The sequence below is a fragment of the Mobula hypostoma genome, chromosome 22, assembly GCF_963921235.1.
Source record: "Mobula hypostoma chromosome 22, sMobHyp1.1, whole genome shotgun sequence".
Taxonomy (NCBI): domain Eukaryota; kingdom Metazoa; phylum Chordata; class Chondrichthyes; order Myliobatiformes; family Myliobatidae; genus Mobula; species Mobula hypostoma.
In genome coordinates, this window is record NC_086118.1 from 52,184,620 (window position 1) to 52,306,515 (window position 121,896).

The 121,896-nt window shown below is 47.0% G+C and overlaps 3 protein-coding genes across 3 annotated transcripts; all 3 read right to left on the bottom strand.

Moving 5' to 3' along the window:
* Nucleotides 1-4,156: 4,156 nt before the first annotated feature.
* mcrip1 (MAPK regulated corepressor interacting protein 1) lies at nt 4,157-38,317 on the bottom strand. Its single transcript, XM_063030589.1, has 4 exons — nt 38,213-38,317; nt 22,562-22,686; nt 14,083-14,181; nt 4,157-7,845 (listed from the first exon to the last, which is right to left on the bottom strand). The coding sequence occupies exons 1-4, from the start codon at nt 38,218-38,220 to the stop codon at nt 7,781-7,783; spliced, it is 297 nt and encodes a 98-aa protein (XP_062886659.1). The 5' UTR covers nt 38,221-38,317; the 3' UTR covers nt 4,157-7,780.
* A 26,149-nt stretch (nt 38,318-64,466) lies between these two features.
* Nucleotides 64,467-69,419, bottom strand: ppp1r27a (protein phosphatase 1, regulatory subunit 27a). The gene is made up of 3 exons (XM_063030821.1): nt 69,144-69,419; nt 66,921-67,071; nt 64,467-65,663 (listed from the first exon to the last, which is right to left on the bottom strand). The coding sequence occupies exons 1-3, from the start codon at nt 69,322-69,324 to the stop codon at nt 65,540-65,542; spliced, it is 456 nt and encodes a 151-aa protein (XP_062886891.1). The 5' UTR covers nt 69,325-69,419; the 3' UTR covers nt 64,467-65,539.
* A 15,328-nt stretch (nt 69,420-84,747) lies between these two features.
* p4hb (prolyl 4-hydroxylase, beta polypeptide) lies at nt 84,748-121,157 on the bottom strand. Its single transcript, XM_063030591.1, has 11 exons — nt 120,884-121,157; nt 109,376-109,582; nt 105,609-105,742; nt 102,290-102,427; nt 96,198-96,302; nt 94,674-94,799; nt 93,539-93,739; nt 90,591-90,711; nt 90,076-90,257; nt 87,324-87,410; nt 84,748-85,472 (listed from the first exon to the last, which is right to left on the bottom strand). Exons 1-11 carry the CDS (start codon nt 121,140-121,142, stop codon nt 85,377-85,379), a joined length of 1,656 nt encoding a protein of 551 aa, XP_062886661.1. The 5' UTR covers nt 121,143-121,157; the 3' UTR covers nt 84,748-85,376.
* Between the last annotated feature and the right edge of the window lie 739 nt (nt 121,158-121,896).

Below are 121,896 nucleotides of genomic sequence, written 5' to 3' on the forward strand. Positions count from 1 at the left end.
TCCCCCAGCAATGAGGGCTGTTTGGTACTGAAGGCACTTGAACACACGACCCCGGATGGTGAGGATCCTTATTGATGGATGCTGCCTTTTGAAGATTTCCTCAATGGTCATGAGGCTAGTGGCCATGATGGAGCTGCATTGTCCTGTTAGGCCTAATCACAGTTTGATTTCAGTTTTCTGCAATAGAAACTCCTGTAAACAAATGGGAAACAGACAGCATCCACAAACATAGTAAGTGAATTATCAGTTCAGATCGGTGACCAGAAATTGAAGCTGAAACGAGCAGAGACAAGAAGTGGCAGGTGGAATACATTGTAGGGAAGTGTATGGTCACACACTTTGGTAGAAGGAATAAAAGTGCAGACGTTCTCTAAACGGGGAGCAAATTCAGACATCAGAGCTTGCAAAAGGACTTGGGAATGCTCGTATTGGATTCCCTAAAGGTTAACTTGCAGTTTCAGTTGGTGGTAAAGAAGGCTAATGCCATGTTAGCATTCATTTCAAGAGGACTAGAATATAAAAGCAAGGATGTAATGCTGAGGCTTTATAAAGCATTTGTCAGAACGCACTTAGAAAAGGCAAGCAGTTTTGGGGCTCTTATCTAAGAAAGGATGTGCTGGCTTTGAGAGAGGGTGCAGGGAAGGTTTTTAATTTTGTTTTTTTTTAATTTAATTTAGATACAGCCCAGTAACAGGCCTTTCCAGCTCAACAAGCCACACCGCCCAGTTACACCCATGTGACCGATCAACTTACCAACCCGAACGTCTTTGGGGTGAGGAAGGAAAACAAAGCCCCCAGAGGAGTCTTTGATTGATTCTGTTATGGATTTACTGAGTATGCCCGCAGGGTTGTATATGATGCAAAAAATGTACGTTGATAATTAATTTACTTTGAACGGTCACAGGGAGAACTCCTTACAGCCAGCGATGGGAAAGAAAGCCCGGTCACTGGCGCTGTAAAGCCATTCCAAATGTTCACATGAATGATGCTAGGAATGAAGGGGTTAATGTACGAGAAGCGTTTGATGACTCTGGGCCTGTGCCCACTGGGGTTTAGGAGAATGAGGAGGGATGTCATTGAAACCTATCGAATTGTTCAGGTTCAATTATCATTCAATCATACATGAATATAGCCAAATAAAGCAGCTTTCGTCTGGGCCAAGGTGCAAATCACAGTACCAACAATACACAGCACACTGCACATAGCACAAATGTCTTATGGAAACTAACAAAAGCAATGGGGTGTGTCAAGGAAGGAAGGCAGATGATGTTAGATGAGAATAGGTGAGAGAGGAGCACAGTGCAATGTGAAAGAGCGTTGTAACAGGACAAGAAACAAAAGATAGGTGTGGCACAACTGCTGTCTGGAAGAACGAAAGATTGATGCAACACAACAAATTTCATGACGTACGTTTGTGATATTAAACCTGATTCTTGAAGTTCCTTCAGACGAGATCGCCAGCGGTATTTTCTCAGTCGCCACTAGGTGGCTCTGCAGTCACTCGGTAGTACGGAGTGGAGAGGCTGCCCGGACCAGTCCGCCAGTCGGTTCGCTCCTCAGCCTGTCCGAAGCTGGCCATGCACGGGTCCAGGCGGCGGGCAATCGAGGGCTCTTCCCCTGCCAACTGCCTGCCCCTCTTTCAGGGTTACATCTGTACCCATGTTCTTGGTGAAGGGGCACGCAGTACTTACGGGCACAATGGAGTCCCCCGAACGACTCGAGTTGTTGCAGATAGAGATAATATTTTAATTTTAAACTGTTTATGAAGCACTGATTATTGTACACTGTTTTGCTGGTTTAATAAACTTTTGTAAAAAAAATAAACTCCCATCCACTTCTGGCCTGTCCCTCTAGCAGAGGGCTCGTAACCATCGATAAAGCAAAACTACAAAACCTACCGATGCCGTCGTATTTGCTTTTGATGGCAATGCAGCCCGGAACTCCTGAAGACGACGTGGCTGGTTAAACCTGTTTTGTGAATGAGTTCATTACCGAGAGCTCACCGCCCCGGCCATTCCCCACTCCACACAGCGGCCGGTGCTGCGCAGAGGCTGGAGTTCAAAATGCCCCGGGTGCCTTCCCCACGCAGCAATGCAGGCAACCGGCACCGTCACAAGGGATTCTGCAATGCAGGTGCAGGAAACCTTGAACAACACACACACCCACAAGACAGAGGAGCAGAATTAGGCCATTTTGCCCATCGAGTCTGTCTCACCATTTCATCATGGCTGATCCATTTTCTCTCTCAGCCTGCCTTCTCCCCGTATCCCTTCATGCCCTGACTAAACAAGAAACTCTCAACCTCTGCCTTAAGTATACTCAATGACTTGGCCTCCACAACCACCTGTGGAAACAAATTCCACAGATTCACCACTCCCTGTGGCTAAAGGAACTGCTCATCAGCTTCATTCTAAAAGGATGCCCCTCTACCCTGAGACTGTGTCCTCTGGTCGTGGACTCCTCCATCCATAGGAATCTTTTCCACATCCACTCTATCGAGGCCTTTCAACATTCAACAGAGGTCACTGAGGCCACTCACTCTTCTGAATTCCAGTGAGTAGAGGCCCAGAACCATCAAACACTCCTCATATGACAAGCCTTTCAATTCTGGAATCACTTTCATGAACCTCCTTTGAACCCTCTCCAACGTCAGTACATCCTTTCTTGGATAAGGGGCCCAGAACTACTCACAATACTCCAAATGAGTCCTCACCAGTGCCTTATAAAGCCTCAACGTTACATCTTTGCTGTTATATTCTTGTCGCATTTGCCTTTCTCACCATTGACTCAATGTGCAAATTAACCTTTAGGGAATCTTGCACAAGGTCTCACAAGTCCCACTGCACCTCAGACTTTGTAATTTTCTCTCCATTTTGAAAATAGCATACTTCTTTTTCTTCTACCAAAATGCATGACTGTGCACTTCCCAACATTGTATTCCATCCGCCACTTCTTTACCCATTCTCCTAATCTGTCTAAGTCCTTCTGCAGCCCCTCTACTTCCTCAAAACTACCTCTCTCTCCACCTACCTTTGTATCACCTGCAAACTTCATCACAAAGCCATCAATTTTGTCATCCAAATCACTGACATAAAACGTAAAAAGGATCAGTCCCAACACAGACCCCTGTGGAACACCACTAGTCACCAGCAGCCAACCAGAAAAGGCTCCCTTTATTCCCACTCTTGTGTTTTCACCAACCAGTCACTGCTTTATCCGTGCTAGTATCTTTCCTGTAATACCATGGGGACAAAACTAGTTAAGAAGCCTCATATGTGGCACATTGTCAAAGGCCTTCTGAAAATCCAAGTACACAACATCCACCAATTCTCCTTTCTCTATCCTGCTTATTTATTTTTCTTCAAAGAATTCCAACAGATTTGTCAGGCAAGATTTTTCCCTAAGGAAACCATGCTGACTACGGCCTGTTTTATCAAGTGCCTCTATGTCCACACTATGCCGGATAATTTTGAAAACAAAGCTTTTTCTCTTCGTTTTAACCCTCCATCCACACTGAACCAGCGTTTTTATCCCTCGAAAACGGAGATTTTCAGAAACGGTCTCCAGAGTGAATAAATCTGAAAACGCCTAATATCCGTTGCAGTGTACGGGGTAACCGGAGCTTTTTAAAACCGCTGTCATGACGTGCCGGAACAGATGGCGACAGCCCGGCCTTTCATTGTTTTCTTATTCTTATTTTTATCCTTATTATTATTACTATTTTATTGTTTAGAGCGTACAATCATCGCAGCGATATTTGATTCTGCGTTTCACAGAATCTAACAATTTCAGAACAGACGGCAATGAGACTGAAGCCAGGAGAGTTAGAAATGTATTCACCAAATACTTTGACTCATAGCTTACTGAATAAATAAGTACACTCACTTTGCCCTGTTTTCTGTCCTTGCTTGTATGAAGGTAAGGACAGAAAACACCCTCTGCCACCTCGAGTTTAAATTTCATGCGGAATATTTTGGAGGATCAAAAACCAAAAACCAAGAAGCCAGAACCAAGGTGGTTTGCCTATTTATGCAAGTACTTCTCTGACAATAGATGTGTAACAACCTAATGTAACATTGTATGGAAATACAAGATAACACTGATGCAGTCAGTTTTATACACTTAACAAGATGCTTTATTAATGCAACAGAGTTAGTCAGTTTTTCAATGTTCGTCATCAGCCGGGTCATACTGTTCGTGAACTCCCTGTTAGTTGCCTCCATACGCCCCAGTATTTGATTTTTTTAGTTTTAAGTCCTCCTGCGCGAGAGCCAAGAGCAACTCCTTTTAAGTTTCTCCACTCTGTAACTGGACAAACGCGCACCAGGTATACCGTTTCCTCTTCGCTTGTTTTCTGTGTGTCCTGCGCATGCCCAGTAGGAGGAGATTCGCCCAAATATCCGTCTAATGTGGACGAAGATATTTTGAAAAATGCTTAGTGTGGACGCCTGTCGTTTTTACTTGAAACCGGCGTTTTCAAAATTATCCGGCGTACTGTGGACGTAGCCTAAGTACCCCAAAACCACATCCTTAACAATTAACTCCAACCTCTTCCCAATACATACTTTGAACACAACAAGTGCTGACCCCCTATTAAGTTGGGCCAGTCTGCTCTCCTGTCTACATAAAAACTTCAATGGTATAAGACTGAAGAACGAGAAAATGGGAATATTCCTTCTTAATCAGGACGAATGAAATCAATGAAATCTTGCTTCAAAAATGAATCCAGTCATCGTAACCTTGCTCTCTGGTTGCTCCCTGTTCAACAAGCTAAATGCTGCAAGAGTCAGTCCATTTCACACTAGGATTTAAGTTGTAGAATGAATTGAAATTAAGCAGAAAATATTGGGAACAATCAGTGGGTCGGGCAGCACTGTGGAAAAAGCAGCAGTTAACACTCCATGTCTCCAGAAGTGATGATTAAGAATCTGTGAAACACCCTTCTTTCACTGTGAAATGGATTTTAAAAAATGTATTGAGGTACTGCACTAAGTCCTCCAGCCCTTCGAGTCGCGCCACCCAGCAACCCGATTTAATCCTAGCCTAATCACGGGACCATTAACAATGACCGATTAACCTCCTAACTAATGGGAGGAAACCCATGCGGTCACAGGGAGAAGGTACAAACTCCTTAGAGACAGCAGTGGAAATTAAACACTGGTACTGTAAAGTGTTGTGCTAAAGGAATGGAAGGGAACCAGAAGGATGTGAGAAGGGATGAAACAGTAAACTGCTCAGCTAAATTTCTTCTGTAGAAGCCACTTTCATATTGTCCTAAGCGCAAGAGATTCTTTAGATGCAGAAAATCTTGTGCAACACGCACAAAATGTTGGAGGAACTCAATCAGGCAGGGAAATAAACAGCCAACATTTTGGGCCGAGACCCTTCATCAGGACTGGAAAGAAGCCAGAGTAAAAAAGTGTGGGGGGAGGGGAAGGAGTACAAAATAGCAGGTGACAGGTGAAACCAAGTGAGGGGGAATGAAGTGAGAAGCTGGGAGGTGACAGGTAGAAACGGTAAAGGACTGAAGAAGGAATCTAATAGGAGAGGATTGTGGACCATGGGAGAAAGGGAAGGAGGGGAATCAGGAGGATGTGAGAAGGGATGAGATGGTAACCTGAATGGAAGAGAGAAGTGGGGTGGTGGAGTAATTACCCACTTTCCTTCTCACCTATCATGGGCCAGCTGGTAGTCCTCCCTCTCCACCCACCTTGTTCTGGCTTCTCTCCTCTCTTCTCTCCATTGTCATCAGAGGGTGAGTGAGCAGGAAAGCACCTTGCGTTTGTGGAACAGCTTCTGTTGGGGGGGGTGGGGAAGGAACTTCTAAGCTGTGCTCGAGCACTCAGATCCCTGATAGGTCCTTCTCCCCACCCGCAGATGCTGCTCAACCACTGATCACCTTCACCAGGCTTATCTGATCCTTCATACCAATGACAACTTTAACATGTACACAGCCCCTCTGAGCACAGTTACAGGAAGTCTGCCACAAGTCAGGGTCACGTGAAGCCATGGGAGCAGGTGGTGGATGGTCGTACGAGCAGCTGGTGCACATCGAGTCCTGGTTAAGCGACCACTGACACCAGGCAGACAACCTCTGGAGTATTGATAATGGCTGGGGTCACCCATCTTGTAAAGACACTGCCCAGAAGGCAATGGTAAGCCACTTCTGTAGAAAAAATTGCCAAGATCAATCATGATTATGAGACCATGATCGCCCATGTCATCCAACACGGCACAATGCACATGGGGTGTCAGTCGTTGTATGTAGTTTTTCAATGATCCTATTGTATTTCTTTGTTCTACTGAATGTCCTCAAGAAAATGAATCTCAGGGTTGCATATACTTTGATAATCAATTTACTTTGAACAGACGGTCTCATAAATGAAGTGACGTTTTATTTACAATACCCCCTCACTTATACATCAGGAAGATTGCTAAATTATACAGTTCTTCTAACAAACACCATTCTTTCAGTTTGAAAAGGATGTGTCCGTATTAGAGTGGAGTACAGATTAGCTTTTCAACATGTTACTCTTCACTTAGACAAGGTTGCCAACGTTAAAAACAATTAACAGCACACACCTTTTTAGTGTCCGGGGTGCAGCTGAAGGGGTTAAAAAATTTACTTTGGAAGCTTCTGATAAAAAAAGTTGCACTGAAGGAAAGTGAGCCATAAACTGCTTAGAAACTAGAGGACACCTAAGAGTTGCCCACATTTCCGGGCAGTTAAGTACCCACTTTCCATCGGAATATCTATGATAGAGGGCATTCAAACCCACCTGTAGGAGTCAGTGGAAGCCCTGCTGTGTAATCGGTGATACCTGGATTACGCACAATGGCAGACCAGAGGAAGGGATGATATCAGGTATCAAGCATGGTGAGCCATCACTGACACGTCTACGTTTCCACACGGCCACCCTGACAATGTTGGTCATGTGTTGAGGAGTGTAGAAATACAAAAGTTTACAAAAAAAACACACACAAGGTTATCCTCCCCACGGCTGTACTCAAGCCCCTCTTCCTCTCCCTCACCACCCCCCCCACACCAAACTCCACTATGATTTCTTTTTAAATTAAGACTAATCTGAAAGTAATCGCTGGAATACAAAGATGGCTCGAACTTGTGGCCTGTACGACAAAAGCAGGTTACAATCCCATCTTTCAGCTCATTGCTCTCAGTCATGTCAGTTAAGTCAGGCTTTTATTTCCCCCACATTAGTTCCGGTTCTGTGCATATCAGACAGTATGTTTTACCAGCTGCCAAGTCCGATGCCAACTTTGAACTGTGCAGATGGGAACTTTTTTTAAATAAACCAATCTTAGTCATTAAGGTTTCTAGACTGACTCTTCCAACCTCCGACCCCACCACCTCTAAACAGGACAGTTCAGGAGAGCCAGCTTGGCAGCTGGGGATACCAGACACCCTGATTCCAGTGTGCACGGTTTTAGGCGTACCTCCCAGGGACATTATGCTCCTCTTAAACACAGGAGTGAGTCGTGACCTTAATTTATCAAATGGAGCATAGTTCTTGACAGCAGTGGTGGAGAGAGAGATGGGCAAAAATCAGTCAAAATTAGCACCGTTGACGAACTTGTGTTGACATGCTGAACGCATGCATCCTCGCGTTGGTTGGACGGAACTGACAGGCGGTCCGTTCTTCTGGAAGAGAGTGGGCAGTTCCGGATTCCTCTCCAAATCAAAGATGAAAGAAAACGTACTTCAAAACGGAAGCTCCAGTGGTATGTCGAAGGAAAGATCAAACACAGCCAACAATATCCCTTAAGATTTCTTAGCATCTGACAAGCTCCTTTTCCGCAGGTCACTCAGATCGACAGGTGTGAAATCTGAAAACCAAATAAGGCCATGACACATAGGAATAGAATTAGGCCATTCAGCCCATCGAGTCTCCCCCACCATTCAATCAAGGCTGATTTATTGTCCTTCTCAGCCCCATTCTCTTGCCTTCTCCCTGTAAGCTTTGTTGTCATACATATCTCAATGTCCCTTTTAAATATACTCAATAACTTGGCCTTCACATGCAATGAATTCCACAGTTTCACCAGAATAAAGAAATTCTTCATCTCTGTTCTAAACTATAAAGTAAAGTAAAAGGGCATCCCTTTATTCTGAGGCTGTGTCCTCTGGTCCTGAACTCACCCACTATCAAAGCATCCTCTTTACTCTATCCAGCCCTTCCAATATTCAGTAGATTTCAATGAGATTCCCCTCATCCTTCTAAACTCCAGTGAGTACAAGATGAGACATCAAATGATCCACAAGTCTTAACCCTTTCATTCCCAGATCATTCACAAATACCTCCTTTGGACTCCCTCAAACAGCACTACATCCTTCCTTAGATAAGAGGCCCAAAACTGATCACAATACTCCAAATATGGTCTGACCAATGCCTTACAATGCCTCAGCATTATATTCTTGCTTTTTTTTAAATTCCTCTTGAAAAGAATGCTAACATTACACTTGCCTTCCTCACCACTGACTCAACCTGCAAGTTAACTTCTAGGGAATCCTGCACGAGGACTCCCAAGTCCCTTTACACCTTGGATTTCTGACTTCTCTCCCCATTTAAAAAATAAAGGCACACACTATCAAGAAAATAGTTCAGGCCTTTATTCCTTCTACCAAAGTGCACGGTCATACACTACCTACACCATATTCCATCTGCCACTTCTTTGCCCGTTCTCCCAATCTGTCCAAGTCCTTCTGCAAAATCCCTGGGTTCCTCAACACCAGTAACAACAATACACTTATTTTGTGTCTAACCAATCTTAGAGTTTTTTGAGGAAGTTACCAGGAAAGTTGATGAAGGCAAGGCAGTGGATATTGTCTACATGGATTCTAGCAGAGCATTTGACAAAGTCCTGCATGGGAGATTGGTCAAGAAGGTTCAGCGGCTTGGCATTCAGGATGAGGTAGTAAACTAGGTTAACATTTGTGGGAGAAGATGGTTGCCTATCTGACTGGAGGTTTGTGACTAGCGGAGTGCTGTAGGGATCGGTGTTGTGTGTCATCTATATCAACGATCTAGTTGATAATGTGGTTAACTGGATCAGATCACACCAAGATTGGGGGCGCAGTAAGGTTCGTCCATCGTCATCGATGAAGACCTCGACACCATTAGTACTTTTTACGAGGTCACGTTGCTAGCTCGACACTCAACCCAGCACGGATGGAAAGCGTGCAAGGGAGCCAGCCAGATTCGAACTCAGGACCTCTTGCCCCAAAGTCCAGCGCTGATGCCACTACGCCACCAGTCGGCTTATGATGGTGTCGAGACTAGCACTATATTTGGATTTAAGTGAGGGAGAGTCACGCAGCGTCAGCCTCACTCTCTCTTCCCAATTCCCATCTGGATCCAGTGGCAAGACAAGAGTTGAGACGGCTGGAGATGAGACTATGTGTAGTGGATGACCAGGACGTCTTCTGCGTCTTGTCGTGCTATCACAGAAAGCAGAGGGATCCGGATCAGCTGGAATAATGGCTGAAAAATGGCAGATGGAATTTAATGCATACAAGAGGGAAGTGTTGCACTTCGGTAGAACCAACTAAGGGAGCTCTTACACAGTAAGCAGCAGGGCACTAAGGAGTGTGGTAGAACAAAGGGATCTGGGAATACAGGTCCATAATTCGTTGAGAGTGGCAACACAAGTAGATGGGGTCATAAAGAAAGCTTTTGGCACAAAAGCCTTCATAAATTAATGTACTGAATTCAGGAGATGGGATGTTATGTTGAAGTTGTATTGATGGAACCTAATTTGGAGTATTATGCGTAGTTTTGGTCACCTACCTACAGGAAAAATGTAAATAAGGTTGAAAGAATACAGAGAAAATTTACAAGGATGTTGCTGGGTCTGGAGGACCCGAGTTATAAGGAAAAATTGAGTAGATTAGGACTTCATCCCTTAGAATGCAGAAGATAGAGAGGAGACTTGTTAGAGGTATACAAAATTATGATGGGTATAGACAGGATAAATGCAAGCAGGCTTTTTCCACTGAGGGTGGGTGGGACTACAATCAGAGGTCACAGGTTAAGGGTGAAAGATGAAAGGTTTAGGGGGAACATGAGGGGAAACGTCTTCACTGAGGGTCATGAGAATGTGGAATTAGCTGCCAGTGGATGCAGGCTCAATTTCAACATTTAAGAGAAGTTTGGACAGGTACATTGATGGTAGGTTATGGAAGGCTATGGTCCTGGTGCAGGTCAATGGCAGTAGGCAGTTTAATGATTTCAGCATGGCCTAGATGGGCCAAAGGGCCTGTTTACGGGCCCCACTTTTCTATGAATCTCTGTTAGTCCTCGTCTCCTCTGCTGCCACAATGAGGACACTCTCAGGGCGGAGGAGCAACACCTCATATTCAGTCCAACCTGATGGCATGAACATTGATTTCTCTATTTTCCGGCATTTTTTCTCCATCGACCTTCTCCCTTCTTCCATCCCCAATCTGAATTCCCCTCTTACCTCTTCTCTTTATATGGCTATCATTGCGCCCCCACCCCCACCCCGGTGTCCGTCCTCCTTCCCTTTATCCCATGGCCTACCCTCTTCTATCAGTTTCCTCCTTCTCCAGCCCATTACCTTTTCCGCCCATCACCTCCCAGCTGCTTACTTCATCCCTCTCCCCTACCCCACCTGGCTTCACCATGCGTGTACATCTTCCCCTCCTCCCGTCTTCTTCCCCCTTTCTTTCCTGTCCTGATGAAGGGTCTCAGCCCGAAACATCTATTGTTTATTCATTTCCGTAGACGTTCTCTGACCTGCCGAGTTCCTCCAGCGTTTTGTACATGTTACTCTACCAACAAGGATTCTACATTTACTGATCTTATGTCACTTCTTACTAAGAACTTAATTTCATTCTTTACCAAGAACGACCCCTCGTGTCTTTTGGATAGGATGTTTAGCTTCCAGCTGTGATCTTCTTTCAGCCACGGCTCTGATGTCCACATCACACTTGCAAATTTCTAATTGTACAACAGACTCATCTCCCTCGTTTTGTATATGTGTACTCAAATATAACACCTTCAGTCTTGTATTCACCAGCACTATTCTCATATTTGTTTCCACATTACCTGCAGGTAAATTCTTAGCTCTTTCTAACCTGGAGACTTCAGTCACCTCTCCTGCACTCTCCTTCCCTTTTGCATTATCCATACTTTTCCAAGCTGCTGAACCCACCCATGTAGTTTAAAGCCCTATTCACAGCCCTAGTTATGTGATTCACCAGGATCCTGATCCTTGCATGGTTCACATGAACCCGTCCCATCACAACAGCTCTTTCCTTCCCAATGTCTGTTGAATTCAGACTTCTCCCACACCAAACTTGAGTCACGCATTTAGCTCTCTATCTTGTGCCAATTTGCTTGTGGTTCAGGTAACAGTCCTGAGATTATCAGCTTTTTGGTTCTGCATTGTAATTTAGTCTGCAGCTGCCCAAATTCCCTCAGATGAATCTCTTTCCTGTTCTACCTACATCATTAGTACCCACATGGACCACATCAAATGGATCTGCGCGCCACCCCCCCCCCGCCCACTCCAAATTCCTCTGCAGGTCAGATGAGATGTCCCGAACCCAGGCACCAGTCAGACAGCACAACCTCCGGGATTCTCAAGCCAGAGAATTGCGTCTATTCCCCTGACTATACCATCTTCACAGACAACTACATTTCTCTTCTCTCTCACCTCCTGAGTGGCTCCCTGAGCCACAGTGTTTCAGATAGGTTGCTCATCCTTCCAACAGCCCCCACTCCCATTTGCTCAGGGGGCAAAATCTCAAACCTGTTGGGCAAGCTGGAGGACTGAGCCTCCTCCCAAACTACCTCCTGGATTTCCTCTAACACCCACCTGTCCCTGCCCACAGACGGAACACAGAGACTTGGGAAAGCGGCAGCTGTGTGAGCAGGAGAGGGAGTGGTAACAAGTATTCTGAGAGAAGGCAATGACAGACAAATGGATGGTGGAAACAATTGCAAAACCAAGTCTTTCTGTTTCAGATTTACAGCGATTGCTTCTCTTGCTGCTGTTCTGGTTACACAGCTTGCTCTTTAAAGGTCCTATTTGGAAGGCAGCCAATAAGCAAATTTAGATCGACTGATAAGCCCATAATCACAAAAAAGAATCCACCATCTTATAAACACCCATAGCTCCTGGAAGTGCTGCTGAAGGGGCTGGATATTGAATAGTTCAGAAAGCCTGAAGGAAAAGTGTTTTGTGTTTTCACAATGATTTTTTCTTCAAACCATCTCTGTATGACACATGTAAAAAGCATTTGGAAAGCACTGTGCTATATTGTTCAGGCAGTATCTGCAAATATGCAAGACTGGCTGTGATCTTTTGGGCAAGCTAACTACCACAGCTCATGGTTTCTCTTTTCACATATCCCAAAGGGTCTGAATAAATTTCCCACATTGTGCTCCTCAGTTCCAGCTGTCTACAACTGATTAGACCACCTAAGAGCCTCCGGGCCAACTGCTGAGAAACCCACAATTACATACTGCTTGCCAACGTGCATGCTGTTGACTTTGCTCAGCTTCGAAGCACAGTTTATTATCACAAAGAACTAAAGGACTTGCAGCTAGAATTTAAAGATAAAGGATTGATTTTATTTGTCACATCTACGTCAAAACGTACAGTGAAATGGGTTGTTTGCATCTAAGACCAAAACAGTCCAAGATGTGCTGGGGGGCAGTCCACAAATGTCGCCGTGCTTCCAGCACCCACAATTTACTAACCCTGACCCATGTGTCTTTAGGATGTGAGAGGAAACCTGAGCACCAGGCAGAAACCCACGTGGTCACGGGGGGAACGTACAAACTCCTCACAGAAAGCAACAGGAACCTGTAAGTATGCTGGCAAGCTGTGTGCAATTGTGAGTTTTGCAGCCGGTGGTCTGATCAGTTGTCAAACAGATGGAACTGCAGAACGCAAGGTGGGAAATTCATTCAGACCACTCAGGGTCTGTGTGGAGAGAAAAGGCGAGTTGTGGTACAGTTTACTTGCCCAGAAGATCACAGAACTGCAGATACTGCTGAACTATACAGTCTCAGTGTTTAGTGTTCTTCAGAGAACTCGACACATCCGTAGACAAAGAATCCGTGTCCCTGAAGTAGGGATGTGACCCTCAGTGCTATCCACGCACACTCAGCCCTCCTGACAGGGCGGGGATTTTTAAAAGCAAATTTGCCACAAAGCAATGACTGCATTTGAGCTCATCACTGTGCACAGCATCTTGGAACCATCCACCCAAAACACTAGGGCAAATACAATTTAAAATGGCTTTCATCAGTGGCCAGCTGCTCTTTCCATGAAGCCAAACTGGTCCAGATGTATTCATATGAGAACCTAACAGAAGAAACCAGCCCTTTGCTTCGGGAAATTCCTGGTGTTGAGACGTATTCTGAAGCTTGAATAATAATCATTGTTGGACTACAGCTAAAACTTTGAAACTTAGCGACATAAGAGATCGCAGATGCTGGGATGTTGAACAACAATCTGCTGAAGGAACTAAGCAGCATCAGTGGGGAGGGGGAAGCGGAATTTTTATATAAAAAAAACACTAGCTTTATTTGTCACAAGAAAGATCAAAACTGAGTGAAATGCATCGTTTGCTGGGCAGCCCAGAGTGTCGCCACTTGCTCAGCACCATTATAACATGCCCACAACTTGCTGACCCTAACCAGGATTGTGGGAGGAAACTTGAGGGAACCCACGCAGTGTGGGAGAGAACGTACAGACTCCTTACATAAGGACAGCGGCAGGGACTGGACTGCAATCAGTGATCGCTGGCAGCTACTGTAAAGCTCTACGCTACCGTCCCACCTGACGCAGGGTTTCTGCCTGAAAGGCCAACAATTCCACTCTGCCCTCTTCCACCCATCGATGCTGGACAACATGCAACAGCTCCTCCAGCAGCTTGCTTGTTGCTCCTTGCAACTTATCTACCTCAAAAGGGAGAAGAATAACACTTCTAAAAGTAATTGACAATTGAAAAGTGAGAGGCTTATAGGGAAGATTTTGAAGCTGTGCAGGTGGATTCAGCCCCCAGCTTGCCAACCCGGCGTTACTTACTGTTCAAATTTGGATTGGGATTCTTCTCGACGTACTGGACAGGTCCGCGTTCACTCCCTGACATTTGGGTCCTCAGCTCTCGCTCCACACACTGCCAAGCTGCAAACAAGAACCACACGTCAAGCAGTTGGGAAGCCGATGGGACCTGGACAGAGGAGCACTTTTTGTACCAGACTAGGGTCATTCTTACCCTCGGCCATCAGGCTCGATAATGAGTCAACCTAAGCCAGGAAGTGAAGACCCCTCCTGTTAGACTGTTTGAGGCAACTTATTTTTTTTTCTTCTTATTTCTCTTCTAATATTTGTATATCTGTGCACTTGTAATGCTACTGCGACACCGTAATTTCCTTTGTGGTCAATAAAGAGTCAGCGTGGACCAAAGGACCTGCTTCCACTCTGCACTGCTTTCTGACTCTGCAGGTCTCAGGCTCTTCTCTTTTCCTATCAGTGCTCTTGTTTGCTCTTCTCTTATCAGTGTAGATGGATATTTCAAGCTACAACGTCAGCAATACTTTTCTTACAAGTGGTAATCTGGTTAAACTAAAGGTGCAACACACACAAAATGCTGAAGGAGCTCAGCAGGCCAGGCAGCATCTATCGGAAAGAGTAAACAGTCGATGTTTCGGGCTGACCCTTTAGCAGGACTGGAGAAAAAAAAGTGAGTCAAGAGTTAGAGGGTGGAGGGATGGGGAGGAAGAAACACAAGGTGATAGGTGAAACCTGGCGGGGTATTGAAGTAAAGAGCTAGGAAATTGGTGAGAGAAATGCAGAGCTGGAGAAGGAGGTAATCTAATAGGAGAGGACAAAAGGTCATGGAAGAAAAAGGGGGAGGAGCACCAGAGGGAGGTAATGGGCAGCCAAGGAGATAAGGCCAGAGAGGGAAAAGGGGATGGCCAATGGTGAACTGTAGCGGGTCATTACCAGAAGTTTGAGAAATCAATGTTCATGCCATCAGGTTGGAGGCTACCCAGATAGAATACAAGGTGTTGCTCCTCCAACCTCAGTGTGGCCTCATCACGACGGTAGAGGAGCCCATGGACTGACATGTCCTGCTGAAGGGTCTCAGTCCAAATCGTCGACTCTTTTCCACAGATGCTGCCTAGCCTGTTGAGTTCCTCCAGCATTTTCTATGTTGCTTGGATCTCCAGCATCTGCAGATTTTCTCTTGTTTGTGATTAAACTAAAGCTGTGAACCTTTAGTTCTAGTCCACAGAGTAACTTTCACAGTATTTCTATTTACCTTAAATCAACTGAAAATGAATTGAGGCTAATTTCACTCCATGGTTATTAGAAAAATCTGTCATCAAAAGAACCCACTTGGCTTGAGATTTATAGAACATGGAACAGTACAGCACAGTACAGGCCCTTCAGCCCACAATGTTGCGCCGACCCTTAAATCCTGCCTCCCATATAACCCCCCACATTAAATTCCTCCATATACCTGTCTAGTAGTCTGTTAAATTTCACTAGTGTATCTGCCTCCACCACTGACTTGGGCAGTGCATTCCACGCACCAACCACTCTCTGAGTAAAAAACCTTCCTCTAATATCCCCCTTGAACTTCCCACCCCTTACCTTAAAGCCATGTCCACTTGTATTGAGCAGTGGTGCCCTGGGGAAGAGGCGTTGGCTATCCACTCTATCTATTTCTCTTAATATCATGTATACCTCTATCATGTCCCCTCTCATCCTCCTTCTCTCCAGACAGTAAAGCCCTAGCTCCCTTAATCTCTGATCATAATGCATACTCTCTAAACCAGGCAGCATCCTGGTAAATCTCCTCTGTACCCTTTCCAATGATTCCACATCCTTCCTATAGTGAGGCAACTAGAACTGGACACAGTACTCCACGTGTGGCCTAACCAGAGTTTTATAGAGCTGCATCATTACCCCGCAACTCTTAAACTCTATCTCTCGCCTTATGAAAGCTAACACTCCATAAGCTTTCTTAACCACACTATCTACCTGTGAGGCAACTTTCAGGGACCTATGGACATGTACACCCAGATCCCTCTGCTCCTCCACACTACTATGTATCTTGCCATTTACTTTGTACTCTGCCTTGGAGTTCGTCCTTCCAAAGTGTACCACCTCACACTTCTCCGGGTTGAACTCCATCTGCCACTTCTCAGCCCACTTCTGCATCCTATCAATGTCTCTCTGCAATCTTTGACAATCCTCTACACTATCCACAACACCACCAAACTTTTGTGTCATCTGCAAACTTGCCAACCCACCCTTCTACCCCTACATCCAGGTCGTTAATAAAAATCACGAAACGTAAAGGTCTCAGAACTGGTCCTTGTGGGACACCATTAAGTCACAACCCTCCAATCTGAATGTACTCCCTCCACCACCCCGCTGCTTTCTGCCAGGCAAGCCAATTCTGAGTCCACCTGGCCAAACTTCTCTTTATCCCATGCCTTCTGACTTTCTGAATAAGCCTACCATGTGGAACCTTGTCAAATGCCTTACTAAAATCCATGTAGATCGCATCCACTGCACTACCCTCATCTATATGCCTGGTCACCTCCTCAAAGAACTCTATCAGGCTTGTTAGACACGATCTGCCCTTCACAAAGCCATGCTGACTCAGAGGATACAGTTTCCTAGAACAAATCAGTACAGGTCCGTCATGTTTTGCCAGGTTTTTAACCCTCTCCATGATCAATCTAACTCTCCCCACTATGCAGCCCATATCCATGTGCCTAATATATCTACCTCTACCACAATCCCTGGCGGTTCATTCCAGACACCAACCATTCTGCGTTAAAACCTACCTCTGATAGCTCCCCTCAACATTCCTCCAATTAACTTGAACTGATATCCTCGTGTATTAGCCATCTCTGCCCTGGGAAAGGGACTCTGGCTCTAATCATCTTGTACACTCAATCAGGTCACCTCCCATCATCTTTCATTCTAGACAGAAAAGCCCCAGCTCACTTAACCTTTCCAAGGGAACACACCCCAGTCCTTATAGAGGGATCAGAAGTGGAGAGAGTGAGCAATTTTAATTTCCTGGGTGTTACTGTCTCCGAGGTCCCAACATGTCGATGCAGCTATAAAGGAAGCAAGACAGCGGCTATACTTCATCAGGAGATTAAGCAAGTTGGACAAGTCAGCTAAAAAGCTCGAAACTTTCTACAGATGTACCGCGGAGTGCATTCTGTCTGGCTGCAGCACCGTCTTGTATGGCGGGGGTGGGGGCGGGGAGGTAATGCACAAGATTGAAGCAAGCTGCAGAGAGTTGTTAAATTAGTCAGCTCCATCGTGGGTTCTAGCCTCCATAGTATCCAAGACATCATCAAGGAGTGGTGCCTCAAAAAGGTGGCATCCATGAGGACACCCACCACCCAAAGGTGCCTTCTTCTCATTGTTACCATCGGAAAGGAGGTACAGAAGCCTGAAGGCACACACACTCAGTGATTCAGGAACAGCCTCTTCCCCTCTGCCAGCCGATTTCTACATGGTCACTGAACTCATGAACACTACTTTTTATTTCTGTTTTTGCACTACTCATTTTAATTTAACTATTTAGTACATACATACATTTACTGCAATTCACAGCTTTTTCTCTATCATCACGTATCGCATTGTACTGCTGCTGCAAAGTTAACAGATTTCATGACATATGCCGGTGATACTAAAACTGATTCTGAATTCACTGATCAGAGAAAGCTTCAGCAAGTTAAGAGCTTTTCTCAGTGTAACCCTTCTACTTTTCAATAGGAAGTTCTCTCCTTTAGATTAACTTTAGATTTTTTTTTGCTTGACATTTAAACTTTTTTTTTTGAGAAGCCACAACTGCCATCCATCTCACATCAATATTAAACAGCCCCCAGTTGAGCTGGGGGGGGGGAGAGAGACTTCCTCCAGGGCCTCGGATCCATTCTCCAAGGCTATAAATCACTAATTGTTTCTGTGAACAGAAATATATCAGAGGACTGTAATAGCACATTTGTCAACGTGTGTAATAACAGTTCCCGTACGAGACAACACTGCTTTAAGCAGGATGCACCAGAGTTTAACCACAAAATCCTAATGGCCTTAAACAAGCACAGACTGTGTAACCTCACGGAGTTCTCTGCCACAAGACTATAAAGTTATGATGCTGCAGTACAAACATGGAGGTCACTTAAAGACTAAACAGACCTCTTGAGATGCGGTAACTAAAACACAGCACAGGATTATCCAAAAAGACATCAAAGGACGGATAAAAATCCACAAGTGAAACAGCTCTCTGTACTCAATGCACATCCTGCCTATTTTGTGTTTACATATACTTCTGATATGTATCTACGAAGAGAAGCAGGTTAGACTTCGAGCAAAGCAATGACTCAGTGCAGTTGCTTCCGATAAAACCGCAGGTTATCGCTCTGCAGAATCCAAGAGCACAGGAACCTGAGCATTTAGTGCCAAAATTACAATTTTAGATTTTGATCCAATGTCTGTAGTTAATCCAAATTTCTTTACCCGAAATGAAGAACAAAGTCAGCCCTGTACTTTGGGGAATTATCTTAAAACGGGGCTCAAACAAACTGCTCAATTTGATAGCTGGGAACTATTGCAGCTGAGAGACAGCCGAGAATCATTCTCAAATGTTTCAGATAAGAGAAGGCATTTTAACAGAAAGCAATGTCTTTAGTAAACTATTAACTGCACTCGTGTGTGTAGACACAGGAAGGGCAACACTTCCTGATCTGCCCCCCCCTCCTCACTCCCCTTTCTCTTCCACACCACACAATGGGGCACAGTCCTGTGTGTGTCAAGTACCTCATCAGAAACCACTCCCAAACTCGGGTCCAACATATTATTCTCCGTAACTTCTGCCACCTCCAACGGGATCCCACCACTAAGCACATCTTTCCCTCCTCCCCCCCCCCGCATTCCGCAGGGATCGCTCCCTACACAACTCCCTTGTCCATTCGTCCCCCCCATCCGTCCCCACTGATCTCCCTCCTGGCACTTATCCGCGTAAGCGGAACAAGTGCTACACATGCCCTTACACTTCCTCCCTTACCACCATTCAGGGCCCCAAACAGTCCTTCCAGGTGAGGCAACACTTCACCTGTGAGTCGGCTGGGGTGATATACTGCGTCCGGTGCTCCCGATGTGGCCTCTTATATATTGGCGAGACCCGACGCAGACTGGGAGACCGCTTTGCTGAACATCTACGCTCTGTCCGCCAGAGAAAGCAGGATCTCCCAGTAGTCACACATTTTAATTCCACATCCCATTCCCATTCTGACATGTCCATCCACGGCCTCCTCTACTGTAAAGATGAAGCCACACTCAGGTTGGAGGAACAACACCTTATACTCTGTCTGGGTAGCCTCCAACCTGATGGCATGAACATCGACTTCTCTAACTTCCGCTAAGGCCCCACCTCCCCCTCGTACCCCATCTGTTACTCATTTTTATGCACACATTCTTTCTCTCACTCTCCTTTTTCTCCCTCTGTCCCTCTGAATATACCTCGTGCGCATCCTCTGGGTTCCCCCCGCCCCCCGTCTTTCTTCCCGGACCTCCTGTCCCATGATCCTCTCGTATCCCCTTTTGCCTATCACCTGTCCAGCTCTCGGCTCCATCCCTCCCCCTCCTGTCTTCTCCTATCATTTTGCATCTCCCCCTCCCCTCCCACTTTCAAATCCCTTACTCACTCTTCCTTCAGTTAGTCCTGACGAAGGGTCTCGGCCTGAAACGTCGACTGCACCTCTTCCTAGAGATGCTGCCTGGCCTGCTGCGTTCACCAGCAACTTTGATGTGTGTTGCCCAAACTCGGGTGTTCCTTTTGCTCAATAGCCTAACCAAGAATTACCATGGTAAAGTCAAATTCAGCTGTTGTTACTGATGCATTTATAAAGTAAAGAACGCCAGAGAGATTACTGCAGGAACTGAACTAAAGCATCAAAAATTCCCTGCACTGACGTCAGGATGAATCACGGGCAGACCTTTTAAACAGCCTTTTTTTCCTGCAACATCTACAGGTATTGAACAACTCATGCTAACATACAGGCGACCCCGCATTACAGAGGGGCAGTGCGCGGCCACACTGTAATTGAAATGCTCCCGCGCGCACAGCATTTGTTGCCGCGCTGCTGAAATCGCACGCTGCTAGAAAAAGTTTACAAAACATGAAGGAGTTTCTTTGTTGTACTGTACTTCATTATACCCCTCAATTAATAAAATCAAAAGTATGTGATTTTCAATTTTCATTCTAAATATTCACAGTATGCATATTATTAAAAAAAATTTAAAGTGCTACTCAGTTTTCAGGCTGTGTAAAAATTTCCCGCTCAGAGCATGGCTGGTCTGCGCAGCATTAAAAAAGCAATACAGGGAATGTTGCAGAGGGGTTGAGTTTCTTGAAAATTTTCTGTAATTCAAACCCGCTTTTCCCATTGAATCCCATGTGATAAGTGGAGATGCGTTCCTTTGGAATGTATTTCTCTCATTTTAGTATTAGAATCAGGTTTACTATCACTGGCATATGCCGTGAAATACAGTACTGTGTAAAAAATCTTAGGCACACATGTAGCTAGAGTGCCTAAAACATTTGCACAGTACTGTATTTTAAAAAACGCGAACAACAGGAATTCTGCAGATGCTGAAAATTCAAGCAACACACACCAAAGTTGCTGGTGAACGCAGCAGGCCAGGCAGCATCTCTAGGAAGAGGTACAGTCAATGTTTCAGGCCGAGACCCTTCGTCAGGTTCACCAGCAACTTTGATGTGTGTTGCACAGTACTGTAGTAACTTCATGTATTCCTCTGTACTGCTGCTGCAAAAAATAACAAATTTCATAACATGTGAGCGTGATGATAAACCTGATTTTGATATGTACTGTGGACTGAGAGTGGGAAAGGAGCAGGGAGAGAGGAGGGAGCAAAAAGCACCAGAGAGACATTCTGTAATGATCAAGAAACCAATTGTTTGGAATCAAATGACCTTGTCTGGTGTCTTGGGCTGAGTGTATCTGCACCCATGCCACCCCACCACCCTGACACTCCTTCTCTGCCACCTGTCCCACACTCCTCGCCATTCCCAACATCCTCTGCTCCCATCAGATTTACAAACTTGCTCTCCGCTCCACATTGACAAATACAGTGCTGTGCAAGAGCCTAGCTATACATACGTGCCTAAGACTTTTGAACAGTACTGCAAGTTGTTTTGTGGCAGCAGTACATTGCAAGGCAATTTAAAAATTAAAGCGGTGCACAAAGAGAGCAAAGAATATAAAAATACTGAGGTAGTGCACATGGGTTCAATGTTCATTCAGAAATCTGATGGCAGAGGGAAGAAGCTTTTCCTGAAACGTTGAGAGTGTGCTTTCATCCTCATCCCTGATGGCAGCAAAGAGAAGAGGGCATGTCCTGGGTGAAGGTGGTCCTTAAAGACAGATGCCAGCTTTTTGAGCCATCGCCTTTTGAAATAAGTGCCCGCCCCTATTATTTAATAGCTGAGACCAGCATTGGACTTGGGGGATGCACAATGCTCACGTAAAAGAAACAACAGGTTTTGTCAATTTTTAGTTTTGGTCATTCAATAGTGTAGGGAATAAATCTCAACACGGCATCACTGCATAGATTACATTGGTAGTCACAGCCAAGCGCCCTCCTTTGCCGTGCCTTCTGCAGTCCCAGGAGGTCTCAGAGTGCAGTGTTGCCACTCTCTGTCTGCCAGTGTTTCCTCTGACACACAAGGCTCATGGTTTAGGAAGTGGGGAGCAAATTTTATTGGGCATCTCAAATTTTTGGGCACACATAAACACAAGTGATTCTGCAGACGCCGGAAATCTTGAACAACACGCACAAAATGCTGGAGGAACTCAGCAGGTCAGGCAGCATCTGTGGAGGGGAATAAACAATCGTCATTTCAGGCCAAGACTCTTCATCGGGACCGCAAAGGAAGGGGGCAGAAGCCAGACAAAGCTGTCAGCTCAGAGGTGAGACGAGGTAAGAGAGAAGGTATGTGGGTGGGGGAAGGGGGATGAAGTAATGGGCTGGAAGGTGTTAGGTGGAAGAGGTAAAGCGCTGAAGAAGGAACCTAATAGGAGGGGACAGTGGATCATGGAAGAATTCCCTCACCTGTCGCTAGCTTGTACTCTTTCCCCTACATTCTCATCATGGTTTCTGCCCCCTTCCTTTCCAATCCTGATGACGGGTCTCAGCCTGCAATACTGACTGTTTATTCCTCTCCATAGACGCTGCCTGACTGAGATTATGTATTTATTTAGATACGCAGCGTGGGAACAATTCCTCCAACACTTTCTCTGTGTCACTCAAGTTTTTGGGCAGCGCTCTGAGAATTCCATAAGGGTGAAACTTCATACCCCAAACAGCTACAACACCACGAGCACCTGGAGTTTTCTCTTCTGAGTACAGAAGGTAGAATATGAAAAACAAACTTCCATATAAGCTTCCAATAATGATGGTCTTTATTGAAAGTAAGACAGCAGCCACACCAAACTCAACATACCTTCATGTATAAATCTGACATTTTCCTCATGTGCTGGTGTATACATCTCCTGTGGTGCGGTGTTCGTCGGAGACCGGGGTCCGTTGTTTCGTTTGCCATTATAAACAATTCTTGACGCAGGTGAGCTGAGACAGAGATTAGGATCACGTTTAGGCAGTAAATAAAAAAAAAATCATCTGATCTCAAGGACTCTTGATTTAATTATGAAATCATCCAACAATCAATCATCTAAATCATGGCTCAGCTAACTCAAGTTTCTAACACGACAAGTACGCCTGAACAAAGTTGCCATATTCTCTGAGTTGGAAGATTCCTGTGACTATGAATCCGAAAACTGAAATACCGTGACATGTTGCACATGAATAAGACCATTTTTAATACAAAATGGCGAAACAGCATAGCTACCTGCAACAAGAGTATCACTGGTATTGTGCAGGAAATGTCATCTCCCTGTTTTAAATATAACTTTTCTATGCAAATGAGTTGCAGTAGGTAGAAAAGTCTCTCAGACTCTTGACAAAGCAGCTTTAAGCTTGCAATAACTCCACAGCTTTAAACTCAAACCTTTAGGATCAAGATGGCTCATTTACAATTTTAAGCAGCACTTTGGAACAATCCTTACTATTGTTAAGCATTTGGTAATTACAAACAAGCTGGGAGGAGGTACAGTACAGATTTACACTAGTTGTGATTTATTGATTTTAAAATGGTGCAATTTGCCTGATTTTGGATTCGTTAATTTGAAGTTTAGCTTAGAAATAGGCATCAAAACTGATTCCAAAGTGAACTGGCCCTTCTGATGAGGAATTCACATCAGATACATCACTTAAAAGCTTCCAGTATTCATTCTGCAATCACACATTGACACACAGGAGTAACCTGCTCCCCATCACCATAGCAACAGTGCATAAAGCAGCCTTCTGTGGATTGGAATTTATTCACAGACAGCAATATCCAATTACAATTCTCTACATCCACCTATTTACAGAATTTACCCCAAGTCCCTCAAATAATGTAACAGGTGAACAGAGAAATAGTCCATGTACAGCGCTAAGTTCTCAATCAGGTGAAGGTCACATCTGCAGGCCCCCTTCCTTATCTAACGACATCAATCCACATCCGCGTCTGATTAGATTCATAAATCCAAGGTACTGTTAAATAACTATAAACCTCAGCAGGCATCAACTCAAATAAAGGGAAACAAACAGCCCCATCCATTTTAATTGTAAACCAAAACTTTCATTCAGATAATTAAAGATCAAATTTTGAAACACACTTTCAGGGTTACCAATGTGAAGCTTTAACTATTTCTCTCTCCACAGATGCTGCCCGACCTGCGGAGTGTGTATAGTGTGTTCAATTTCTATTTTCTTGTTCTAATTCTTGTCCATTTTGGACAAATGGCGGTGAATTTATTTTTCCCCTCATTTGATTGTCACTAGTCTTTGGAACTCTCTCTTTCAAGATGCAGAGGAAGTAGATACTTATTAAGCGAGGTGGGGTGAAAACTCTCTCTGGGTAGACAGGAAGCCTACCCCTAACCCACAGGCCTGAACACTCAGAGGCCACTTTAGATTAGCTACTTCCTCTACCTAATAAAGTGGCCACTGAGTGTAGGTTCATGGTCTTCTGCTGCTGTAGCCCATCCAATTCAATGTTCGATGTGTCGTGCATTCAGAGATGCTCTTCTGCACACCTGAATCGCTGAGTGTGTGCCTTCAGGCTTCTGTACCTCCTAATGGTAACAGTGAGAAAAGGGCATGCCCTGTGTGCTGGAGGTCCTTAATAATGGACGCTGCCTTTCTGAGACACCGCTCCCTAAAGATGTGCTGGGTACTTTGTAGGCTAGTACCCAAGTTGGAGCTGACTAGATTTACAACCCTCTGCAGCTTCTTTCAACTGCCACTGACTGGATGTTTTCGGTTTTTCCCACCATTCGCTGTAAACTCTTAAGAGACTGTTGTAGTGAAAAATCCCAGATCAGCAGCCTCTGAGAAACTCAAACCACTGTCTGGGACCAACAGTCATATCACGGTCAAAGTCATTAGATCACATTACTTCCCCATTCTGATGTTTGATCTGGACAACAACTGAATCTCTTGACCATGTCTGCGTGATTTTACACAGTGAGTTGCTGCCATGTGATTGGCTGATTAGATATTTGCATTAATGAGGTGCACAGATTGTAGGGATGATCCTAATAAAATGGTCACTGAGTGTATGTTCTTTATACTATCCAAGCTTGCAGCTGAGCAGTGCTAAATTGACCAACCATTAAGGTGTACACTTGTCAACACAGCAAACCACAGGCAACCCTCCACAAAGCACCGTGGTCCTGTGAACAGGCCCAGCACCATCTCCCTGGCCAATCAGGTTGAAGGACCATTAATGTGCAAGCAAAGTGCCAATCTAGCACAATCACTGGCAAGCGGGTACAATGTAAAGAGAAAATATCTTGAGTCAAAAGTATTTCTGAACCCTCCTGTGATATTTAATTAAAAGCAGAAGTAACAAGTATCAACTCTTCAGAAATCAGTTTCCACCTCCGCAGGTTGGGAGATAGATCTGCTAAAATTTATACTGGAGCACATACAAGACACAGCATGCCATACATTTGAAGCTGATGGTTACATGGTATTTCCACACAGGTTTGAGCATCCCAGAGAGCTTCTTCAAGTTTAACCTCACCTTTCAGGCCCTCATAAATTAATGACAGGTTCTGAGCAACACACACAAAATGCTGGAGGAACTCAGCAAGCCAGGCAGCATCTATGGAGGGGAATAAACAGTTGACCTTTTGTGCTGAGACCCTCCAATCCTATTATTCTGGCTGTTGTCCCTTCCTTTCTAGTCCTGGTGAAGGGTCTCGGCCCAAAACGTCAACTGGTTAATTCCCTCCATAGATGCAGCCTGAAAATCCTACAGAAAGTAGTGGATATAGCCAAGTCTATCACAAGTAAAGACCTCTCCATCATTGAACGCATCTACAGAGTGCTGTTGCAAGAAAGCAGTAGCTATCATCAATGACCCCCATCATCTAGGCTGTGCTCTCTTCTCACTGCTGCCATGAAGAAGAAAGCACAGGAGCCTAACGACACATGCTCAATGATTCAGGACAGGCCCTCTTCTCATTGTCACCATCAGGGAGGAGGTACAGGAGCCTGACAACATACACTCAATGATTCAGGAACAGCTTCTTCCCCTCTGTCATCCAATTTCTGAATGGACATTGAACCCATAAACACTACCTCACTGCTTTTCTATTTCCTCTTTCCTCTTTTTGCACTACTTAACTATACACACACACACACACACACACACACACTTACTGCAATTTACAGCTTTTATTATGTATTGCAATGTACTGCTGCAGTATCTTCTTCTTCTGGCTGTTCATCCCATGGGATGATGATGGTTCCTTTCAGTCAGTTATTGGGGTGGTACCCCACTCCTCAGAAAGGAACAGCGTGTGCGTGAGTAGATTTTAGGTGCGTAGGGGGTTGCACAGGTCCAGACCCACCCTCTCGACATCCCCTCCTGGATCCAGTGGCATGGTGGGGTCCAAGACGGCTGGGGCAAGTTCCGCTGCAGTGAATGGCCAGACCAAGCTTCGATGCAAGGGATGCCCTTTCCGCGCTTCACGGCACGTGTTTGCTAGATGGCCGTTGACCCTACGAGAGGGTTCATCCGCCCTTTGACAGGTCTTGTTTTTCGTCCTGCAGGGTGTCTAGCCACCCTCCTCATCAGGCAAGCCTGGTGGGGGAGCCGGTTTAGTCGCGGACCACCCGACCATGCGACAGGTAGTATCGGGTTACATGGTACCAGTAGCACTCAGACCAGTGACCTGTCTAGAACTGCTGCAGCATAACACATTTCACAACATACGCCTGTAAAATTAAACCTGATTCTGATATCATTCACTCCATTATGCAGTGATGTTCAATGAAGCTTCACTGGCCCATTCACTATGATAAATGGACTCGACCTCAAAATCTATCTCGTTATGATCTCGCAGTGTTGTTTACCTGCACTGCACTTTTTCTGTAATTGTTACACTTTATTCTGCATTGTTATTTTTTCTTGTACTACACCACATTTGATTTGATTTCAACGCACAGTATAAACGACAAACATTTCACTTTACCTCAGTACATGTGACAATAATAAACCTATTCCAAATTTACGACTGGTCAAAATACCACAATTTAACAGTTGTCAAAGCAAAAGCTCATTGTTAAATTTGATGGAGTCTAATTTGGAAAAGTCATTGACGGGTCAGCGGTGGAAAAAGTGAGCAGCTTTAAGTTCCCAGGGATCAGTATCTCGAAGGAACTATCCTGGGCCCTACATATCAATGCAATCACAAAGAAGGCACACCAGCAGCTATACTTCATCAGGAGTTTCAAGAGCTTTGATACTTCACCAAAGACTCTTACAAATTTCTACAGATGTACAGCAGAGAGCATTCTGACTGGTTAAATCACAGCGTGCTATGGAACCTCCCATGGATGGAATCAGAAGTGGTTGCAGTAGGTTGTAGATTCAGCCAATTACATCACATTCACAACCCTTCCTGCATCAAGAAGCCAGCATCCATCATTAAAGAGCATCATCCCATCTGAGACACGCTCTCTTTGCACTAACATCAAGCAGAATGTTCAGGAACCCAAAAAACCACTTCTCTTCCTCTGCCATCAGATTTCTAAAGGGTCCGTGAACACCATCTCACATCAGCAATGGATGAAAAGCTTCTAGTTCCTGGGTGTCAGCATCTCTGAGGATCTGTCTTGGTCCCAACATATGAATGCAATTATAAAGAAGGCATCAGGAGTTCGAGGAGATTTGGTAGTATCAGCAAAGGTTCGAGCAAATGTCTACAGACGTACTGTGGAGAGTATTTTGACTTGTTGAATCACTGGTAAGGAGGGTCCAATGCAGAGGATCGAGAAAAAAGGTTGTAGACGCAGCCAGCTCCATCATGGGCTCTAGGAACTTTTTTTTAAAAAGTGTGTTTGGGACAACTCAGTCTATAAATAGAACGTACAATAATATGGAGTGACCAGTGTGTGAGTGGGCCAGTGTAGGAGTGGGTATCTAAGACTTGCGGGTTGCCACTAGCACATCTCAGACCGTGCTGGTTATTGATGGAAACAACACATTTCCATGTTTCGATGTACATGTGACGAATGAAGCTAATCCTTTCTGTGCCCTCTCGTGCTCATTCTGCCTTTTTATACTTCAACCTGACTTGGTCCATCCATCACATACCGGCCCCTGCCTCACCGCCACCCCCCCCCATCTCCACTTCATACGAGTCATCGTCCCGTCACCCTCAGTCCTGACGCAGGGGCCATGCCCAAAATATTGACAATTCCTTTCTCCCCAGAGATGCTGCTCAACCTGATGAGTTCCTCCAGCAGTTCATTTCTCATACCAGTTTCAACCAGTTCCCTGGGTCCACCCATGTGCTTTAATGATTTGCTTAGAACATCATTCTTAGAAAAACACTTTTTTTATTATCATTAAAAGCTCTCTGGCCTCCACGATACAATTCAGCAAGGCACACTGTATTCTAATCACCATGTGCGTAAACACAATTCCTGCAACATTCCCACCTAAATTAAAGACAGATGGAAGAGCTGAGGATCATACGCAGTAGACGGAACAAATCAATAGACAAAGGTGCTTTGGTTTATAAAAAAGTTTGCGCAGAAGAAAAATACTTGGAATATACTGGAACACAAAACTGTACTTCAAAGCTTAAAATCCAAGAAATGAATAGGGTGAATATTGAGGACAAAAGTTCAGGCAACACAGGAGCAGAAGAGGCTGTGAAAGGTCGACATGGAGCATAGTCAACGTGGAGGGCGAGGGTACGAAGGCGGGGGGGGAAGAAAGGGTTGGGGTAAAGGGGAAGGAGGGGCACAGATGAGATGGGGGGAGGGAGGGAAGGGGAGATGGGGGAGGTCAGGAAGAGGGACACAAAGAGGAACGAGTGAGGGAGGGACGGAGGGGGAAAGGCAGAGGAAGAAGACAGGGTGGTGGGGCAGGAGTGAGGGGTGAGATGGGGGGGTGAGGTGAGATGGGGTGGAGGTGGGGGAAGGGGGAAGGGGAAGGAGGGGCGGGTGTGGGGGGAAGGAGGCGTGGGGGTGGGGGAAGGGAGTGAGGGGGAGGAAAGGGGGGAAGGGGAGTGGTGGAAGGGGAGGGAAAAAAGGGGGAGGGAGAAAAGGGGGGAGGAAAGGGGGGAGGAAAGGGGGAGGAAGGAAGGGAGGGATGGGGTGAGGGGGGAGGAAAAGGGGTGAGGGGGAGGAAAGGGGGAAGGGGAGGGAGGAAAGGGGGGAGGAAAGGGGGGAGGAAAGGGGGGAGGAAAGGGGGGAGGAAAGGGGGGAGGAAAGGGGGGAGGAAAGGGGGGAGGAAAGGGGGGAGGAAAGGGGGGAGGAAAGGAGGGAGGAAGGGAGGGAGGAAGGGAGGGAGGGAGAGGGAAGAAGGGAGAGGGAGGAAGGGAGAGGGAGGAAGGGGGAGGGAGGAAGGGGAGGGAGGAAGGGGGAGGGAGGAAGGGGGAGGGAGGAAGGGGGAGGGAGGAAGGGGGAGGGAGGAAGGGGGAGGGAGGAAGGGGGAGGGAGGAAGGGGGAGGGAGGAAGGGGAGGGAGGAAGGGGGAGGGAGGAAGGGGGAGGGAGGAAGGGGGAGGGAGGAAGGGGGAGGGAGGGGGTAAGTGGAAGGGGAGGGAGGAAGGAAAGGGGAAGTGGGAGGGAGGGAGGGAGGAAAGGGGGAAGTGGGAGGGAGGGAGGGAGGAAAGGGGGAAGTGGGAGGGAGGGAGGAAAGGGGGAAGTTGGAGGGAGGGAGGAAAGGGGGAAGTTGGAGGGAGGGAGGAAAGGGGAAGTGGCAGTGAGGGAGGGAGGAAAGGGGAAGTGGCAGTGAGGGAGGGAGGAAAGGGGAAGTGGGAGGGAGGGAGGAAAGGGGAAGTGGGAGGGAGGGAGGAAAGGGGAAGTGGGAGGGAGGGAGGAAAGGGGAAGTGGGAGGGAGGGAGGAAAGGGGAAGTGGGAGGGAGGGAGGGAGGAAAGGGGAAGTGGGAGGGAGGGAGGGAGGAAAGGGGAAGTGGGAGGGGAGGGAGGGAGGAAAGGGGGAAGTGGGAGGAAAGGGGGAGGGAGGAAAGGGGGAAGTGGGAGGGGAGGGAGGGAGGGGGAGGTGGGAGGGGAGGGAGGGGGAAGTGGGAGGGGAGGGGGGAGGGGGAGGGGGGAGGGGGAGGGGGAGGGAGGAGGGGGAGGGGGAGGGAGGAGGGGGAGGGGGAGGGAGAGGGAGAGGGAGAGGGAGAGGGAGAGGGAGGGAGAGGGGATGGGAGGGGGAGGGGGAGACCGGGGGAGGGGAGGGAGGGGGAGGAGGGGGGAGGGAGGGGGAGGAGGAGGGGGAGGGGGAGGGAGGGAGGGAGAGGGGAGAGAGGGAGGTGGAGGGGGAGGGGAGGGGAGGGAGGGAGGAGGAGGGGGAGGGGAGGGAGGAGGGAGGGGAGAGGGGGGAGGGGTGGAAGGGGGAGGGAGGAAGGAGGGAGGAAGGGGAGGGAGAGGGGAGGGAGGAAGGGGGAGAGAGGAAAGGGGGAGAGAGGAAGGGGAAGTGGGAGGGAGGAAAGGGAGGAAGGGGTAAGTGGGAGGAAGGGGGGAGGGAGGAAGGGGGAGGGAGGAAGGGGGAGGGAGGAAGGGGGAGGGAGGAAGGGGGAGGGAGGAAGGGGGGAGAGGAAAGGGGGGAGAGGAAAGGGGAGAGAGGAAAGGGGAGAGAGGAAAGGGGAGAGAGGAAAGGGGAGAGAGGAAAGGGAGGAAGGGGTAAGTGGGAGAGAGGAAAGGGAGGAAGGGGTAAGTGGGAGAGAGGAAAGGGAGGAAGGGGTAAGTGGGAGGAAGGGGGAGGGAGGAAGGGGGGAGGGAGGAAGGGGGGAGGGAGGAAGGGGGGAGGGAGGAAGGGGGGAGGGAGGAAGGGGGGAGGGAGGAAGGGGGGAGGGAGGAAGGGGGGAGGGAGGAAGGGGGGAGGAAGGGGGGAGGAAGGGGGAGGAAGGGGGGAGGAAGGGGGAGGAAGGGGGGAGGAAGGGGGGAGGAAGGGGGGAGGAAGGGGGGAGGGAGGGGGGGAGGGAGGAAGGGGGAGGGAGGAAGGGGGAGGGAGGAAGGGGGAGGGAGGAAGGGGGGAGAGGAAAGGGGGGAGAGGAAAGGGGAGAGAGGAAAGGGGAGAGAGGAAAGGGGAGAGAGGAAAGGGGAGAGAGGAAAGGGAGGAAGGGGTAAGTGGGAGAGAGGAAAGGGAGGAAGGGGTAAGTGGGAGAGAGGAAAGGGAGGAAGGGGTAAGTGGGAGGAAGGGGGAGGGAGGAAGGGGGGAGGGAGGAAGGGGGGAGGGAGGAAGGGGGGAGGGAGGAAGGGGGGAGGGAGGAAGGGGGGAGGGAGGAAGGGGGGAGGGAGGAAGGGGGGAGGGAGGAAGGGGGGAGGGAGGAAGGGGGGAGGGAGGAAGGGGGGAGGGAGGAAGGGGGGAGGGAGGAAGGGGGGAGGAAGGGGGGAGGAAGGGGGGAGGAAGGGGGGAGGAAGGGGGAGGAAGGGGGGAGGAAGGGGGGAGGAAGGGGGAGGAAGGGGGGAGGGGAGGAAGGGGAGGGAGGAAGGGGGGGGGAGGAAGGGGGGAGGGAGGAAGGGGGGAGGGAGGAAGGGGGGAGGGAGGAAGGGGGGAGGGATGAAGGGGGAGGGATGAAGGGGAGGGATGAAGGGGGAGGGATGAAGGGGGTAGGGATGAAGGGGGTAGGGAGGAAGGGGGTAGGGAGGAAGGGGGAGGGAGGAATGGGGGAGGGAGGAAGGGGGGAGGGAGGAAGGGGGAGGGAGGAAGGGGGGAGGGAGGAAGGGGGGAGGGAGGAAGGGGGGAGGGAGGAAGGGGGAGGGAGGAAGGGGGAGGGAGGAAGGGGGGAGGGAGGAAGGGGGAGGGAGGAAAGGGGGAGAGAGGAAAGGGGGAAAGAGGAAAGGGGGAGAGAGGAAAGGGAGGAAGGGGAAGTGGGAGGGAGGAAAGGGAGGAAGGGGGAAGTGGGAGAAAGGGGGGAGGGAGGAAGGGGAGGGAGGAAGGGGGGAGGGAGGAAGGGGGGAGGGAGGAAGGGGGGAGGGAGGAAGGGGGGAGGGAGGAAGGGGGGAGGGAGGAAGGGGGGAGGAAGGGGGGAGGAAGGGGGGAGGAAGGGGGGAGGAAGGGGGGAGGAAGGGGGGAGGAAGGGGGGAGGAAGGGGGGAGGAAGGGGGGAGGAAGGGGGAGGGAGGGAGGGGGGGGGAGGGAGGGGGAGGAAGGGGGGAGGGGGAGGAAGGGGGGAGGGGGGAGGAAGGGGGAGGGGGGAGGAAGGGGGAGGGGGGGAGGAAGGGGGGAGGGAGGGAGGGGGGAGGGAGGGAGGGGGGGAGGGAGGGAGGGAGGGGGGGGAGGGGGAGGAAGGGGGGAGCGGGGAGGGAGGGAGGGAGGGGGAGGAAAGGGGGAGGAAGGGGGAGGGGGAGGAAGGGGGAGGGAGGAAGGGGGAGGGAGGAAGGGGGAGTGGAAAGGGGGAGAGAGGAAAGGGGGAGAGAGGAAAGTGGGAGAGAGGAAAGTGGGAGAGAGGAAAGTGGGAGGGAGGAAAGTGGGAGGGAGGAAAGGGAGGAAGGGGGAAGGGGGAAGTGGGAGGGAGGAAAGGGAGGAAGGGGGAAGTGGGAGGGAGGAAGGGGGGAGGGAGGAAGGGGGGAGGAAGGGGGGAGGGAGGAAGGGGGAGGGAGGAAGGGGGGAGGGAGGAAGGGGGGAGGGAGGAAGGGGGGAGGGAGGAAGGGGGGAGGGAGGAAGGGGGGAGGGAGGAAGGGGGGAGGGAGGAAGGGGGGGAGGGAGGAAGGGGGGAGGGAGGAAGGGGGAGGGAGGAAAGGGGGAGAGAGGAAAGGGGGAGAGAGGAAAGGGGGAGAGAGGAAAGGGAGGAAGGGGAAGTGGGAGGGAGGAAAGGGAGGAAGGGGAAGTGGGAGGAAGGGGAAGTGGGAGGAAGGGGGGAGGGAGGAAGGGGGAGGGAGGAAGGGGGAGGGAGGAAGGGGAGGGAGGAATGGGGAGGGAGGAAGGGGGGAGGAAGGGGGGAGGAAGGGGGGAGGAAGGGGGGAGGAAGGAAGGGGGGAGGAAGGGGGGAGGGAGGAAGGGGGGAGGGAGGAAGGGGGGAGGAAGGGGGGAGGAAGGGGGAGGGAGGAAAGGGTGGAGGGAGGAAGGGTGGAGGGAGGAAGGGGGGAGGAAGGGGGAGGGAGGAAGGGGGAGGGAGGAAGGGGGAGGGAGGAAGGGGGAGGGAGGAAGGGGGAGGGAGGAAGGGGGGAGGGAGGAAGGGGGGAGAGGAAAGGGGAGAGAGGAAAGGGGACAGAGGAAAGGGAGGAAGGGGTAAGTGGGAGAGAGGAAAGGGAGGAAGGGGTAAGTGGGAGAGAGGAAAGGGAGGAAGGGGTAAGTGGGAGGAAGGGGGAGGGAGGAAGGGGGGAGGGAGGAAGGGGGGAGGGAGGAAGGGGGGAGGGAGGAAGGGGGGAGGAAGGGGGGAGGAAGGGGGGAGGAAGGGGGAGGAAGGGGGGAGGAAGGGGGGGAGGAGGGGAGGAAGGGGGGAGGAAGGGGGGAGGAAGGGGGGAGGAAGGGGGAGGAAGGGGGAGGAAGGGGGGGAGGGAGGAAGGGGGGAGGGAGGAAGGGGGGAGGGAGGAAGGGGGGAGGGAGGAAGGGGGGAGGGATGAAGGGGGAGGGATGAAGGGGAGGGATGAAGGGGGGAGGGATGAAGGGGGGAGGGATGAAGGGGGTAGGGAGGAAGGGGGGAGGGAGGAAGGGGGAGGGAGGAAGGGGGAGGGAGGAAGGGGGGAGGGAGGAAGGGGGGAGGGAGGAAGGGGGAGGGAGGAAGGGGGAGGGAGGAAGGGGGGAGGGAGGAAGGGGGGAGGGAGGAAGGGGGAGGGAGGAAGGGGGGAGGGAGGAAGGGGGAGGGAGGAAAGGGGGAGAGAGGAAAGGGGGAAAGAGGAAAGGGGGAGAGAGGAAAGGGAGGAAGGGGAAGTGGGAGGGAGGAAAGGGAGGAAGGGGGAAGTGGGAGAAAGGGGGGAGGGAGGAAGGGGAGGGAGGAAGGGGGGAGGGAGGAAGGGGAGGGAGGGAGGGGGGAGGGAGGAAGGGGAGGGAGGAAGGGGGGAGGGAGGAAGGGGGAGGGAGGAAGGGGGGAGGGAGGGGGGAGGAAGGGGGGAGGAAGGGGGAGGAAGGGGGGAGGGGGAAGTGGGAGGGAGGAAAGGGAGGAAGGGGGAAGTGGGAGGGAGGAAGGGGGGAGGGAGGAAGGGGGGAGGAAGGGGGGAGGGAGGAAGGGGGGAGGGAGGAAGGGGGGAGGGAGGAAGGGGGGAGGGAGGAAGGGGGGGAGGGAGGAAGGGGGGAGGGAGGAAGGGGGGAGGGAGGAAGGGGGGAGGGAGGAAAGGGGGAGAGAGGAAAGGGGGAGAGAGGAAAGGGGGAGAGAGGAAAGGGAGGAAGGGGAAGTGGGAGGGAGGAAAGGGAGGAAGGGGAAGTGGGAGGAAGGGGAAGTGGGAGGAAGGGGGAGGGAGGAAGGGGGAGGGAGGAAGGGGGAGGGAGGAAGGGGAGGGAGGAAGGGGGAGGGAGGAAGGGGGGAGGAAGGGGGGAGGAAGGGGGGAGGAAGGGGGGAGGAAGGAAGGGGGGAGGAAGGGGGGAGGGAGGAAGGGGGGAGGGAGGAAGGGGGGAGGGAGGAAGGGGGGAGGAAGGGGGGAGGAAGGGGGGAGGGAGGAAAGGGTGGAGGGAGGAAGGGTGGAGGGAGGAAGGGGGGAGGAAGGGGGAGGGAGGAAGGGGGAGGGAGGAAGGGGGAGGGAGGAAGGGGGAGGGAGGAAGGGGGAGGGAGGAAGGGGGAGGGAGGAAGGGGGAGGGAGGAAGGGGGGAGGGAGGAAGGGGGGAGGGAGGAAGGGGGGAGGGAGGAAGGGGGGAGGGAGGAAGGGGGGAGGGAGGGGGGAGGGAGGGGGGAGGGAGGGGGGAGGGAGGGGGGAGGAAGGGGGGAGGAAGGGGGGAGGAAGGGGGGAGGAAGGGGGAGGAAGGGGGGAGGAAGGGGGGAGGAAGGGGGGAGGAAGGGGGGAGGGAGGAAGGGGGAGGGAGGAAGGGGGAGGGAGGAAGGGGGAGGGAGGAAGGGGGAGGGAGGAAGGGGGAGGGAGGAAGGGGGAGGGAGGAAGGGGGAGGGAGGAAGGGGGAGGGAGGGGGTAAGTGGAAGGGGAGGGAGGAAGGAAAGGGGAAGTGGGAGGGAGGGAGGGAGGAAAGGGGGAAGTGGGAGGGAGGGAGGGAGGAAAGGGGGAAGTGGGAGGGAGGGAGGAAAGGGGGAAGTTGGAGGGAGGGAGGAAAGGGGGAAGTTGGAGGGAGGGAGGAAAGGGGAAGTGGGAGGGAGGGAGGAAAGGGGAAGTGGGAGGGAGGGAGGAAAGAGGAAGTGGGAGGGAGGGAGGAAAGGGGAAGTGGGAGGGAGGGAGGGAGGAAAGGGGAAGTGGGAGGGAGGGAGGGAGGAAAGGGGAAGTGGGAGGGGAGGGAGGGAGGAAAGGGGGAAGTGGGAGGAAAGGGGGAGGGAGGAAAGGGGGAAGTGGGAGGGGAGGGAGGGAGGGGGAGGTGGGAGGGGAGGGAGGGAGGGGGAAGTGGGAGGGGAGGGGGGAGGGGGAGGGGGAGGGGGGAGGGGGAGGGGGAGGGAGGAGGGGGAGGGGGAGGGGGGAGGGGGAGGGGGAGGGGGAGGGAGGAGGGGGAGGGGGAGGGAGGAGGGGGAGGGAGGAGGGGGAGGGGGAGGGAGAGGGAGAGGGAGAGGGAGGGGATGGGAGGGGGAGGGGGAGACCGGGGGAGGGGGGAGGGGAGGGAGGGGGAGGAGGGGGGAGGGAGGGGGAGGAGGAGGGGGAGGGGGAGGGGGAGGGGGAGGGGGAGGGAGGGGGGAGGGGGAGGGAGGGGGGAGGGGGAGGGAGGGAGGGAGAGGGGAGAGAGGGAGGTGGAGGGGGAGGGGAGGGGAGGGAGGGAGGAGGAGGGGGAGGGGAGGGAGGGAGGAGGAGGGGGAGGGGAGGGAGGGAGGAGGAGGGGGAGGGGAGGGAGGAGGGAGGGGAGAGGGGGGAGGGGTGGAAGGGGGAGGGAGGAAGGAGGGAGGAAGGGGAGGGAGGGGGAGGGAGGAAAGGGAGGAAGGGGAAGTGGGAGGGAGGAAAGGGAGGAAGGGGAAGTGGGAGGAAGGGGAAGTGGGAGGAAGGGGGAGGGAGGAAGGGGGAGGGAGGAAGGGGGAGGGAGGAAGGGGAGGGAGGAAGGGGGAGGGAGGAAGGGGGAGGAAGGGGGGAGGAGGGGGGAGGAAGGGGGGGAGGAAGGAAGGGGGGAGGAAGGGGGGAGGGAGGAAGGGGGGAGGGAGGAAGGGGGGAGGAAGGGGGGAGGAAGGGGGGAGGGAGGAAAGGGTGGAGGGAGGAAGGGTGGAGGGAGGAAGGGGGGAGGAAGGGGGAGGGAGGAAGGGGGAGGGAGGAAGGGGGAGGGAGGAAGGGGGAGGGAGGAAGGGGGAGGGAGGAAGGGGGAGGGAGGAAGGGGGAGGGAGGAAGGGGGGAGGGAGGAAGGGGGGAGGGAGGAAGGGGGGAGGGAGGAAGGGGGGGAGGGAGGAAGGGGGGAGGGAGGGGGGAGGGAGGGGGGAGGGAGGGGGGAGGGAGGGGGGAGGAAGGGGGGAGGAAGGGGGGAGGAAGGGGGGAGGAAGGGGGAGGAAGGGGGGAGGAAGGGGGGAGGAAGGGGGGAGGAAGGGGGGAGGGAGGAAGGGGGAGGGAGGAAGGGGGAGGGAGGAAGGGGGAGGGAGGAAGGGGGAGGGAGGAAGGGGGAGGGAGGAAGGGGGAGGGAGGAAGGGGGAGGGAGGGGGTAAGTGGAAGGGGAGGGAGGAAGGAAAGGGGAAGTGGGAGGGAGGGAGGGAGGAAAGGGGGAAGTGGGAGGGAGGGAGGGAGGAAAGGGGGAAGTGGGAGGGAGGGAGGAAAGGGGGAAGTTGGAGGGAGGGAGGAAAGGGGGAAGTTGGAGGGAGGGAGGAAAGGGGAAGTGGGAGGGAGGGAGGAAAGGGGAAGTGGGAGGGAGGGAGGAAAGAGGAAGTGGGAGGGAGGGAGGAAAGGGGAAGTGGGAGGGAGGGAGGGAGGAAAGGGGAAGTGGGAGGGAGGGAGGGAGGAAAGGGGAAGTGGGAGGGGAGGGAGGGAGGAAAGGGGGAAGTGGGAGGAAAGGGGGAGGGAGGAAAGGGGGAAGTGGGAGGGGAGGGAGGGAGGGGGAGGTGGGAGGGGAGGGAGGGAGGGGGAAGTGGGAGGGGAGGGGGGAGGGGGAGGGGGAGGGGGGAGGGGGAGGGGGAGGGAGGAGGGGGAGGGGGGAGGGGGAGGGGGAGGGGGAGGGAGGAGGGGGAGGGGGAGGGAGGAGGGGGAGGGAGGAGGGGGAGGGGGAGGGAGAGGGAGAGGGAGAGGGAGGGGATGGGAGGGGGAGGGGGAGACCGGGGGAGGGGGGAGGGGAGGGAGGGGGAGGAGGGGGGAGGGAGGGGGAGGAGGAGGGGGAGGGGGAGGGGGAGGGGGAGGGGGAGGGAGGGGGGAGGGGGAGGGAGGGGGGAGGGGGAGGGAGGGAGGGAGAGGGGAGAGAGGGAGGTGGAGGGGGAGGGGAGGGGAGGGAGGGAGGAGGAGGGGGAGGGGAGGGAGGGAGGAGGAGGGGGAGGGGAGGGAGGGAGGAGGAGGGGGAGGGGAGGGAGGAGGGAGGGGAGAGGGGGGAGGGGTGGAAGGGGGAGGGAGGAAGGAGGGAGGAAGGGGAGGGAGGGGGAGGGAGGAAAGGGAGGAAGGGGAAGTGGGAGGGAGGAAAGGGAGGAAGGGGAAGTGGGAGGAAGGGGAAGTGGGAGGAAGGGGGAGGGAGGAAGGGGGAGGGAGGAAGGGTGGGAGGAAGGAAGGGGGGAGGAAGGGGGGAGGAAGGGGGGAGGAAGGGGGGAGGAAGGGGGGAGGAAGGAAGGGGGGAGGAAGGGGGGAGGGAGGAAAGGGGGAGGGAGAAAGGGGGAGGGAGGAAGGGGGAGGGAGGAAGGGGGGAGGGAGGAAGGGGGGAGGGAGGAAGGGGGGAGGGAGGAAGGGGGGAGGAAGGGGGGAGGGAGGAAGGGGGGAGGAAGGGGGGAGGGAGGAAGGGGGGAGGGAGGAAGGGGGGAGGGAGGAAGGGGGGAGGGAGGAAGGGGGAGGGAGGAAGGGGGAGGGAGGAAGGGGGGAGGGAGGAAGGGGGGAGGGAGGAAGGGGGAGGGAGGAAGGGGGAGAGAGGAAGGGGGGAGAGAGGAAAGGGGGAGAGAGGAAAGTGGGAGGGAGGAAAGGGAGGAAGGGGGAAGTGGGAGGAAAGGAGGGTGGTAGAAAGGGGGAAGGAGGGGGAGGAGGAGGAGAAGTGGATCAGGTGTCCAACGGTGAGGCGCAGCGCTGACAGAGGAGTCGCCCCAGTAACAATAGGAGGTATCAGACGGAGGAGGAGCGGCCGGCGAAGAGGAGCCGAGGCCGTTGGAACTGAGGGGTTCGGGGCCGGTGCCGGGGGAAGGAGCGGCTCCAGGCCCGGGTCCGAGTCCGGGCAGCGCCTCGGGAGGGAGTCGCCGCTGCGCGGGCGTTAGACTCCCGTCATCCGCCCGGCAGCGGCTTAGGATGAAGCGGACCGTCGACCGGACATCGGGGCGCGGCCCTCCGACCCGGGACCCACCTGGTCATCGCGGCCGCTCCGGCTCCGCTACTCTCCCCGAGCCGTGCGCGCTCCCTCAGGCCGTCGCGGCGGCGCTGAAGCGCGCTCCCGTGCACGCCCCGCCCATTGGCTATGGCGTCATCGCCGCCGCATCCCGCGCGCGCCCGAGAGAGACTTCCGTCAGCTGAGGAGGTGAGAGCAGAGGTGGAGGAGGGAAAGGGAGATGGGGGTCGTGGCGGGTATGACATGAGGAAATTGATGAGGATAGGGAAAGGCATAAGATGAGGGGTGGGAATGAGGGGATAGATGGGGAGGGGATGGCATCAGATGAGAGGTGAGAATAGAGGGCTGGATGATAAGAGGGGAGGGGATGAGGGAGTAGGAATGAGGAAGTGTGGGGATATGAGAAGGGAATTCAGAATCAGATTTAATATCACTGGCATATGTCGTGAAATTTGTTTTGCAGTAGCAGTACACTGCAATAAAAAACTATAAATTACATTAGTGTGCTGGAGAAAGGCACTTAACCACATATTGCTCTGCGACGACACCGGCGCCAAGCTGTATCGGCCCTCGTGCCCTTCCCTTGGACAACATTGGTGTCGTGGAGAGGGGAGACTTGCAGCATGGGCAACTGCCGGTCTTCCATACAACCTTGCCCAGGCCTGCGCCCTGGAGACCTTCCAAGGTGTAAATCCATGGTCTCACGAGACTAACAGATGCCTATAAAAATTACAATATAATATATACAGTATATAAAAATTTAATTACATAAGTAGTGCTAAAAGAAAGCAAAAGAAAGGTGAGGTTGTGTAACATGGATACATTGTCCATTCAGAAATCTGATGGCGGAGGAGAGGAAGCTGTTCCTGAAACATTGAATGTGTGTCTTCAGGCTCCTGTACCTCTTCATTGATGGTAGCAATGAGAAGAGGGCATGTCCTGGTTGATGGGTTCTTGATGATGGATGCTGTCTTTGTGAGTCATCGTCTGGATGCCGGGGAGGCTGGCGCCCATGGCTGAGTTTGCAGCTTTCTGCAGCTTTTCCCAATCCTGTGCAGTGACCCCTCCATATCAGATGGCGATAGAATCATTGTGGAATTCAGGAAGGTGCAGACGAACCACCCCCCTCTGCGAATACGTAGCTTCTCTGTAGAGAGAGTTAAGTGCACCAAATTCCTGGGAGTTATGTCACAGATGACCTCCTCTGGTCCTTTAATATCACTTCCCTGAGCAAGAAGGCACAGCAGTACCTCCACTTCCTAAGGAGATTGAGGAAAGTGAGGCTACCCCCCCCCCATCTTATCTACATTTTATAGGAGCACCATTGAGAGTGTACTGACAAGATGGTTCTCCAGCTGGTATAGGAGCAGCCAAGCATTGGACCAGAAGTCCTGACAAAGGACAGTGAGAATGGCTGAGAGGATCAGAGGGGTCTCCCTACCATCCATTGGGGACATTTATCAGGAGTGCTATGTATGCAGGGCACTTCATATTACTAAGGATTCCTCCCAGTCATCCAGCTTTGTCTTTCTACCATCAGGCAGGAGACTCTGAAGCATAAAGACAAGAGCAGTCAGGATGGGAAGCAATCTCTTCCATCAGGCCTTCAGGCTTCTGAACTCCCTGCCACATCGCATTCAAAGTTTCACTGGCGAATCTGTTCTGTACCTTACAATATTTAATTTATGCACCTTAGTTAGTTAGTTTATTTATCTATAGATTTCACCCTTACTTTCATAAGTTATTATATGTTATGTGTACTACAGTGCTTTACCCCTGGTTTGGAGAAATGTCTCATTTGACAGAATACATGTATATAGTTAAACGACAATGGAGAGCATCCTAACAAACCACATCACTGCTTGGTACGGAAACTGCCCCGCAGCAAACCAGAAGGCTCTCCCAACGGGTAGTCAAAAATGCCCAACACAACACCGGCACCTGCCTACCTGCCATCAAGGACATATATACCGAAAGGTGCTGGAAGAGGGCTCGTAACATCATGAAGGATCTCACATACCCTGCTGAAGGACTGTTTGTCCCACTCTCATCAGAGAGGAGGCTACGTAGCTCTGACACCAGGACCACCAGACTCAAAAACAGTCACTTTCCCCAAGCAGTAGGACTGATCAACACCTTCACCCACTAACCCCACCACTACTTTATTATTTGCCATTATGTGCAGTCTAGCATCACTTTACGGACATACAATCAACGTACATGAGCTATCTTACCAATTTATGTTTATGGTTTGTTTAATTATTATTATTGTGTTCTTTATCTTCTGTGGGGGGCGGTTCGTGCAGCAGTGGATCCAGAGAAACAACGATTTCATTCTCCTTACACGTCTGTTCAGGAAGTAACATTAAACAGGCTTGAATCAAGTCCCCTCTCATTCTTCTAAACTCCAGTGCATACTGGTCTGTCCAACATTCCTTCCTAAGACAAACCACCCATTCCAGGTAATAGATTTGCATGTATTCTCAGATCTAATTTCAACACATTAACATACTTGCTTAAAATAACCTAAGAGTAAAATTTATGCACAGTACTCTGAAAGTAGCCTCACAAATGCCCTGTATAACTGATGCATAACCTCTCTACTGTTGCGTTACGATACGGCACAGTTAGCACGCCGCTTTGCAGCGCCGGCAATTAGGAGTCAATTCCTGACTTTGTACTGTTTCTCAGTGACTGCGTGCGTTTCCTCCAAGAGCTACTGGGTTCCTCCCACAATCCAAAAGCATGGGGGTCAGGGTTAGTAAGTTTTCGGCAGGGTGTGTTCGCACCAGAAGCCTGGTGACACTTGCGGGTTGCCCCAGCACACCCGCGGAATGTGTTGGCCATTGATTTAAAGGGTGCAGTTCACTGTTTGTTTCAATGTACGTGTGAGAAATAAAACTATTCTTTTAAAGTTCCCCTTGCAGAAAAATAACATCTGCTTGCTTTCCTATTTACATGTTGTGCCTAGCCAGGCCTTTTGGGAATTGCACACTCCAGCACACATATCCTCTGCATCTCAGAGCCTGCAATCTCTCCCCACTGAGGTAAGTTTTTCAAACAACACACACAAAATTCTGGAGGAACCCAGCAGGCCAGGCAGCATCTATGGTGGGTAATGTAACCCCGCTTTTTAAAAAAGGAGGGAGAGAGAAACCGGGGAATTATAGACCGGTTAGCCTGACATTAGTGGTGGGGAAACTGCTGGAGTCAGTTATCAAAGATGTGATAACAGCACATTTGGAAAGCAGTGAAATCATCGGACAAAGTCAGCATGGAGTTGTGAAAGGAAAATCATGTCTGACGAATCTCATAGAATTTTTTGAGAATGTAGCTAGTAGAGTGGATAGGGGAGAACCAGTGGATGTGGTATATTTGGATTTTCAAAAGGCTTTTGACAAGGTCCCACACAGGAAATTAGTGTGCAAACTTAAAGCACACGGTATTGAGGGTATGGTATTGATGTGGATAGAGAATTGGTTGGCAGACAGGAAGCAAAGAGTGGGAATAAACGGGACCTTTTCAGAATGTCAGGTAGTGACTAGCAGGGTACCGCAAGTCTCAGTGCTGGGACCCCAGTTGTTTACAATATATATTAATGACTTAGACGAGGGAATTAAATGCAGCATCTCCAAGTTTGCGGATGACATGAAGCTGGGCGGTAGTGTTAGCTGTGAGGAGGATGCTAAGAGGATGCAGAGTGACTTGGATAGGTTAGGTGAGTGGGCAAATTCATGGCAGATGCAATTTAATGTGGATAAATGTGAAGTTATCCACTTTGGTGGCAAGAACAGGAAACAGATTATTATCTGAATGGTGGCCGATTAGGAAAAGGGGAGGTGCAACGAGACCTGGGTGTCATTGTACACCAGTCATTGAAAGTGGGCATGCAGGTACAGCAGGCGGTGAAAAAGGCGAATGGTATGCTGGCATTCATAGCAAGAGGATTCAAGTACAGGAGCAGGGAGGTACTTCTGCAGTTGTACAAGGCCTTGGTGAGACCACACTTGGAGTATTGTGTGCAGTTTTGGACCCCTAATCTGAGGAAAGACATTCTTACCATAGAGGGAGTATAAAGAAGGTTCACCAGATTGATTCCTGGGATGGCAGGACTTTCATATGATGAAAGACTGGATCGACTAGGCTTATATTCGTTGGAATTTAGAAGATTGAGGGGGGATCTTATTGAAACGTATAAAATCCTAAAGGGATTGGACAGGCTAGATGCAGGAAGATTGTTCCCGATGTTGGGGAAGTCCAGAACGAGGGGTCACAGTTTGAGGATAAAGGGGAAGCCTTTTAGGACCGAGATGAGGAAAAACTTCTTCACACAGAGAGTGGTGAATCTGTGGAATTCTCTGCCACAGGAAACAGTTGAGGCCAGTTCATTGGCTATATTTAAGAGGGAGTTAGATATGGCCCTTGTGGCTAAAGGGATCAGGGGGTATGGGGAGAAGGCAGGTACAGGGTTCTGAGTTGGATGATCAGCCATGATCGTACTGAATGGTGGTGCAGGCTCGAAAGGCCAAATGGCCTACCCCTGCACCTATTTTCTGTGTTTCTATGAAAAGAGTACAGTTGACATTTCAGGCACAACCCTTCACCAGGATCCTGATGAAGCGTCTCGGCCCGAAACATCGACTGTACTCTTTTCCATTGAAGCTGCCTGGCCTGCTGAGTTCCTCCAGCATTTTGTGTGTGTGTTGCCTTGGATTCCTAGCATCTGCAGAATTTCTTTTGCTTGTGATTGGGCAAGGTTTTTTTTCCGCATTTTTCCCCTGCCCAATAAACAATTCCACCATTTCCCACGTGAAGCTCCGTTTATCAGATCTTTGTGCACTCATGTAACTTATCTATAGTAAATACCTTTGCTGTTAGCACCTCACAGCTTAGTTCTCTGTAGTGTCAGTATATTTAGTAGACAACACTTGGGTGCTCTCGTCCATGTCATTTAACCCCACCTTCTTATTCTGGCTTCCTCCCCCAGTCCTGATGAAGGGTCTTGTCCAGAATTGTCGACTGTTTATTCCTCTCCATTGATGCTGCCTGACTTGCTGAGTTCCTTCAACATTTCGTGTGTGTTGCTCATTTATATAACTATTTGAGGCCCTGGCGTCAATCTGACACACCACTTATTACATCAGGAAAAAGACCGAAATATGCCTACACGAGGAATTCTGCAGATGCTGGAAATTCAAGCAACACACATCAAAGTTGCTGGTGAGCGCAGCAGGCCAGGCAGCATCTCTAGGAAGAGGTACAGTCGATGTTTCAGGCCGAGACCCTTCGTCAGGACTAACTGAAGGAAGAGCCAGTAAGAGAGTTGAAAGTGAGCCAAATATGCCTATTCTGTTTGCCATCAGCCTAACAATCTTATATATTCATATTTTCTTATGATCTAGAAGGTGACTTGGCTATTGATTCTCTAATGATTCTTCCCACTCACCCACTCTCCCTGTAGTCTCTCTCATATTCCCACCCTCTCTACCCTACCTGATTCCCCGCCACCAAGAGATTATAACTTGCTTTACTTGTCACATGTACAGTACATAGATAAACACAGCGAACGGCGGCATTTGCATCAAATCAAATCACTGAGGATTGTACTGGGGCAGCCGGCAAGTGTCGCCGAGCTTCTGGTGCCAACATAGCATGTCCAGAGCTCTCTAACCCCAACTGTACATCTTTGGAATGTCGGAGGAAACCCACGTGGTCATGGGGAGACCATGCAAACTCCATGCGGACATCAGCGGGAATTGAGCCCTGATCAGTAAATGCCGGCAATGTGATAACCGCCACACCATGAGCAATTAACCTCCCAGCACTTCTTTGGAACGTTGAAGCAAATGCCCCCCCCCCCGTACTTTCCTCCAAACACCTCGCAGTTATGCCTCTGTATTAGCCATCCCCGCCCTGGGAAAAAGGTCTCGGGCTGTCCATTTGATCTATGCCAGTTATCATCTTGTATGCCTCTAGCAAATCACCGCTCATCCTCCTTCTCAGCAAAGAGAGTAATCCTGGATGGCCTTTGGTGTCAGTATGTGACCACTTACAGGTAATTAGTACAATCCTTGCAGTATTAATATGAGATTAGCAAAGTGTGGATTATATATCTGTGCCATCATAAATTAGGGGTTTGCCTTAGGAGTTTTAAAGTGCAGATTATTTAATTAACTGACTTTACGCTAATGATGGAATGTCAATTCACAAAGATCCAGTAGTAACTACTGTTCCCGAGGTTACATAGCAAATTCATCACCAGACTCTGGGCCCTGGGAGCTAACACCGTCCTCTGCAATTGGATTCTCGACTTCCTGACCAACATACTGTGATTAATAATTAGTAATGATGGCGGAAACACCTCCAGCATGATTATTCTAAACACTGGTGCTCCAGAATGTTGCATCCTCAGCACCCTGCTCTACTCCCTGTACACTCCCTGGGTGGTCGGATATTGCTGTCACTCCATCTGCCGGTTTGCCGATGAATCCACCTTGGTGGGCCACGTCTCAAATAATGACTAGCCAGAGTACAGGAAAGGGATAGAGAGTCATGTGACACGGTGTCATGACAACAACCTTTCCCTCAATGGCAATGAAACACTCACTTCAGAAAGGGAGGTGGTGCACATGCTCCTGTCTGCATCAATGGGGTTGGAGTTCAGAGGGTGGAGAGCTTCAAGTTTTTGGCTGTGGATATCAACAATAGTGTGCCCTGGTCCAAGCACATTGACGTCTCAGCCAAGAAAGCTCACCGAGGCCTCTACTCCATCGGGAGGCTAAAGGAATTCAGCATATCTCCTTCGAATCTTACCGATTTTTATTAAAGTATCATAGAAACATAGAAAATAGGTGCAGGAGTAGGCCATTCGGCCCTTCGAGCCTGCACTGCCATTCAGTATGATCATGGCTGATCATTCAACCCTGTACCAGCCTTCCCTCCATACCCCCGATCCCTTTAGCCACAAGGGCCATATCTAACTCCCTCTTAAATATAGCCAATGAACTGGCCTCAACTGTTTCCTGTGGCAGAGAATTCCACAGATTCACCACTCTCTGTGTGAAGAAGTTTTTCTTCATCTCGGTCCCAAAAGGCTTCCCCTTTATCCTCAAACTGTGACCCCCTCATTCTGGACTTCCCCAACATCGGGAACAATCTTCCTGCATCTAGCTTGTCCGATCCCTTTAGAATTTTATATGTTTCAATAAGATCCCCTCTCAATCTTCTAAATTCCAGTGAGTATAAGCCTAGTCGATCCAGTCTTTCATCATATGAAAGTCCTGCCATCCCAGGAATCAATCTGGTGAACCTTCTTTGTACTCCCTCTATGGCAAGAATGTCTTTCCTCAGATTAGGGGACCAAAACTACACACAATACTCCAGGTGTGTTCTCACCAAGGCCTTGTACACCTGCAGTAGTACCTCCCTGCTCCTGTACTCGAAAGCATTCCGTTTGGATGAGTAACTGCTCTGCACGAGACCGCAAGAAGCTGGTGAGTTGGGCTCACAGCTCAGCACATCACAGCAACCAGCCTCCCCTGTGTGGGACACTTCTCACTTCCTCAGTAAAGCAGCCAACATAATCAAATACCCCACCCATCCTGAACTCTCTCTCTTCTCCACTCTCCCCTCTCCCATCAGGTGGAAGATACAAAAGCCTGAAAGCTCGTCCCACCAGGCTCAAGGCCAGCTTCCATGACTCCGTTATCAGACTGTTCAACTGACCTTTAGTGTGATAAGATGGACTCTTGCTCTCACAGTCTACCTCAATATGGTCTTACACTGTATTGTCCACCTGCACCGCACTTTCACTGTAGCTGTAACGCTTTATTCTGCGTTCTATTAGTATCTTATTTTGCTCTACCTCACTATACTGTAATGAATTGATCTGATAAACAGCTGAGCTGGCGGGGTGGAGATGCGTCTCTACCAAAGGAGGTGTAAGGTGCTCCTGCCCTCCACTAGCCTGCAGGTCACCCTTGGACAAGGTGTAGCACCTGCTTAGCCCCCCAGTTGGGGTCATATGAAGCCATGGGAGCAGGTGATGGATGGTCCTATGAGCAGCTGGTACATATCACAAGTCCCAGTTATGCGACCACTGACACCAGGAAGACAGTCGTTGAAGAGTATTGATAATGGCTGGGGTCGTCCATCTTGCAAAGACACGCACCAGAAGAAGGTGATGGCAGTCCACTTCTCTAGAAAAATGTGCCAAGAATAATCATGGTCAAGACAATGATCACCCACATCATATGACACTGCACATAATGATGATGATGAATCAGTATGCAAGGCAAACTTTTCTCTGTCTCTTGGTACATGATAATAATAATAATCCATTCCAATGTCAATACTGAACTATTCACCTCGATTATTGTGCTCAGCTGTCAAGAGTATGATTTGAACACACAGTTTTGAGGGCTGTTCACCACTGATATATTGGCCTGTCACAGAAACTTCAATTCCTATATATTCTGCAACTGTTTTATTCTGCATTTAGGGGAAAAAAAGTTTTGCCTTTGTGTGTGGATTGCATGAAAAATAAACAGTGGCCTAATCTGAAGTGGTATGGTTAGTTTAAAAAAGAGGAAATCTGCAGATGCTGGAAATTCAAGCAACACACATCAAAGTTGCTGGTGAATGCAGCAGGCCAGGCAGCATCTCTAGGAAGAGGTACAGTCGACGTTTCAGGCCGGGACCCTTCATCAGAAACGTCGACTGTACCTCTTCCTAGAGATGCTGCCTGGCCTGCTTTTATGTGTGATGGTGGTATGGTTATTGGTGTTTTGCTCTGCGCTGTCTCTGCACTTACAGCTCGCTCCCAGCAGGAGGAGCTCATCCTCTGTCTAATGTCCAGGGATTCTGCAATCTTTGCTGTCAGCGGGGTCTTCATGGAGCTGGGTCAGAGGACTGTTTCAGATACCTTTTTTTTTCTAAAAATGGAGGGTACAAGCAGACCTCTTCGTTCATAGACTAGTGATTGTTTACCTAGCATTTATGGAATCTGTTTTACAGCATCACAAAAGATTTTTAAAATCCTGTGAAGTAAAATTAAAGTTTCCGTTCTAAGCTAATTTTTTCGTTCAGGTGATTGAGACTAGAACTAGAGGCCATAAAGGCCCCTTTGCCTTTCTACCTTCAGGCAGGAGACTCCAATGCATGAAAACAGGAATGGTCAGGATGGGAAACGGCTTCTTCCCTCAGGCCATTGGGCTTCTCAACTCCTTGCCACATCAAATTCAAAGTGTCGCTGGTTAATCTGTTCTGTACCTTGCAATATTTAATGTATGCACTTTAGTTAGTTTGTTTATTTATGTGTAATCTATCTGTAGGTTTCATCCTTACTTTCATAAGTTATTATATATTATGTGTGTTATGTGTACTACAGTACTTTACCCCCTGGTTTGGAGAAACATTTCATCTGACGGAATTCATGTATATAGTTAAATGACAATGGAGAGCATCCACCAAACCACATCACTGCTTGGTACGGAAACTGCCCTGCAGCAGATGGGGAGGCTCTCCAAGGGGTAGTCAAAGCTGCCCAATGCAACACTGGCACCAGCCTGTCTGCCAACAAGGACATATTTACAGAAAGGTGCTGGAAAAGGGCCAGTAACATCATGAAGGATCTCACATACCCTGCTCAAGGACTGTTTGTCCCACTCCCATCAGAGAGGAGGCTACGTAGCTTTCACACCAGGACCACCAGACTCAAAACTAGTCACTTTCCCCAAGCTTACTGGCTGATCGACAATGGCGGTCAGAATGGGAAGCAGTTTCTTCCCTCAGGCCATTAGTCTTCTGAACTCCCTGCTGCTTCGCATTCAAAGTGTCACTGGTTAATCTGTTCCAGTACAATAGTTAAAAATAATATAGCTTGTAATCTACGTGTGATTCATCTGTAGATTTTATCCTTACCAACATACTTCCTACAAAGCGAAACCCAATAGCATGAATGGCAGCGATGATTCACTACCTGATGAACACAATGCCTTCTATGCACACTTTGAAAGAGAGAATGTAAGGATCTGTGAAGATCCCTGCTGCACCCGGTGACCCTGTGATCTCTGTCTCAGAGGCCGATGTTAGGCTGTCTTTAAAGAGAGTGAACCCTTGCAAGCTGGAAGGTCCTGATGGAGTACCTGGTAAGGCTCTGAAACTTGTGCCAACCAACTAGCGGGAGTATTCAAGGACATTTTTATCCTTTCTCTGCTACGGGCAGAAGATCCCACTTGCATCAAAAAGGCAACAATTATACCAGTGCCTAAGAAGAATAATGTGACCTGCCTTAATGACTATAGCACTCACATCTACAGTGATGAAATGCTTTGAGAGGTTGGTCATGACTAGACTGAACTCCTGTCTCAGCAAGGACCTGGACCCACCGCAATTTGCCTATTATCACAATAGGTCAATGGCAGGTGCAATCTCAATAGCTCTTCACCTGGACCACCTGGACAACACAAGCACCTATGTCTGGATGCTGTTCATCGACTATAGCTCAGCATTTAACACCATCATTCCCACAATCCTGACTGATAAGTTACAGAACCTGGGCCTCTGTACCTCCCTCTGCAATTGGATCCTTGACTTCTTAACCGGAAGACCACAATCTGTGCGGACTGGTGGTAATATCTCCTCCTTGCTGACGATCAACATTGGTGCACCTCAGGGGTGTGTGCTTAGCCCACTGCTGTACTCTCTATATACACATAACTGTGCGGCTAGGTATAGCTCAAGTACCATCTATAAATTGCTAATAATACAACCATTGTTGGTAGAATCTCAGATGGTGACGAGAGGGTGTACAGGAGTGAGATATACCAACTAGTGGAGTGGTGCTGCAGCAACAACCTGGCACTCAACATCAGTAAGACGAAAGAGCTGATTGTGGACTTCAGGAAGGGTAAGATGAAGGAACACATACCAATCCTCATAAAGGGATCAGAAGTAGAACGAGTGAGCAGTTTCAAGTTCCTGGGTGTCTGAGGACCTAACCTGGTCCCAATATATCAATGCAGCTATAAAGAAGGCAAGACAGTGACTATACTTCATTAGGAGTTTAAAGAGATTTGGTATGTCAACAAAAACACTCAAAAACTTCTACAGATGTACCATGGAGAGTGTTCTGACAGGCTGCTTCACTGTCTGGTATGGGAATGGGGGGTGGGGGGGTCTACTACACAGGACTGGAAGAAGCTGCAGAGGGTTGTAAATTTAGTTGGCTCCATCTTGGGTACTAGCCTACAAAGTACCCAGGACATCTTTAAGGAGCGGTGTCTCAGAAAGGCAGCGTCCATTATTAAGGACCTCCAGCACCCAGGGCATGCCCTTTTCTCACTGTTACCATCAGGTAGCAGATACAGAAGCCTGGAGACACTCACACAGTGATTCAGGAACAGCTTCTTCCCCTCTACCATCCGATTCCTAAATGGGCATTGAACCCGTGAACACTACCTCACCTTTTTATCATATATTATTTCTGTTTTTGCACGATTTTTTAATCTATTCAATATACATATACTGTAAATGATTTATTTATTTTTTACTTCTATATTATGTATTGCATTGAACTGCTGCTGCTAAGTAAACAAATTTCACGACACATGCCGTTGATAATAAACCTGATTCTGATTCTGATAAGTTATCGTGTGTTACGTGTACTACTGTGATTTACACCCTGGTTCGGAGAAACGTTGCATCATTTCAATGTATGTTACATGATTACTGTGTATACATTATATACATGCGTATCGTTAAATGACAATGAACTTGACTTGATGAGTAGCATTCCCAAGAAACATAATTTAAACACAATACTTACAAGAGTGAACATAGTGAGAACACAGTAAGTGTTACAGTGCGAAGCAGTTATGGTGCTGCCACACTGAGGCAGTGGTTGGGGTCGTCTTGGTTAGCTCAGGAACTGAATGGTTGAAGGGAAGTAGCTGTTCGGAAACGTGGTGGGGTGGGACTTCAGGCTTCTGTAGCTCCTGCCTGACGGTAGCCGCATGAGGACAGTATGGTCTGCTCGTTGAGGATCTTTGATGGTGGGTCATTCCAAATGCTCTCCAGCTCTTTCTGAATTCAGGCACTGGCTGTCTCGTTCCCTGAAAGGGCAGGGGGAGGTACAGAATTAAAAATAGAAGACAAGAGAAAAAGCTCATCAATGTTCAAAGTAAATTGATTATCAAAGTGCGTCTATGTCACTATATACGACCGTGAGATTCATTTTCTTGTGGGCATATACAGTAAACCCAAGAAACACAATAGAGTCAATGAAAGACCACACCCAACAGGATGGACAAATGACCAGTGTGAAGAAGACAACAAATTGGGCAAATACAAAAATAATAAATAAGCAATAAATATCAAGAACATGAGATGAGATGAAAAACCCTTCAAACTGAGTCCGTAGATTGTGGGGACAATTCAATGATGGCGCAAGTGAAGTTGAGTGTAGTTATCCCCTCTGGTTTTCAAGATCCTGTTGGTTGAGGGGTTATAACCATTCCTGAACCTGGTGGTGAGGCACCTAAGGCTCCTGTCCATCTTCCTGATGGCAGCAGCGAGAAGAGAGCATGCCCTGGATGGTGCTTTCCTGTGACAATGCCCTGTGGTGGGAGGGCCTTTACCTGTGCCATGATGGACTGGGTAAGTCAGTCACCAGGTCAGGCAGCATCCAGGGAAAGAGAAACGGTGAAGGTTTCAGGTCTGCAACACTTCAGATTGCTTCTCCTTCCGCAGATGCCGCCTGACCTGTTGTGTTTCTCCAGCGTTGTTCTGATTTCCTGCATTCTGCAGTCAAGAGACTCTCAGGATGATGGACAGAGGCAAGAACTCTTCAGATGATGGTGTGGGGGGGGTGGCTTGGTGGTGACGGGGTGGAAGAAGTTAGCCTGCTGACCCTCAGCCTGGCCTGAGCACATTTGGCCTCAGTGCCACCACCTGGGGAAGACCAAAATAAGAGAGCCAGACAGGGCTGCTCTCCAATGAATTCAACTGGAAAATATGTCTATAAATACCAGGGTCAGATCTGGGTTGCGGGGCCTCACCCCCAATGGGAGAAATTCCACCCCCACCCGCCTATCTGGGCTTAGGGAGGCAGGGGTCAAGGGTAGCCATTGAACCCAAACGTGAAACAAGATCAGGGGAGTAAGAAACTGTAGATGCCACACGTTTTAAGGCACTGTGACGAAGGCACTATGTGTCCCATCACTTCCATTGCCTTCCCTTTCTGACAGTGAAGAATCTCCAATGAAAGGACAGAGGAGAAGAGGTGCCCTCTCTCCCAATGCAGACTATACACCAGTGAAGTAATGATTCCGAAAAGAAGGTCTCCCTATGTGGCTCGGTCTATTTCAGGCGCCTGGTAATGAGAGAGAGTTCCGAGTGTCAGTCGCTGGTAATGGCGGGACTACTGGACAAGCAGCTGCATCAAGCGCTACGGTGATGCAACGTTGTCACAGCAAACAACTCGTTGCCTAGTAGCTCGCAGGAGCTGGTTTAACGATGGGAGTACAGCGCATTCCACGGGCGTCTCTGTACAGCCATTCTGCAGCTGTCGCCCTCTGGAAGTCCAGCCCTTCCAGGCAGCTTCACTTGTTCCTCCGCTCTCCTGAACTCGGTCACCAGCTAACTGCTCCGGTTTCAAGATCCTCAGAGCCGGAGAGTCAATAAGGGACCTCTGCGACTGGCTTGCTGGCCTGGCTCCCGGGATGCTGGGGTTGTTGTACTACAAGAGACCGAGCAAACTGAGACTGTGTTCTGTAAAATTTAGAAGGATGAGAGGTGATCTCATTAAAATTTACAAAATTCTTCAAGGGCCTGACAGGCAAGATACTGGCTGTCAGACACCGCTCACTGCTACCGTCAGGTAGGCAGTACAGGAGCCATAGGTCCCACACCACCAAGTCAGAAACAGGCATTACCCTACAACCGTCAGGCTCCCGAACCGGTGTGGATAATGTCAGTTGCCACAGCTCTGATCTGAACTGATTCCGTAACCTACAGACTCACTTTCAAGGATTCACCTTCTCAGGCTTATTTTGTTTGCGCAGTTTGTTTTTTGCATATTGGTTTGTTTGTCAGTCTTTGTTTAAGTATATTTTTCATAGATGGGACACTGCAACACAGAAACAGGCCCTTCTGTTGTATTTCTTTTCCTGTAAATGCCCTCAAGAAAATGAATCTCAGGGTGGTATATGGTAGCATATACTATGTCGAAAATAAATTTACTCTGAACTTTGAACTTTGATCGAAGAGACTCTCTCTACACTCTCACTAACATAGAGTAGATAGTGTGTTACACCTGACCTCAACTTTCTCTATCCTCTCGAACATAGAGTAGATGGTGTGGTACACCTGACCCCCCCCACTCTCTCTGTACTCTAGAACACAGAGTAGATGGTGTGGTACACCTGACCCCCCCCCCACTCTCTCTGTACTCTAGAACACAGAGTAGATGGTGTGGTACACCTGACCCCCCCCCCCCACTCTCTCTGTACTCTAGAACACAGAGTAGATGGTGTGGTACACCTGACCCCCCCCACTCTCTCTGTACTCTAGAACACAGAGTAGATGGTGTGGTACACCTGACCCCCCCCCCCACTCTCTCTGTACTCTAGAACACAGAGTAGATGGTGTGGTACACCTGACCCCCCCCACTCTCTCTGTACTCTAGAACACAGAGTAGATGGTGTGGTACACCTGACCCCCCCCCCACTCTCTCTGTACTCTAGAACACAGAGTAGATGGTGTGGTACACCTGACCCCCCCCCCCACTCTCTCTGTACTCTAGAACACAGAGTAGATGGTGTGGTACACCTGACCCCCCCCCCACTCTCTCTGTACTCTAGAACACAGAGTAGATGGTGTGGTACACCTGACCCCCCCCCCCACTCTCTCTGTACTCTAGAACACAGAGTAGATGGTGTGGTACACCTGACCCCCCCCACTCTCTCTGTACTCTAGAACACAGAGTAGATGGTGTGGTACACCTGACCCCCCCCCCACTCTCTCTGTACTCTAGAACACAGAGTAGATGGTGTGGTACACCTGACCCCCCCCCCCCCACTCTCTCTGTACTCTAGAACACAGAGTAGATGGTGTGGTACACCTGACCCCCCCCCCCACTCTCTCTGTACTCTAGAACACAGAGTAGATGGTGTGGTACACCTGACCCCCCCCACTCTCTCTGTACTCTAGAACACAGAGTAGATGGTGTGGTACACCTGACCCCCCCCCCCACTCTCTCTGTACTCGAGAACACAGAGTAGATGGTGTGGTACACCTGACCCCCCCCCCACTCTCTCTGTACTCTAGAACACAGAGTAGATGGTGTGGTACACCTGACCCCCCCCCACTCTCTCTGTACTCTAGAACACAGAGTAGATGGTGTGGGACACCTGACCCCCCCACTCTCTCTCTCTGTACTCTAGAACATAGAGAGTAGATGGTGTGGTACACCTGACTCCCCCCCACTCTCTGTACTCTCGAACATAGAGTAGATGGTGTGGTACACCTGACCCCCCCCACTCTCTGTACTCTAGAACATAGAGAGTAGATGGTGTGGTACACCTGACTCCCCCCCCACTCTCTCTGTACTCTAGAACACAGAGTAGATGGTGTGGTACACCTGACCCCCCCCCCACTCTCTGTACTCTAGAACATAGAGAGTAGATGGTGTGGTACACCTGACTCCCCCCCCACTCTCTGTACTCTAGAACATAGAGTAGATGGTGTGGTACACCTGACCCCCCCCCCCACTCTCTGTACTCTAGAACATAGAGAGTAGATGGTGTGGTACACCTGACTCCCCCCCCACTCTCTGTACTCTCGAACATAGAGTAGATGGTGTGGTACACCTGACCCCCCCCCCCCACTCTCTGTACTCTAGAACATAGAGAGTAGATGGTGTGGTACACCTGACCCCCCCCCCACTCTCTGTACTCTCGAACATAGAGTAGATGGTGTGGTACACCTGACCCCCCCCCCCACTCTCTCTGTACTCTAGAACACAGAGTAGATGGTGTGGTACACCTGACCCCCCCCCCCCACTCTCTGTACTCTCGAACATAGAGTAGATGGTGTGGTACACCTGACCCCCCCCCACTCTCTCTGTACTCTAGAACACAGAGTAGATGGTGTGGTACACCTGACCCCCCCCCCCACTCTCTGTACTCTCGAACATAGAGTAGATGGTGTGGTACACCTGACCCCCCCCCCACTCTCTCTGTACTCTAGAACACAGAGTAGATGGTGTGGTACACCTGACCCCCCCCCCACTCTCTGTACTCTAGAACACAGAGTAGATGGTGTGGTACACCTGACCCCCCCCCCCACTCTCTGTACTCTAGAACACAGAGTAGATGGTGTGGTACACCTGACCCCCCCCCCCCCCACTCTCTGTACTCTAGAACACAGAGTAGATGGTGTGGTACACCTGACTCCCCCCACTCTCTCTGTACTCTAGAACACAGAGTAGATGGTGTGGTACACCTGACCCCCCCCCCACTCTCTCTGTACTCTAGAACACAGAGTAGATGGTGTGGTACACCTGACCCCCCCCCCACTCTCTGTACTCTCGAACATAGAGTAGATGGTGTGGTACACCTGACCCCCCCCCCACTCTCTCTGTACTCTAGAACACAGAGTAGATGGTGTGGTACACCTGACCCCCCCCCCCACTCTCTGTACTCTCGAACATAGAGTAGATGGTGTGGTACACCTGACCCCCCCCCCACTCTCTCTGTACTCTAGAACACAGAGTAGATGGTGTGGTACACCTGACCCCCCCCCCCACTCTCTCTGTACTCTAGAACACAGAGTAGATGGTGTGGTACACCTGACCCCCCCCCCCCACTCTCTGTACTCTAGAACACAGAGTAGATGGTGTGGTACACCTGACCCCCCCCCCACTCTCTGTACTCTAGAACACAGAGTAGATGGTGTGGTACACCTGACCCCCCCCCACTCTCTCTGTACTCTAGAACACAGAGTAGATGGTGTGGTACACCTGACCCCCCCCACTCTCTGTACTCTAGAACATAGACACTGTCAATGAACCGTGAACACCACGTCACTACTTCACTCTCCTTTCGCGCTATCTAGTTCTATATTTTTTATATTTGTTATTGCAACTTGTATATTTTATATGTTGCACTCTACTGCTGCTGCAAAACAATAAATTTCACAACATATATCAGTGATAATAAGGCTGATTCAGAGCTTTGGTACCTCAGAATCAGGTATATTATCATTGTCATATGTCATGAAATTAATTTATTGGTTGTCTTGTGGCATCAATACAGTGTAATACTTAAGAGTTACTATCATTTAAATATAATTAATTAATTACAAGGACATTGCTGGAAATTAAAGGCCTGAGTTATAGGAAAAGGTTGAATAGGTTCAAACTTTATTCCCTGGAGCACAGGAGAATGAGGAGCAATTTGATGGAGGTATACATAAGTTCTTATTGTAATTTATAGTAATTTTTATGTTTTGCATGGTACTGCTGCTGCAAAACAACACGTTTTACAACATCAACACAAGAGATTGTGCTGATGCTGGATATCGAAAACAACACACACAAAATGTTCCAGGGGAACTCACCAGACCAGGCAGCATCTCTGGAGAGGAATTAACAGGCTGAGACCCTACATCAGGACTCATTTCCCCATATGTCAGTGATAATGAACCTGATTCTGATTCTGACAATTTAATAAACAATCACAGGCCCGCTTCTGTCTGTGCAGATGTTTCATGACCATCTCCAGAATTTCCGATTTTTATTTCTGGGTTTCAGCATCTGCGGCATTCTGCTTTTACCCCACCATTCTGACTTGTATCTAGTGGCAGCGGCTCACTGCTTTGTTCACGTGGAAAGGCGTTGGAAGTGTTGCGCGGAACTCTCCCTGACACTGCTGTTGCTGATTGAATCAACCGTGCAAACTCACAGGTCTTTGATAGCTGTTTACCCACAAACAGGGCAACCACTTAAGATCAAGTGCAATCTCTGAGTCAGAGCTCGTTAACCATTTGTCTGCCAGATTGCGCAAGTCTATTAACATGTTCCTGTTCAATTGCAACTTTTCATCAGAAGCAGAGCTTTCGGTCTCTGGCATCTGCTCCTCTCTACCTCAGTAACACCATCCTGCACAACATTGTCTACAATTGATTCCCTTGCTAGCTAAAACCCCGTTCATCATTGTCCTGTGTGCACTCAGCAACTGAGGCCGGCTGGTGGCGTAGTGGCATCAGCACTGGGCTTCAAGGCAGATGGTCCTGAGTTCAAACCCAGCCGGGTCCCAACCTGTATCTGTGCAGAAGAAAGGCCTGGCAATCCACTTCTGTACCTTGCCCATGAAAACCCAATGGACCTTGAGGTCAGGAAGAGTCAGACTCGACTATAACAACAAACCACCCCCTGGCTGAAGAAATTGCCTCTCATCTCTCCCCTGTATGGTTGTCCAGACTCACTGAAGACCCACAGTACGAAATCCTCCAGTGAAAAATGATATCGTATCCGTTAAATAGGGGCCGTGGTCAATTCTGATTTGATGGAGACGGACGTGAAAGCACAGAGCAGCATCTGGAGAAATTTCTGAAACGCTCGTTTGCTGCTGTCGTTACTGCGTGGTCGGGAATCTTTCGGAGGGTAGGCCTCAAAATCCCCGGCTTTGCCTACTGTTGGCGACCGATATTGAGGTCGAATCGTTCGGACAGAGATGGTGCTCAGTACTTGGTGTCGGAGAGCTGATTCGGAGGCTGGAAGTTTTCGGATGACTCAGAGTCGGACCATGGTCGGGTATGGCAGGAAGAGTTTTTCTTCCTTCTCCCGTCTGCGTGAGATGTAGGACATTTGAGAGACTTTGAACTTTTACTGTGCTCATGGACTTCCTCATCAAGTTATGGTATTGTTGCACTGTTGTAACTATATGTTATAATTATGTGGTTTTGTCAGTTTTTTCCGTCTTTGTCTGTCCTGTGTTTTGTGATATCACACCGGAGGAAATATTGTATCATTTTTTAATGCATGCATTACTAAATGACAATAAAAGAGGACTGTGTGTCTTCATAATCTAAATTATTTAGGAACAGCTTCTTCTCCTCCACCCTCAGATTTCTGAGTGGTGCATGAACACTACCTCACTGTTTATATATTCGACTGTACTGCTGCCACAAAGCAACAAATTTTGTGACATGTGTCAGTGATGATAAATCCAATTCGGATTCCCTGCTCAGTGAGATACTGATGATTGTTTAAGGCATGAAGTGAAACTTCATGACCAGGGGAATATTTCCAGAAGAGATTCTGCGGATGCTGGAAATCTAACCCTGGCTGCGTTATGGCCTGGTATGGGAACACCAATGCCTTTGATCAGAAGAGGTAGTGGATTTGGCCCAGTACATCAACAGTAAAGCCCTCCCAACCATTGAGCACATCTACGTAGAAAAGTGGCATCCATCATCAAAGGTCCCCGCCACCCAGGCCATCCTCATTTCTTGCTGCTGCCATCAGGTAGAAGGTACAAGAGCCTCAGGACTCACACTACCAGGTTTAGGAACAGTTACTACCCCTCAACCACCAGGCTTTTGAACAAAAGAGGATAGCCGCACTCATTTAAGGACTCTGTTGTTATTTCATGCTCGTTATTTATTGCTATATATTTATATCTGCATTTGTACAGTTTGTTAACAGTTCCTGGTGTTTACACTTTACAGTTTCTGTTCTATAGATTTCCTAAGTATGCCCACAGAAAAACAATCTCCGGGTGGTATGTGGTGACATGTATGTACTCTGATAATAAATCTTTCTTTGAACTTTTTGAACTTTGAGCAATACACACAAAATGCTGAAGGAACTCAGCAGATCAGGCAGCATCTGTAGAAATGAATAAACAGTCAATGTTTCTGGATAGGAAAGAAAGGGTTAGCGTTATACACCTTCCTCTTCCCCACTTTCCCATTCTGGCCTCTACCCCGCTCCCTTGCTATCCTGGTGAAGTGTCTCATCCCCTCTGTAGATGCTGCCTGACCTTCTGAGCTCCTCCAACGCTCCGTGTGCACCACTAAAAATTTCCAGCATCTGCAGAATCTCTTGTGCCAATAAATAATTAAGCAACTTGCATTTGTTCTCACTCAGAAGGAAGTTAAGAGGTAATATGATGTTTATTTCAATGGGTTAATAATGGAAAATACAAGCTCTTTTCTCCAGGTTGAGTCTGTGCAGGATATAAACAAAACACTGACCCTGATTCTAAAACTTGCTACACCTAGAAAGTTTGGGGAATGGCATTTAAAATATCTGGTTCAGGATTCCTGACCCCAAACTACAGAAAAATTTGCTGCAAATTAGGTTTTGTATGAGCATGCTCTTCCATTCAGGGAATATGTCAATCAAGCCCCAGCCTCCTTGCCACTTTCTGGAGTAGGTTGAGAGCTTTAGGTTTCCAGGTGTAAATGTCACCAACAATTTGTCCTGTCCAGCCATGTTGACAATACAGCCAAGAAAGTTCACCAGCTCCCCTACTTCCACAGAAGGTAAAGGAACCCCAGCATGTCCTCAAAGGCTCTCACTAGTTTCAGGATAGGATGTACCACGGGAAGCATCCTCAAAGTTCAAAGTAAATTTAGAAGTAGGTGAGACCTTCCGTTGGTCAGGGCAGAGCATGGATGTTGTGTCCTAGCTGTCATATGCAAGCCAGGGCAGTACAGTATTGAGAGCAAGCTGCTCCTCATGTAGCAGTCCACCTCTCCACGCAACTGATGAATCCAAAGGATCAGCATAGACCAATACAGCTTGGCACCAGTAGTGTCGCAGGAGTTGAACTCAACGTAGGACTACCTTAGGGGCTCCAGCTCCAGATTTTGCCCCAGGGTTTGCTCCCAAAGCCTTCCCCATGAGTGGGTATAGCAGCAAGGCCATGGAGGTTTGAGATCAGGGTTTTCCTCCTCGTAGATGAGCGCTAACCACGGGTGATGAACCCCATATGCCTGAAGTAACTGGTTTTAAGGCAACAGTAACCTGCCTTTGCCCCTTCTCTTGTCAGTAGAAATGGTTATGCCAGCCTTAGTAGCTAAGCTACACGTGAAGGCCAGGAGCTCGACTTGGTTGTCAGATGCAACACAGGAGGCTGTGTACAGAATAACTATGAGCAGTGAGATAGACTGCGTATCAGATCTGGAAGAGATCTGGTATATCATGGAAGACTACCATAAATTTTCACAGATGTACAGCAGAGAGTGTTCTGACTGGTTGTACCACCATCTGGCATGAAGTCTCCAATGCACAGGATTGAAAGAGGCTGCCTTGGAAAAGCAACCAACATAATCAGCACTTCCACCTCCCACCCCTCTCCTCTCAGGCAGAAGATGCAAACCTTTGAGGGCACGTACCACAAGGCTCGAGGACCGCTTCTATCCCACCATTATCAGACCCTTGAATGGACCTCTCCTACACTATAAGATGAATTCCTGATCTCCCAGTCTACCTCATTGTTAGCCTTGCACCTTCCTGCTTACTTGCAGTGCACATTCTCTGTAACTGTATCATTATAGAACCCTCAAAGTTGCCACACAAGTTGCTAGGGTGGTTAAGAAGGCGTGTGGTGTGTTGGCTTCAATGTTCTCTCCAATTTTACTTACAGCTGCACGGACCAACTGTTGCTCTGAACAGGGAATTTTTACATGGCCTGAAAACTGGACGGCACATTAAATGTTTTTTTTTAAATATTTAGAATGAAAATGTGAAAAATCACATGCTTCTGATTTTATTTATTAATTGAAGGGTTTCATGAAATACAGTACAAAAAAAGAAAATCTTTCATGCTCCATTAACTTTTTCTCACCTGTCTTTATTACAAATCCCTTGTCTATAAACACTGTCTGGATTAATTTTGCATCCAGATAAAAGATACGTCTTAATTTTCATTAGATCGTCCAAATCTTCCACTTCTGGTCTGTTTCTGCATTTACAGGACATTTCATTGAAATCATAAGACTGAACCCATGTTTCCCAGTGCTGAAGTGGCTAGCACGAGAGGGCACAGTTTTAAGGTGCTTGGAAGCAGGTACAGAGGAGATGTCAGGGGTAAGTTTTTTACACGGAGAGTGATGAGTGCATGGAATGGGCTGCTGTCGATGGTGGTAGAGGCAGATATGATAGGGTCTTTTAAGAGACTCCTGGATAGGTACATGGAGCTTAGAAAAATAGAGGGCTATGGGTAACCCTAGGTAAGTTCTAAGGTAAGGACATGTTCAGCACAGCTTTGTGGGCCGAAGGGCCTGTATTGTGCTGTAGGTTTTCTATGTTTCTAAGTTTCTTCACAGTCAGCACTGGAAGCTTGAAATGATCCAATAATGTCAACAAGAATTAACAGTTCTTCAAATTCTTTTTGTCTCAGCAGATAGTTCAGCTTACCAGTGCGCCGGTAGCTTATTAACAATGAGTTACTGACTTCCATTCTGCTTTTATTGTTACAATTTGTAATTGTGTTGTAACTTGAAACACCGATAATGTAAGTACTATATGTTGAAGCTCTAAAATGTTCCAATTAAAGGTTGTGGTACCTTTATTATTTAGAAAATTTATGGATTATATTCATTAACACGTGATTAATTACAGGGTATTTCTCAATTATGTTAACATGGATATCAAAATGGGTCTCTTTTGCTGTTGCTTGCTTGATGTGGGGGTGGGGAGTCAGTGATTTTGGAGGCTTCAATGTTCTATCATTCCTATGGGGCCTATTGTTTCATGGATGTCTGTGAAGAGTATGAATACCAGGTTGCATACTGTATACATTCTCTGATATTAAAATAACATAAATTGCCTTAACATTTACATAAAATTAACTTCCAGCTGTGTGGCAATAAAGGCTATGTGCACGGGAATATTTCAGTTACTGCACGGCCGCACAACTGAGGGTAACCTGGTTGGCTATGATTAGTTGGGGGATTGAGTTTGTGAGCCACAAGGTAATATTGCAGCTCTATAAAACTCTGGTTAGACCACACTTGGAGTATTATTTTCGGTTCTGGTTGCAGACTTGGAAGCTTTAGAAGAGATTTACCAGGTTGCTGCCTGGTTTACAGAGTATGTCTTATGAGGATAAGTTGAGCAAGCTAGGGGTTTTCTCTTTGGAGAGAGGGAGGATAAGAGATGACTTTATAGAGGTGTACAAGATGTGTGGGCACGTGGCCAAGTAGTTAAGGCATTCGACTAGCTACCTGAAGGTCGTGAGTTCAAGCCCCAGCCGAGGGAATGTGTTGTGTCGTAGAACAAGGCACTACCACACATTGCTCTGCGACGACACTGGTGCCAAGCTGTATGGGTCCTAACGCCCTTCCCTTGGACAACATTGGTGTCATGGAGAGGGGAGACTTGCAGCATGGTCAACTGCTGGTCTTCCATACAACCTTGCCCAGGCCTGCGCCCTGGAGAGTGAAGACTTTCCAGGCGCAGGTCCATGGTCTCGCAAGACTAACGGATGCCTTTGATTTGATTGACAAGATGATGAGAGTCATAGACTGAGTGGATGGGCAATGCCTTTTTCAAAAGGCCACAATGGGTAATAACAGGGTATGTAATTGAAAAGTGATTGGAGGAAGTGTAGGGAGGGGACGTCAGAAGTAGGTTTTTTACAGAGTGGTGGGTGTGTGGAACGTGCTGCCAGGGGTAGTGGTGGAGGCAGATACATTAGGGGCATTTAAGAGGTTATTAGACACACACATGGATGACAGTAATAGAGGACTATGTGGGAGGGAAGGGTTAGATTTATCTTAGCACAATATCACGGGCTGAAGGGCCTGTGCTGTGCTGTGAAGTCCTATATTCTATTTTGGGAATTCTGTTTCTCTTTACACTATGTCAATATTCTTCAGTATAGAAATGGATCTCTGGGTTGCACATAAACACCGGTTTTCACTGTTTGATACACGAGAGAACAATAAGTCAGTTACTTACCTCGGTGACCGCTACAATTACTGAGCTTAGACCAAACCTGGAACCTTTGTCCCACAAAGACGATGGTTTCACATGTTAGAAGTGAGCTGTCCATTAGCAGGGCCACTGGCCAAGTGAGGATTATAGAGAACTGCATTCCAGTTCCATTCCAGGGCTCTCTGCTGCCTGCCAAGAGATTACCTCATAGGCACTGTCACGTCCGTGGCTGCCACAGTGATCTGCTGGCTTTAACACCCCTGGTTAGTGCTCTTAGTCAGGCCACCTCCATCTGCAGCATTGCCCTGCATAAGCCTCGTCACTTACGCGGAATCGGCGTTCGCCTCCTGGTCCTGGAGTTTGAGGCTTGCTTCAGAATTGCACAACATTCCTGCATTGGGTGGTGGGGGGGGAGGTGGTTCAGGCAGCTGGGCTGGGGATTGTCAGTGACTGTGGAGGCCGAGGGAGGTCGGAGGAGAGGGCTGGTGAACTGAGTTAGTGAGGGAAGGTTAATTGATGAGAGGATTAGAGAGGAGTTGAGGAAATTCTTTACACCCAGATGATTTTACTTATTTTATTGATAGAGCACGGAGTAGGCCTTTACGGCCCTTCGAGCCTCATCAAACCCCTACAAACCCGATTAACTGTGACCTAATCAAGGGACAATTACCCTACCCGGTGTGCCTTTGGACTGTGGGAGGAAACCAGGTCACCCGGGGAAACCGACGCATTTCACAGGGAGGACGTACAGAGACTCCTTACAGAACGGCGCCGGGATTGAACTGCGGACTCCACAACGCCCCGAGCTGTAATAGTGCCGTGTTAACCACTATTTACTTACGCACTGCCGGTTACGCCACTGGCGTTTAGGCCAACAATGAAGGTCCTCTATCTCCGTCTGTCCTTACCGTCACACACAGACGTAGAAGGATTCTTCATTGCTCTTATTGTAACCTTTTTTTGACCATTCAGGGTTTTTAGCCCTAAGAACCCCCGAACCTTGAGAAAACCACTCTTAGTCTGGCCTCTGCCCTTTGACCTGTTTGCCATGGGTGACCCTACCAGGAGCCAAAGCACGAGGCCCTGACTCCAGCCAGCATAGCGCCCTGGGTCACTGAGGCACGCAAGCCTCTGAACCACGACACGGTTGTGGTCTTCCTGGAGGGTTAATCATGATAACACGGCAGTTTAAAACTCTCTGCCAGAAGGGAAGTCAGAGCAGCAAATACAATCTTGTTTGACGGTAACTTGCAGGCTGTCCCCAGCACATCCTTAGCTTATGTCGGTTGTTAACGCAAAGAACACATTTCACCATATATTTCCATGTACATGTAATGTGCATCTGAATTTGCTTTAAATTTGGAATGCAGTGTGGAGGTGGGGCACCGGGGGTGGGGGAGGGAGGGGAAAGTGATGGGTGTTTTGTCAAAAGAGACCTCATGAGTAGAGAGCAGGAACAGGACTTGGGCATAGTACGAGGGAGGATGCTGAGTGGATTTATAATTCTATCAGTGCTGATGAATTGTAGTCACGCAGAGAGATTGGCCAGGATGGAGGCTGCTTTCTTTAGAACCTGCAAAGATCAGAGAGAATTGAGGGAAACCTGAGATTTATTACCATAATCATCATTACAAAGGGACACAGACATAATGAGGAACATCCTTCTCAGCAGACAACTTTTGAGTTGTCAGATACATAGCAAGATGCTAATTACAGAGAGGTTTTGGACAACACAAGCCCATTCAATGTGCTCGGTTACTTTCCCTGGTTGATGGGAAACAGCTAATTCTGCAGTAAACCATATCAGCTTAATGACTGAAGGTTTATTTGTCTCACGTACATCAAAGCATACAGTGAAACACAGCATTTGTGTCAATGACCAGCACAGTCTCAGGATTGTGCTGGGGGCAGCCTGTCCAGTCCCAATATTGCATGCCCACAGCTTACTACCCAAACAACTTTTAAATGTATTCAGGAGGAAACTGGAGTACCCAAGGGTACACCACGTGGAGAGCATACAAACCCCTTACAGACAGCAACGGGAATTGAACCCAGGTCACTGGCGCTGCAAAGCATTACTCTAACTGCTTTTAATCAGAGATCAGACTTTGCTTAAAACACTGAGGCAACAGAACTAATGGCAGGAACTACAGCTACTTCTCCTGATAAAAGTAGAGCGGTTTTGTCAGCAAAATGCAGTGAGTGGAGGATAATCATATAGAGATTTTGCACGTATAATCAGTCCCAGTTATTCACAGCAATGTGGGCTTGATGGGAACCACTTAGAAACCATGCACAGCCAACTAAATAAGTCAACTTTCACAACGCTTTGTAACAAAATGTATAACTTTATTCATTTATAAATATACAAAGCATGGTCCGGTACATGTAACAGTATTCATAACAACTTCAACTTCTGGTAAAATACTCCAAGCTGCCTTACAAAAGAATAATCAAACAGAGGTTGACAGTGAAGCAACCTATTATTATTTTTTGACAGCTGCATGGACCAACCATTGCTCTGAGTGGGAAAACTGCATTGGCATACAGCAGCCAGCAGTTCATTAACAATGAGCTGCCAACTTCCATTCTGTGTTTATTGTTACAATTTGTAAATATTGTAACTTGAAACACTGACAATGTAAATAGGTTAAATGTGGTTCATTTGTCATTTAGAAAATTTGTGGATTATATTCATTAACACATAATTAATTACAGGGTATTTCACAATTAGATTAACATAGATTTCAAAATTATATTAACATTATATAAAAGAAAATTCCAGCAACAAAGGCTGTGTGTGCAGGAGCATTTGAGTTACTGTGCGGCCGCGGACCCACACAGCTTAGAGGGAACAGTGCAGTGAAAGATTTTTGGGGTCAAATGTATGGATAAGGAGGAAGGTTTTGAGGAGAGTGTTGAAGAAACAGGAAGTGTGGAGATTTCAGAGAGAACTGCAAATATATTTGGTAAACTGAATTTAAAATTCAGTAAACACTAGTCACCAAAAAGATTAAAGCTTCACACTGGAATAAGTGAGGTTATTTAAGTAATACAAGTTACAACAGAACTGCCACAATTTAAGACTCCAGTGCATGTAAGACTGGTTAATGGCCATGAGCTCCACAGTGGTCAGTCCATTGCAGGAAGTCGGAAATTTTGATCAGTAATCCTTGCAATAGAAACATTCGTTAAACTTCTTGCTAAAATAAAATTAATGAAACAACGCTGGTGAAACGAAGAAGTAAAGGGAATATACTCGGGGGAGTGGCATGGGTCCTTGTCGAAGACCTCCTCCTTCCCTTGCTCTTCACAGTACGCTGCTTAGAGTACACCATCCACAAATCACTGCTGAGGATTCCAAGGAATCGCATTGCACAATTTCAGGCATCTCTTCAAACAGCCCCTCGGGGCCCAAAAAGCAACTGCAGCTCGACATCTTCTGGGTCGATCAGGTCTACGGGCAGCTCCCCATCATCATTCACTGAATCCACTTGAGCTCCCTGGGACAGTAGGTACCTGGAAGGGTGAAAGGCAAAGTAAAACACTGCTACAAGAACAATTAAAGTGGAAACAATCATTTCTGCTTCTGCGCAAGTATAACCAGGGCTTCAAAAGAAAGTTAGGTTTACTATCACATGCACATGTGTACACATAAAGCCTACATAAAGTGGCCAGTCTGTCACAGGAGAACACCTCCCGACCACTGAACACGTCTACAAAGAGCGCTGCTGCAAGAACCCCACGTCAAGGATCGTCAAGGACCCCACCACCCAGGCCATGCTCTCTTCTCACTGGGGCCATCATGAAGGAGTTAGGTCCCACACTACCGGATTCAGGAGCAGTTATTACCCCTCAAGCATCAAGCTCCTGAATCAGAGTGGATGACTTCACTCGCCACAACACTGAAATGATCACTGAACAGAACCTATGGACTCACTTTCAAGGACTCATATTCTCGGTATTAGTTCTTTTTAAATTATTATTATTATATATTTTGTATTTATTCAGCTTGTCTTCTTTTGCACATTGATTGTTTGTCAGTCTTAGTTTGGGTGTAGTTTTCACTGATCCTATTGTATGTCTTTCTTCTACTGTGAATGCCTGAAAGGAAGTGAATCTCAGGGTTGTGTATGATAACAAATATGCATTTTGATAATAAATTTACTTTGAACTTTGAACTACACAGGTGTAATAAAAATCTTTCTATATCATGATGATATAATATTAGGGACACAACAATCATCAGGAAAACATAAATTAAGTTAAATTTTTTACAAGAAAAACACATTAAACAGAAGTTTTACAAAGAAGAATACAATTAGAAGAGAAAAAAAAAGTCGATTGTAGTACAAAGTGGTGATGGTGTTATACTGACGCGATGATTGGGGTTGTACTGGCTGGCTCAAGAACCAAATGATTGAAAGAAAGTAGATGTTCTTGAACCAGGTGATGTGGAACTTAAGGCTTCTGGACCTTGTGCCTGATAGCAGGTCCAAGAAGATGCCATGGTCTGAATGTTAGGGAACTGGAGCACCCAGGGGAAGCTCATACGGGGAGAATGCATAAACTCCTCACAGACAGACAGTGGCAGAAATTGAAACCAGGTCGCCAGTGCTGTAATAGTATTACGCTAACCACTACGCCACTGTGCTGCCCAAAGGATGGGTGAGGAGGAACCACTAATGGACTGCCATACCCTGACAGATGATTTTTTAAAAAACGTTTCGAATGTCGACGTTCAGTTGTCAGTGTTAGGGTGAAGTTGCTCCTTACTTTGCAATCTCTGTGTGCCCATCACTGCAGGCTATGTGGAGGGCTGTCCAGCCGTCCTCGTCCCTCTGTAGAACATCAGCTCCATACTTGAGGAGCAGCTTCACGCAGTCCAGGTTGCCCGTGAGGACCGCCTCGTGGAGAGCTGCCATTCCTGAAATTAAGAACACATAGAACATCATTTCACAGTGCAGGGTATTCAGCCCACAACCTCGTGCAGATCTTTTAACCTACTCCAAGGTCCTTCTAACCCTTCCCTCCTACATTGCCCTCCATTTTTCTATCATCCAGGTGCCTGTATAATAGTCTCTCAAATTTCCCTAATGTTTCTGTCTCTGCCAGCAACCTTGGCAGCACATTCCTCACACCACTCTCAATGCAGAAGAAAACCCTACCTCTGAACCACTACACGGTCCTCCAAACACCTTAACTTATGCCCCCTTGTGTTAGCTATTTCCGCTCTGGGGGAAAAATCTGTGGTTGTCCACTCAATGTATACCTCTTATCTTGAACACTTCCGTTCAGTCACTTCTCACCCCCTCCCTTGAAAGAGAAAAACCCGAGCTCACTTAACCTTTCCTCATAAGACATATTCGATCATCTGCATCTTCTCTTAAGTTTCCACATCTTTCCTATAATGAGGCGACCAGAACTGAACACCATGTTCCAAGTGTGGTCTAACCAGAGTTTTATAGAGCTGCAATATTACCTCACAGCTTTCGAACTCAGTCTCCCGACTGAGGAGGACCAATACACCACACGCCGCCTTAACCGCCCGATCAACTTGCGCGGCAACATTGAGGGATAGATATATGGACGTGGACGCCAGGATCCAGTGTTCCATCGATTTTTTTTTTTCACAGCTGAACTGACCAACAATAGCCCTGAGCAGGACTTTTTTAACTCGGCCTGAAAGCTGCACAGCACATCATTTAAGAGAAAATCCCATCTGCGCGGCAACAAAGGCATGTGCGCGGGAGCATTCCGGCTACTGTGCGGCTGCGCACCCGCGCAGCTTAGAAGGAACAGTGCCCTCCGTTCGCTCTGTTCCTCCACACTACTAAGAATCCTGCTATTAACCTTGTGTATTATCTTCAAGTTTTACCTTCCAAAGTGAATTATTTCACACACTTCTCTAGATTGAATTCCAATTCTCAGCTCAGCTCCGCATCCTGTCAATGTCCCGTTCTAACCTCCAACAACCTTCACACTATCCACAACACCACCAGCCTTCAGGTCATCTGCAAACTTACTAACCCTCCCTTGCACTTTCTCGTCCGTCGTTTATAAAAATCGCAAAGAGCAGGGATCCCAGCACAAGTCCCTGCAGAACACCACTGGTCAGGCAGAATACGCTCCATCTACTACCACACTCTGCCTTCTGATTGGTTGGGAAACCAGCCAATTAGATTGATTAATTTTCAAGGACTATTTACAACTCGCGTTCTTGGTATTATTTTTATTTGTAGTTTGTCCTCTTGTACATTGGTTGTTTGTACGACTTTGTCCGTTTGTGTATAGTGTTTCGCATTTTGTCTCTTTTCCCCCGTTAATGTCTGCGAGAAAATGAATTTCAGGGCAGCATATGGTAACATATGCCACATACATTCATAATAAATTGACTTTGAACTTTAAAGATAGTCAGAAACATTTTCCCACGTGGAAATAGCAATCACTTCCACACAGCTTTGAGGTAAGGGGGCGGGGGTTTAAAGGAGCTGTGCGGGAAGAGCTATTTTTATTTTGCGAAGTGTGGTAGGTGCGCGGAGCGCGCTGCCGGGGGAGCTGATGAAATCACATATGGACACATCGTTCAAGGGGCATTTAGACAGACACGCGAACAGGCAGGGATTGGAGGGATATGGACCATGTGCGGGCAGATGGATTAGTTTAAAATGGCATCATGGTCGGTACAGACATTTGTGCCGAAGGGCCTGTACTGGTCTATGTTCTAAAACCTGCTCCATACCTTGGCCTTCTCACCTTAAAACACGCCCTCCAGAATTGTCTGGGATTACTATGCCCCGCTTCCCTTTACACACAAGGGCAAAGGTTTCTCATCTCCTCCGCAACACAAGACGAGGAGGTGCCCCTTAGGGAAATAACTCCCATGACACCAGAACCGGGCGCCTTTTCCAGCACCGAAGGCATCTCTACCACCCCCGAGGGGGCAACGAGTGACCAACCCCGCCCCCCCCCAACAAAACCCTCGGATCAGAAACTCACCAGACGGGTAGAGAGAGTCCAGCTTCACCTTGCCCGCTCTAATGAAGCGCCCGACCTGTTCCAGATCGCCTTGCCGAATGTGATCCTGAAATACTATATCGTTCGGGAAGCGGACGGCGCGGGTGGACTTCAGGCTGGCGGGAGCCACCGCGTACCTGGCCCGGGTTGAATAATACCTCATGGTAAGCGGTTTGGACGAAGGGGGATAACTGTAGATAACTCCTCGCACTCGGATCGGCGGTGAGAACTCCCGTTCGCTCTTGCGCACTCGCCTATATACCGCTGTCCGCTCTATTTATGGGAACCTTGTCTCACCGACCGTGTGCCCCACCTCTCTCCACACCCCCACCCTTCGGCGGTGGAGGAGTGGGGGAAGGGTTTAATATCGAGTGGCCCATTAAAGGGTATGATAAAAGAGACACGAGTTGCATTTATGTAGCCGGTTTACGCTGGCACAAACTAGCCGGAGGGGAAGCCGGCGTCATCTCTTGTCCTGGTTGATCAGGGCAGGGTCAGAAAGTGGCGGGGGTAGGATAAGAAGAGCGGGGAGGTTTGGGGAAGGGGGTCTCGTTTATTTGACCTCCTCTTTGATTAGAATGGACGTGGAGAGGATGTTTCATATAATGGGGGAGTCCAAGACCAGAGGGCACGGTCTCAGAATACAAGGACGTCCCTTTAGAACAGAGATTAGGACGAATTTCTGTGGAATGAATTGCCACAGACGGCTGTGGAGGCCAAGTTATTTGGGTATATTTAAAGTGGAGGTTAATAGGTTCTTGATTAGGAAGGGCGTCAAAGATTATGGGGAGAAGACAGAAGAATGGGGTTGAGAGGGATAATAAATCAGCCATGATGGAATGGGGGAGCAGACTCGATGGGCTGAATGGGCTCGTTCTGCTCCTATATCTCATAGTCTTATGTAAGGCCAAAACAAGTCATGGCAAGAATATTAGCCATCAGCAGCAAATAATCTGCCGGAGGAACTCAGCGGATCGAGCAGCGTCTGTGGGTGGAAAAGATCCTGATGCAGGATTTCCACTCGAAACGTCGAGAATTCCTTTTCCTCCACGGATGCTGCTCGACCCGCTGAGCCCCTCCCGCAAATTATTTCTTGCTGCAAGTCCCCGCACCTGCAGTCTCGTGTTTCTCCAATATTAGGCCCCACTACTTCCAGGGGCTTTGGCCGCGCTACTAAGCCTTCCTGAGTGACTTTGAGCTAACCGATATGCCGCTAGATTCTGCAGCGTCATTAGATTACCGCAACTGAGACCTCGGGGATGACCTTATGTCACAGAGCCCCAGTCAGGTTTCACGGTGTTGCAACTGTCCCTGTTTACAATTCAGCGTGTTGCTGCTTTCGCCTTTTGCCTCACGTGTTGCAGAGCACACGCCGTAAATCCACAAGGGAACGATGAACCTGTTTTACCCAGCGGACGTACAATTGTGGTGGAACCCGCTGGTCAAAAGGCGGAGCGGGGTGTCGCTGTAAGATCAAGGCACGGCACGGGTGTGTAGCGGTTACTGTAAGATCGTGTTCAATTCCTGCCGCCGTCTGTGAAGAGTTTGTACCTTCTTCCCCTTGACCCTGTGGGTTTCGTCCAGATGCTTTGGTTTCCTCCCACATTCCAAAGACGTGCGGGTTAGGGTGAGTAAATTGTGGCGCCGGAAGCGTGGCGAAGCGTGTTGTCTGTCCGCAGCACATCCCCGATGCATTTCATCGTATGTAACGGTGTTGTGATGTACACGTGACAAATAAAGGTAATCTCTCCTTAGTCTTTATTAAGATGAGACATAAACACCACAGCAGGGACCAAGTGACCTGTTTCGGGTTGTTTGTCCCGTGTAAGTGTCACGGGAGAAGGTGCGAAAGGCCAGACTGATTGACCAAGAGATCCAGACAAGCGTTTCCCTGACCATCCAAAGGTTACGGTACAAACCTCCGTGCACATTTCATTCGTACATGAGGCTCTCTATTTCCATGTGCGAACTTGCAATGGATTTGCGTTGTTTGACACACGTACGCAATGGCTTACAACAGATGTTTAACCCTGCCGCCCGCCTCCGAAACAGAATTTCACATCTCGGTATGGACGACTCGCCTTTCGACCGAGTTCTCGCATCCACACGGTAACCGCCCTCGGAAGTACAAAAGTCAAGCGATAGAATACAATAAAACCAAAAAAAGTACGTTGCAGAAAGTCGTTTCTCTTCCCAGAATGCCGACCCTTCGCGTGTCTTTGTACTGTAATCACCAATATCTGTGGAAAGTCTTCACCGCAGTCGGACAAGCAAGGAAACAAGTTCTCTCAAGTTGATAGGGAGGTTAAGAAGGCGTGGGACAGGTCGGCCTTCATTAGTCGGAGAATTGAGCTCAAGAGCCGCGATGTAACGTTGCAGCTCTATAAAATGCCAACTCCAGTTAGAACATCAGAGAGTTTTTGACAACAGGCCACAAAGCTTGCCAAATTCCTGTTCGCATAGTGCGTTGAAATAACTATTGAGTTATTGAAAGTCTCTAAGGTACTAGTCTCAACTATACAGCTAGGTGTCCATAACTTACTGTGTGAAGAAATGCTTCCTGATGTTGGTCTGAAATCTCCCCCTAACCAGTCTCTACCTGTGACCCCGTGTCCTTGGCGATGGATTAATTTTCAAGTAGCACCTGTCATCCAATTCTACCCTTAAGGATATTGAACACTTCTATCATGTCTCCTCTCATTGTACGTCGACTTAGACGAAAAAGATTAATTATTTCAATCTTTCTTCATAGCTCATACTCTGCAGACCTGGAATGAGTCTGGTTGCCCTTCTCGGGACCCCCTCCAGCGCCTTGACATTCCTCACACAAGATGGAGAACAAAATTGTACACAGCACTCAAGGTGTGGGCTCACAAGCGCATTATACAGCTGAGAGAGAACGTCTCCTGACTTGAACTCCTCTCAGCGTATGAGATAGCCCAACAATCTGTTAGCCTTCCTGATCGCTCTGTGCGTTGTCTAGATGTTGATAGCGATGAGTCTACCTGGACGCCCAAATCCTTCTCACACAGTGCACTTTCCAACTCAATACCCCCCACTGTAGATTTATAGCTAACACTTCTACTTCCTATATGTAATACTTTACATTTATTTACATTGAAATTCATCTGCCCTTATTTGGATTTTGTTTAGATCTAACGGTATTGATTCAGCTGTCCCACTAATCAATCAGCCCGTCCCACTAATTTTGTGTCTTCAGCAAACTTTACTAGTTTATTTGTTATATGCTTATCCAAATCATTAATGTAAATTAAAAACAGCAGCGGACCCACAATCGATCCCTGCGAAACCCGACTTTTAACATCTTCTAGGTGTGAAAATTATCCTCTCACCGTACCTCGTCGTTTTCTGATTTTGAGCTATTCGCACACCGCAGTCTGAACCCTTACTTCCTGTAATTTGATTATTAACCACACATGGGACACCTTGTCAAAAGCCTTCTGAAAGCCCAAGTAAACGATATCGACTGCTCTATGTTATCATAAATTTTAGTTGCCCCTTCATAGCATTCCAGCATAGGCCTCATCATCGGAAGGATGTGAAAACTTCAGAGGGGGTGCGGAGGAGATTTACCAGGATAACACACACAAAACGCTGGAGGAACTCAGCAGGTCAGGCAGCACCAATAGAAATCGATAAACAGTCGACGTTTTGGGCGAGGCCTTTCATCAGGACTGGAAAGGAAGATGATCGGTGAAGCGGTCAGGAAAGGTAAAGGGCTGGAGACTCTGATTGGAGAGGAGAGTGGACCAAAGAAGAAAGGGAAGGAGGAGGGGATCCAGGGGAGGTGAAATGTGGGTGAGCAGAGGTAAGACACCAGAGTGGGGAATAGAAGAGGAGAGGCGTGGGAGAGGTTTTTTAAACGGAAGGAGAAATCGATATCCAGGTTGGAGGCTGCCCAAACGGAATGCAAGGTGTTGCTCCTCCTTCCTGAGGGTGGCCTCATCTTGGCATGGGCCGACATGTCGGAATGGGACTGGGAATCGGAATTAAAATATTTAGCCACCGGGAAATTCCCGCTTTTGGCTGTTGTAACGGAGGTGCTCTACAAAGCGGTTCCTCAATTTATGACGGGTCTCACCTACAAGTATATAGAGGCCGCATTGGGAACACTGGATTCAATTATCATCCCCAGCAGGTTCGCAGGTGAAATGTTGCCCCACCTGGAAGGACTGTTTGGGGCCCTGAATGGAGGCGAGAGAGAGGTGAACGGGAAGGTGTAGCGCTTAGGCCGCTTGCAGGAGAAGTGCGGGGAGGGAGATTGGTGGGGAGGGACGCGTGAACATTTATCACTTGTATTTATGATGTATGCTTGGATCAGAGATCATGTCGTTCGAGGGCAGATCGAGCGAGCTCGGTCCCTTTGGAAGGAAGGAGGATGCGAAGCAGCTTGATAGAGTGTGCGGGGTAAGAGACACAGACAGACCCGAGAGCCAGTGATTATTTTCCGAGGGTAGAAGTGGCTAATACGAGAGAGTGTAATTTTAAAATGAGTGGAGAAAAGTATTGGGGAGGGGGCGGTAAATGCCGGAAGTAGGTATTTAACACAGAGTGGCGGGTGAGTGGAGCTCAGGCGCCTGCGTTTCCATGAACCGCGCACTGAACTGGATGAATCCGAGGATGACACACCCCTATCTTGTCCAGCACTCAAACACGTCCTGTTATTCCTGTGGTGTGGGTCTTCAGTTACTAGACTGGGGATCCAGCAGACTGGTGAGCTAATAACTGCGGAAAGTAAGGAGTTAACCGAATGATCCGGAGTCAAAGTTCAAAGTAAATTTATTATCACCACATGCAACCCTGAGATTCATTTTCTTGCGGGCATACTCAATACATCCGCAACAGAATAACAATCATAATAGAATCAGCGAAAGACCGCACTGACTAGGGCGTTCAACCAGTGTTCCAAAAAAATAGAAAAAAGAAGGGAATAATACATAAATAAATGATAAACATGAGATGAAGAACCGCTGGAAGTGAGTCCATAGGTTGTGGGAACACCTGGGTGATGGGGCGAGTGAAGGTGAGTGGAGTTATCCTCTTTGGTTCAAACGTCTGATGTTTGAGGCGTAATAGCTGTTCCTGAACCTGGTGGTGTGAGTCCTGAGACTTCTGTACCACCTTCTTGATGGCGGCAGCGAGAAGAGAGCGTGGCCTGGGTGGTGGGCGTCCCTGATGATGGATGCTGCTTTCCTGCGTCAACACTCCATGTAGATATGCTCCATAGTGGGGGGGGGGGAGGGTTAGAGTTAGTTTTACCCATCATCGACTGGGCTGTACCCACTACCTTTTGTAGGGTTTTCCATCCAGGGGCATTGGTGTTTCCATACCAGGCTGTGATGCAGCTTGTCAGCACACATCCATAGAAGTTTATCAACGTTTCAGATGTCCCTTCAAATCTTCGCAGACTCCGACGCAAGTAAAACCAGCATTAATGAAAATGGATTCGAGCGATTTGGTTTGCGCCGTGTCACCTTCTGTAATTTATCATCTTACTGCCAGTGACTGAGGAAACGTTAACCCAAGAGACTTTGCAGAGGCTGGAAGTTTTGATCAGCGATGCCAAGTGCTGGATGACCATCTATGCAGGGGAACAAACAGTTGGGGTTTCGGGCCGGGATCCTTTCTCAGGACTGGAAGGGAAGAGAGAAGAAGCCAGGTTGGGAAAGTGGGGTGGGGGTGGACTGGGGTCTAAACTCTGAAGAATCCTGATTAAATGTTTCCGGTTACACACAAGGTTGACTTTAAGCAATGTGTGTGTTCCCTGCTGGCGGAGCCCACTTGTTCTGAAGGACACGCGAGAGCGGCGGGAACTTACATCACCCGGTTGCAGCGAAGAATCAAAGCGGAGCGCGGAGGGTGGTGATGGGTTTCACACACACTAGCACGTTGACAGCATCTGCGGAATCTGGACAGATTTGCAACGTGTGGGAGGGCAACCTGGATGTCGCAATTGGGAACAGCCGTTTCACAACGCTTGGTTCGAAATGACTGCACCTCTTCCTACAGATGCTGCCTGGCCTGCTGCGTTCACCAGCAACTTTGATGTGTGTTGCTTGAATTTCCAGCATCTGCAGAATTCCTGTTGTTTTCGAAATTAACATCGCTTTTCGTTGCAAAGTCATTCTGGCGATTCTAACAGCTCATTTTGTCCTTCATGAGAATAATCAACTGACGCGCCGTGCTCCGGCGGAGTAAGTATCCGCTGTCAGTTGCGGTAAAGACAATAGACGGGATGTTACAGAATCCGACGTGGAGAAGGATAGAACAATTCGAGAGACAACTCCCCGAATGACCAAAATAGAGTACAAGAGACAGGATGGGCCCAGCTCTGGTCACCTGCCTACAGGAAATAGATCAATAAAATCGAAAGAGTACAAAGAAATTTTACAAGGATGTTGCCTGGTCTTGAGTTATAAGGAAAAGTTGAACAGGACTTTATTTCCTGGAGTGTAAGAGCATGAGGGGAGATTTGACAGAGCTATACAAAATTATGAGGGATATAGATAGGCTAAATATAAGCAGGCTTCACCCCCCCCCCCCACTCAGGCTGGGTGAGATTACAACTCAAGAGAATATGGGTTAAGGGTGAAAGATGAAATGTTTAAGGGGAACCTCCTCCTTCGGAGACTGGAACGAGCTGCCGGCGAAGTGGAGGATGTGGGTTTGATCTCTACATTTAAGATAAGTTTGGGAGGGGTATGTGGGGTGCTATGGTTCAGGTGCGGGTTTGTAGGACTAGGCAGAATAATAATTCCACATAAGAATAACAGGACAAGAGCCTGTTTCTGTGCTGTAGTCAGTATTCATAGTGCTAGGGAAAATAAAAATGATGAGTGAAAAACAGCCAGCACCAAATATAAAAGTTTTTTTTTAAAAATCGGTGTACAGTAGATGTTAACTGTTAAGAGAAGCGGGGTTCCTTCCTCGCGGTATGTTCATTGAGGTAGAAACGCCAGACGAACTGGCTGCAAGTAAAGGCGTAATGTTAACATGAACAAGTTACATGTCTGAGCACGGAAGTACAGAACAGAATCCCAAGACTAGAAGTCAATCTGTGGCGTCAACTAAAGATGATGATCCCTAACACTTTGAAGGCAGCTGCACAGGCTACTACCCTCGTGGCAAATGATGACAAATAATTCACTTTTACTACATCACTGAATTTTACAGAAGTTTTGTTTTGTTTTAAATTTCTCCTTAATTCACCTCTAGGATGCCAGTTTCGTCATCTTTTGTCTACGTCGCCTCATCTTCAGGGAGACCAACAGATCAAGTGTGTTCTTGACACCAGTCTCCAAGGAGAAGGATGCCGCCAGAATCTCGAAGGTGGTTTAATTCACAAGTTAACAACAGCTTCTTCCCTTCTACCATCCGATTCCTAAATGGATATTGAACCCATGAACACTACCTCACTTTTTAAATATGTTATTTGCTTTACACTATTCTAATCTACTCAATACACTTAATTGTAATCTATTTATTTGTCCTATATTATCATGCATTGCATTGTACTGCTGTTAAGTTCACAAATTTCACGACACATGCTGGTGATAATAAACCTGATTCTAGTACAGGAAAGGCTGGTAGTGGGTAACAGTTGGCCCAGATCGAATGCATCCTTGGTCGGTGAGAGTAAACAGAAATCGCGAAGATCCTGACATAATCTCCCGAAGATCTATTGGGGCAGAAGAGGTGGAGCATTGCAAATGTTAACCCATTCATTCAGGAATGAGGAAGGATAGACCCAGCCTCCACGGGAGAGTCAGTTTAACTTCAGCTGTGGGGAGACTTTTACAAACAATAATCAGGGTGGAATTAGCCTCCAGAGTATTACAGCCTGGATTCAGGCCCTCCTGCCCAACCAGTCCTGATTTCCTACTTTCAGCCCATATCACATTAAGCGCCACTGCTCCCTATACCTACCCAACTACTTAAATACTACTGCCCTTGCCTCAGCTACCTCCTCTGGCGCCTCGTTCCATATACTCACCTCGTGTGTGGGGAAAAATGCCTTTCAACTTTTGGTCAATTGTTTCTTCCTCAGCCAAGTACAATTGTGGAAGACAAACTGCATTAACTTTAGATTTTTTTTTAAAAAACGGTGCAGGAACTGAGGCGAATGTGGTGCACATGGAACTGTGAAAAGGCAGTTGGCAAGCTGCTGTATAATAGGAACTTTGAGAAGATGCGAGACCATGCAGTCGACAACTGCAGCAGTGAGTGGTAGCGTTATTGGACCGCGGGGCGGGGGGTGTTCCTCTGGCTTCCACTCTCTTCCTTTCCAGGCACGATGAAGGATCGCGGCCCCAAACTTCGACTTCCTTTCCATGGTTGCTGCCTGACCTGCTGAGTTTCTCCAGCATTTTACGTTAATAATTTCCTGCGTCTACAGTATGTTGTGTTTCACTATGAAGATTAACTTTAATATAAACCTCTGTACAAGATACGATTCTCAGTCTGCAGCTGACAAAACAGTGAATTGTGAGATTGACTCGAGGAAATGGTAGATGGGTCCCACCTGACAAGATGAAATTTAAAGGTTCTCGCTGAATACAACAGTGGGCATATAGATCGAAAATAGACTGAATGTAGAGGGTTGAGAGGTGACAATTTCAGTAGGGTGCAGCAGGAAATTCTGGACAGTCAGCAATGCAACTGGAAACCTGTAGTTGATCCAATAAAACCCAGTAAAGCAGGTGTCTACCTCACTCCTCTCACCTAGCCCAATTCAAAGCCTTTGCTGTGTGGAGACTGCACTTGATCCCTAACCACTGGGGATCTGCAGATACTCATTTCCTCTTGCACTCTAGAGCCATGCTGGTTACTAGATTAACCAGTCAATGGCTGATTACCTGTGGTGTAGGTGTACCCAGCCACATCCACACTCGTGGCTATGCCTGGTTACAACAGCTTTGCCTGGATGAGCCATTTTCCGCACCGAGGGCAACACAATGATTAGCATAACGCTTTACAGTAACAGCAATCACCAAATGGGGCTCGTACTTTGACAATCCGCCAACCTTCAGGCCGTGCTATTCAAGAATTTAGTGACTGTTTTGTACCTTGGCTGTCTGCAACAAATTGGTACGTTTTCCCCGCTCCAGGTTCCTCCCCCATTCTAAACAGATACGCTTGGCAAGTTTCAGGCTACCTCCAGGACATCCTTAGACTGTTGGTCATTGATGCAAACGAGCAGTTGCAGCAGTGTACCATTTACCGACCAATACCATCTGGAAGGACGGGAACACCACCGCTTGGAAATCCCCTCCAAGTCACTCACCACCCTGACTTGGAAATATATCGCCATTCCTTGTCGCTGGGTCAAAATCATGGAAACCCCTCTCCAAGAGCACTATAGGTGTACCTACATCTCAGGGACAGCAGCGATTCGAGAAGGCAGCTCATCACCACCTTCCCAAGGGCAATTAGGGATGGGCAATAAATGCTAGCTTAGCTAGCAACGCCCACATTCCATAAATAAATAAGAAATGACTGCTTCAATGTATACATGGTATAAAGCTAATCAACAGGACGGTCAGGGGAATTAATTAAAAGGTGATAAATTACAGGTAAATTGGGAGTATAGACATAGAATAGTACAGTACAGGCCCTTCGGCCCACAATGTTGTGCTGACCCTCAAACCCTGCCTCCCATATAAGCCCCCACCTTAAATTCCTCCATATACCCGTCTAGTAGTCTCTTAAATTTCACTGGTGTTTCTGCCTCCAGAACCGACTCAGGCAGTGCATTCCACGCACCAACCACTGAGTAAAAACACTTCCTCTAATATCCCCCTAGAACTTCCCACCCCTTACCTTAAAGCCATGTCCTCTTGTATTGAGCAGTGGTGCCCTGGGGAAGAGGCACTAGCTATCCACTCTATCTATTCCTCTTAATATCTTGTACACCTCTATCATGTCTCCTCTCATGACCTGTACAAAAAGGACGGGTTACACTTGAATCCTAGGGGGACCAATATCCTGGCAGGGAGATTAGCCGGGGCTACTGAGGTGACTTTAAACTAGAATGGTTGGGGGGTGGGAATGAAATTAAAGAGGCTAGGCGTGAGGAGGTTAGTTCACAACAGAGGGATGGGAACCAGTGCAGAGAGACAGAGGGGTGTAAAGTGAGCGTAGAAGCAAAAAGTACAAAGGAGAAAAGTAAAAGTGGCAGGCCGACAAATCCAGGGCAAGCATTAAAAAGGGCCACTTTTCAACATAATTGTATAAGGGCTAAGAGAGTTGTAAAAGAGCGCCTGAAGGCTTTATGTGTCAATGCAAGGAGCATTCGTAATAAGGTGGATGAATTGAAAGTGCAGATTGTTATGAATGATTATGATATAGTTGGGATCACAGAGACATGGCTCCAGGGTGACCAGGGATGGGAGCTCAACGTTCAGGGATATTCAATATTCAGGAGGGATAGACATGAAGGAAGGGGAGGTGGGGTGGCGTTGCTGGTTAAAGAAGAGATTAACGCAATAGAAAGGAAGGACATAAGCCGGGAAGATGTGGAATCGATATGGGTAGAGCTGCGTAACACCAAGGGGCAGAAGACACTGGTGGGAGTTGTGTACAGGCCACCTAACAGTAGTAGTGAGGTCGGAGATGGTATTAAACAGGAAATTAGAAATGTGTGCAATAAAGGAACAGCAGTTATAATGGGTGACTTCGATCTACATGTAGACTGGGTGAACCAAATTGGTAAAGGTGCTGAGGAAGAGGATTTCTTGGAATGTATGCGGGATGGTTTTTTTGAACCAACATGTCGAGGAACCAACGAGAGAGCAGGCTATTCTGGACTGGGTTTTGAGCAATGAGGAAGGGTTAATTAGCGATCTTGTCGTGAGAGGCCCCTTGGGTAAGAGTGACCATAATATGGTGGAATTCTTCATTAAGATGGAGAGTGACATAGTTAATTCAGAAACAAAGGTTCTGAACTTAAAGAGGGGTAACTTTGAAGGTATGAGACGTGAATTAGCTAAGATAGACTGGCAAATGACACTTAAAGGATTGACGGTGGATATGCAATGGCAAGCATTTAAAGGTTGCATGGATGAACTACAACAATTGTTCATCCCAGTTTGGCAAAAGAATAAATCAAGGAAGGTAGTGCACCCGTGGCTGACAAGAGAAATTAGGGATAGTATCAATTCCAAAGAAGCATACAAATTAGCCAGAGAAAGTGGCTCACCTGAGGACTGGGAGAAATTCAGAGTTCAGCAGAGGAGGACAAAGGGCTTAATTAGGAAGGGGAAAAAAGATTATGAGAGAAAACTGGCAGGGAACATAAAAACAGACTGTAAAAGCTTTTATAGATATGTAAAAAGGAAAAGACTGGTAAAGACAAATGTAGGTCCCCTGCAGACAGAAACAGGTGAATTGATTATGGGGAGCAAGGACATGGCAGACCAATTGAATAATTACTTTGGTTCTGTCTTCACTAAGGAGGACATAAATAATCTTCCAGAAATAGTAAGGGACAGAGGGTCCAGTGAGATGGAGGAACTGAGCGAAATACATGTTAGTAGGGAAGTGGTGTTAGGTAAATTGAAGGGATTGAAGGCAGATAAATCCCCAGGGCCAGATGGTCTGCATCCTAGAGTGCTTAAAGAAGTAGCCCAAGAAATAGTGGATGCATTAGTGATAATTTTTCAAAACTCGTTAGATTCTGGACTAGTTCCTGAGGATTGGAGGGTGGCTAATGTAACCCCACTTTTTAAAAAAGGAGGGAGAGAGAAACCGGGGAATTATAGACCGGTTAGCCTAACGTCGGTGGTGGGGAAACTGCTGGAGTCAGTTATCAAGGATGTGATAACAGCACATTTGGAAAGCGGTGAAATGATCGGACAAAGTCAGCATGGATTTGTGAAAGGAAAATCATGTCTGACGAATCTCATAGAATTTTTTGAGGATGTAACTAGTAGAGTGGATAGGGGAGAACCAGTGGATGTGGTATATTTGGATTTTCAAAAGGCTTTTGACAAGGTCCCACACAGGAGATTAGTGTGCAAACTTAAAGCACATGGTATTGGGGGTAAGGTATTGGTGTGGGTGGAGAATTGGTTAGCAGACAGGAAGCAAAGAGTGGGAATAAACAGGACCTTTTCAGAATGGCAGGCGGTGACTAGTGGGGTACCGCAAGGCTCAGTGCTGGGACCCCAGTTGTTTACAATATATATTAATGACTTGGATGAGGGAATTAAATGCAGCATTTCCAAGTTTGCGGATGACACGAAGCTGGGTGGCAGTGTTAGCAGTGAGGAGGATGCTAAGAGGATGCAGGGTGACTTGGATAGGTTGGGTGAGTGGGCAAATTCATGGCAGATGCAATTTAATGTGGATAAATGTGAAGTTATCCACTTTGGTGGCAAAAATAGGAAAACAGATTATTATCTGAATGGTGGCCGATTAGGAAAAGGGGAGGTGCAACGAGACCTGGGTGTCATTATACACCAGTCATTGAAAGTGGGCATGCAGGTACAGCAGGCGGTGAAAAGGGCAAATGGTATGCTGGCATTTATAGCGAGAGGATTCGAGTACAGGAGCAGGGACGTACTACTGCAGTTGTACAAGGCCTTGGTGAGACCACACCTGGAGTATTGTGTGCAGTTTTGGTCCCCTAATCTGAGGAAAGACATCTTTGCCATAGCGGGAGTACAAAGAAGGTTCACCAGATTGATTCCTGGGATGGCAGGACTTTCATATGAAGAAAGACTGGATGAATTGGGCTTGTACTCGTTGGAATTTAGAAGATTGAGGGGGGATCTGATTGAAACATATAAGATCCTAAAGGAATTGGACAGGCTCGATGCAGGAAGATTGTTCCTGATGTTGGGGAAGTCCAGAACGAGGGGTCACAGTTTGAGGATAGAGGGGAAGCCTTTTAGGACCGAGATTAGGATCTTCACACAGAGAGTGGTGAATCTGTGGAATTCTCTGCCACAGGAAACTGTTGAGGCCAGTTCATTGGCTATATTTAAGAGGGAGTTAGATATGGCCCTTGTGGCTACGGGGGTCAGGGGGTATGGAGGGAAGGCTGGGGCGGGGTTCTGAGTTGGATGATCAGCCATGATCATAATAAATGGCGGTGCAGGCTCGAAGGGCCGAATGGCCTACTCCTGCACCTATTTTCTATGTTTCATCCTCCTCCTCTCCAAAGAGTAAAGCCCTCGCTCCCTTAATCTCTGATCATAATCCATACTCTCTAAACCAGGCAGCATCCTGGTAAATCTTCTCTGTACCCTTTCCAATGATTCCACATCCTTCCTATAGTGAGGTGACCAGAACTGGACACAATACTCCAAGTGTGGCCTAACCAGAGTTTTATAGAGCTGCATCATTACTTCACAACTCTTAACCTCGATCCCTCAACTTATGAAAGCTAACTAAGCTTTCTTAACTACCCTATCCACCTGTGAGGCAACTTTCAGGGATCTGTGGACATGTACCCCCAGATCCCTCTGCTCCTCCACACTACCAAGTATCCTGCCATTTACTTTGTACTCTGCCTTGGAGTTTGTCCTTCCAAAGTGTACCACCTCACACCTCTCCGGGTTGAACTCCATCTGCCACTTCTGCATCCTATCAATGTCTCTCTGCAATCTTCGACAATCCCCTACACTATCTACAACACCACCACCCTTTGTGCATTTGCAAACTTGCCAACCCACCCTTCTACCCCCACATCCAGGTCGTTAATAAAAATCACGAAAAGTAGAGGTCCCAGAGCCGATCGCTGTGAGACACCACTAGTCACAACTCTCCAACCTGAATGTACTCCCTCCATCACGACCCTCTGCCTTTTGCAGGCAAGCCAATTCTGAATCTGCAGGATTAACAGAATTGTTGAGCCAACAGATTTGACAGGCTGAATGGCAAGCATCAAAGTTCAAACATCAGCTGTTCTCCAAGCACTCGATGGGAACATATTACAACAGAGGCCACAGTAGTGGACTGTGTCCAGCTTGTATCAGATGTCTTGTCTTGTCCAGTCCACGTGGTGGACAAAACTTCTAATGGCCTTCTAGGCACTCTGGCAGGTGTAAACTGAAAATAGTGGCTTAGACCTACTTCACCACCCTACATGCAGCAGAAACCATTACATCCTCATGGACACCACAGCCAGCCACTCCTACTAGAGCCTGTGACAGATTTGTGCCCAGGGCCTCAAGACAAAGCAGGTTGTGCCCAGGAATGCTGAAGGTGGGGATGCAACAAGGCAGCACAGTAGAGTAGCAATTAGCACAACACTATTACAGCACCAGCGACCCAGGTTCTATTCCTGCTGTTGTCCGCAAGGAGTTTGTACATTTTCCCTGTGGCCATGGGTGTAAACAGGTAGTGCGGGCTCATTGGTCAGGAAGGACTCATTACCACTGTACATCTAAATTTTAAAAAATGAAGTAACCAAACAGCTGAGAACAGCTTCAATGACACTTGAGCTTGTCTGTAGGTTACAAACCCCCAATTACAAATGGACAAGCTCCCATATTAAAGTCAAAAGTGATGCACACAACTTTGTCTTTCAGAGAAGCAGAATTCCTTTCTTTCTCGACTCGAGATTGTTCTTCATCAGTCTTATGCATTTGACTCTGTTCATTACAATAATATGGCAATGTTACCATATCAAGTGAGTGTACAATTCCAACTTACAGACTAAATCAACTATTGACGAACTGAAACTGGAACCGTGTGGAGATGGTCTGCAGAGAAAAGTGAAATCTGCAGATTTCAGATTTGGTACAGAATAGTGTGTGGCGTTTGTCTGATCATGTGACACATTTTTCCCATATTTACATTAATCAGAAAAATTGAACTAGAGGGTGAAGTGCAAAATAGGCTCAAAGTAACAAGTGGAATGGAACTGCCAAGGGCTAGCATAAACTCAATGGGCTGAATAATCTTTGCACAAGAAATACATCAGCTACTGCTGATACTTTGGGTGGCAGGGTGGAGATGTGTATCAAGAGGTGCAAAGTGCTCCTTCCCTCCAATAGCCTCCTGATCATGGTTACATGAAACCATGGGAGCAGGTGGTGGATGGTCATATGAGCAGCTGGTGCTTATCACAAGCCCTGGTAATGTGACCACTGACACCAGGCAGACAATCTCTGGAGTATTGATAATAGCTAGCATCATCCACCCTGTAAAGACATTGCCCAGAAGGCAATGTAGAAAAATTAGCCTAGATCTATCATGGTCATGAGACCACAATCGTCCATGTGATATGACACAGCACATAATAATGATGATAACTGTTGCTATTGCAAACTCCAAAATGCAGATTATGACTGAAGCAGATCCAATTGTGTTCACTATACGAGATAGCCAACAGATACCCAACTGATGCAGCTCTATTCAAATCATTTGTGAGCATTTAGTCATTGGCCCCATACTTACCATGGGTAACATTTTACCACTGGCACCATACTTGTCATGGGAATCACAACCCAAGTACCTTTGGCTCAAGGGTGGTGGGGGGGGGGGGCAGGGAGAAAGAGACAGAAAAGACAACCAACCAGCTTGACAAAATGTGAACAGGAGTCTCAGAATGGAAAAGTTTAATCTTTCTTTAATTTCATCCTGGCCACCAAATGTTTGCCTCCATTTAAGCACTTTGGAATGCTTGAAGAATTGCACAACTCATAGATGAAGTCCTCTCCCTATGCTTCATCTACTGCGTGATCCTTTCTGCCCCACCCACCAAAAAAAAAGCTGATCTTGGGTCCAGATTTTAAAACTGAAATAGAAGAGTCCCTGAGTTATAAAACTAGATGCCTCTTCCTTTAAACTTCTGAACAACCCTAAAGCCCTCCCCCCCCTCCAATTTTTCCTCTTCCCCCAGCAGTGGCCTCTAGTTCACTCACCTCTATTTAGGCACTCAGACAAGTGCGAGAAAACCGTCCATCACCAGGTAAAGACGCAATGTTAATACAAACAAGTTAAAAATCTGTACAAAAGTACATTACATGAATCAGTAACAGGAAACAAAAAAGTCCAAAGTATAGATGTGGCTTGAACAATTAAGGATGGTGATCCCTAATAAATTAACAAAATGAAAACTGCACGATGTGCACTGACAATTGGCTGCATATTCCCTGGTTTTATCAACTTAGACTTGATGCCAAATATTTCATGTTTACTGCATTTTGAATTGTACAAAAAGCTGTAGTGTTTTTGGTTGCAATTTTATAATTCATCTTTAACATGATCAGCTTCTTCGTCATCTGATTCTCCATCTGTCTCTTCATCTCCCTCCTCATCCTCTTCCATGTCTTCAAGGTCCTATAGGACAGGAAGTAGGGGTAAGATAGAGGCAGCTTCCAGACAAGTTGTTCACAGTATTACATCAGACTCATCATGCCAACCTCCCCATTTCCAGGAAAGTCCCACAACCCACCAATACTGGCAGTGCTTTGGAATGGGAAAGGCATTTGCAGACGTCACTTGCTAAACTCAGAGCACCAAATGATAGTAGCATTCTCAGCAGCCAAAGCCATCTTACTGAAAATAAAATCTGTTTCCCCACCCACTTTCCAAATGTTAAGGCAACATCCCAAGTTGCAAAGTTCAAGGTTCAATGTAAGCACCTCTTAGCTGGAACAGTGACACTGAACTGCCCACAGTGGATAAAGGCTTAGGGACAGGTTATTAAATTAGATTATGGATATGGGCGGCAGGGTGGAGATACATCTCTACCAAAGTAGGCACAAGGCACTCTTTCCCTCCGTTAGCCTGCAGGTCACCCTTGGGCAAGGTGTAGCACCTGCTCATTCCCCTCCGCCCTATATCAGGGTCACATGAAGCCATCGGAGCAGGTGGTGGATGGTCAAATTAACAGCTGGTACATATCACAAGTCCTGGTTATGTGACCACTGATGCCAGGCAATCCCTGAACATTGATAAAGGACGGGGTCTGGCATCTTGAAGACACTGCCCACAATTCATGTAGACAAAAAATTACTAAGAACAATCATGGTCATGAGACCATGATTGCCCACATCATACGACAGTACATAATGATGAGTCTTTAAATTTTGGCTGTGCATCTCATAAAATAGATTACTATGTGATTCATGTAGCAATCAATCTGGTGCTGATGCATCTAGACTTGTATACCCAAAGATAAATCTGCGAGTCAAAGATTCAAAGCTCTGGTAATAGGTACTGACTTCACAATACTCTACACATCTCCCTTTCCACACTACAATGAAGTAATTGCAATACTGTCTACCGGCAAGTGAATAACTTAACACAGCAGAGAGAACATTTCAAATGTAGAGGGCAGGCAGGGGATTGGGACATTACCCAGCCACTATTCATACTGAAGACAAAAGCACAGCAATACACTCAAAGTGCATAACTGACTGAAGCTCACCACAAATTGCCCCAGAGCAAGCTGTAGTTAGCAGCAACCACATTAATCAACACTCAGTTAATTAGCCACAGCAGCCAGAACCATTTCAGCTCCTGGTTACAGGAAGGATCTCAGAAGGACACAAAAGCTTTAGCGAGTGGAAAAGAGGTTTCCCAGGATGCTGCCCAAATTTGAGAGCATGCCTTGTGAGCAGAAATTGGACAAACTTCAGATGTTTTCTCTGGAACAGAACAGGCTGAGGGGAGACCTGAGAGTAGTTTAACATTAGGGTAGATTTAGTACAAAGCCAGCTTCTCTCAGGGTCAAAATCTCTAACATGCCTTATGGTGAAGGGGACAAGTCCAAGGAGATGCACGAGGCAGAGTTCTGTTTTTAAGTATACACTGGTGGGCTCCTGGAATGCACTGCTAAGGGTGGCGGCAGAGAAATACATGGCGTTTAAAAGGCACACGAATGCAGAGAATGGAGGGATACAGACAAAGTGGGCAGAAAGGATTAGTTTAGCCAGGCATTAAATTACTAGTTCAATTAGTATGGCACATCGTGGGGTGAAGATCCAAAACCTGTGCTTTGGGTATGGCGGAGGCAGCACCTCTAATCCGGACAATGACTGGCCAAGGACTGCACTTCCCACACAGTACCTGGCCAGACTCCAAATCACCTTGCTGTGTTTCAGGCTGTTATCGTGAGAGGACCTTCTCTCCTTCCCCCAAAGCCCCAGGCCAACTAAACCAATCTGACCCCACGGTAGTACTCACCTCCTCTGCAGCACCTCCATCTTTTCCTCCACTTTCTAAGAATTTGATGAATGCTTCAAGTGTTCTCTCACCATTGTAATCTATGACCTGCAAATACAAGTTCACATTTCAGGGAGAAATCAAGCATTTCAATACTCTGGTTACCAGTGACTTCATGTGATGTGGAAAAATCATTAGGAAGATTAAAGATAACTCCTTCAAATTACAGGTCATATTTCTAAATAAACTGAAATGCACATCAGAACATCCATTCCAAAGCAGCATTTACCCCAGAGTTGCAGCTCTATAAACTCAAGTTAGTTCACACTTGCGAGTACGTGTTCAGTTCTGGTCGCCTTATTATAGGACAGTTGTGGAATCATTAGAGAGTTACAGACGAGACTAACCAGGATAAATAACAATCCTGGGAGGAGGGGTGAGGTGTGGGGAGAAAGGAGAATCACTAGGTAATAGGCAAAGCACTGGACAATAGAGTGGTGGGTGCAATGCACAGCCAGAGGTGGTGGCAGAGGCTGGTTCAATAAGTGCATTTGGGACTCTTCGATAGGCACATGGATGAAAGAAAAAGTGAGGTTTATGGGCTATATAGGAGAGGCGGGCTGGATTGATCATAAAGTTTACATAGGTCAGCACAAAATCGTGGGCTGAAGGGCCAGTGTTGTACTATTCCGTCTTAAACATTAGGGCCTATGCACATTAGTCGCCAAAGCACAACAGGTGGAACAAGCTATTGGAAAGGCAAATCACATGTAGAGCCTTTATTGTGAGGTTTGTGAAAGTGACATTGCAATTATACAAAGCCTTCACCTGTAGTACATGTAGAATTTCTGTCCCCCACCACCCAAGATACACACTACATCTTAGCAAAGATCCATTAGACTTGTTACAGGACCAACGTGTTCATCAAAAGCAGAGATAAAGATAAGGGAAGATAGCTGTCCAAACTTACAAGAGATCTAACTAATACTTAGATCTGACAGACTCAATGTTAGATGCTGGCAAGATGTTATTCTCTGGCTGAGAAGTCCAAACTGGTAGAGTAGCCAATCTCAGACTAAGAGGGAGGCTACTTGGAACATGAATGGGAGAATTTGTTCCCAGGAGAGTGGCAAATCTTTTCCATCACCAGGCCAAGTCATCAAGGTCATTGAAAACAGATCATGGACTGACTGCAGGGTGAGAATCAAGGGATATGGAGATAGTGGCAGAAGATGGCACTAAGGGAGATCAAGCAGATTTTGCAGCTGCTGAAAACCTTCAGCAACACATTACCACTCAACTTGAATTCCTCCAGCAGTTTGTGCACGTCTCCAAAGGAGATCAGATTGATGACCATAAGACATTGGAGCAGAATTAAGCCACTCTGTCCAGTCTTCACCATTCCATCACAGCTATTATCCTCTCACCCCATTCTCCTATGTTCACCCCGTAACCGTTGATGCCCTTACTAAGCAAGGACCTATCACCCTCCACTTTAAATATACCCAATGACTTGGCCTCCACAGCTGTCTGACGCAATGAATTTGACAAGTTTGCCAGCCTCTGGTTAAAGACATTCCTCATCTGTTCTACAGGGATGTCCCTCAAGTCCTAGACTCCCTCATTATAGGAAACACCCTCTCCACATCCACTCTCTAGGCCTTTCAATATTTGAAAAGTTTTAATGATATCCCCTTGCATTTTTCCAAGTTCCAGTGATTACAGGCCCAGAGCAACCACTCTTCATACATTAACCTTTTCATTCCTGGAAACATTGTGAACCTCTAGATCCTCACCAATGCCAGTACATCTTTCTTGGAAAAGGAGCCCCAAAACTGCTCGCAACAGCTAAAATGCAGCCTGACCAATGCTTGATAAAGCTCAGCATTATACCCTTGCTTTTGTATTCTAGTCCTCTTGAAATGAATGCTAACCTTGCATTTGCCTTCCTTACACTGACTCAACTTGCAAGTTAACCTTTAGAGACCCCAGCACAAGGACTCCCAAGTCTCTTTGCACCTGTAATTCCTGATTTCTCCTACTTAACAATTAATCTATACCTTTATTCCTTCTATCCCGACACCATATCCATCTGCTACATTGTCCAGTCTCCTATTCTGTCCAAGCCCTTCTGCAGACACTCTGCTTCAACACCATCAGCCCCTCCACCCATCTTCATATTGTCTGCAAACTTGGCTACAAAGTCATTAATTCCGCTTTCCAAATCATTGATGTATAACATGAAAAGACGCAGTCCCAAGACCAGCCCCGGCAGCACACTAGTCAGTGGCAGCCAACTAAAAGCTCCTTTATTCCCACTCTGCCTCTTGCCAGTCAGTCAATCTTCTATCCATATTAGTGGATCATGGGTTGTGGAGTGGTTTCAAAGTCTGATGGTCCATTCAGTTCCCATTTCTAAACCCTTATGTGACAACATTAAGTTGCATCTGATCATACAGTAAATCATAGTCTTACTACTATAACTATTCAAAGTATGTTTAAATATTCATTTACAGCACAGCACTTATCTAAGCCTCTATTTAAAATATTCAGAGTCAGTGGATAAGTTACTGTAATTCATGATTCTAAAAAAAGGAACAGGCCACCTCATTCCAGCAAAGGCAGTCACATCCAGCTTGAACTGAGCTATTTATAGCTGGAATGGTGGCTTAAATAGGCTGGTGGAGAAATAGCTAGGAATCCAAAGTCATCTCGCCTGCCCAGGAGCCAACGGCCATTACATGGTTGCTGAATCACGCTGATCATTGCTTACCTTCTTCTCAGAGCCTGAAGGGAAGAACTTCAGTGTAGGGAAGCTGTGGATCTTCACAGCTTCAATTTCATTCGCTGTTGAGTCCATCTTTGCAATGACTATTTTCTCATCATCCTTGTATTTCTCTCCTAGAGATTCCCAGATCGGAGCAAGCTGTTTGCAGTGACCACACCATGGGGCATCTGGGTAGAAAAAGCAGAAGCTTTATACAATGCATAATCTTAAATTTACAATGGTACAAGTTTTATATAAATTCTAGTGCAATTTCTGTTCAGAACACCAAGGTTTAGGAGCTCCGCTCACCATTCACAATCCTACACTAATCACCAGACATTAAGGTGGCACTCAGGAAACCCACATTGTCAGGGGAAAACAAGTTCTTTACAGACAGCAGCAAAATTGAACCCAGGTTGCAAATGCTGTAATAGTGTGTTATACTAAATGCTACATTTAATGCAAGATTCAAAGCTCAAGAGAAATTACTTAATTTAAAACTCAAATTTTTTTAGACTTACAGAATTCAACAAAAACATCCTTTGTTTCATCGAAGGCAACTTCCTCAAAATTTTTGCCAACAAGGACCTTGACAGGTGCTTTGTTCCAGTCTTCAGGAATGTCTTGGCTCATGAGATGAGGCTAAATATCAAAGGCAAAATTAGCATCTTTAACTTGACATTTCAAAACATTAAATTCAAATTTATGTACAAGCAACAGAATCTCAAAGGTCACAGAACAGATTTGGCCCATCAAGTCTGTCGAGGTAACCTCAATTCCACACCATCTTTTACCAAAGCAAATTCTCTTGGATAGTTACCTAGCACTTTAAACACTAACTGAATCTGCCTCCACTAATACCATCACAGTTGCACAGGATCGGAAAAAGTTGTAGAAACCAACTCAGACAGCTCCGTCGTGGGCACTAGCCTCCCCAGCATAGAGGACATCTTCCAAAGCAGTATCTCAAAGGCTGCTTCCATCACTAAGGATCCCCACCACCAGGTAATACTCATCTCATCACTACCATATAGGAGATACAGGAGCCTAAAATATTGTTTTCTTTTAGGAACAGCTTCTTCCCCTTCACCAGATTAGTAAATGGAAAATAAACCCATGTACACTACCTCTTTTTGCATTACTTAATTCATTTTTAATATACATTTCTTACTGTAATTTGTTTTATTGTATTGCTATGTAGCTGGCTGGTGGCACAGTGACATCAGCGCCCGACTCCAGAGCGAAGGTTCCCGAGTTCGAATCCAGTCGGGCCGCTCCCAGGCACGCTTTCTATCCGTGCCGGGTCGAGTGTCGAGCTCGCAACTCGGCCTCGTAAAAGAAAAAACTGCGCTGCGAGAAGGATGTGGGGGACCACTCACAGAATCTTTCCTCCAAGACAACCACTTGAAAAGTGGTCACCGAGGCTCTGGCAGAGTATGGCACACAAAAAATTGCTATGTACTGCTGCCACAACACAAAAAATTTCACAACATATGCCACTGATATTAAACGCAAACAACAGGAATTCTGCAGATGCTGGAAATTCAAGCAACACACATCAAAGTTGCTCCCGATGTGGCCTTTTATATATTGGTGAGACCCGACGCAGACTGGGAGACCGCTTTGCTGAACATCTATGCTCTGTCTGCCAGAGAAAGCAGGATCTCCCAGTGGCCACACATTTTAATTCCACATCCCATTCCCATTCTGACATGTCTATCCACGGCCTCCTCTACTGTAAAGATGAAGCCACACTCAGGTTGGAGGAACAACACCTTATATTCCGTCTGGGTAGCCTCCAACCTGATGGCATGAACATTGACTTCTCTAACTTCCGCTAGGCCCCACCTCCCCCTCGTACCCCATCTGTTACTCTTTTTTATGCACACATTCTTTCTCTCACTCTCCTTTTTCTCCCTCTGTCCCTCTGAATATACCTCTTGCCCATCCTCTGGGTCAACCCCCCCCCCCCCGTCTTTCTTCCCGGACCTCCTGTCCCATGATCCTCTCGTATCCCCTTCTGCCTATCACCTGTCCAGCTCTTGGCTCCATCCCTCCCCCTCCTGTCTTCTCCTATCATTTTGCATCTCCCCCTCCCCCTCCAGCTTTCAAATCCCTTACTCACTCTTCCTTCAGTTAGTCCTGACGAAGGGTCTCGGCCTGAAACGTCGACTGCACCTCTTCCTATAGATGCTGCCTGGCCTGCTGCGTTCACCAGCAACTTTGATGTGTGTTGCTTGTTCCACTGATATTAAATCTGATTTGAGCTCATTCCACATCTGCTCCTTGACCTTTGACTCAAACCTGCTAACTGTAGATTAACAACTGGTGCACATTTACTGTAACTGGTTTACAGAACTGGTGACCTCAGGGCAGTGGCCTTAGAACTCTTCCTGTAGCTCTAGTCTGTGATCTGAGGTTTTGTATTCATTTTAGGGAACCTGCATCCCATGAACCACAAATACATGTCTAACTGTTGGAACACAAGGTAAACATCACTGTGTACAAAAATCAAGCAAACTTAGTTTAAAATTGCATTTTGCAATCTTAAAACTAATTTTACCCTGGCCTCAAACTGATTTGCTTAATCTAAGCTCAATACTGTGGATGCACACTTCCATCCAGTACAGCCCATCTCAATCTCTGCTTCCTTTGTACTTCTGTCATTTGATATCTGTTCAAAATTATCCCAAGTGCATAATACAGTTGGTACCTTCTGCAAAGGTGTTGTGGCATCAATTCAGATTGGCACAGGACAATTCTACCAGCTCCTCCACTCCTACAATGGGGGTGGGGAGACACCCCAGTCGTGGAGGAAACCATGCCTAGTTACAGATGCAGCTTTAGGATACGCACAATTTTCAATCTATTAGCACCCATCCTGAACTTTTTGCCTTCTCATTTGCACAAATATAGGTTCTCCCCTGATCAAGTCAGTATGCTGGTATTTAAAACTGCTTGGAATCTGTATGTCTCAGAAATGAGGTGCCCAACAACATGTATGTGTAACAGAACCAAGGGCAACATGCAGTTAAATGAGATCGGCCAACCTCTGCAAGTTCTAGTCCATTGAAGGCCTGTCTCTGCCTGTCCTGGGGTTAGAGGAGTGTTTGTGTGGGTGGGAAGGATGGAGGGAAGTAAAGGCTTTTTTTGCCATTTTGCTGTTTGTGTTCTGTGTTGTTCTGACGAGCATGGTAAGCATGCTACGTTGGTACTGGAATATGGCGCATCCTTAAGTTGATGGTTAAAGCAAATCACATTCACTGCATGTTTCGATGTACGTGTAAATAAATGAATCCGTGATCTCACCAAGATACAAGTCCAGCAGGCCAGTTGTTGGTCACCCGAGGACATGCAGCCTCAATTTCTCCAAGCTCTACACCATCAACTTTCCCTTTACACTCGGGCAAACATTTGTCATTGCAGATTCACGCAGACGAAGTTTTTTACAAATGATGAAAGGCCTCACCTTCAGCTTCCCTTCCAAGAACTGGCTGCAGAAGTTTTTGACGTTCTCCACTGTGATGTCTTCTGTCTCTGGCTTGTACTTGGTCATTTCCTCCTCCAGTGTGATGAGGCGAATGGCAGGACATTCCTCTTTCTTCAAGCCAAAGAACTCCAGAACCCTCTGGTTGTCTTCAACTTCGCTGTCAATGTAGATGAACAGAACCTATCAGGAAAGGTGAGGGGAAGAAAGTCAATTGACCGAAGGGACAAACTGCATTTCAGCTCAAGACAGTGATTGTACACCATGCTCTTCCCCATCTAAACCTCCACTAGGATACACCAAACTTCCCACAACCTTCTTTGATCCAAGAACCATACCTTGCCTGTCTAATGTTACTTGATTGGTTTCAGTAAACCATCTATTCTTCCTGAAACATTCATTTCTGCCCAAGTTTGGGGTCTGAATGGTCAATGTTCCCACTGTAGGCCAACTCAAATTTGTACTAAAACCACATGAACATCCACACCTACACCAAATGTCCCTAACTTGGGGTCCATGGCATAAAGGTTGGGAACCCCCCCTCTACACCATGCAAGAATCACTGACTACCAGGACCCGACAAAATTTGCTGACATTCAATACAGCCCAAAACTATGTGCAAACCCAGATATGAAAAGGCATCTCGTTCTTAAGCTGGCACACTCTAAAGAATAACCATTGTAGATTTATCCGGCCAACATAAACCGAAATCATAATATGACTAACTTCAAATACCTGATTCATTTAACAAGGGAATACAAATCTAACACAAAACCCAGTTTCTATAACTATAGGATTTGACAGTCAAATTGAAAATTTCCATAATGCTCCGTACAACTAAGATTTCCACTTGTTCACCAAAACTTGTGTCTCAAAATGGTAGGAATACAATTTGTACCCAGGCACTTGTACCCAGATGCACTAACATTTAGAACAGGCTCTCAGAACCAGAGTGAACAACAACTTCATGCCGACTCCAGATAAGTAAACACAATAAATCTGACTGGAGTACATGTTCCAAATGTGAAGCCATGCGTTGAAAGCTTCCTTTAAGGCTGGCATCTTAAGGCACTGGTAGATTTTCTCCCAGTTGGACAAAGATCACTGGCATACTTACATTCCCCTTGAAGTTTCCTGCTGCACTCTTGAAGTTGCTCAGTTTGTCCTCAAAGGTGGGCGAGCTCTTGGGGACGAACAGCAGCATGTGGGTTTTGATATCACCACCAAAGATCTTTGGGGCAGACTGCAAAAGAACCCAGAGCAGTCTATAGTCAGTATTGAAAAATTTTCCCACAGGAACATGTCAACCACCACTCATACTTCAGTTCCCCTGTGAACCAGCAGATTCTGGATATACCCAATTCAACCTCATTTAATTAGGTATCTATTAATAAATTGATCTTAGAATAGGTTAAACAGTCGACACGACATTGAGACCTGTACTGTGTCATACTATCTTACACACTCACGTGCTCCAAAGACCAGCTCCTGCAAGGCCAATATACAGAAAGAACTGATCCACTGGCCACAGGAAACCCTCCACTACCTGTTTTCCCACACAAATTTCAAGTGTTCCAAAGACAACCAATCTGAGCTTTCAAATACTCAACATTCAGGGTGCCCAGAAGCAACAATTTTAACAGTGCGGTATGAGTCCGCATTTCTAAACAGGCAACCACTTAACCCTGAGCTCGAGACATTGAGGAAGGCACATATTCCAAATATTTCAGTCTTTCAAAGGAAAAATAAAACCAAATGTTCATGGGATGTGGATCTCACTGGCAATGACAGTAATTACTGCCCATCTAATAGTCCCAAGTTCCAGACTTGCACTCTACACTAGGTAAATGGAAGATCTCCTTCTGTCAATGACATTTGCAAACCAGGTTATTCAGCATAAGGCAGGCCCTTCAGCCAACTTTGTCATGCCAACCAAGCTGCCTACTGAGCTGGTCCCATTTACCTGCATTTAGTCCACATTCCTCTAAATCTGGGGTCCATGGGCTCCTTGCTTGATGGTATCGGTCCATGACATAGAAGAAATTGGGAACACCTGCCCAAATATCTTGTACATTGTACCCATCCCTTTCTATTCAGAGCCATCACACAAACCAGTGTCTAATAGATATTGCTTTTAGGCCAACTATAAACACAAGACTACATGTACATTTGGACTGAAAATGCTGACAGTGGTGAGCACAACTAGAGTTCCTTGAAAGTGGCAACAGGTAGACAGGGTGGTGAAGATGTTTAGCACACTTCAGTCATGATGTTGAATACTTATGTTGTGGCCATGTTAATCCATGCCAGTGAATCAGTGGTACAAAGTTCTAACTTAGCCAGGTCATCACTGCACCCCTGCCTTTAACATACCAAAAGGCCCAATGGCTAGAATCAGTCTTCACACAACCGTGCCCTTATAACCACAAACTTATATTGGATAAAAAGCAGCATCTATCAAGACACCGGAATGTGTGGCATCACTTGTGAGCTGCACCAGCACATCCATTGGTTATGCAAACACGCATCTCACTGTGTTTTGAAGTAAATGTGATAAATAAACAACATCTTCATTCCGTCTTTAATGGCTCAGCTCAGTGTCAGGATTATGGTTTGAGAAAAGTTCAGTCCATCTGCCTACCTGCTCAGTGAACTCAATAACCAGAGGCAGCTGGTTGCTTTTGATAAATTCCACCAGACCATCTTTAGTAACCTCTCCATTGTAGACATTACGGCCTTCATCGAACTGAAAGAGAAATAAAACAATTTAAATAACACCCACCTAAACATCTGGCAATGTACTCAAAGAGCAGTCGTTTTCCTCAGTGATGGGGTTTCAGCTGTAAAACTACACTGGAGATCAGTCACCTCCTTGCAATAGAGATCTGAGAGAGGTTAAACACAGCAGCTTCCAAAGACTGAATATGCCCCACTGAATAAACAGGCAAAAGCAAAAAGCACAGTTCAAAATATCAGTGTAATAATCTCTAACTTTATGCAGTGGAAGCTGAGTTCTCAAACTGAATGAGAAGCTTTAGAATAATTTACAGGGCTCGAAGAAAACCATCACTGTAGCGTAGCAGTTAACTCGACACTAGTACAGCTTGGGGTGCAGCTTGGAGTTCAATCCTGGAGGGTCTATAGGGAGCTTGTACATTGTCCCTGCAACTCCACGAGTTTCCTCCAGGTGCTCTGGTTTCCGTCCATAGTCCAAAAAATGTGCAGGTTAGGAGGTTGACTGGTCATTGTAAATTGTCCTGTGATTAGACTAGGGTTAAATAGGTGGGTTGCTGGGTGGCGCAGCTCATTAGGCTGGAAGGGCCTGTTCAATACTCTAAATTAAACAAACAAGACCAATTCATAGTGATTTACAAGGAACAGGCATGGACTTAAAGGCAAACTGCCATACCAACTCCACCTTACTTTCTGCAAATACTAGCACCAATTCCAGTGTGGATATTAGGTCAAGAGAACTGAAAATCTCAAGATTAAGAATGGAGTTTGCATTACCAAAATTCCTACTGGCTTTAAAAAGCCAAATTTTAATCTGGAGGCTGAAATTCTACCTGCAGTTGGTACAACATTTGTTGCTTTCTTCCCCCTCCTCTGCATCCCACACCCATTACACACACCAACTTTAAACCTGCCCACAAAGTACGGCACGTGAATATGCAGTCACTGGTAACTAAGATACAAGTTCTCCCAGTCACCAGTGATCAAGGTTATCACTACCCAGGAGTATATGGAGGCACTGAAACTGTTCATAACAGGGGAAACCAGATACCAATTCCTCTCATCTCTGCACGATGGCCTCCTAGTTCAAAGGAAATAGGGATTCACAAGTGATTTCACACAAAAGCCAACAACCAAAGTTCTTGCAGGCAAGGTCAGAACTCTGACAAATACAAGTTGGTTATTAATAAATCCTACAGGGAATTATAGAGAAACAACGTGGAGATTACTAGAAGTAGGTACGGTCAACATCAGAGCTAAATAAACACAAGAGGATGTGTCCACAGGATCATATTAAGGACAGGAGACAGGTGGAGCATACAAATCAGCATGACCGTGGGGAGAGAAGACTATTAACCATCTTTATTACAATACAACCCGCAGCTGTTGACAATTAGAGCTACTAAGCCTCTCATGGGATCACTTCAGGAATCTTTCCAAATTACTTCTACTTGGGGTAGGTGTAGTGAGAAGTTGTGGGGGAATGAGGGAGAGGACCCCTGACCCAAATAAGTGCTAACACTTCTGCAGGCTTCTCACACATCCTGCTTCAGGACAAGAGCGAGCAATTACAGATCATACCATACACTTCAGCATTGACAAAAGGCTTGAACCCTGAACCAGATACAAATGTGCAGAACATTCACGATGGCTACTAGTAGCCCAAGTTTAAACTGAAGGGATTTCTGCAAAAACAAAGTGATGTACATTTTCTCAGGCTTGTATATTATGCCATGAAGGAAGTAACCTCCTCATTCAATATACACTCAATAGCCACTATGAGGCAACTCCCATACCCAGTGTCCACTGGGCGCAGGTACTACAGCCCATCCACTTCAATGTTTGACATGTTGTGCATTCAGAGATGCTCTTCCACACACCAGTGTTGTAATGCATGGTTATTCGGGTTACCGTCACCTCAATGTCAGTTTGAACCAGTCTCGCCATTTTGCTCTGACCTCTCACTAACAAGGCAATTTCACCCACAGACTGCAGCTCACTGGGTATATTTTGTTATTCACACTGTTCTCTTAACTTTAGAGACTGTTGCACATGAAAATACTAGGAGCAGCAGTTTGAGATACTCAAACCATCCAGCCTGACACCAAAGTCAGATTCCCGCCCCCCCCCCCCCCAATTCTGATCTTTGGTCTGAACAACTAAACCCCTTGACCACATCTGTATGCTTTTATGGACTGAAATGCCACATGACTGGCTGATCAGCTATCTGCATTAACGAGCAGTTGTACCTAATAAAGTGGCTGTGGTCTAATCACTCATGGAACCTAAACACTATACCCATTAAAAACTAACAGCATTCTAACTACAGAACTCAAGTAGGTTCAGGCTCCCCAGTTAAGCAGATCAACACATCCCTGCAGGACATCAAGCCACAATAAAGGTGAAAATCCATAAGGAGGCACACAATTATTCTCCACTAGATTTAGCACCAGTGATTGAGACAGCACAAGCTCCACTCGAGCTCTAAAAATAAACACTCAGCATTGGCCCTTCACATGTCCTGCAATTAGCATGTGTAAAGCACTCCAGCTATTTTTCCCAGGAATGGCTCAAGGACAAAACCCAGTGCTGGATTGGCAAACAAACCCCGGTGAACCACAGGTAGCACAACCACAGTGGTGTAGGTACACTGTTTCAAAAGGATTACATCATGCCTCAAGTTGAAGTTTTCACTGCAGTTTTGTAAATGGCCTAATAAAACACGGCACAATGACGAATCCCAAAATTATGGCTGTGCACTCCATTACATCAGATTGCACTGTGGGGTTCATAGCAATCAAACTGGTTCTGAAGGTTCTAGATTTTTTATACCTAGAGATAAATCAGAGAGTCAAACAGATTCAAAGCTCTGGGAATAGGTACTGACTTCACAATACACATTTCTTCCTTTCCACGCTATTGCAATACTGCCAACTGGCAAGTGATTAACATGATTATGACAGAAAGTTCTAAAACAGAGGGCAGGCAGGGGATTGGGACTACATTACCCAGCCACTGTTTGTATTGAAGACGAACACAGCAATACACTCTGGAAGCTCACCACTAATTGCCCTGAAGCAAGTTGCAATTAGCAGCAACTGTATTAGTCGATGCTCAATTTGCCACACCAGCCAGAACCATTTCAGCTCCCACGGAAAAGATCTCATCAGGAGACAACAAAAAGGCAGATGCCACAGGTTAAACGTGGCCAGCCCCAACTATTAAATTTACAAGTAACCTAACGTTGATATTGAATTGAGGAACTCTTTTAAATAAGCAAAACTCAGAAAGAGACATATAATTTTTTTAAATTTCCTCCACCCAACCAATTTAAATTAATGCCTTTATCTTAAAACTGAGCCTACTATAGCAGCACCACCACAGTTGATGTTTCCATTATTACTTGTTCCATACTTACTCATTTTTTTAAACTCGAGGTCACTTTCCCCATCAAGTCTATGTTAACGCAAAGCATAGAACCCACCCTCAATCCAATACTATATTCCCTCATGCTCATCAATTTGCTTCACCAGCTACCTCTGAGATCAGATAGGTTTCAGGAGCACTGTATGCAGGGCCCTTGGCATTCTCAGCGATCACTCCCATACATCCCAGAATCTCTTTCGACCCCCTACTGTAGGATTAGGATACAGACTGTTAGGATGGGAACAGCTTTCTCCCCCAGGGCCATAAGACTACTGAACTCCCTGTCACCACCCAGGTCTCATCATGCATGAAGCACCATTAGTGCTATACTGTTTACTTTTTAAACTTGTTGCAAGTTAACTTTACTGTTTGTTAATTTATTTACGGTAATAATATTGTGTTGTGTGTGTGTGTGTGTGTTATATACACTGCATTGTGCACCTCGGTCCAGAGGAATGTTGCTTTGCTTGGTAGCACATGTACAACTGAATGACAACAAGCCTGAACCTAGAGGACACTCTGCAGCAGTTAATCAATAGGTAAGTGGAACATGGGAGGAAACCAAAGTACTTTGGAGGGAGTGACAAGCTCCATGGAGCACCATCAGGGGTTAAACCCAGGATGCTGGTAGTGTCCTGCAGCAGCATTAATGCTGTGATACCGTGCCACAAAAATATTTCAACAGCACAGAAGGGATCCGAATACACACAAGGACACTCAGGATTAGAAGATTAACCTCAGCAGAATGCATAGTACCATGGGTTTCTGTACTGAGGATCTTGCATGCTTCCCCCTACAATCACAGGGCCACCTAGAACAGTGACGTGTTCATGCAGTAGGAGTAAATGAGACCTATATGCACAGAACCATGTACCATTGCATTTTTGGAGAAAATTTCAGAAATTTGTATCACTGATAGTTAAATATTATCTACTATCCAATCATGATGACATCACTGTGAAATGCATAAAGTTTGAAAGGGCCATGACATTCAGAACTTCGAACAAGTGATGGGTTTAAAAGCTGAGCAGTTTAAAAAGTGCACTAGCATGCAAATATGACGTTTCTAAAGACTCTTTTACTTTGCTCCAATCAAAAACACGGGAAGGGGTGGGATACCAGCAATGGAAACCTTGTTTGTCATTTCCTCACTGCCATCAGTCAGCTCAGTGTTTAGTTACTGCCATCTGCTGGTCACTGCTTCCAACCAAATCCCACATTCGTAACTGCACATTGTATTCAGCATCTTCGCTGGGAGGGATCGGACGGGCTTATGACCAAGTTATCTTGGCTTCTAGGTCACATTCCAAACATTAGTTCATTTCAAAGAATGAACCAAAAGTTCTGAATTATTCATACTTCAAGTGTGTTTAGTCCTAATCCAGTGATCAGGCCAGTAAATGTAAATATGCTACATCAAGAAATTAAGAGTAAGCATGGACTTCTATAATCACCCTTTCACCCACTGCACTGTCAGTAAAGGCATGGACTTCAAAATTAGTGAAAACACTTGGGAAGGATATTTGCTTCCAATGCTGATTTGAGGAATGCACCTCAACCTGCTTCAACCTATTCCAGTAAAAGTTAGAGAAGGGAGGTCACATTACCTCCTGTCATGTAATTGTCTCATTCCTGACATATACCTTTGCTCCAAATCCTTCTATAATGGACTACCAGCATATCTGTGAAGTGTTTGGCGTAATTCTCACTATTGCTAAATCCCATATTCTGATAAAGGAATCTCAAAGTACAGTAATACCAATTCTGCTTCAATGGCCAGTTACCAAGCCGTAAGAAATTGCCACCAGTTCATAGATTTAGAATTCAAAAACATCAGCTTAGAAGTGTATTTGGACCGATGGGGCACAGTGACATTTTGGCATAAAAATTCCCACTAAAGAATCCCTAATATGCATTTTCAGCTGAATAGTTTGGTTTGGCAAACCTGAATACTACTGATTGTCTTAAGCTGCAAAATGCCATTCCATCCCCCCCCCCCTTACCGCCAACTAGTGGCAATCAGGTCAGAGTGAACTGGGCGGTGCAGTAACGTTATTACAGCACTAGCGACCACCGGTTCAATTCCCACCACTGTCTCTAAGGAGTTTGCATGTTCCCCCATGACCTTGGTTTCCTCCCACATGCCAAAGTTGTATGGTTAGGGTTAGTGAGTTGTGGGCATGCTATGTTGCCACCGGACACATAGCAACACTTGTTGACAGCCTCAAGCACATCCTTGGACTGTGCTGGTCATTGACACAAAGAATGCATTTCACTGACCATTTTAATGTTTTGGTGTATGTGTGACAAGGTAATTTTAATGTTCTTAAATCTGTTGGAGGCAGTTAAGAGTGATTAGCTGATTAGTCAATAGATTAACTGGTCACATGGGTGTAATTGGTAATGCAGACTCATTGGGCCAGAAGGGCCAGTTACCATGCTGCATCTCTAAAATAAAAATAAACTGGGTTCAAAATATTCAGGATTCAAAGCTGCCAACAGAAACCAACTTGGATACAAGCCAAGTCAAAACTAAAGCTACAGCCCCACCCCATTTGATCAAATGCCTTTTACCTTCTTGAAAAGGATAACTCCATCGTCCTTCATATCATACTTGGTAAAGATGTCAGCACTGGAAGTGATTCCAAGCGGCACCTCGTCAATGGCCTCTGCAGCCTGAAGAAATGTTTTGGCATCATTCCCTTCCAAATCCTGCAAAAAGAGATGGCTTTGTCAGACAATTACACCCTACACAAATCATACAACTGGTACAGAATAAGTTTGTTCCAATTAAAGTGAGAAGGGAATGGTTTCACATTCTACAGCAGTAGCCAGGAGTCACATTAAACAGACTGCGCTTTTAACAGGTTTGAGTAAAATCAGTCTGCCAATGCAAACTTCAATTAGCACTGCCACCATCTAGCTGAGAACAATTACACACCCACACGGTTACAGCTGTTCACACAATAGTCAGAGCCGAAAGCAAATTGCAAGCATGAATACAACAGCAATCTCAGAAAAATAACAGAAGTCGTTTCTGCAACAGACAGAAATTTACTCCAGAATCAGGTTTATTTTCACTGACACATGATTAATTTGTTTTGCAGCAGTAGTACAGTACAAGACAACTAGTGGCAGGGGAGAGAGAAGTGCAGCAGACTAGAATCTGTACCGGGCTGGGGCTAGCACCTCCCAGTGCTGCTCTCCAGTGTTCGTTCAGTAGACAACTGGATTGTATTTGTCTACAGGAACTGCTACGTACTTGTTCTTGCAGAAATGCGGCTTCAGGACAACATCCCATTCACCAATCTTCAGGCCATTTCACTCAGAGACTTGGACTGTTTTTGTAACCTTTATTTCTATTATCTTAATTATGTGCTATGTGTTGAGCTGTATGTAGTTGTCGGCATTGTTTTGCACCTTGGCCCCGGAAGAACATTTTCATTTGGCCTTATACATGTGCCTGGTTGAATGACAATTAACTATAGGTATGGTCAAATGTGTAGCAGGCATTCAGAAGTCTCACAGCTTGGGCAAGAAGCCATTAGCCACCCTAACAGCCCTTGTTTTTATATTGTTGTACCTTCTGCCTGACAGCTGGAGATACCACAGTCCAAAGTGATTCTGGGACAGATGGGAGGAGTTCTTGACAAGGGGAATGTTCAGTGAATGCAGCACTTTTTATACATGTTCTAGATGGGACATGTGTGTTGGACTAAATCTGATGTCAGAAAAGCCCTCCTGTACTGTTGAGTTTGGACCTTCAGTCTCCTATACTTTCTTCTTCATGATGGTGATATAGAGGATGTTCCAGATGGTGAGCATCCTTAATGATGGATGCCGTATTCTTGAAGCAGCTCTTCTTGAAGATGTCAATAGTGGGGGAAAGCTGTGCACCTGACAACTGGCCAAGTCTATAATCTTATTATCGTGTGCACTGATTGTGGCCAGGTTATGACACTAGTCAAAAGGCTCTATACCATAGATCTGCAAGTCTTTGGTGGCATACCAAAACTCAAACTCTTAAGCAGAGCCAACTTGTGTGCCCTCACCATGATTGCATCAACACCTTGGGCCTCAAAATAGATCCAATGAGACGTTGACACCCAGGATACATTAATGCAGAAACCCAGAGCACCAAGCCAATTTCTAATTTGCTGACAAGCAGAAGCCAACATATTCTAACCAGGTCAGTTATGTACAGATAAACAAGTCCTTCAGCCCACTCAGTCCACAGGCTAATGTAGGAGATGCTACTTCCACCACACACAATCCCGAGAGGAAGAATGAACTCCGGAGGTCATCAGAAAACAAAGGGAGAACATGGTCATGAGGACTGCATTGTGGACTAATTTTTTTTGGGAAGTTTACGATAAAAGAGCCAAGGGATCCAATTTAATCAGTCAGACTCCATTGGGCCTGCCTCACTGGACTCTTTGCTAGAGAAAATCTGATCTCAAACCACAAGCCCACAGTAGCTCGACACTATTACAGGTCAGGGCATTCAGAATTCAATTCTGGCACCATCTGTAAGGAGTTTGTACGTTCTCCCTGTGAATGCATGGGTTTCCTCCGGGTGCTCCGGTTTCCTTCTGCAGTCCAAAGGCATTACGATTATGGTCAAATTATTCTGTAACTAGACCAGTGTTAAATAGGTGGGTTGCTGGGCAGTGTAACTCATTGGGCTGAAAGACTCCATTCCGTGCTGTTTCTCCAAATAAACCTGTGAAGATCCAATAATTACCAACTTTCCTACCAAGGACAACAATTGCCCACCTACATTTCAAACCCAGCAGCACAGCAAGCTTTGGGATTAATGCGTGTGTCCTCAATCAGAATCCGTATCACACTCATTACCTGTAGGAATGATGCCTAGTTCCCATCATGCACAGAAATCAAGCAGCCAACTGGGACATCGTTTTTTTTTAAAAAAGGAAGACTCAGATCAGTTTGCTGAACATTCTAATTGGAAGCCAATTGCAAACTATTCCAAAGGGAATTTTGGCAAAGTGGTAAAAATATCAAAAAACCATTCCCGCTTGTCACGAATGATGTTCAAACCTTTATCAAAAGGTGAAAGTGCAGAAGATTTTAGGATGTTGGCAGACTACAGGGCCCGAGTCACAAGGAGAATTTAGCCAGGCTAGGGACTTCATTCCTTGAAACATAGGAGAAAGAGGGACAACCTTATAGAAATGTTTAAGTTATGATAGGCTTAGGGTGGACGGTAACAGTCTTCACCCTCCTTCCCACCCCCAGGATAGAGTCGATTTAGGGCAAGCAAAAAGATTTAAGAGCAACAAGTGGTAACATTTTCCACTCAGGTGGTGAGTGCAGAATGAGCTGCCAGAAGTAGCTGAGCCAGGTACAATAGCACCATTTAAGAAAAACATGACCAGGTACAGAGGGGTGGGTTTTAGAGGAATATGGGCCAAATGCAGGAAATTGGGCACTGTGGTCAGCATAGACTTGATGGGCTGAAGGACCTGTAGCTGTGCTATACTGGTCTATGGCTCATTGTATTCTACCTCTAAGGCTTCAAATGGCAAGATTAGAAACATTGACAAAATGGAAACAATACCAGTCCAATTCTACACAATTCTCGATGGTAAATAGCAGTTCACCCTGCTGAGTTCAGTATACCCAGCAGTCCATTCGCCCCACAGACAGTATTCAGCCCCAAATAAAAAACAGCAAAGTACAAAATGTAATTTGCAGTTTCTAAAGAAACTACTCAACACGGCAGGTTAACATACACCGACCGGGTCTGCTGTACAGTACAGACAGGTAGCTAGTAACAGTATAGCTCCCTTACCCGGATTATTTAGTGCTCCTGTGGCAGAGCTGCATTAGCTTGTCCATGTTTCACACATCTTGAAGCAATAATTAGTACCTTGAAAAACCCTATGACAACCACGTCAGAGGAGTCCACCAGCTTGTCAGCAGCATCTGCCTCAGTGATGGTGTCAGCTGCAGGTCCAGTGCGTTTCTTCAGCCAGTTCACAATATCTTCATGCTGTCTTCCAGCTGAGAGGGAAATGTTCAGTTAGAACATAGATCAAGATGTTTTTGGATATTGAGAATCAAGGGAAGCAGGGATACTGCAGGAAAATACTAAGGAATGAGTGATATTAATGAATGGGAGAGCATACTCAATAGGCAAGATTAACTATTCTGGTTTCTATTTACTGCTCTCAATTTTTGCTTTAAAACAGGTTGTGGTTTCCTTGCTAACCAAGTGACTGAATCCAATATTATGTTCAACATGGGACAAGCCAGGATAGTACTAGACTATAGGCAGAATGGTAGCGTAGAACCTTTTACAGAGTGCTGGTGATCAATTCAATTCTTGCCACTGTCTAAAGAATCTACACACACTTCCCATATCCACATGGGTTTATTTTCCCAGCTACTCTCGTTTTCCCCCACATTCTATAAACACACTAGGGTTAATAAATTACAAGCATGGCGACACTCATGTGCCGCCCCCAGCACAGCCTCGGACTGCTGGTCGGTGACAGAAATGTCGCATTTTGATGCATGTTTTAATGTACTTGACAAATAAAGCTAACATCCAATAAGAATAGCACAGTGAAGCCAAGGTTGTTACAATTATCACCAATTCTACACTGTTCTCTATTATTCCTCTTCACCTGGATCAATCAGTTGCCGGCTCTTCTTCAACCCTTCCCCATCACTTCTATACACTGTCTACCTCCCCACCATCTCCAGTCCACATGAAGGGTTTCCACCCAAAACATCAACTATTTTCCTTCCACAGTGCTGCCCAAAGCAGTTTGGTGTTTGGGGCTGAAACTAGAGCAGTCTGTGTATTACAGCACCGATTGAAGTGAAAAGATGCCAGAATCTATTGTAATATTTCTGAGACATGAAATACCTCTGATCTTCCACTGCTGCTTATTAAAATCTGCTATGAAATGGTGATTAACAAGAATATGCCTATCGGGGTAGACTAAAGGGAGGCTGCTACAGAGCACAAGCACCATCTTGTTAGCACTGCAAATTCTACTTCAGCGTAAATTGTCTACAAACACCAGACTTTTAATCATTGTGGCTGGGATGCTGGTGAAAAAGTGCGAACTGTTAACTTCCAAATTCAATCTCAAATTATAACCACAGCAGCAAAATTCATGACTCCCCAGAAAGTCACCTCTGCTCTCATCATTGAATGGTGTATCTGTCACAGAAATATGTCGTGACATCTTCTGTTAAAACCACCAGCCTCATACCTCTGCCAATAGCAGTCTATTCCCAGACAGTAATCATTAAATAGAACAATTCCCCTGAGCTAGATTCCTGAAGGCACAGCAACAGGCTCTGTGGCTCCTAACCAGATCATTAACTGTTTAACACCAAAGTAAAAGGTTGGCTTAAAAATAGCTCACCTATAAATTGGGGTTTAAGGTTCATCTAGCTGCTGCTTTGAGGGGGGAACTTGGATTTCAGGAACTAATTGGGAAAAGGCTGAGCTTTCGATGGCCAAGCAGAGCGATGGCAATCCAAGTCACAGTGCACACACTGCTACCAGCATTGAACTGGTGAGACGAGTCACAGGAAGGCAACACACCCCCCACTCAAAACCAGGCTGTATACCCTCTGGGGCTCAGCAAACAGCTGGGGATTGGCCAGGAACAGCAGTGCCAGTTAAGATGTGCTGAACGTTGCGGGTATGCTATGTCGGCACTGGAATGCGTGGTGACAATTGCAGGATGCCCCAGACATCGCAGTACAAAACAGACACATACCCCAAATGAAAGTACACAGTAAATGCATAGTGCAAGGATTTGGTCTGACTTTGGGGATGAAGTTTTCAATAGAACAGCCACACAAAGACAATGATACTCAAATCTTGCCCTCTCAACAGCAGCTTGCAGAGTGAAAAGCAGCTCCAATGTGATCAGAGGATTAATGAAGAGGCAAGTGACAGAGCAACTCAGTCAGAAATAGCTCAGTGAATTATCCAGCATGGGTCAAGGTGCAACTAATAGTTGGATTTTGTGGTAATTAGGAGTCAGAGAGCAACTTATTGTGTCAAAGGGGCAAGCTCTAATTTACTCCTGGTAATGAACAAAACCACACATTTCCAGGTCAAAACATCATGTAATTTGAAGGGCAACTTGCAGGTGTTACTCACACAAGCTGTGGCCCACATCCTTGGAGATCAGGATTTGGGAAGTCAATTCTGCCAGTATGAGAATTACAGAAGGTACAAAGCATCTGGGGAAGGCAAATCAGGCAATCTGCTATACACTCTATAATCGGATAGCAGCTACTGTGACAGCAATCACCAATCGTGATTTAGTCACTGTCATTCTCCGTGACTGTGTAGGTTTATCCAGGTGCTCCTGTTTCCTCCCACATTCCAAAGATGTACGATTAGGGTTAGTGAGTCACGGCGTCAGGAGCACGGTGACACTTGTGGTCTGCCCCAGCACAACCTCACACCACATTGGTTGACGACAAATACACATTTCACTGAATATTTCATGAATGTGTGACTAATAAAACCGGTCTTTAGAAGAGGACATTTTGCAGAAGGTACAAACAGTTTAAGATCAATAAAGGACCAGACATTTTGGGACACCAGTGGCAGAGATGGTATCACTGCTGCCTCAGCTCTAGCAACCTGCATTCAATCCTGATCTCTCAGATGCTCTGGGTTCCTCCCATAGCCTGACAATTTGCTAGTCAATGGGTCACTAAATTGTCCTAGTACATAGACAAGTACCAGAATCAAGGTGGTTAATGGCCAGCAGATGGTTTTCAAATATGCCATGGAGCTGCACACTTGACTTTACAGATCAAAATTAAAACAATGCAAGACAGATGAAGACCAAGTATAGCCTACAATTAGTCAGGCCACACTCGGGAGTATTGAGCACATTTTTGGGCCCCTTAGAAAACGAGGGGAGATCTCATTGAAATCTATCGAATACTGAAAGGCCTAGATCGAGTGAATGTGGAGGGGATGTAGGGTAGTCTCTAGGACCAGAGGGCACAGGCTCAGAATTGAGGGACATCCATTTAGATCAGATAGGGCAGTTTCTTTAGCCAGATGGTGGTGAATCAGTTGGATTCATTGCTATGGACAACTGTGCAAGCCAAGTCATTGAGTATATTTAAAGCAGAGGTTGATAGGTTCTTGATTAATCAGGGCATGAAAGGTTATGGGGAGAAGGCAGGAGAGTGGGGTTGAGGGGGGATAATAAATAAGTCATGATGGAATGGCAGAGAATGGTCTAATTCTTATGTCTTGTGGTCTAATTCTGCTCAAATTGCAAAATTAAAAAAGGTGATCCCTAATGAAGACTTTTGCCCAAAACATTAATGTTCATTCTCCTCCACAGACGCTGCCCGACTTGCCAAGGGGTCCTTCCAATATTTTGTATGTGCCAATTTAAGATTCTGCAGAACCTCTTGTGTGATGACACTAGATTGGGCATGGTTCCTTAAGGTTGTCACAGCCTGCTTTGGTGCGAGATCGCGGGGATAAACTCCCACTACCTATTAAATGTTAATTCCAAGGGAAATAGAACAACTCTAAATGAAATGAATCCAATGGATGATTAATTCAAATAATATTTTTATTTAAATTATAGCCCGCAAAATATTTACCACATTAGAACACATTTGCCTTACCTGCATAGTCCTTTGGGTTTTTCTTATCTCCATTTTTAAAAAACTTTATGGTCGGGTATCCCCTGACGAGAAATGTATGCGCTAGCTCAGATTCTTCAGTGGCATCTACTTTTGCCAACCTAATGTCGGAACCCTCTTCCTTCAGCTTTGCTGCAGCTTTACTGTATTCTGGAGCGAGAGCTTTGCAGTGACCACACCAGGGAGCATCTGGGGGGAGAAGCAGCCAAAGTGCCAGGTTATAATTCAGGTCACAGACTAATAGATTAGATTCAACTTTACTGTCATGGTGCAGAGTACAGATACAAAGCCAATGAAATGCAGTTAGCATCTGACCAGAAATACAAAGAATAGCGTTATTTACAAATTAACTGCAAATAAAAGTGCTACAGCACACAAATATAAAAGTACTGAGACAGTACAATATGGGTGCAATACTGCTTAGCGCTGTGATGTGAGGTTCAGCAGGGTCACAGCCTCAGGAAAAAGCTCTTCCTGTGCCTGCTGGTGCGGGAGCAGAGGCTCCTGTAGCGCCTACCGGATGGGAGGAGAGTAAAAAGTCCATGGTTAGGGTGAGATGCATTCTTGATAATGCTTTTCGCCCTGCCCAGGCAGCGTTTATGGTAGATGTTCTCAGTGGTGGGCAATTGGGTGCCAATAATCCGCTGAATTGGGGGCCGAATATCAAGCAATCATTAAATTACACGCACCATTGGTACACCTCACCACACTCAGTGCAAGATCCCATACCCAAATTAAAATATTCATGAAAGCCTACAAATATTCTGGACATTCAAGAGCAGAGCAACAATGAACGTTTACTCCCCTGCATAGATGCTACCTAACAAGCTGAGTTCCTCCAGCAATTGAGATATCCTCAAGATTCCCAGCATCTGCAGAGTCCAGAATATCATCCAGATTATAGCAATTAATTTTTAGAAAGATTTCACTGAAACAGTGCAGCAATGTTGCTGAACTCAGGACAGCACAGTAGACAAATTCAGCTCAAGTTAAGGCTTTTAGCAAACTGGACTGTGCCACCATGCAATAACATGGAACAGCACAAAGTTTGGCACAGAGGGGCCAAGCACTTGTATCCTTACAGCAAAAACATTCTTTTGTTATGAAAGGAAAGGATCTATCACGAGTACAATGAATGTGGTACAAGCTTAAATTCCTCGAAATTCACTGAGGTTTTCCAGCAAAGTCACATCTCCTTAACACAAGCCCCTGGGTGGCATGTCCTGAGGACTGATGTCCTTGAGCTATGTTTCCGAAAGAACAAGTACACAGTAGTTCATCTGAAATATTAACTGGTTCTCTTCCTCGATCAATATAGTGTGCAAGGTTTTATTTCAGATTTCTAGCATATGCAATTGAACCACCTAGCCCAGTATTACCCTGTGTGCTGATGCTTCCCAACTGTGGACAGTGTTCCCACTGGTTGCATCACTGCCTGCTATAGAGGGGCCAAAGCACAGGATCAGAAAGCTGTACAGGGTTGTAAACTTATCCAGCACCATAACAGGTACTAAACTGACCTCCACACCATCAAGGACAACTTCAAAAGGTGGTGTCTCAAGTTGCTGGCATCTGTCATTACGGACCCTCACCACCCAATACATCCCTCTTCTCATCGAGGTACAGTACAGGCATTTAGGCACAGCTTCTTCCCTTCCACCATCAGATTTCTGAATGGTCCATGAACGCAACCTCATTTTGTTCCCTTTTGCACAACTTATTTTACATATACTTGTAACCTACAGTATTTATACATGTGCGACAGCAAATTTCACAATGTGTCAAAACTTGTTACTGGATTCCTTCAAATTCAGCTCAACGCAATCAGCTGCCGTACGGTATCAAAATGCTACACAACCCAAAACACAAATAGTTCCTAATGCCGAGACACCTGCAGCCATTCATCCTAACAGTATATCCTCTTACCAACCAGAGTATCATTTTAATACGAAGTAATCCTTTACAAACAAGTCTGTGCCAGACGGAGAACTGCCAAGGAAATTACACCACCATACAATATACAAGAATAGTTAAGGGATTAATGAGGCACTTGGCTGGTTTATAGGTGGATCTGACATCAGGGAGCCTGTGTGGACTCAGTTGTAGTGAGGACTAGGCCAGTGTCGCCTATTTGCAGCAGTCCAGGAGAAAGGTGTTGGAATCAGTGCCAGGCTGTGTGGCATGGCACCCATGCTGGCATTTGGTGTTCGCTGGCAGAAGACTAAGCCTCAAGCCATGGTGTTGCCTACTTGCAGCCGGCCAGGAAGTGGAGTTGGCTCCACATGGTGCCCATGCTGCCCTCCAGAGTTTGCTCAGAAGACAAGCAAATGCAGACTGCTGCAACATTTCTGGACTCAGGGACTTGGAAATTTTTTTTGTGTGACTATTTTACTGCCATCTTATATATAATATACATGCCTTGTGCTGCGTCTGACTGTTAGTACTGTACTTTGTACCTTGGCCCCTGGAGTAACACTTGTTCAGCTGTATTCATGCATGGGTGAATGACAAATAAACTTGGAATTATCTTTTGAAACAGTGCTCTGTAGATGACAGGAACTAACAAAGGGTTCTGAGAAACTGGCACTGTCAACTGCAACCATAAAATGACACTATATCAGAACAGACCAACTTAGAACTTTTACCTTCACAAAAACAGCTGGTAGCAAAGCTGCCTCTCCCCAAAATCCCCCACCCTCACACTACTAATTTATTTTTAAAATCAAGAAACTCACCTTCAGCAACCTTAGAGAAAAAAAATCACATTCATCTTAATGGACAGCTGTATGCAGAACACTAGATAACTCCAAGACTAATTAATAGTGCCCTTACTATGAGCCTTACTCAAATTTAGCCAAATCACCACAGAAACAATATCTGAACAGTAAAACTACCCATTTAATCACTGAACTAAAGAAACTGACAAGCAATTATCATCGCTGAAAACAATAACTTGTCAGGGGACAGGTTTTCAATCTACTCAGACTTGGGAAACAAGGCCTCAAGGCCTAGGTAATGCAAATATCTGAACAGAAACTTTAAAAGCTGCAAGAGCATTATTAACTACAGAAACAAAGACAACTAGAGAAATAGCAGTAAGGTACTGTACGGTGCTCATTATTCTGGGCCACATGACATCTTTATTTTACGTGCCAAAGCTGGTGAATCTAGCCATTCCTAATAAGTGCCATAAGATGAAGTGCGTTGGCCCCAGGAGCTTCAGTCACCTCAGCAAAACAAGTCACAGTCTTGCACGGTTACAAGGGATGATGTGATGCACGACCAATATCTTCTTTAGGACAGTGGAGACTCCAGTGCATTCCCGATTCCAACCTGAAATATCAAAAGGCCTGGATATAATGGATATGGAGAGGAAGTTCCATCAGAATAAAGGGATGTCCATTTAAAGCAGATGAGGAGAAATTTCTTCAGCCGGAGGGTAGAGAATCAGTGGAATTTGTTGCCAGACAACTGCAGGCCAAGTTACTGCATGTATAAGGCAGAGATCGATAAGTTTTTAAACTGGTAAAGAGGTTAAGAATTATGGGGGGGGGGGGAGAGAAGAAATGGGAGAATGGTGTTAAAACTCAGGCAAGGTTGAATGGCAGAGCAGATTTAATGGGCCGAATGAAGTAATATGCTCTTACATTTTATGGTCACATGCTACATCCTTGTCACTCAAATCTCTTCCCCTTTGAAAAATGAACAGGCTATGACCCATCCAAGGAGACCCTTCACTATTCAGCCCCTTTATTTTATATGCTTCTAGCAAATCTCGCTTTATCTTTAAACACTCATTCCAGATCAAACCCAAATGACTTGGATGCCTACAATTTCATCACCACATGCCATTACTTAGTACTTACAGTTATTTGCTTTTTGTATTTGCAGTGTAGTTTGGTCATTGATTCTATTGCAAGTCTTTGTTTTACTGTGAATATCTGCAACCAAATGAATCTCAGAATGGTGTATGGTGATATTTACTTTAATCTATTTACTTTGCAGCCTGCCCTTGATCATTTGCAGTTAGGAAACTATTTAGCATCAGAAGCACTGCCCTCAAAAAGGCAGACAATACTTCATGAATTGACTTTATTTCTTCCATTTTTCACATACACGAGTCAAAATCTTTACATCTCCATCTAAATGTGCAATCATAGTGATTTATTATAATTTATAATAGAACAGTCAATGTAACATAGAAATACACTCAAATCAGCGCAAGTTCTTCAGTCTGATGGCCTGGTGGAAGAAGCTGTCCCGGCTTTTATGCTGCAGTACCACTTCCTGGATGAAAGCAGCTGGAATAGATTGTGGTTGGGGTGACTCAGGTCCCCAATAATCCTTCAGGCCCTTTTTACACACCTGTCTTTGTAAATATCCTGCATCATGGGAAGTTTGCATCTGCAAAAGCGCTGGGCTGCCCGCACCACTCTCTGCGGAATCTGATTAAGGGGAGGTACAGTTCCCATACCAGGCAGTGATGCAGCCAGTCAGGATGCTCCTGGATGGCTTAGTGGGCCAAAGCCATCCAGAACTATTGTCCCCAGTCTGCCAAAACACTCTTTCAAACAACCTCAGCTCAAAGGAAGTCATAATAAGTCCAGATGCCTACAGTAAATAACCAACAGGGGATTGAATTCCTCCAAATAGGAGATCAGAAGAAAAACCCTCTGATCCAAGAAAACCAGTGACGAGCAAAGTGATTGCAAGGGACAGCATTCCTGCTTACTCTGTTCAGAGACACCATTATACCAATCTAGGCAACATTTTTCAGTGTGCAGAAACAGGGGCAAGATTGCTCTCTGTACAAGGGTCGTGGCAAGGGGACTCCAAATTCCCTTTTTATTTGATCTTCATAATTAGATAAAATTTATGTAATCCGAGGAAGGAGACTTCAATCTTGTACTTTGTACGTACACTAATGCTGTCATCACACTAATCTTTACCAGTTTACTACGAGTACCAAAAGAATCAGTCAAGTAGCAAACAATTACAACCTGTAAAGCTTCAATAGAGAATCCAATCACTGCTGTCAATGGAAAATTAGAAAACAGTTGAAGCCTTAGGGATTAGACAGGATGAAGACCTCTAGAGCCCTCAATTTACAACTCATCCCTTAAATTTGCACCACTCACCTCAGTTAGTTGCTGCAGGTTCTTTATTCCAACTTCACTGGTTAAAGCATTTCTCCTGATTTCCATTAGATTTTTTTTATATAAAGAGACCAGCTTTAAAATATACAACCCGCAGAATCAATCTCAACCTCTGGTCCATCAAATCCTGCTCAAATATCTATTAAACCCTTCCGTTAACATTCCAGTCGATGGTTTCTGGCATCATCTTTCTCCATAAATTGCAGTGCTAAAAGAGTTTTTAAGTCTTACACATGTCCAACCTGGAGAAAGCCAAAAGAAACATTATCTTCAAACACATCACCCTTTTCCAACAGATGCAAGCATTGCTTTGGCTTGGTTTCAGAATCAGAACAGGTTTACTATCACTGGGATATGTCTTGAAATTTGTTAGCTTTACAGCAGCAGTACAATGAAATACTAAGATCACCAGGGTCTCTCTTCCCGCCATTACAGACATTTACACCACACGTTGCATCCGCAAAGCAAGCAGCATTATGAAGGACCCCACACATCCCTCACACAAACTCTTCTCTCTCCTGCCATCTGGCAAAAGGCACCGAAGCATTTGGGCTCTCACGACCAGACAACAACATTCCCCCAAGCCATCAGACTCCTCAATTCCCCGAGCCTGCACTCACACCAACCTACTGCCCTCTACTGTGCCTATTGTCTTGTTTATTATTTATGGTAATGCCTGCACTGGTCTGCACACTTTATGCAGTCCTGGATAGGTCTGTAATCTAGTGTAGTTTTTGTGTTGCTTCGTGTAGTACCATGGTCCTGAAAAACATTGTCTCGTTTTTACTGCGTACTGTACCAGCAGTTATGATCCAAATGACAATAAAAAGAAACTTGACTTGACATGGTAAATATAGAGAACTGAATTAAAGTATAAATATGTCCAGTAAATAATGAAGTTAAAATAAGTAATGCAAAAAAAGTGAGGTAGTGTTCATGGGTTCAATGTCCATTCAGAAATCAGATAGCAGAGGGGAAGAAGCTGTTCCTGAATCACTGAGTGTGTGCCTTCAAGCTCTCTTACCTGAAGAGGGCATGGCCTGGGTGGTGGGGTCCTTAATAATGGACAACGCCTTCCTAAGGCACCAGTCCTTGAAGACATCTTGGATACTATGGAGGCTAGTACCCATCAATGGAGCTGACTAATCCTACAAGTTTTTGCAACTAACTTCGATCATGTGAAGTAGCCCCCACTCCCCCTACCCCCCCCCCATGCAGCTAGTTTGCTCTCCATGGTACATTTGTAGAAATTTGAGTGACTTAGTTGGCCTCAAATTCCAATTGAATATAATCGCTGTCTTGCCTTCTTTATAGCTGCATCAATGTGTTGCATCCAGGTCAGGTCCTCAGAGGTGTTGATACCCAGGAACTTGAAATTGCTCACTCTCTACTTCTGATCCCTCTATTTCATTCCCTCATCTTACCCTTCCTAAACTCCACAATCAACTTGTTGGTCTTGTTGACATTTCGTGCAAGGTTGTTGCTGCAACAGTACTCAGCTAACTGGTACGTCTCACTCTGGTACGCACCTCCATCGCCACCTGAAACTCTGCCAGTGCTTGTATTATCAGCAAATTTATAGATGGCATTATAGAGTCACACAGTCATGAGTAGAGTACAGCAGTGGGCTAAGCACACAACCCTATGGTGCACCAGTACTGATTCATTCTCATTACAAAAAAATAAAGAAAAACAAAAATAAATAAACCGATGGCTTTCCTACCTTCATTTACTTAGATAATACACATTGTCTTTGTGGCTGCTCCTCTTAGCAACGCTGTCCAAAGGGTCACCATTGATACTGAACCCTTCTGCTGTTTGATATATCTAAAATCCAATCGCACTTAAAGATCCTACAAATGGTACGGCTACTGTCCCTATTGTGGACCTCAACTACCCAGATTAAAAATGACTCCCCTAACCACTGCTGTTCCTTGTGCAACCAGTTTACAACCATCCAGGAGAGGGAGTTGGTGTGCTCCACCAGAGGCGCCGCTGCGTGGCATCCAAGCTTGAGCTGGTGCGGCTTCTCAGCATTCGCTTGGCAGAACACAAGCTGTATTAGGGCCAACTGTAGATTTCTGCATCATTCATGGACTGCCTTGGACTATAGTTTTTGTGTGATTATTTTACTGATATCTTATGTGCTATATACAGTTACAAGAAAAGTTTGCAATCTCTTTGCAATTACCTGGTTTCCTACATTAATTACTCAATGTAGTCTCCATCTAAGTCACAAAAGACAAAAACAATCTGCCTTAGTTAATGATACACTAATGATTATACTTTTCATGTCTTATTGAGCACATTGTTTAATCATTCAGTCAAGGGTGGAAAAAGTATGTGAACTGATAGAACCTCCTTGTATTTAGAAACTGGTAGAACCTCTGGCAGCAATAACCGCCAAATGTTTCTTGCAGCTGCTGATCAGACTTGCACAACAGCAAGGAATTTTAGACCATTCCTCCGTACAAAACTGTTCCCATTCATCAATATATCTAGGATACCTTGCATGAACAGCCCACTTCACCACAGCATCTCAATTGAGTTAAGGTCTGGACTTTGACTTGGTCATTCCAGAATTAATTCTCTTATATTTAAACCATTGTGCTGTTGACTTACTCTTCATTGTTTTGTTGCATCATCCAACTTCTATTCAGCTTTTTCCTGTAAAATGTCTTGATACAATTTTGAATTCATTGTTCACTCAATGATTGCAAGCTGTCCAGACCCTGAGGCAGCAAACCATGATGTTCCCTCCCACCATGCTTCACAGTTGGGATGAGGTGTTGGTGTGCGGTGTCCTTTTCCGCCAAATTTAGCAATGTGCATCTCTGCCAAAAGGTTCAACTTTTGTCTTATCAGTCCACAGAACACTGTGGAACATCTGGGTGGTCTTTTGCAAACTTGAGGTGCACAGCAATGTTTTTTTTTGAAAGCTGAACACCATTCTTATTCAGTGTGTTTTTTTTTAAAAAGTGGAAATAGGAAGAAAATTTAGCAAGCAACAGAAATTTCTGCAGGTCTTTTGCTGTCACCCTTGGGTTTATTTTCACCTCCTTTGGTATTGCACGTTGTGTTCTTTGTGTGATCTTTGCAGGATATCCACTGCTGGGGTGAGTTTCCTCCATCTCTACACAATTTCTCTTACTATGGACTGATGAATTCTCAAGAATTGTAGAGATGCATGAAGCTGGAAAAGCATTTCTAAAGACCCAAGGTCCTCTGAAAGGTGTTTTGATCAAGGTATGGTACACTAACCGATCTTTCCTGATAACAGCAGGCTGTCAGTTATCCTGACTTGTGTCCTCTACAACCCCACACCTCCAATCTCACTGGAACACCTGACTCCAAATAGCTTTCGTAGAAGGCATTACCCAGAGTTTCACATACTTTTCTGAAGCGAGACTCATTACTTAAATGGTGTACTCAGTATTGACAAGTAGTACAATTTTTTGTGTTATTAGTTTTGGCAGATTGTGTTTGTCTATTATTGTGACTTAGATGAAGATCAGACCACCTTATGAGAAATTAATATAGAAAACCAGGTAACTGCAAAGGGATCACAAACTTTCTTGCAACTGTATACCTTGCGCTGTGTGAGACTGTTGGTACTGCATTTTGCACCTTGGTCCCAGAGTAACACTGTTTTATTTGGCTGTATTCATGTACAGTTGAATAACAAACAAACTTGAAGTGAAAGCATTTCCAAAATATCCCACTCTTCCCTCTCCCTATTCTGATCAAGCTGCTACTCTGGCCCAACATCTGAAAAAAATTACAAACTCACCCTTGCAAAACTTCAGTAAACCATACAACTGCTGAGTATCTGTATTGTATAGATTTTCCAACACACCCAAATGATTAAAATTAAATAGATGTATTGAAGGTCAACTTTTGCAAGAGGACACCCAGGCAACAAATCAACCCTAATTTTACTTACAGTAAGCGTTCTTCTTTTGAAGAGGCAGCAATCTTAATAACACTTAACCAGTTAAAGCCACTCCAACAGTTTATACCTCATTGTGTTTATGTCTACATACAGAAGTCCCTGCTAACAAGTCTGGTGGTGGCTGTTACCCAAAACTGATGACTTCCCAGTTCAGGCTCTGATCAAGCGGCATATAGTTAAACAGGGCAAAACCACTATCTGATTTTCAAATCAGCTGCACTCAAACTCCAGCTTACAAAATGTTCAGAAAACAACCTCAAGTCAGAAAGTTCTTTCAGGTCAAGCACCTAACCCAATTTGCAGCAGAGTCCAGGTAGCCTTGGCCGATCCCAGATCTCCCAGCTGATCCCAGCACACTTCAAAAACTGGCAATTAAATCACAACTGCCCTAGCGAACTGAGATCACTGAGGGTAATGATTACAAACACAAGCTTGAGGCCCAGGAATGGAGGTCCAGAGGCAGTCTGTCTTTGTGTGAAGGTGGGAAAGGAGTTTGTGGTGTCGTGCTGAACACTGTGGGCCAGCTATGTTGGCACCACAATGCACGGTGACACTTGCAAGTTACTCTCATCATATCTATGGGTAAATTGGTCGTTACCTCAAACGACGTTGCATTGCATGTTTTGATAAATTCACCCAAACCCTTATCCCCCAAGTTCAGTCTCGCGGTTTAAAGAGTTTCATTCAATCCTTCCATCCTGAATTCAGCACCACTAAAAGTCATTAAAAGGCAATTCAATAGAGGCTATAACAAATTTCAATCATTCTACATCTTCAGCTACAATCGAGATAGTTTAACCAGTATTTTAAATCAATCGATAGTCAGCGAAGTGGAGAACTCTCCCTGAAGTTTCAGCTCATTCTTGTGGTTTGAAAGTGTTTGGCACAATTCAAACTTTAAGAGCAGAGAACACACCCGCTCCACTATCTCACTGGAACCCGAGACAAGGAAGCGAGCCACTGCTTTTCGCACACGTCAACTAAAGTTGCCGCAGAGCGTCCGCCCCTTCCATTTTTCCGAATTGCTAGTGGACAACTCGAGCTATCAATTAGCCCGGTCCCTCCCGTGCCAACCGACAACTTTCCTCGCCGCGAGTACGTGCAATCTAGCGCAAACGCATTGGTAGGCGAAGGTTACGGGGGCGAAGGCAGAAGAATGGGGTCGAGGGAGAATCAATCAGCCATGATGGAATGGGGGAACGGCCAAATTCTAGCTAACAGGAAGTATTAAGAGTCCGAGATTAAGAAAGCAAGCTGTCGAATAAAAAACGCAAATCAGTTCACTTCAAACGAAATCTTTCCGCCACACCGCGTAGAAATTGAGCATCTCCAGCGTATGCTACGCTTATAAATTCCAGCATTTCAGTTGCCCCCCGCCCTGCATGTAGACAATGCAGAGGAATATCAGACAGGACCACCATGGGAAACACTTCCTCTTTAAAGTGCAGACAAGAGAAATCCTGCAGGTGCTGGAAATCCGAGCAACGCACACACAAAATGCTGGAGGAACTCAGCAGGCCAGGCAGCGTCCGTGGAAAGAAGTACAGTCGATGTTTCGGGCCGAGACCCTTCATAACGGAGCTTGAGCCCTGTCGAAGGGTCTCAGCCCGAAACGTCGACTGCATTCCTAACCACTGATGCTGCCCGGCCTGCCGAGTTCCTCCAGCATTTTGTGCCTATCGCTCCTCTTTGAAGTGTCAGGAGAGAAAGCAACAGTGGAAACTTCACTGCAGCCCCTCCTCCAGGCGGAGAGCGAATCTAAATCAGTTGAGTTAACTCGTCCTCAGTACGTTAAGGAATGCAACGATTAGTTTTCCACCGGGTTACCTGATGTGCCCACGGACTCCACCCACATCGCCCAAGTCCAGCCCCTCCTCTGTCCGGCCATTTGCCCACCCGGCCCTCAGCTCCCCACTCCTGTAGACCCGGACTAACAGACCGTCACTCTACTCCCGTTTCTCCTCAGGCCTGTGCGCTCTCTCCGCCCCACCTTCACCACCCGTAAGGACCCTTTACTACCATCCCCTACCGCTGGCCCGAGAGGCCCAGACCACTGCTCCCATAACGCGACACGCAACCCCGGCCCCCGCACAACGCACAGAAACACAAGGACGTTATTTCCTCATTGAGAGCCAGGCTGACAGCATGAAACTTCCTGGTCAACGGCCCTTAAATGCCCCGGGCTCTCCCATTCTCCTTCCAGTCCCCTCTTCCACCCTCCCCGGGCCCCAGTCGCCCCTCTCCCCGGGTCCTCTTCTACCCTCGGGCTCCGGCCGCCCCTCTCTCCAGGCCCTCTTCCACCCTCGGGCCCCGGCCGCCCCTCTCTCCGGGCCCTCTTCCACCCTCGGGCCCCAGCCGCCCCTCTCCCCGGGCCGCACTCACAGAACTCCACCAGCAGGTGCCGGTACTGCTGCAGCGCCTCATCGAAGTTGTCCTGCTTCAGGACCAGCACGTCGTCCTCCTCGGGGATGTCGGCGGCCAGGGCCAGGGCAACAAGACACAGCAGGCGTGCGGGCCACATCGCGGCTTGAGAGACGGCGGCGGAGCGGGAGCGGAGGCCGGGGCTCGTCGGTCGGTCCGGGTGGCAGGAACGTGGCAGCGGAGACGCGAACTGGCTAGGAGGGGGAACGTGACTGCGCATGCGCTTAAATCCCTTTTAGCGGCTCGTGGAGCAACCTGATTGGTCGCCACCCGCCGCCGGAAGTGAAACTCGAGAACGCGCAGGGTGAGCCGTGTCAAAGGACAGCCGCCGTATCTGCCAGCATCAATCATGGTCGGTGGTCCAGCAGGTTAAGGAGAGAGGGGGAAAAAGTCAGAGTCACTGGGCGGTTTAGGCTGTGGGAGCCTCCGCTCACGGCGAGAACTTCTACACCCTGATCTGACCCGTCCCCTTACATCGAGGGAGGCTCATTTGATAGAGGGAGAGAGGAGTTGGCCCCATGTTCAGAAGCGGGAGGTGCCCCTGACCTAGTACAAGGAGAAAGGGACTCGTGGAGAAAAAACTTCTCTTGGACTAGCTCCGCTGCAGGGAGAAACCTCCCCTGGATTAGTCCAACTGCACCCAAAGAAATCACATAGGCTGGGTTCTCAGCACCCAAAGTGAGAGAGAGAGAGAGAAATAGCCCCTCTCCTCCCTCATCCCCACCCATCCCAATCCATTCAGAGAAAGGAGAACCTTCTGCCTGTTCCACTGAGCCAGGCCAAGTCCAGACAGCGAGGGAGAGACAAGATGGTGCTGGTGATCAACAGCGACGTTTTTCAGACAGCTCACAAATCTTCTAGATACTCCAGTAGAAATACTTACTCAGAACTGCAGTCGCTGCAGCCTGTAATTTCTCTTTTAAGGCTGTACTGTTGAACTGAGTAAGTGATCTGGTGCTTTTGCACTCCAGGCT

Excerpts from the sequence above, each read along its gene's own strand:
- mcrip1 (XM_063030589.1), bottom strand. Across the intron at positions 14,182-22,561 it reads TGTCAGATTTATACATGAAG|CTTGGCAGTGTGTGGAGCGA; the intron begins GTATGTTGAGTT and ends TCTTGTTTGCAG. Across the intron at positions 7,846-14,082 it reads TCCCAATCCAAATTTGAACA|ATTTCACACCTGTCGATCTG; the intron begins GTAAGTAACGCC and ends TTTGGTTTTCAG.
- ppp1r27a (XM_063030821.1), bottom strand. The coding sequence starts at position 69,324 with ATGAGGTATTATTCAACCCGGGCCAGGTACGCGGTGGCTCCCGCCAGC. Across the intron at positions 67,072-69,143 it reads GGACTCTCTCTACCCGTCTG|GAATGGCAGCTCTCCACGAG; the intron begins GTGAGTTTCTGA and ends TCTTAATTTCAG. Across the intron at positions 65,664-66,920 it reads GGGCACACAGAGATTGCAAA|GTACCTACTGTCCCAGGGAG; the intron begins GTAAGGAGCAAC and ends TCACCCTTCCAG.
- p4hb (XM_063030591.1), bottom strand. The coding sequence starts at position 121,142 with ATGCGCAGTCACGTTCCCCCTCCTAGCCAGTTCGCGTCTCCGCTGCCA. Across the intron at positions 105,743-109,375 it reads AAACCCAAAGGACTATGCAG|CTGGAAGACAGCATGAAGAT; the intron begins GTAAGGCAAATG and ends TTTCCCTCTCAG. Across the intron at positions 93,740-94,673 it reads CAGGAAACTTCAAGGGGAAT|GTTCTGTTCATCTACATTGA; the intron begins GTAAGTATGCCA and ends CTTTCCTGATAG.